Source organism: Carassius auratus, chromosome 9 (assembly GCF_003368295.1).
Source record: "Carassius auratus strain Wakin chromosome 9, ASM336829v1, whole genome shotgun sequence".
Classification (NCBI taxonomy): domain Eukaryota; kingdom Metazoa; phylum Chordata; class Actinopteri; order Cypriniformes; family Cyprinidae; genus Carassius; species Carassius auratus.
The window spans coordinates 20346194-20470628 of NC_039251.1; the positions used below are offsets into that span (position 1 = coordinate 20346194).

Below are 124435 nucleotides of genomic sequence, written 5' to 3' on the forward strand. Positions count from 1 at the left end.
AGCAACTTTTTAACCAGTGGCACAGTTAGCAGAGACTAATAGTCACTTACTCCTTTATCCTATTAGGTACCTTTTTTCCAAGCCACTGAACAGAGACAAGCTTTTTGTTTCATGTAAAAAAAAATGCATTTGATAATATAGCATATATGTGTATGACATGATAATTGCAGTTAAAACAATTACCTCAGGGGAATGTTAAGCTTACACAGCAATTACTATCAGTGTCACCAATGGACAGCTCAATCACTGCGTGGAGGCTTCGGCTGTACTGTAATTTAACACGCATCAGCTCCATGTGTCTATATGGACTGAGAAAAAAAAATGCTATTATTATTCAACACACTTATATACTGACACAAATGCAGAAGCCCTTAAACTTACTGAGCACAATAAAATGGACAGAAGCATCACAAAACAAGGTCCTACAGGCAATTTAAAATTTCTAAACCTCATTATGCATCAGCATTCTAAGCAATAACACAAGTCCCATCCTTAAACACCTAGTCTGCAAGATAATTGCAAGCAATGCTGCATTACATCAGTTGCTGTAGCAACACTCCCCTAATCACACGTGCAGGAAGTTGTTTGTTGGTGGAGGAGCTGCCATATCTCTCTCCTCTCTTTTGTGCTTGTTGTTTTGCATTGGTGTTGTACCTCTGCAATTAGCTTAGAGCTGTGATGATGATAATCATCTTTGGTCCTTAGATCTAGAACAAGGGTGTGGAGATGTTCTTTTGTAAGCACTTCATCAGATCCTTATCCTTATGCTCTCTAAGCTAATGGAGCCAAAAAAAAAAAAAAAAATGCTTTATGCCCTTGAACTTTCCTGTCTTAATAAAAAGAATGGAAAATGTAGGGCAGTCCCTGAGAGTTTCCATGTTCGTCATTTAAAAGCTCTATGTTGAGTAGCTACTAATGAAAATGTGTTTTTCTGTTGGAAGGAAAGCTTTTAAGATGCCAAAAATTTAGGTCGGTACCATTCCCCCCAAACACATTTACTTCAAACTAGACATATATGTTAACTTTTAAATCACCTACCGTGAATTTTTCCCAAAGGAAATGCTATTTGACATGGCTCATTTGTTTTATTTTAAAAGTGTGGCAAGAAAAGTAACTTTTGAAAGTAATAACAATAAACTAATAATAAAAAAGGCTTTTGAGCACTACAAAGCAGTCTTCTCACATTTCGCAAGAAGCTCTACAGTATCTAGAGAAAAGCTCAGGCCATATTAAATGTCTCGAGTTCAGACATACTCTAATGAGAGATCTTTCAATAATCTATTAAATCAATGAGCGTGATAGGTTTATAGGTTTGAAGACCCATAAGTAATTTATTTATTTTTTACTTTCTTTTTTTTCCCTGAAAGAACACATTTAACCCCTGACGGATGACTGACGCGCACATATAAAAACCAAACACAACTAAAATCCAGGCCTGGTCCCTTCTCGCTGGTCACTGTCGTCGCTCTGGTTTTATATCCCTCCATCTCCTCCGTGAGACTCGAGACCGGTGGGTCGAGCAGGTCGCTCCTGTTCCCACGTCTCTTGGCCCCGCCCCACTCGTCACATACCCCCCCCCACAACCCCCCCCCCCCCGGCCTGTGAGGGTCGATGGGGGTAGGACTGCGCTCTACCCCACCCCTCCCTCCGAGGGGGACTGCTCACGGGGACCTGCGGGAACCTGGGGGTAGAACAGACGAGGCGAGAGAAAAGGAGATGGAAGGAGGAGCGACAGAGACAAGAGGGGAGAGAAAAAAAAAAATTCCGGTTCCCAGACGCACTGCTGCTTGGCCCTCCACCAAATGGGTTATCTCCTCCGCGGTGCCTGGCGGTGGCACTGGACGGCCCTCGGCGGACTGCACAACACTCCTCCGCCGCCCGGTGGACGGCGACGGCTCCTCCGGTTTTGGGCAGCCGGCAGGAGTCCCCCGTTCCCTGCTTCTCCGGATTCCTTCATAGAGGCAACAGGCTCCGGCCCCCTGGTGAATGGCACCGAATCCTCCGCTCCCTCACGGACGGCAGCCGCCCCTCCACATCACGGGCAGCCGGCAGCAAGCTCGCCCGTCCCTGGCAACTCACTCCAGCCCACCGCCTCGAGTGTCCATGGCGGCACACTCCCTCGCCTGCTTGATGGCACCGCAGATTCACCGCAGATTCACCACAGTGGCGAGGGATCTTCAGCAGAACGTCCCTCCTTCTCCCGGGCTTCGGCACCACTGTAACAATTAAACCTTCATAATCATTGGGAAGAAGGAGGCGGGAACCGGCGGACAATCAAACAGAAACTTTAATTACAAAATAAAGACAAAACAGAAATTCTCCTTCACAAATAAAAAACAAACACAACTAAAACCCAGGACTGGTCCTCTCTCGTCCGTCACTGTCGTCGCTCCTGTTTTATATCCTCTATCTCCTCCGTGGGACTCGAGGCCGATGGGTTGAGCAGGTGTCGCTCATTTCCAATCCCTCCACCGGCCTCGCTCCTGTTCCCACAGCTCTCGGCCATCTTGCGTCGTGACGCTGGACTGGCGACCCCCTTGTGCTGTGGCGCTGGGCTGGCGGTGCTCCTGTTTGTAGACCCCGGTCTAGAATCGGCCATCCCACTGGGAGAGACAGGTGTGGCTGGGGTATTCCACGGAGACCAATGTTCTAAGTAGAAAATGAATTCCCAGAACCCAAACGCGTCCAACTGTTCTATTTCCATGCGACGTACCGGTTCATCCAGACCGGTGTTGAAAATGTCCTCAAGGGCCAGCTCATTATATCCCATACCCTCCGCCAAGGTCCAGAACACATGTGCCATGGCACCAACCTCATTGCCCTCTTGGCAATTATTTTCTGTAAAGTTGCTTTGTAACGATTTGTATTGTAAAAAGCGCTATACAAATAAACTTGAATCGAAAACTTGAATTGAATTGGCGGAGGGTGGTTAATTTTAAATATTTCACCCTCCGTTCCACCATACTGGCTGGGGAACGGGAATTAAGTCCCACACCGCTGGATCTTCTGTTACGATCGGAGACCCAGGGAAACACAGGAGACAAGAGATCCAATCGCAGTATGGGTTTTAATGGGTAATCCAAATCAGAAATCAACAAGCAGTGTTTAAAACCATAAATCCATCCAACAAATAAACAAACAGGGAAGGAACAGGAATGGGAACGGGAACAGGAACAGGAACAGGAACTCGGAAGACAAGGAACTCGGAAGACAAGGAAACTGAGCGACGGAAAGAAAGGACTCCATGAAGACAAACAGAAAAGACTGGTTAATATAGGCAGGGTAATGACTATCAAGTGAAGACACCTGAGTGCAATTAACAGGAGTGCAATTACTGTGATGAAGGGACAAGGCTTTGTGGGAATTGTAGTGCCTACGGTGAGGTGCCTATGGGGAAGTGAGACCACTAGTGGAGACACTATGTTATAAACAGAATTATTCAATATACCATTTTTCCTTTTGTAAAATGGGTTTCCTCGTTAATTTACAATGTATCTACAAACTGCAGTAAATCAAATTTGCATATAAATGTGTTTTGGGGCAACATTTTTGGGGAAAAAAGAAGTGTAATAATGCGAGTAATAATTGACAAAATTTTAATAATATAATTTATTTCCCTGTTAATTTGTAGTGTCTCTTAAAATGTGTAATAAATGCTGATCTATCTATATATATATATATATATATATATATATATATATATATATATATATATATATATATTATAGATCAGTGGTAATAAACATGTTTTCATTCCTGGTGTCCTCATATGAGGACATGTATGAAATCAACATCATATTTTGATTTGAAACCACGTAACATTTTACTGAGATGTTTATTTATGATACACAATTAGAAAATTAGACATATTTAAATGATAAATACAAAATATTATCATATTTCCTTGTCACTAAATTGATTTCAGACATTTTTGAAGACCAAGGCGAGGGAGTGGTCATGGTGAAACATCCAGTATTTTTTTTCTTCTGAAAAGCCTGAATGTGCTCTGTACAGGACATCCATACTTATAACTGTGGCATGTACAGTCTCATTGAAATTCACATAAATATACTGTCCTCATATGAGGTTGCAGGGTCTTAAGAGGTTAAAACAGCTAAGATGTGTTGTTAGGCACTGTAAACCACGGCTTCACAGGGCTTATTGCTATTATAAAATGGTTGTTCTACATATGTAGCCTACTAAGGTTTCACAAAATGAAACAAAGCAAATAATTGTAATGATGTTAAAAATCCAAACAATATAGTTCTTCAGAAACAGTTATGATTGCATCCATAGATACTGTGTGCAAACAAAAAAATAAACAACAAAGCGGTTGCCAAGCAACATGCAGAAATAAAAAAGTGTATGTAGTAGAGTAATTTTAAGCATTGAACTCGGCTTAACCAATAAGAATCAAGGACCAGAACAATCCCTTTTATAACTCTAAATAGCCTATGCACAGCATTTTAATTTTTATAATATGAGATTTTGGTCAAATGTCAGAAAACAGTCATAAGTGCCCGCATAAGGATCGGATAACTGCCCACATGTTTCCAATAAAGTTTATAACCTGTTAGTTGAACCTTTATAACCTTGTAACTCCACTTGAGATTGATTTTGGCAAAATGTTAATAATGACAAATGCAAGTGTCTGACTATATATAATGCAACAATATCAACTTTGACAAGTGTGTAATTTAACAGTCAGAATAAAACAGCATCGTGATACACTGTTTAAGCTATGACTTTTAGATGTTAAAGTTTCTGAAGTACAAAATCATTCAACTTTAAAACTATTGGCTTTACATCAAGTCAGCTGTCACTTTATTTTGGCACGAGGCCCTGTGCTGTTACACACTTGGCACAGCACTTAAGATGGTTCTGCCAAGACATTAAGCTGCACAACATCTGAAATGTACCTGTACAATATTTTCATCTGTTTTCCTACAAGAGAAAGATTAAATGTGTGTATCTGCTAAAATGAAGAATTGTTCATTATCAACTAAATGTATCATAATTAATGGATAGATAATTCTGCTAATTCAACATAAGGGTATTCTATATATGTAATATCTCTGTCCATTACATTTTTGTAAAATTATGTACAGTATTTGCTTATCCATTTGTTGTTTCCAAATGGCCTAAAAATGCATGTCCATGCCATTAGCAGTGCTGCATGTTGAGCTGTTCAGGCGATGCTGTGCTGTAAAACATCATCTCAGAGTCGGGCTCACGACAGGCTCTCAGATGCTAATGATGCACATTATTTGAAAACTGTATGTATATAGTGTGAGCTTCCATGTATGATGTTCACAGCGGTCACACAGGTAAAGAGAAGGTGCAAATGTTTAATGTTACACATATTCCCAAAGTCCTAAATCACAAATGCTCAGACTTAGAAAGGAGAGGAATAGGAAAATTAATAGCAAACAAAAAATAAAATGCCTTGACATTCAGTTTTCATAAAAGAAAATGTCGAAGCAATAAACACCAGCTTAGTTTTTGCCAAGAGTTTGCTCAGGATGTACTCTACAAACAAACATAACAAAAGCTTTTTATATATGTGTATAAAAAACACTGTGAATTTCAATATAAGGATAGATAAATTAAGCATAAATACAAATTTTGAAAATATGTAGGTTGAAATCAACATTGTTCAGAAAAAAAAAATTATAAGCTTCTACTAATTAATATTCTTCTCTTGGTTAAGACCCATTGGAATGTGTCTCAGTGCTCTGATAAGAATTTCACATGAACACCACACTTCACCACAATTTGCTCAAAAACTCCAGCTTTTGCCTGGAGAGAGCAGACACAGATTTGCTCAACAGAAAAACACACTAATCTGTCATCATATCAACCACACTTAAACTCCCGCTAATGAAGTGTCTGTCCTTCCAGAAAGACCCAACACCAATCCAGTCGATTTAGCCATTGAAAATGAAATAAATCCTTCCCAACGAGATTTTCCTGCCAGATAGAAACCAGTCTTGCAATGTGAATGATCAAGTGAATGATCTCTTTTCTTATTCTGTTCTGCAATTTACCAAATAAAAAAAAATAAAAAAACACTGGCTGAAATGACATGTCTCGTTCTTGCATCTTATGGCGCATGGCTTCCATAAGAAAGGAAAATCACAAATGAAATCCCTTCAATGTTTAAATTGTGTCTCCAACAGCTATGAAATTAAACAAAAGAACAAACAAAGAAAACTTTTTCTGAAGTCTCACGTTTTTCTTCGGAGAAAAGATGCATATGCTTCTTCTCCAGAGATTCACTCAATATTATCTCAAGATGCTCACAGAATTGTCATGTGATCAAAAGTCTGATAGAAATTCAGAGCGCAGTAAGTATTTTTGTAAGCAGTAAGTTTTTGTCATAGGTCTGATTTCTAGGGAAGGCAAGAACTGATCATATATGAACTTTAATATATGTTTTATATATATATATATATATATATATATATATATATATATATATATATATATGTATGTATGTATGTATATATATATATATATATATATATATATATATATATATTTTTTTTTTTTTTTTTTAAACCTTGTCTGTCAAATATTTATTGTTGATGCGTCAACACTCAGCACCCTCTTAATCATCTCCTTATTATTAATACAAATCATAAATTCGATTTAAATGTATTTCATTTTGCTTATAGTTTGCTTGAAGTTATAATAATGGATGCTTCTGCCTGATCTGACTGAAGTAGTTTTATTCTTTGGTTCTTTTAATTGTGATGATTCTGGCTCACGTTTAACACAAACCCACCAATTCACCGCTTCTGACATTTGTTATTTTCATTTTTAAGTCCACTTTTCTCGAGGTACTGGGAACAGTTTGTCTAACTGCTGTCAGATCGGGCAGTTCTAGATGAAGGATCATGTGATGGGAATAACAGTTCTCTAGAAGTTGGGTTCAGTATGTTCTCAGTAATCAGACTTTAAATTGCTGGAGCTATTTCACTGGTTCATCCAGAACCTATAAAATGATATTTGATGGTAAAACGGCAACCACAAGGGCATATCTGAATTTTCCCCCCTTTTTTTTATTGTGAGTATGGAGTTTTGAAAATGCTGATGACTGGGTATTTTTTAAAACTTGATACTGCTCGCCATCTAGTGGTAAAACATGATTAGTGGCTGGTACACAGCGAATATTACTGCACATGATGTATTGTTGTCGGTCTGTTTGTTTTTGATCAATACATGTTTAGTATTTTCATCTACTGGAAAGATCATCATGACATGAGACCTTATTCAGGTTACATTGCTCGTACAGAGGTTTACATTTACATTACATTAGAATGATTTCTGAGGTTAATATGATACTCAAGATGGGAATGTTTCTGCTGAAAATCGAGCTTTGCCATCAGGAATTGATTACATTTTAAAATATATTCCAATAGAATATTTCACACTACTTCTAATTTTACTGGGTTTTGTTGTTGTCGTTTTACTAGTTCACAATTTATTTTTCAAATGCAGCCTTAGTGAGCGTAGAAGACTTCTTTAAATTACATTTAAAAAAGTTAAAAAACTCAGACTTTTAAACAATGGTGAACGACAGTTTTCACTTGTGTTGAGCACTCAGACGCAAGAACTAATTTGACACTTACTCTTAATCTGATTTTCAACATTTGTCATTAGTAGATATTTTCAAGCTTTTTTGGATGTGATCTCAGTGAGACAATAGCATCTGCATGAGCATCTTTAGCTGATGAGCACACTGATTTCACACAATACACAGTAAAGTTTAAGACCTTCTGGTTATTTTTGGCCTCCTGTTTCCTCATTCCTCAAGCTGTGTTTAACTTCCCGGTTTAATCTATAAAACCAAAAAATAAATGGGTTCTTTAACAGTAAATGTGCTCATGTGTACCAGATTTTAACAAACCAACAAACTGTTAGGTGCAGACCGGAACCGTTAGCTGCAGAGTCATCTCTGATCTGAACTGGTGACTTTTGATTCTGATTGAATCATTTTTCCACACAAGCACTGCACATATTTTTCTCAAGAAGTGACATGCGTGAAGGTGGGTCTGCATGAACAACTTTGAGAACTGCATCTTTATATATGTGAAATGAATAATCACATAGGCCCTCCACCCTCAGTGTACTGTTTGGTCTATAAAGATCTCTAATTTCTTATGAAGTGTTTGAGGAAATGTGAATGTATTAGGAAGTTACTGGAAATGTTAAATAGTAACTCAAGGCATAAAGCTCACTTCTGTAATGAAGAAGCTGACTCACTCCTCATACGTTTGTAGGGAGTGAAGGCTGACAATACAAAAACACATGACACTTGATAAGATAACCAAGTGTCTTTGAATGTCTGCTGATGACTGTGTGGATCCAAGAGACTGCATCCATACACACTCAAAGACTGAAAACTATCCTGAGGGGAAAGGAAGGGATTAACAATACCTGGTAAGTTCAAATGAATGTAAAATATCTTATATTGAACCTGCTGAAATGTGTATGTTAGTGACTATATCATTGAGTTATTTGTACATACCATAATATCATGGTTAAATATGGCTATATATTTATTTGGCCGTTTACTATGGCATTATTTAATATTTTTTTACCATATACAGCCACAGTTTATTGATTGCACATCAGCTTGTCTTTCTGTTCTGCCCTAATTTCTGCTAATAGCCTATTTCAACCATGACCAGATCTCTATTTTAGAACAAATATCATAAGAGACAGAATTGTTATCATGCCACGTCTACTTAAAATCTTTTGGGGGGGGGGGATTTTACAGTCATTTAAGCAACTGCACTGCACATCACAGAGATGCTATTTCATCATTGTATGCTATTGTGCACTTCTACTTAAAACAGAATCGTTAGCATGCCACGAATATTTTAGTGTCATATTTTTCACTGACGTGTATTGTTTCGTGTCTCCATGAAATTCATATTCTAGTAAAGGCAAGTAAAGGCAGCATTTTTAGCCAGCATTCATTCACTCATACTGATCATACTTCATACTTTTCATTTATTAGTGTTAGTCGTTTTGAAGTGACTGATCTGTGGCTTCACAAATTTAAACTTGCACATTCTGGCACCGAACAATATGTCATTCCCGTTGTTGGTTCAGTTTGTCATATCTATTGAGTAAATTGTTCAGTGACTCATTCATAAAACACAAAAGGCACATTATTGCCATTAACATGCAGAAAGTGCCACTGTAAAAAAACATTATTATAAAATAACTATATTACTATCTGATACTGTCAATGCATCAATGTACCATGATAACTGTACAGTGTGTTTTTTAAGTTTATATTTTATGTACTGTATTTTTCAATGACATAATTATATATACTGTGATATAAGGCTACCTTGATTCATTAAATAAACAATATAAATGTACATTTTCAGTGTAAAACAATTGCCACAAAGAGAAAGCAATGGGGGGTCTGGAAACGAATTCAACTGACTGTTTTCCAGTTGATGAATACATAATGGCTTATTATCTGCCAGTGATGTACAGCATCATTTCTGTAGTTGGAATCGTGGGAAACTTCCTGGTGATCATCATTTACCTGGTAAAACTCAGGCCTTGGAAGAGCAGCAGCATTATAATGGTGAACCTGGCAGTAGCTGATCTGCTGTATTCGTCGAGTTTACCTGTGCTGGTCCACTTTTATGTCACTAAAAACTGGACCTTGGGAGAGTTCATCTGCCGTTTAATCCGCTTCTGCTTCCACTACCATCTCTACGGCAGTATCCTCTTCCTAACCTGCCTCAGCATCTTCCGTTACATCGCAGTAGTGCACCCGCTGAAGGCTGCTGAGATCCTGAGGAAAAGATGGACCATCTTGGCTTGTCTGGCAGTCTGGGTCATTTCCTTGGTGGAGATCAGCCCGATGCTGGGGATGATTACTGTACAGCAGGAGGACAAGATGACAAAATGCCTGGACTTCGCCAGTAATGATCCACAGGTGGTGTGGTGGTATGGTTGGATCCTCACAATGTTTGGATACGTGTTCCCATTGCTGGTGGTGTGCTGGAGCTACACTCACATTGCAGGCTCTCTGGGCAGCAGCATATCCAGAAACCAGCCGAGTCGTTCACGAGTTCGCATGCTGTCCATTCTGATTCTGGTTGTGTTTGTGCTGTGCTTCTTGCCATACCATATCATGCGTTTACTGAGGGTGGATAGCCTGCTCAGACCTGCCGTGTCATGCATGCAGAGGAGAGGTATCCATGCAGTATACATACTGTCACGACCCCTGGCTGGCCTCAACACCTTCTTCAACCTAGCACTGTATACACTGGCAGGAGACAAGTTTCAGCAGGCTTTCTGGAGCTTTGTGCACAGGAAGGGGCACACAAGCAGCACCATATTTGTAATCCACTGTCCAAACAAAGAAAGACCACATGAGGATCTGATACATTAAGTGTTATATATATGTGTGTGTGTGTGTGTGTGTGTGTGTGTGTGTATGCGTGTGTGTGTGTGTGTGTGTGTGTGTGTGTGTGTGTGTGTGTTTTATATTATATATTAAGTGTGTGTATATACTGCATATGTACTGTATAGACTCTAAAAGGAAGTTTGGGCTTGGTAAGATTTTTTGAATGGTTTTTGAATGAAGCCTCTTATGCTCACAAAGGCTGCATTTATTTGATAAAGTAAAAAATGGATGTTGTGCCATTTTAAAACTTTTTTTCATTTTAATATATTTAAAAAATCATTGGCAAAACTGAATTCCAGCCACATAATGCTTTAAAAATAATTGTAATAAGCTGATTTGGAAACATTTATTGTAATTACCAATTTACCTTTATATTTGTGTGAAAAATCATTCAGTTCAAAAGAACAACATTTATTTAAAAAATAAATGTTATAACAATAATGATGAAATGGTGTTTTTAGCATTATCAATTTCTTTACTGTCACTTTTAATCAATTTAATGTATCCTTGATGGGGGGGAAAAAGGCTTCATTTAAAAAAAAAGAAAAATCTTACTGATCCTAAACTTTGAACAGTTGTGTATATATGTATATTAATACTGGTATCATTTTACAGACTTGTACAAAATGTAAAATAGTGGGTAATAGCATTTTAACTACTTTATTTTGTATTACTGCTACTTAGTTCTATAATGTGAACATTATTAAAAGAAAAAGAAAAATAGGGTAAAAAAATTAGTTATGTAATGTAAAAAAGTTCAATTGTAAATACTGTTAATTATATATATTTAAATTATAAAAGGTATTTTAAAAGTATTAAACCTATGTATATACTTTTAACTCTACTTTTTGTACTTTGTTACTTGAGTAACAAAGACATAATCTTTCAGTGAGAAAGATATTTCAAGTGTTCTGCAAATTATATTTCTGTCATTGCAGACCATGATGATATGGAAAATGGTTTTCAGGTAACCGGTGGATGAATCAGTCATTGTCTTATGACATATTTTCATGCTTAATTACCAGAGATGCGCCATTGTGGAATGTAATTTTGTAGTGCAGGTTGATACCCCTCTAGCTGGTCCCTCCAACTGTTTCTTATAAAGGTGTGCTAAATAATAGTTTTCAGTTATGAGTTTTATGAGCACCAATAGTACTGCGCTAAAGTGAGCATTCGACTAGTCATAAGTGGGGACCACCATTGTATAGAATAAACAACCTTTTTTTCTCTAGTAAGTGGACATTATTTAAAACATATGAAAAAAATTGCTTCGTTGCTTAAATTTCCAAAAAGGTAAATAAATTGAATCTAAAATGATTTAAACAAAATTAGTAAATTAGTCAAAAATCTGAACCATGCAGTTATTTTTTTAAGATCAAAACACATTTTATGAGCAATCAATGCAATTTTTGAGGCCTTCACACACTTACAGTGTTCTTCACCCTATAGGAAACAGTAAAACATTGGTGGTTTCTCTGCCCTCTAGTGGTTTAATCACAAACACAGAGACTAGAACATTTGAGATCTTTCCCCATTTGGACACTTAAGCCACACTTTCTGTAAAAATACATTTACATTAGATACGAAATATTACACCAAATGGCACCTGCAAACAAGTGATGCCAGACCTCTGAGCAAAACTAAAACTTCATTGAAACGTGAAATATGCAGCATAACAAATGCTGGATGCTTCAGCCTATGGTCAATATTTCAAGAACTGTAGACATTTGAGCATCACTTTTTTCATCAATGTGTCCTTGTGGTATTTGTTATTTTACTTTATGTAAGTATGTATAATATTAACAATATTAAGGCTAAATTAAAAGTAGTATTTATAAAACAAGCCAAAACAGCAAAATGTACAGACTTATTAACATCTGTATTTCCCATAAGGGGTTATTTTTAATATCATATTGCACTTAAGTGAACAAAGCAATTAAAACACATTGCAACACTTATATTCATTTCAGAACACACACACACACAGAGATGCACACAAACTTGCATTTGTACATAACTTCAGGCCTTCTGGCCTCACAAAAAAAGAAATATAAAATCTCAAAAAAGAAAAGAAAAAAACATATAGCAGCACAGATTCAAGTTAAAACATTTGAAACAACATACACAAAGATAACAAAACCGTCTTTTTTGGTCTGCAGTCATTTCTGGTACTGCATTCCAAAACGTTGATCTTTAAATGTAGCATTCCCATGTTCTCCATAACCACAATGAGCAATACAGATAGTTTATTTGCTTTTAGGGATAGCAAAATCACCCATTATTATCCAGATGCGATTTGCATCAGCAGGGTTCACATCTTTTATTCATTTGCAGGGTTCATATATTTTATTCATCTGTACACAGCATCTGCGGATCTAGTTTTTAAAAGGTGCCACAAAGCACAGACCAGAAAAGGCTTTTCTTTTAAACCGCCAATGGTTCAAGGATGGAAAGACCACAAGTGTTTCATTCCCTGTGACTTGGAAGTTCTGGCTTCAGAAAGTTTTAGTGTGGATGGACTACACAAGTGTGAAACAGCACTGGTGAAGAAACAAAATATTCACCCATTCATTCAGTCTTCATGATATTAACACATACTTCACTCGCTGCTTAATGCACTTCGTATTGGATTCATCCTGTGTACAAATATTCCTAAAGTCTTTATACAGCTCCATTGCATTTGCAGGTCAAATGTGAACTAATGAGACAAGCATTAGAACTTTGAACAATCATGTGCAAATCTTTTATTATTATTTTTTTCTTCTTTTTTGTGATGTGAATCTTCTTTCACCTTTAGGGGGCATACAAACATGAAGTGTTTTCACAATCCAACTGTGCTATTGGTTTTCTTTCTTTCTTTCTTTCTTTTTTTTTTTTTTTTGCATTCATTATATACATAATTTCTCAAGCCATAAGAATTGTTGTAATTTATAAAATGTTTACGTAGTGAGCTGTGTGGGTTTTGTTTGTCTTTTTTGTATAACTTTCATTTGCATTGCTTTTATTTCATTTTTTACATATTCATGTTCATGTGCAACTCATACTAAATAATACTTGACAAAAACAAAGAAGAAAAAAAACATTGTAAATATCATATAGTGTTTACAGTAGCAACTGTAACAGTTCTCTGCTACTGTGTCACAGATGAGGCTCTTGTTGTGACGGAATCTGCTAACCCTGAATTGTACAACTTATCATTGAGAAACTACTAGAGACTAGAGATTCTCAGTACACACTGTCTCCATGCTGCAAGCTTGCTTCTTTTTTAAAAAAGAAAGAGAGAGAGAGTGTCTACTGAGAATCTTTACTGGCAACAGGCCTGAGTGTAAAAAACTTGTCAGCATTTTACTGCATTCACTGCCTAGCTGATTTTGAATGTAAGAACACATCTTGAGTGTACACCCTTCACATTTCCAGGGCTGTAGCTTTATATAACTCTGTGGTGTAGGGTTTGTTGATCCTTTACAAGGATGTCGGAGGTTGCTTTGCGAATGAGCACCGATCCTCCTTTTTTTCAGTCTATATACATCGCAGCCCTGGTTTTATTGCAAAGGAATCAGCAGAGATCTTGAATAAACCACACTGCAAGAATCATTTTCTTAAGCAGTATTTTTGCTATGTTTTACAGTAAAAATATGAAAAACTAAATCTGAGTGCTAAATGAATAATTGTAAAAAAATAAAATAAATAAAATAGTTGTATTACTGAAAAGTTGGATCTGTACTTGCACTGTGCATCATGACAAAGCTGAATTGAATCTAATCTAATAAGTTTTGTGCAAAGCAAAATATTAACACTTCCCAGAGAATAGTCACCACTGTTCAAATGTTTAGGGTCAGCGAGTTAAAAAAAAAAAAAAAAATTTATTCAGCAATGACCCAGTTAATGAATCAAAAGTAACAAGACATTTATAATGTTGCAAAAATGACTATTTCAAAAAATGTTGTTCTTTTGAACTTTATATAAATCAAAGAATTCTGAAAAAATATATAAGAGTTTACACAAACAGTAAAACAGTTTGGTGTTTGTTTCATAAACTCCAAATCAGCATGTTAGAATGGAGTAATGGCTGTTGAAATTCAGCTTTTACAGGAATATATTTAAATAGAAAACAGTTATTTCAAATTGCAATGTTATTTCACAAAATTACTTCTTTTACTGTAGTTTTGAACAAATTGATTGCTAACAGCCTTAAAAAAAACATTCTAAAAAACAGTTATTGTATCTTGAAATAAAAGTCTGTTTTTCTCATCTTTGTGTTTACTTCTCAAGTTTAATTGTGTGTGTGTGTTGATTTAAGCAGAAAACTTGTTTTAATGTTTAAAACAAAAAAAGTATGGTAAGAAAAATAAATGTAATTTTATATATATATATATATATATATATATATATATATATATATATATATATATATATATATATATATATATATATATGTCTAAATTTATAAAAAATTAGATTCTTATGTAATTTCCTTTTTTCTAAAAAAAAAAAAAAAATACTGCTCAAGGCAATGATTTTTTTTACAGTGCAACAGGCTTCATGAAAAAAAAAAGAAAAAAAAAAAGAAAAAAAAAAGGAAAAAAAACCCCGGCCAGCTAAATTGAATGACAGAGCCCAAAATGTGACCTTCTCTTCCTCAATTGAGCCATTACGTTCTCTGTGTCCCGGTGCATGTTTCCAAGAGGTATCACCAATGGACCACTTGGCTGGCATAGTCCTCAGTTGTGGTGACCTGAGGTTGGTTTTCCACACTGGGCTGTTTGTTCTGGTTGACTCTGCGCTCCCTGAGCCAGCGTTTCTCTTCTCGCCTCTTCAATCTCTCCTCCTGCCGCTCACGCTGCCGGATGAACTGGTATCTCTGCAGGAAAAGTTCCTTGGCGAACTCGTACAACTGCATATCCAGGAAATTCAGTTGCTCAATGCGTCTGCGCATGTCGTCACGCAGCTCTACATTGGCGGCACGCGTGCTGTTGATCTGAGTGAAGGCGGAAATGAACCGCAGACGGAAAGTGCGCTCGAACAGGTACTGCGTCTTGCGCTGGAACTCCGTCAGGCCGTAGAAGGCCATGTTCTTCAGGTTACTCTTGGCGCTGGCTAAGAGAATGGGGTTGCGCTCGCTCTCGTTCATGGTGGAGAGGTTGTAGCAGCCCACCAGGCTGAGATCGGCCAGCATGCGCACCTGCCGGTTGTTGGCCAGGTTTGAAGGGCAGTCCATGAACTCGTGCAGCGTGACCCCCGACCAGTCGTCTCCGTTATAGCAGGTGGGCAGCTCGTCCTGTGTGGGCGACCGGCCGTCACACATGTGAAGGGAAGTCTTCCAGGTGGCACCACGTTGCACGTGCTTCCATTCGCTCAGGTAACGTGACACAGGGTCTCGGAGCATGGTGATGTAGTAGAAGTTCCTGAAATAAAAAGGACAAAGTTATTTATTTATTTTCTTTCTTACTTGAAAGTCTCTTTAAATGGATAGTTGACAAACAACTTAAAATTCTGTCATTAAGCTATAAGAATATTTTTGTGCACAAAGAAAACAAAAATAACTACTTTATTCAACAATTTGTCTCCACATCACCTTGACGCCATTTTGGTGAGTAATCATGCTAGTACTTTGATCTGAATGTCAACAGCGTATGCACGTGGTGCTGCTGACGTTGAACACACATGCGCTTTGCCTTGTTTACGTTCAGATCAAAGCCTGTGCATACAGTACGTTGTAATACTCTCCAAAATGATGCCAGGATGACGTGGAGAAGATTAATTGTTGAAAAAAGTAATAAAACGTATTCTCGTAGCTTCTTAAAATTAAGGTTGAACCATTGATGTCATATGGATTATTTTAACGATATCCTCACTACATTTCTGTGCCTTGATCGTGGTAGTATCCTTGCTGTCTATGCAGGGTCAGAAAGCACTGGGATTTCATCAAAGATATCTTAATTTGTGTTGCAAAGATGAACGAAGGTCTAACAGGTTTGAATTGACGTGTTGGTGAGTAATTAATGACTCTATCTATCTCTTTAAGTAATGTTAACCGCAGGCCTTATAGCTTACTCATAGTAAACTCATATCCTTGTGGTGTTTAAAGTCCTTATATTGATTTATTTGATATTTGACTTATACGATTTAGTAATTCATTCCCTCGATTTGCTAAAGCGTGCGCACGATTTATCAAATCGAGTGAACGCAATAGTAAATCGAGGGAACGCAATAGTAATCATGTGCACGTTTTAGTAAATTGAGGGAACGAATTAGTAAATTTTGCGCACAATTTATTTCTTTTTTCTTGCATGTCATGTGCGGGGCTCCATATAAAAGTCTCTTTGAGTAAAACTAATTTTCTTATACATTAAAAGTAATTTTATTAGAAAAGATTGTGACCACAGAATGGAGGTAAACATGGTAAAAACGTGCCTGCTTAATGTCTCAATGCAATGTAAAAACATTCTTTGCTAAACACAATTCATCAAGCATGTAAACACATCCTTGTGGGGGTTCAAATCCTTGAATAATAAAACTAAAGTTTTTTCAAGCAATGTGAACCACGGACCATATTTTACTCATAACTGAAAACTAAAATAGCAAAACCCATGGGAAATTCTAGACAGAACCCATGGAGAATTAGCCTTTCTGGTGAACAAATTAACATAATGACTGAACAGCACTATTCTGTGGAGCTTTGTGAGTTATTTTTTTTTCTCATAAAAATAACCATGATGAACTTATCAACCTGTCATCTAGGTTCCACATTTCAGTTATACAATGTTATCCATCTTCTCAGTCCTTGTACGCTGGAGGACAGACACAGAAGAGTGAAAAACTGATACGTTTCAATTAATCCGTCCTCAGCAGTGCACCATGGAGAAGGATTCAAATTCAAGAACAAAAAGTGTGTGCATGTCTTATTTAGTGCGTAACTTAAGTCAAAATTTTATGTAAGCTTAACATTGTTCCATGTTTTTTTCAATAGCATATACTTACACAGCATTGCACTTAATGGCTGAGAAAATCTTTTTATTAGCTAAAACTGAATTTCCTGTTTTCAATCCATTTTTACAGAGACCCGCACTTAAAATGTGAGGGAAAAATTAATTTGTTTGAGGTATTAACCTATTTAATCTTACGTTGTTCCAAATTGTTTCTTTATTTCAATTTATTTATATTACAGCCACAATGTAACTAAAATAAGGGAACTAATCAGTACAATGTGGCCACTGTTTACATAAAATGAGGCAACAAATTGATAAAATGAATCCACAATTTAAGTAATACAAGGGAACAAATGTGGCCAAAAAAAAGTCGTTGAAGTACATTTTTTATTTTTATTTTATTTTTATTTATTGTTTTGCATGTCACATGCAGGGCTTGATATACTGTATATATTACTGTAACTTGTTTATATTTCCAGGTGAAAGGATACTACGCATTTTGGGAATCTTGTTACAGTACACACCAGAAGGGAGCCAGTGAAAATCTAAATTAATCAAATAATGCCTAAATAGCTGTGATATTTGCCTGCTGGTTAATATAATCCAGTAGTCCATATGGATTCTGATTAAAGATTATAAAGACAAAGAATTGTATTAGTTTGAAATGAATAATTAATAATAATCCATTTTTATTTTGATCAGTATCTATCAACAGAAGTTACAGCTGTATCTGATGCTGTAAAGAACAGTCGAAGATACATCTACATTCAAAGTCAATTAGATTGTCAGTCTTTTTACATTAATCACAACTGTAAGCGGTTGTGCTAACGTTTGAAAAGCACGTGAGGGAACAGATGCCACCACAGTGTTATTAGCAGCAGGCCGATGCGTTAATGAAGAGAGAGAAACCAGGCACAGTCATGGTCTGATGGAGAATGGGCCTGAAGCAGGTGGCGACCGCCTCTGTGCTGGAAGAATAGTGAATGAGGCAGTTCTGATGTTCCCCCAGAGAGGACAGACGTCCTGGACAGAGAACACAGCCTCTCTCTCACCTTCTCTGACTCCTGAAGTTTTTAAGGGCTTTGACTGTATGGTACATGCTGTTGTTTAATGATCTAAGAAAAGTTTACATTACAAGTAATTACCATTTGCCATAACAGTAGCCCTTTTGATGAGCTTAAATGTTATATAATGAACTCAGGGTTACCTGTTGAATGAATGCTATGCGGGCAAGGAGACCAGAGGCCATTTTTTAATCGATATCAATGGATCAGTAATGTGACTGGTTACTAAAGCACACATGAGCCAAGCTAGCTGTTATGCTTTCTCCAATGGTAGAGCTGCAAACCTTGGTATAATAAGACTATTTCTGTTTTTTTTTTTTCAGTTTACGGATATGATATGACATGACCTGCATTGGCAAATGACGTATGTACTGTATGTTGTTTCATTAAAAAATCCATGTGGTCTGTTCTAAAATATAAATCCTTATTATACACTTATGAAAGTGTATCTGGGTAAAGTAAAGATGCGGTTTGGAAGACTCCCTTTTTGCAGTCTCTCTTTAATAGCATTTTGGGTTTTATTTATTTATTTTAAAAAATGTAGATTTAATGCCAGTTTATGCTATTCAGTCCAGGATTTGCAGGATTTGTATTGCAGTAATAGTTTTAAATTTTAACCCATTGTTTTTTAATATTAATTTTATACTATTGTAGTATTTATTAATTGTTGTCACTTGAATGAGCTTTTATTGCAATATATTCCGTTCCAGTTTAGGAATTTTATTGTGCTTTTGTCATTGCATTTATATTTTAATTTAAGTTTTTTTTTATTTTCTGTACCTTAAATGTATACCTATCTCAGTTTTAGTTGTAGTAATTTTAGTCCTTCAACTTCAACTTCAACTTAGTTGTCAAGGCAACATTTCTAATATGTAAAGAGCCACACAGATGGGAAATCAAAAATTACCTGTATTACAGTGTATGATGTAGCTGTCCATCAGTGTAAACAATGTGCAAAGTAATTAAACCAAAAAGTACACGATTTATAAAGTTATTGGCTTCTAAAGTAAGAAGTCGACTCTGAATCACTGAAATGAGTCGTTATAGATTTCAAATCTTTTGCCCATCTCTATGTACGTCACTAGGAGCACTTTGCATAATAATCTCCGCCTACCGTCTTGAGAGAAACGGAACTCTGACCTGCTCCACCCACACACACAGACGCTCTGTTTGGTGTGATAGCATCATGTCGAGGAGACAGTGTGTTTTTAATTGTAAAGGCAAGTTTGTTTTATTTTCACTGCCAAAGAATGAAGATCAGAAGAACCAATGGCTAAAATTCAGTTTTACCACAATACCAGAACAGTACAACAAATCCCTTTCACTGATGACTGCTTTTCTAATCTCGGTGAGTACAAGGCGGGATTTTCAAAGCGTTTGGCCATAAAAGAGGGTTCATTACCAACTTTATTTAGACCAACAAGCATCTCCGAATCACAACGGGAAGTAACATTATGAAGTTATGTGTTTGTTTTCTCCCGAGCGTCTTTTCAGTATGTGTGCTGTCTGCAGCCTTTGTCTGCACTGATCTTACAAACATGTCATTAAAATGAAGTGTAACTCCGTGAATACTCAACGAAGAGACATGAGAGAGATATCTATAGAAAGCTTGACATGTCTACTTTAAAACTAAACAAGTGCTGCCGAAAACAGATATTCTGTGATAAAGTAATCCATATGAAAACAACGCGATGTCTGTTTTCACATCTCCCTTAATTATATGACCATGCCCCCGCGCTGAACGTGCTATTCAGATTCAAACTGAAGCGTGTGGCTTGAATACACCTACACAGAAGAAAAAGCAGTGAGACTGTTCAAGTTTATTATTTTACTGTTTGCTTCGCGATGAGAGGAATAAGACATAATTCACCCCAAACAGATGCTAACGCATTGTTTACCATGAAGGTGTGTGCGGAACAACCTGACTATGTTAGTTGACCAATCAGAACACAGTATGCTACCGAAAGGTGGGGTTTAAGGAAACTGAATCTTTTGAACAGCTTCGTGCGAACCGTTTGGGGATCTCTGAGAATTGAGGTAATTTTAAAATGATATTTTGACAAAATGACAATGTTTTTTAACCTTGGATGGATTTAAACCTAATGTGCAGGACTTATAAACCGTGATAGGAAGCTTAGAATTTTCATCTTACTGGCTCTTTAAGTTCAATTAGGTTTAGGTTTTAAATCTATTATTTATATTTTATTTCAGCTCTATTTTAATTTACAAAAACGATAACAATAACAACACTGATTTAGCTCACTTGAAGAGTTTAAGTCTGTGTGAACTGGTTGTTACTGATATCAGATTGTGACTGATCATCATGATGGCAGAGGGGAAGCAAATAATCAGATTTTGACATAAAACAATTGACATACTGTACAAGATTAACTTGCACGGATTAACTGTTCACCACAACACTAGCAAGGTGCACTATTGATGGAAACTATTTTAAAAATCATTTTTTGCCGACTTCAATGTTGAAATGTGTATTTTTTTTACTCCCCAATCTGTCCAATTTCAATTATCACACCACTTGTTGAATATATTTAAGAAACGAAAAGAAAAGAAAAAAGAAATTTAATTTTTATCTTTAATCTGCAACTAGAGAAAGTATTCTAATATATATACACTCAAACACACACACACACACATTCCATTTAAATTGGGAATAATTGAATCTACGAAGACTCCGGTGAGGAAGTATAAATACTGTAGAAAAGAGACACTCATATTTGTAAGTGTGTCAGTGGAAAATCGGTAGCTAGCGTTACATGATGATGATGTTGTGTGGGAGGGGAGCCTGTTAGGGTTTAACTCACACACACACATATAGAGGGGTGTCAGGCTGTAGGGTGTGATTAGAACCCTGCCGGCAGCAGCTGTATCCGGCTCATCTTTCAGAGTGGGTGGAGTGCAGACACTCTCTCATTAGCCTGTCCCAGGGACACAAACACATGCAGGAAGTGGTGTCAGAACAAGCCGACTGCAAAAAGGTCATGGTGAGCACCATCAGTGTCACAGTATATTAGCCTCAAACGGCTCCAGCTCGGCCCTTTGCCTCAGCCAAGAACAACCCAGGTGCAATTGTGGTGAGCTGTGCTCGTTTCTTTCTGCTCGATGATATGTATTTGAGTCATAGCCCACAACCGTTCCACAAAGCACCCATTTCTGCCCACAAAATGTTACTGAATAACTGGGAAATGTTTTCGAATATACTGCCTGTCTCTCTTGGCTTATAGTAACAGGAAGAAATGAATTCAGGGGTTTGCAAACTTTTTAATGTTCTCAAGCTCCAATTTTTTCTTTCTGAAACATATTTACCCTCATATTTGAGAGATATTTATTGTGCAAAAAACTATTGATATTATAGTTGCTGCTTACAATTTGACTCTTATGCTGTCATTACATTAAATTCAAATCATTTGATCATAGAAATATTGTATGAAATATCTCATTAATGTATACATTTTTGATGACACTAAATCCTTTGCACTACTATCCAAAAGTTTGTGTTTGGAAAGGATTTGGATTTTTTTAAGATGTCTCTTATATTCACCAAGGATGCATTTAATACTACCAAATTATTATATATTATATAATGGTATATATTACTAAATATTATTACCAAAACAAACAAACAAAAAACATTATTGCAATAAAAAAAACAGCAGCCATTACTCAAGCCCTCAGTGTCATGTGTTCCTTGATATTCTAATATGCTGATTAAGTGCTCAAATAACATTTTTGTTAATATCAGAGAAAAAAGAAAAATGTTGTACATTTTTGTTTGATACTTTTCTTCAGGATTCTTTTGGCAAATACAAAGTTCAGTATTTATTTGAAACAGAAATCTGTAGAAACATTATGAATGTCTTTACTGTCACCATTCATCAGTGTCATGCATCCTCGCTAAATAGAACTATTAATATATACTTTATATATAGAGAGAGAGAGAGAGAGATGAGAGAGATATTGCTATATATACTTTGTATAGATAGATAGAAAGGGTGAGCGTGATTTCACCTGATCAGCTATCGTCAGCTATCGTTTCCTACTGATTTTAGGAATAAATTATGGGTAGGGTTAGGTTTAGGGGTAGGGATTGGGTTAAGTCTATATTTTGGACAATAAATGTTGATCCAGGATCATCAAAAGATGTTGATCCCGTAACATGTCTTACTTGGCAAAATCACGGCGACCAGATAGATATATATAGATAGATTGTGTGGATTATTAAGTGGATGGACTTAACCACACCAATTAAAGAATAAGGTTAAATTCAGTTATCAAGTCAACTTCCAAGTATTCAAAGAAGGACTTTTCAGTTTTGAATGAACTATTTCTTTAAGGAAAGTTTGCTGCAAACAAGCAAAAATAGCCCAGCCGTTCATCTAAAGTAGACTGAGGCAAATGTGTTTAGAGATTACCTGAGGTTTACCAAACGTCTGAAATCGGAAGCCCAATGAAGCTCTTCAAACCCAGGGAGAGCGATCGTGGTGTGGAACAATGTGTCTCAATAACACTCAGCTGTCAACGACTAGAGGCAATACGCCAAACACAGCTCAGCACGGCAGATTTCACAGAGTGCAGTAACTACAGGAAGCGTGAAAACAGGTGAGACCTGCATTAATGAGTGATTCTTGGACTCCTCTGAGGATCTCCTAATACTTGACACATTTATTTTCAAACTGAAGTGAACTCTTGTGTAATCTGGAAATCACATATTTAAAAATGATCTCCTATACAGTACTGAGATTAAAGGAATAGTTCACACAGAAATGGAAATTTGCTGAAAATTGACTCATGAGCTGTAATTGAGTTTGTTAAGATTTTGAGATAAGATTTTGAGAAATTTTGCACTAGACTTGCATACCAACACAGTGTGCAAACAGCTGACTAATGCATCAGTCAAAAAACATCTATATGAATTTATTTCTTACAAACACACAGCTTTTCACTTCACAAGATGGCTGTGTGTATTTTAGTAATTTATCAGCTGTTTGGATTCTGTCGGCACTTCAGAGGATGTATTGGTGAGCAAGTAATGTAATGCTACATTTCTCCAAATCTGTTGTATTGAAAGAAAAAACTCAACTTCATATTGGATGGCCTGTAAATGAGTACATTTTCAGCTAATTTTTATTTTATAGTGAACTATTCCTTTAAGTACACAGCAAATTGAGCTTTTTGTTGGCCTTTCAGATTGTTCATATACCTTGTAATTAAATAACAGAGAACTCCAGAGCAACTTCTGAGCAAACTCTAATTCTTCTATACTGCTGCTCAACAATGTTGAAACAAACATTGTTTCAACATTTTGTTGCCACTGCAACAAACAGGAACAAAAAGGTACCTTCTGATAGCATTATGCTAACTGAAACCATCCAGACAGATCTCTCTTGTTCTCTAGCTGTGTCAGTTTCAGACCTGTGGGTTGTGATAGCCTGTAATTAGCCACAATGGCACAATCGCGCTCTGTTATTGTCTATCCAATTACATTCTGCCACTGAGCCAAATATATGTAGCCAAACTATATGCTTGCTAGTAACAGAAGGTTTAACTTTCTCTTTTGACTTGGCAAATGCTTACTGATGAGAAAAGCTCTTGAAAAAGCCCAGAGTCTTTTGTGTGTTGCTTGAAGTGTTGTGACTGGTTAAGTGGCCTAATCAGCTAAGAAAGAGAAAAAAAACATTTGCTTTAGTATTGCTTACAGGAGACATTATGTAGTTTGAAGCTTCTTTTTCTAAGTGATACTGCAGTAAAATTGTCCTGCAAACTCAGATGTGCACATCGCTTCATATCTGACCTCACTGTATCAGATGTATCAGAACACAAAAAAATGCACACAAACGCCTGTAGTGCCTACTGTACAGTATATGCTTGGGTGAGGCTTCAATATTCCAAACATTCTACCAAAAAAAGGCCATTTTCACTTTTTTCACCATTTACTTATTGGAAATGAAAGCGCAGACAAGGTGGTAATATGGTCACAGCTACAAGCAGGCTGTCCATTATATCTTGGATGTGAATTTAGTTCAATATTTTAAGGGTCGGTCATAAATTAATCTTTATTTATGCTATGGCAGTAACTGATATGTTGGTTGATATTGTAAATCTGCTGTATATGGTTTTCTCTCTCTCTTCTTTCTTTTTATATAAATGATATATATATATATATCATTTAATTCTTTGATGTAGCACTGGATTTTTACCAGCCATTACTCCAGTCTCCAGTGTCACATGATCCTTCAGAAATCGTTCTAATATACAGAATGAAGATCAGTGTTAAAACTGTTGGGCTGCTTAAATTGTCACTGCTCCAAACTCCCATATATACAAATAATTATTAAAAATATATATTTTCCCAGCAGCCAGTGGGCCCCTCCCAAGTGCAGGCCCCTGGGCTTCAGCCCCTTATAGCTTGTGCGTTAATGCACCCCTGGACATCAGTAAAGATTCTTGGTTGGGGCAATGTGTCTCTTCATTCACCCAGAGAAGCTGATGTATTTACAGTTCACAGTGACAGCATTATAATTGAGGCTGAGAATGCACTCAGCACCTCTATTGACTTCTGCCCTTTCCACATTCAGTTTTCTTTCTGTGTCTCACAGCCATCAGTTCTCCCGCGGGACCTCAGACCTTTCCTCTAAAGGTTGCTAGATTAATCACGCCTCCGATTCGGTTGTATTTCACACAAATCTGAACCCCATCCTTCTATCTCTTTTCCTCCGCTCGGCAGCCGTCTATAACATATTTCGTCACTGTCCCCATCTCCTGTTCTTTCGTCTTAATTATTGGTATCAGATATGACATTTTGTCTCAGTACAGGGATATTCTGTGTGGACTGACATTGGACCAGAAATCATACTGGAAGATAAACCAGTGGATAAGGATGATCTTTTAGTGCTGTCTGAGGAGAAATTAAAGGCCCAGATCTGCTTCAAAAGAACCTGGAAAAGTCTTACACTTTTTATAGAAATATTTCCTGTAGTATTCAGCCCACGTGGAAATAACTTATATAAACATATATGTTTTAATATATGTTTTGATATAGGTTTTTAATAAATGTGACATATATAAAGTTAATGTACAAATGTACATATAATATAGGAAAACGGGCAATTTTATATATGTCACATATATTAAAAACCTATATCAAAACCTTTACATTTTCTTACCTGACTGGTACTTCTTGCTCTGACTGATGCCATTATGTGGCATATATATGCATATATGCAGCTTCTATATTATCATAAACTGCATATAGATTTCATATATGCGCATATATATTACCATATATGTAAATACTGTATATGCTGTATATATGCAGCATATATGTGCATATAAACTGCATATAGATTTCATATATGCTCATATATCCTCATATAGGTTCTTTCCATGTGGGAGGATTTGTATACTCTATTGTGTTATACTTGTAAACATCAGAGACAGAAAAATGACTTAATTCTACAGGTCAGTATGGAAACTCTACCTGCAAAAAGTTCAGCAGATTATTTCAAAACTGAAACACCTGCAAACACCTGTGCCCCTATTATGGGTAATGACAGGTTCATATTTTGGTTTTGGAAGTCTCCAACATCAGGTTGACATGTATGCAAGGTCAAAAACTTTTTCATTGTCTTATAATATGCATTTATTTTTACCTTAATTTCTCAACGACTCCCAATTGATTCACTCAACGAATAATTTTTCCGAACCCCTCCTTTGAGTGGTGCTAATCTTCGGTGATTGGTCTGATTGGTCTCATTTTAATTTCATCATGATTCATGTCTGTAATGTCTGATACAGCAGCATTTGTTCATTTAAAGCATAATACAAATAAAATAAATGAAAAATAAAAAAATAAAGCAGCATTTGTGAGAGCAGTGCTGCTTTGTGTACAGCGTCACCGGGAAAACAGCTATTTTTACTGCTTCAAAAGTGGCACCTAGTGGCAAAGAATGTAACTGCATTTTTATTCAAACCAACGGAAAAGACATTAGGTGGGGTGGGCAATATGCTAATCTTTCATGTTGACATCAACATGAAACGCCTTGGGATTCGTTTTAAAAACGACTATTTTCAATGATTCAGAGTTGACTCTTTCTTTTGAGAGACAATAACTTTATACATGGTGCACTTTCAGAGCGGTAGGTAACCTTTGACGCTCTAGCGGTTAATAAACAGAACTGCTTGCGTCTTGCTGAAGAACATTGTAGCCGGAGCTACTTCTCTCTGTTTATGTCTATGAAGAATCACAAAGGTACTGGGTTACTCCGCCGCGGTACCCCTGAAGCAATCTAAAATAGTCTGAATATAAACAGTTATTATAGGTGCACCCTAGTGATTCAGGACAAGCTAAAAACACGGTTTGGAAAATGGATTCATGGTGTACTCGCTTATTATATAAATTTTTCTACATTTTGAACACAAACAAAGTTACGGACCGCAGCTCTGATTGGTTGTTTCTTACCGGGAGCGCATGACTTTCTGCAAATGGCAATAGGACCACTGGGAGGAGCCAGAGGAGCTTGATTTTTTCACAGATTATCTGTCTCATATTCTACTGTCAGGACATAATGACAGGTTTAACAAATATGTAAAAAAATATATTTTTACAAAAGTTCCCTACTGCAGCTTTAAGACTTTGCAGGATGTTTTCATTCACTTAGACCTGTGTTACACACTGCATGAAAGGTAATTTTCAAAAATCTATAATAGAGACACTTCAAAATGTTCTTTAAATTACACTTTTTTGACAACTTTGAAAAATAGAAAAATATTTTTATAGTGTACCCTCAGATTTATATATATATATATATATATATATATATATATATATATATATATATATATAATGTATGTATATAAATATGTATATGTATAAATATAAATCTCTTTCAGTTTCTGTTTCAGTTTTCAGTTTCAATTGAATTAAAGCCTTGGCATCTTCACACCAGCAAAGCTGCAGACAAGAATTTCCCAGAAAATTTCAGAACTCTAACATCCAGTCGAGTTTGTCTGCAACAAATCTTTGTGTTTTGTATTGGTCAAATGGTTTAGGGCTGTCAGGTTTTCATTGTTCTTCTAAATGTTGTGTTAAGCAGTCAAAAGGTTTTTATTCTGTAAATCTGAGCTTGCCTCTAGCAGATCCTCAGGCCAAATGGCAGCTGTAATCCCAATACTATTTCCTAGCACTCCACCCCTCAGGCCAGAAACTGCATTACCAACTATACACAATACTGAAGTTTAAATGCTGAAGAAAACACAGCATGAGGCAAATGAGACCAGACAAGGAATAGTCGACCTGATATGGCAGATGCATCCCATTTGAATTTCATAATGTGACATATTTCGAAGTGAAATAAGATATACAATAACAACAAAAACTGTGCCATGAAAAGTTATGTAACAGATGGTTAAAGGGAATTGATGTCATCAGCCGAGAAGGAAAATAATTTAAGACAGAGAGTAAGATATATGTTAATCAATATTTTTATGTAACATAAAATTAAAAATTAAAAATTTTATCATACCTTCTGCCATAATCATGCAAAATCTAACCTGAAAATGTTATAGACTTTTAAGGATGATTGATACAAGGGGAAAGACAAAGTAATGCATATTAAATAAGTCAGTGCACTTAAAATTTCTCATTCTGCAGTGACATTATAATAGACATGCTGCCCTAACAGCAGAAATGACATTCACGATCCTCAGTCTCAATATCATTAGTGCTCTTTTTGTATCACAGATACAAAGGGAACCAAAAAGAAAACTGACAGATATTTGCATATATTGTAATGTCGCCTAAAAGCTCCAATTTAGAGTTTCAGATGAATTAGAAATCCTGACAAAACGGTTCTTCTTTAGTGCATTTTAATTTGCATATCGTTATAGTCTATGGTTAGCGCAGAGAGCTTCTGTCGAGTCTGACCAAGTTTTAGACCACAGTTTCTTTTTTGAAAGACTATAATACATTCATTTGGCAAAGAATGATTAAAAGTGACAATACAGCTGTTATAAAAGTTTGTTAAAATAAATCCTGTTCTTTTGAACTTTTTGAAAAAAACAGTACTTTCTGAAAAACCTTCTTTTGAAGAATCCTGAAATGAATCACAGTCTCTATGTGAAAATTAAGCATCAATATGTTTTGTGTTTATGTGAAATGTTATTTTATCAGGCTGCTTAATACTTTCCTCACTTATCAGGAAATTGTTTAGAACACCATTTCCAAAGCAATTTAGTTCTTCCATTAAATTCTCATAAATTATATGAGAATATAAAATATATATATGAGAATATAAAAACTAAATTATATTTAATATCCTTACATTTTGCTATTAAACTCCAAACTCACTGAAGGTGTTTTATTTCCTACTCATATTTATCCTCTTTAAGTGAGTGACGTGACATACAGCCAAGTATTGTGACCCATACTCAGAATTCGTGCTCTGCATTTAACCCATCCAAAGTGCACACACACAGCAGTAAACACACTCTGTAAACACACACCCGATACTGAACACACACCCACTTTATAGTAGTATAGTATAAAATCAAATGAGCCATCTGGCAAATGACAAAAGCATGAGAAAATATAGTATCTGTGCCAATCTATGATATGTGACCACAAAAAAAGTCTTAAGTCGCAAGTGTTACGGTTTATGCTGCCGGAAGAAACATGGAGCCGAGGATAAACGAAATAAGGCTTTTAATATATTCAACACATGGAGCACCGAGGTAGACACACGTAAGTAGTAAGTGAGTAGCAAGTAGACCCGACAACACAGAACTGAAAGGACAAGGCTTATGTACCTGGGATAATGGGGAAACACAGGTGGATGGAATCACTAAATTAACAGGGACATGGAACACATGAGGAATAGAATAAACACACCTGGGAACTAATCAAACCAAACACGGAAGACAGAAACTGGGTCACAGGGGCAAAAACACACTAAAAGAGTCCAGGTATGTAACAGTGCTCCCCCCTCCCGGTAGGTGCGTCCTCGCACCATAGAAACAACCGAGGGAGGCGTGGGTGGGAACTTGGGAGGAGGTTCCGGTGGAGGACAGACTCCCAGGAGGGGGCCAGCAGACAGGGACCACGGAGGAAGGAGCCAGGAGCCAGGGAGGAGATGACAGAGGGAGGAGCCAGGGAGGGGACAGGAGCAGGAGGAGCCAGATGGTCCACCAGAGACCAGCCAGGACGGAGATCCATGGTGGAGTCGACGGCGGGAGGAGGGGTCGACGACACCAGGGGGCCGACAGGCGGAGACTGCACAGGTGGGTGAGGAGCCCAAGATGGAGCAGCACAGCCGCAGAGCCAGGGTGACATCGAGGATCCGGAGGGCCTAGGTGGAGCAGAAGGCTCAGGCAACCAAGGCGGAGGCGGGGTCCTGGAAGACCGCTGTGGAGCCGGAGCGACCGAGGATGGAGGTGGAACCGGAGGGAAGGAGTAGCCTGACAGAGCCGGAGGGATGGAGTGATGAGGTGGAACCAGAGGAGTGGAGTCCCGAGGCGGCGGATGGTCGACGACTGACCAAGGTGGAGCTGGAGGGACGAGGGAGCCCGGTGGAGCAGGTGGGATGCCAGGCCACGGTGGAGACGAGGGAGCTAAGAGCCCAGGCGGAGCCGCTGGGTCGAAGGACCGAGGAGGAGTCCAGGGCTAGAGGCTGGAGGCGGAGACAGGGCCTTAACGTGCCAAGGCGGAGCTGGAGACTGGCAGTCCAGCGGTGAACCATCGCGCCCAGATGGTGCGGACTGAGGGTGAGCTGCGGGACTGACTGGCACCAGCAGGGATGGCAAGGAACTTGCTGGTCTAGGAGGAGGAGAGAGGAAGGATGGGAGGAAAGACAAGAGGATCAGGGCGGGACGGAACCAGCGGAAGTGGAGCAGAGGGACCAGCAGGTCCAGGAGGAGGTGGGAGAGGGAGGCCGAGAGGGAACACAGGAGACGCAGAAGATTCAGAGCTGGGCAGAACCAGCGGAGACGCAGAAGATTCAGAGCTCAGCGGAACCAGCGGAGAAACAGAAAATTCAGGGCTGGGCAGAACCAGCGGAGAAACAGAAAACTCAGGGCTGGGCAGAACCAGCGGAAATGGAGCAGAGGAAATGACTGGAGGATGTAGGAGTGGGAGACTTAGAGGGTAAACAGGGGAGTCAGGGCTGGACGGAACCAGCGGAGAAACAGGAATATTAGGGATTACCTCCATAGACCAGTCCATCAGATCCAAAAGTTGCTCCATGTTACCAGAGACTGGATGTAGGTCACCCTCAGTCGTGGATGTGTGGGCAGGGCTTTCCTCCACGCCCTCGATCTCCACTAGGACTCCCACGATGCACGGTGTTGCCGGCTCACACACCTGGTCAGTCACGCTCTCAAGATCCTGCTCCATGTCACTGGATGGCTCGGGCTTTGCGGCTGCGGTGGGCTCTGGCTCCGTGTGGCGGGATGGTGGCTGGCTGGTCTCTGGGTCGGGAGTGGAACTGGCGAGATCCTCTATGGGGCAGGCGGTGAGAGGTGAGCCATTTCTTGCCAGAGTCCACTCCATGAATGCGGTGAATTCCTCCTGAGGACCATCTTTGGGCGACAACGCTCTGCACTTGGAGTTCAGGCTGGTGTTGTAGAAGGTGCAGAGCGCGTAGTCCGGGTAGCTGGTGGCATTAGCTAACAGAAGAAACTGTCTGGTATGGTCCTCGAGAGAACATCCTTCCTGCTCCAGCAGGAGGAGGAGGAATTCGGGGCTATAGAGGGGTTCCATCGACACTACGAAAAGAAAAGACTGTGAAAAAAATGAAAACAAAACGGAGGGAAAAACACGCAGTTTTATACTCTCTTTTTGGGTCGGGTCTTCTGTTACAGTTTATGCTGCCGGAAGAAACACGGAGCCGAGGATAAACGAAATAAGGCTTTTAATATATTCAACACATGGTTCTGCCCAGTAATGTGCTCGCTCGCAGTAATGTACACAGAGGTAGACACAAGTAAGTAGTAAGTGAGTAGCAAGTAGACCCGACAACACAGAACTGAAAGGACAAGGCTTATGTACCTGGGATAATGGGGAAACACAGGTGGATGGAATCACTAAATTAACAGGGACATGGAACACATGAGGAATAGAATAGACACAACTGGGAACTAATCAAACCAAACACGGAAGACAGAAACTGGGTCACAGGGGCAAAAACACACTAAAAGAGTCCAGGTATGTAACAGCAAGAGTATATTTGTAGCAATAGCCAACAAAACATTGTATGGGTCAAAATTATCGATTTTTCTTTTATGCCAAAAATCATTAGGATATTAAATAAAGATCCATGTTCCGTGAATATATTTTGTACATTTCCTACCGTAAATATATCAAAACTTAATATGCATTGCAAAGTACTTAATTAGGACAAATTTTAAGCAATTTTCTTCCATCTTTTTGACACACTAAGATTTCAGATTTTCAAATAGTTGTATCTTGGCCAAATATTGTTCTATCCTAACAAACCTTACATCAATGGAAAACTTTTTCATTCAGATTCATTTCAAATCCCAATTTCACAAAACTGACCCTCATGACTGGTTTTGTGGTCCAGGATCACATTTAATGGTGGATCTACTCAATCTTTAAAGATTCACTGCTTACATAATCAAGCACATTGTTTAATGTGATTATAAATTGAATACCTTAATATCTGTATCATTTAAGCTTACTAAATATTTCATCAGGGTATTTTTAAGTAGAATGCCACATCTACAGATTTCTGCATCTGCTTCAATCTTGACACAAGCCACATGAAACCAAGCTGACACATGCAGATCGACTGAATTGTGAACACATTTACCCAACATAGGCTCATCACTTTCTTTTCTGTAGTCTTACACTAAAACAGTAATGTGCTCGCTTCTGCTGCTCTGCAATCTTCTCCCGTTGTCGCCCTTGACAGAATGGAGCGAGAGTCTGGAAACATGCATTATTTGTAACGGATATCATTCCCTAATGGTGCCTGTACTCCCTCTGGCAGACCATAATGGACCGTTTTCCAGACTCTCTGAATCTTCTTCTGTCTCTTTGATAGTGACGGAATGGGGACGGCATGTCACCTGGGAAGAAACAAGAGCAACGAGCGGTCCTTCATTTACTTGTCAGGAAGCTGGCATTAGGGGTAGTTGACATGGTGCGCATACTGAAAATGGCACTCGCTGGCAGTTACAATGCAGCAAGAAAAGCCTACCCTTCGACCCAGGTGCACCACGACAACCACATCACTGTTCAGAGCACAGAAAGGTGCTTTTTACCAGCTGAAAAAAAACACCATAATCAGTCTAAGCTTGCTATTAGCTGGTCTGTTCTGGTTCAGCTGAACACCAGACCAGGCTGGGAGGCCAGTTAGAGCTCCAGTGTGTTCTGGTTTAAGCTTTTTTCTTTTCTTTTCTTTTCTTTTTAGTAGGGATGAAAGTCTATGTTCTTTGTCTTATTCAACATTAAGTATTTCATAAAGGAATAGTTCACCCAAAAATGACAATTTTGTCAATGCTTACTCAGTCTGATGTCATCCTAAACGTTTCTTCTGTGAAACACGAAAGTAGGCATTATGAAATAATGTGTTTTTCTTGTCTATACCCCACAGATTTTCTTTGTATGGACAAAAGCAATTGAAACATTCTTCATGAACATGGGTAAATGATCATTTTTATTTTGGGTGAACTGTCCCTTTCTGTGCCTGCATGTTTGTCAATAGGTAAAGATACTAATAGTATACTCCAAATCCTATATACATACAGTATTGTGCTCCCTTTGAGAGAAAATGACAAGTCTGCTTTAGTGTGAAACACAGAAAAGCACTCAGTACATGGTGATGACATGCTGTTGGTTCTGCAGGCTCTCAACACCTGCACACCACCGATCTGTTTTAAGAGACTCAAATCATGTCAAAGATTTGACAGGAACTGGAATTGAATCAGTTTTCATAATATAGTAAATAAATAAATAAACCCAATAAATCCAAATCCTACTGCAATCTGCCATGAATGTAAAACCTGGCATTTTTGCTAATACGTTGTAAAACAAATGAAAGTTTTAACAAGTTTAACAAATGTATCTAAAATGTCAGATTTCATGATACATTACTATCTTATGATTGTCGGCCAAATAATTGATATTCTTGCTCTGCTACACTCCATTATGCACTGCTGTCTGTGCTATTGTCACAATCATGGACTTTAGTTTTGTCATTCACAGTCTTTTAGTTTATCGGTCATTAGTTACTCTTTCCTTTGTTTGAGTTCCAGCTCCTCGTTTGTTATCATTTGTGTCCAGCTGTGTTTGATTTATTATCTCGGTTGTGTTGTCTTTATAAACCCTTCCCTAACGTTCCATTGGTGTCTAGTCGCTGTTATGTTGTGTTGTTTTTGCACTCTCTGTATGACTGCCTAGTTGGATTATTCAGTAACTTGGATTAAACAGTAACCAACTTGCGGATATTGTAATTTATTCTTCTGCCTTTGTCTTCTTGCCAGCAAGCAACCGTGACAGCTATTAGGATGAGAGGAAGTTTAAATTGTTACATTTTTAGTCTGGTTTGCCTCAGAGGTCTAACAGTGCTCATCTACATCAAGATGATTGAAATATCCAATCAAATCAAAGGAGGCGAGTTTTACTGTTCACAGAATCTGAACATGAATTACAGTGTGATTCGTTCCGACAACCATTTTATGATACAAATATTAAATAACAGTGATGGCCATGTACTTAACTTTTTTGCCATTTTGAATGGTTTCGTCTTCATAATTTTCCTAGTTCCTAAAATGCATTTAGTTGAATGTGACAAGATGAGAAACATTAAAAGTGGCATTTTAGGCATATTACACAATATGATAAAGAGTGATTATGTGGATAAAAATATTAACTGCAAATTTACTATTTTACTTTTTCTTTTGTTCCATTATAATACCTCAATTCCTGAATCCCGTCAACCCCAAATTAAAAATGTTTTTGTCTTTCCCAGCGTTCAAGACATTTACTGCCTTAAAGGGTTAGTTCACCCAAAAATCGAAATCATGTCATTAAAGCTGCGGTAGGGAACTTTTGACGCTCTAGAGGTTAAAGAGCCACACAGATGGGAAATAAAAAATTACCTGTTTTACAGTGTATGATGTAGCTGTCCATCAGTGTAAACAATGTGCAAAGTAATTAAACCAAAAAGTACACGATTTATAAAGTTATTGGCTTCTTAAGTAAGGAGTCGACTCTGAATCACTGAAACGAGTCGTTATAGATTTCAAATCTTTTGCCCATCTCTATGTACGTCACTAGGAGCACTTTGCATGATAATCTCCGCCTACTGTCTTGGGAGAAACAAAACTCTGACCTGCTCCACCCCCACACACAGACGCTCTGTTTGGTGTGATGGCATCATGTCGAGGAGACAGTGTGTTTTTAATTGTAAAGGCAAGTTTGTTTTATTTTCACTGCCAAAGAATGAAGATCAGAAGAACCAATGGCTAAAATTCAGTTTTACCACAATACCAGAGCAGTACAACAAATCCCTTTCACTGATGACTGCTTTTCTAATCTCGGTGAGTACAAGGCGGGATTTTCAAAGCGTTTGGCCATAATAGAGGGTTCATTACCAATTTTATTTAGACCAACGAGCATCTCCGAATCACAACGCGAAGTATGATTATGAAGTTGTGTTTGTTTTCTCTGAGCGTCTTATCCGTATGTGTGCTGTCTGCAGCCTTTGTCTTTTACAAACACGTCATTAAAATGAACTGTAACTCGGTGAATACTCCGTGAAGAGACATGAGAGAGATATCTATAGAAAGCATGATATGTCTACTTTAAAACTAAACAAGTGCTGCCAAAAACTGATATTCTGTGATAAAGTAATCCATATGAAAACAACGCGATGTCCGTTTTTCACGTCTCCCTTCGTTATATCCAGAGGCATGGCTCTGGTTATATGTAATGTGACCACGCCCCCGCGCTGAACGCGCTATTCAGATTCAAACTGAAGCGCGCGGCTTGAATACGCACACACAGAAGAAAAAGCAGCAAGACTGTTCAAGTTTTTTATTTTACTGTTTGCTTCGCGATGAGAGGAATAAGACATAATTCACCCCAAACAGATGCTAACGCATTGTTTACCGTGAAGTTGTGTGCGGAACAACCAATCAAAACTATGTTAGTTGACCAATCAGAACACAGTATGCTACCGAAAGGTGGGGTTTAAGGAAACTGAATCTTTTGAACAGCTTCGCACGAACCGTTTGGGGATCTCTGAGAATTGAGGTAATTTTAAAATGATATTTTGACAAAATGACAACGTTTTTTAACCTTGAATGGATTTAAACCTAATGTACAGGACTTATAAACAGTGATAGGAAGCTTAGAATTTTCATCTTACTGGCTCTTTAATAAACAGAACTGTTTGCGTCTTGCGGAAGAACATCGTAGCCAGAACTACTTCTCTCTGTTTATGTCTATGAAGAATCACAAAGGTACTGGGTTACTCCGCTGCGGTATCCCCAAAGCAATCTAAAATAGTCCGAATATAAACACTTATTATAGGTGCACCCTAGTGATTCAGGACAAGCCAAAAACACGGTTTAGAAAATGGATTCATGGTGTATTTGCTTATTATATAAATTTTTCTACATTTTGAAGTTACGGACCTCAGCTCTGATTGGTTGATTTCTTACCGGGAGCAGTCTGTAACGGCAAATGGCAATAGGACCACTGGGAGGAGCCAGAGGAGCTTGATTTTTTTCACAGATTATCTGTCTCATATTCTACTGTCAGGACATAATGACAGGTTTAATAAATATGTAAAAAATATTTTTTTACAAAAGTTCCCTAACAGCACCTTTAATGACTCGTTCCAAACCCGAAAGACCTTTTTGCTATTTTTAACCAAAATGTATTTTCAATGCTTCCAAAAATTCTAACTCACCCTCTGATGTCACATGGACTACTCTGATAATGTTTTTCTTACCTTTCTGGACATGGACAGTATACCGTACATACACTTTCAATGGAGGGACTGAGAGCTCTCGGACTAAATCTAAAATATCTAAAACTGTGTTCCGAAGATAAAAGGAGGTCTCACAGGTTTGGAACGACATGAGGGTGAGTCATTAATGACATAATTTTGATTTTTGGGTGAACTAACCCTTTAAATCACAACTAATATTTGCACATTTTACCTGAAAAGAGGACATTTTAAATATGTTTATCTGAAAAAAAAAAGTACAATTTTAAACTAACTAATTAGAGAGTTCTAATGCATATAGGCGGCCTCAAAGCTAACAGACATGGACTAACAGCTACAGAACTCCAATTTTAATTTCACTGGGTCTTTTAATGGTGTCTCAAAGCCATAATTTGTTGTGTGGGAACGTGAATGTAATTTCCTCACTGGTCATTTATGCCCATTGAGGTCAAGGCAGGAAAATGAATGCGGCACATTTCACAGAGCAGCGAGCACTTCCTCTGATTGAGTTTAGCTTCATTCAGCATCACCACAAAGCCGAGTATTTGCATGCACTGTATTAGAAGCACTCCGTCAGTGCGAGAATCAATATCTTTGCTTACAGCCTATTTTGTGTTATCAAACCAGCAGTCCAGACTGGTACACACACAGAGAGAATAGAAGGATAAAAGAGGTTTAATCTGAGATCTGCAGCTCAGCCTCGTGTCTCTGTTTCCTGGCAAATCTGTGGAACAGCAGAGCGCTTGGAAGGGGCTAATCTCCACCCCACCGATTGGCAGGAGTGTGTTTGTGTGTGCGACTTTACTTAGCCACCGTTTGGGATTCCTCGGAAGTTGGAGAAATCTGACAAAACCTCTTTCTGGAAAAAGTAAATGTATTTGAAAGTCAATGCATATGGGTCCATGAAACATTTATTCAAAGGGATAGTTCACCCAAATATGAAAATTCTGTCATTAATTACTCACCCTCATGTCGTTCCAAACCCGAAAGACCTTCATTCATCTTCGGACCACAAATTAAGATATTTTTGATTAATTCTGAGAGCTCTCCCATAGAGAGCAAAGACACGATCCCAACATGATCAAAGCTCATAAACATAACAAGAACATTGTTAAAATGATCCATGTGACATCAGGGGTTCAACTGTACAAAAATAACAACTTTATTCAACAATTAGTCTCCTCCGCATCACCATATAGTGCCATTTATTTAACATATGCAACATTTGTACACAGATACATTTACATTGTTTGCGCTTTGATCTGAACATAAACAACATATCTACATACATACGCTGCATACTTTAAGTATGTGATACTCTCGAAAATATAGGGTGATACAGAGGATACAAATTGTTCAATAAAGTCGTTATTAGGGATGTCACATGGATTATTTTAACCATGTCTTTGCTAAGTTTTGGACCTTGTTCCGAAGAGATCTTACAGGTTTGGAACGACTTGTGGATGAGTAATTAATGACAGAATTTTCTTTTTTGGCTGAACTATCCCTTTAATTGGGATAAAATATACCACCCAATCTCAATATTTGATTGGTATGGAAATGTACAGTTTTTAGAAAAAAAAGCAGGTCAAGAATGCAGGTCTACCGAACCCCAGCCCTAAACCTAACTGACAGTGGAGTATATGTGGATTGTACGAAATCATACATAAGAGATTATTTAAAAATCGTGCAAATTCATTACCAATTCACCAAAACATTAAATATTTTTAAATTATCATGAGAATTTGTTGAAATATATGCTACAGTAAAAACCTGTTAATTGTTTATCGGTAAGTTTCCATACTATATATGGTGAATAACTGTAATTATATTTAATGTAATTTTACAGTAAAATAACGTTAAAATTACAGGTTTTGGAAGTGAAAAAGAAAAAGTCTGTTGAATTTACAGAGAAAAACTGTAAATTGACATTCCCAGAATTCCCTGCATGACACTTCATATTTTATGTTTTTTTTTTTTTCATTGAAATAACTATGTTTCTTCTTAGTTCTTTCTTATCAGTTGTGTACATTAGGGTTTTATCTTTCATCTAAAGTTGTTAAATTAATCAGCTTGTGGAAGAGCTGTTAGTGATGAGCTTTGATTCATCATGTAACTTTCTCATCACCACCAGTTTTTGGTGGTTGTTAGTGCATTACAATGGTTCAAAACAGATATTAGTACTTCAGTATGTTGATTTATTAACATTACACAATAGATCAGTTAATGAAATACGGTATTTTATGGTGAATTTAAGTTAAGTCTGTAAAACCTAAAATGTCGTTACCATATTTGTAACAGTGAAGTTCCGGCAAGCACAGCTGCCGGTATTTTACCGTAAATGTCAGGGGTTTTTTTGTTTGTTTTTTTACATTGTGGCCATTCTGAAATAAGCAATTTCTTTAGTTTTGGCCACCATGTTTGTGACTGATTCTGTTATTCTGGAACAATGTCATGATCACCAACTTTTTGCTAGAGTTTCAGATGACAGAAAACCCACCGAGCCATTATTTTAGAATTACAAGAATGCTATTAGCAAGCAAGCAAGCATGCGATCAAATTTCCCTAATACTTTCTAGCAATCCACAACCAGCATAATTTGCTCTTTGTATTTAGTGGACTTGAGACATGATAAACAAAGTTACTTAGCACTTTTCATTGTATTGCATGGTTACATCTAATGAACTCAATTCAGTGTTCTTATATTGCCTGTTGATTTTTGGCTGTCACAACTGGGTTTTTGACCAACAATTGAACAACAATTAAGTGACATTAGTGCATGAGATAAATTGCAGGACTGAGATACCTCTCTCCACGGCTTTCAGAATGACCAACACCTTCAGAGTAAAGCCAATAAAAACATGAACAAACATCTTTAAGCCTTTGATAACATTTATTCTCAATAATAAACAGGGACTGCTTTTTAAATAAAACATCATAAAACATAATTTGTTCAATGATTCATTAATCATTCATCCCAAGTTGCCCTCTCTCTCAGTACTAAAAGTTTATTTGGACTTCCTGATTTGAGTCCTTGTACTATGTTTTCAACATAGTCATGTAAATTAAAATATTTTGTTGTATTTAGTATAAGTTCACTTGTTTACATTTTATTCTGTCACTTTACTTTGATTTATTTTACATTTCTCAGTTAAGTCAACTGATTAATGATTACTTTTATTAAGAACGTCCAAATATAAATCCACTCACTATTACATACAAATATTTACTGTTACATCATTCTAACTGAAATACATGCGGCTGTATTCTCATGAGCAAATAGATTGATTCCTAAATATAGTTTCATTTTAATACAGCCTTTAGTGCTAGTGGTGACACTATTGATTACTCTTTACATCTGATATGATAACCACATTTTTATAATTCATAAGTGACCCTTCTCTGACATGCAAACTTTGAGCAAACATCTCTACGATAAGAAGCAGCTCATATTCTCCAACAAACTCACTTATGTAGTCCAAAAAAATTTAATTGTGAGCCCTTCCCAGAAGGAACCCTCAAGCAAAGGTGATTTATTCTAACTTTCTCTATTCATAATTTAGACTATCATACTTTCTGACCCAATTAAACAGGCAGTTTCTTTCTTTACTACAATGTATCGCACAAACAGTTGAGGTCAGCGTGATGTGACCAGCAAAACTGAAGGTAATTAAATTACAGAAACAACTGCACCTGACACAAAACATTAACATCAGAAGAGCGTCTCTCAATGGACCCTAATTAGCTGAACATAACTTCGGGGTTATAAAAAGAGATGTTTACAAGTGGCTGTCCAAACTATGCACTTGCAGACGACCTGAGAAAGTTAATGTTCTAGTACACATTAGACCTGCACAATATTCAAGATTAACGCTATGTGCAATACCTTAATAATGCAATATTTTATGTGCGATACGATAATCATAAATAACATCAATTCAACAATGTTAAACGGACCTGGTACAGATGCTCCCAAAAGGATTTTTACAGCCAAAACAGATAAAAAAAAAAAATAGATGTTTCATTATATCCATGTGAGGATACTTCTGGCAGCAGGACAAATGGATTTGGAAACTGTTAAGAATTTTTTTTTTTGGTGTTTCAACTACAAACAACTAAACAAATGTTTTGGATATGGTTAAAGATCAAAGTTTTTGACAACAAAGCCTCCGTCCCTGCATGAGTAAATTGCAAAGCACCTCAAACATCCGAAACGTTCTTTCTCAGATAAAGAGTCTAGACTGCAGCCCACAACACGACTCATTGATAACGAGAGCACAGGCTATGTTAAACACTGCTGTTATTGATGTTGTGTGGAGCTGTTGGGAATCAGGGATAAGCGATTTGTCCCTGCGAGCTTGTTGCCCTGACTGCACAGAATACAAAAAGCATGAGAGGGGCCAAGAATCTGATTGTGACAAATGAAGGCGGTTTCAAGGTGCTCGCTGACATTCCTTTTGGTGCACTCCGATGTGCCCGGGCTGGCCCTTGATGTATGCTCTCTGAATGAAGATCTGCATCTTAATGGCCGAATTAAAATAAGGAAACAACTTTTTAAATGACTGAGCACTTCCATGGTCACCCTGCTGATCACCCAGTGTAGAGTGGTATCTAAACACAATAAAAGTGTTAATTTCGGCAAATTTTTTGTTGTTGTTGTTGACGAGCTTTTTCCCCACGAGTAAGACGAGACCACAATAAGGTCAATAAACGATAACTAAGACTATATCAACATACAATTACGTTGGCAAAAAAAGAAGAGACTAAAATGTATTATTTATTTATTTATTTATTTATTTAACATTTTCATCAGAAAAGGATACAAAATGTTATTGCGGACTGCTCTACATGCCTCTATACGCAAGCTTTCATGTGTGTGGTTGCCAGATATCAAGAGTTCAAATCCCAGAATCAGAGCTTTGCTGTTACATGGATACATTTTCTGCTCTGTGTTTTGCTTATTTGAAGGAACCTGGCAACCATGCGCACACAAACACTCGCTCCTCATTGCGGAAGCGCCGCCGTCGATGAGCCGATAAAAACTACAAACAAGCTGGAGTTTAACGATCTAAATGAAAGTGTCACTCAGCCGGTCTGTGTTCTGTTTGTGATTGTAATCGCTGAATAAATGCACTTACTCAACTGCTGTTGTTTTAATGGAGAAATAGGCTTTTGTAATTTGGATTTAGTGGAGTTACTTGGAATTTCACTGTTATAATATATTTTATTTGATTTAGCAAATTTTATTTAGCTTTCATAGTGAGACAGATAGATTGCATAAGTCTTTGGTATTAATTTATATAATAAAAAGCCTATAATAAATCTGTTCACATGAGGTAAAATAGACCATGAGTCCACATTCTATTTATTTGTGCTCACTGGTGCAATACCTGAAATACAAAAGTACGTTTCTCAAATGACAACAATCATTATAATAAAAAAAAAATGTAATCAGTTTAACCATTATACAGCATGACAAAAATCTGACTAAGATTTGACTAAAACCTGACTAAAATGCATACATTTCATTGACTTAAATTTGACTAAACAATAAAAACACAAGAGTGACTAAATATAGTAACTAAAATGTACATGAGTTAGATTAAGACTAAATAAAAAATGGCTGCCAATATTAATACTGCTGTATGGTTAAATAATAATAATCTTTTTGCTAAAATGACAAGTTTTCATTGTCTAAAGTTAGACTAAAATACTTCAGGTTTTCTTTTACTAAAACTAGACTACAATGTTGAGACTTTTAGTTGACTAAAACTTGACTAAAACTAGATAGGATAAGGTTGACTAAATATGACAAAAACTAACAAGTACATTTATCACGGCACTAAGACTAAAACTGAAAATAGCTGACAAAATTCACTACACGATAACCAGTTTGATTTCAGCCATTCCGAACTTCGCAATCGTTTACTAAAATGTAATTTGTGTGGAAATATTACAAGGTCTGTAAATAGCCATTAACAGAGACCTAGTCAAGTCAAGAGGATAATAGGATAAAACTGACAAATTATTTTAAAAATTGTTTTATTATGTATAGAAACCACACACTCTTCTCACTTTCTTTCCTATACAAATGCACACACATACAGTTCAGACACACACTCGTACACGGAAACATACAAGCACACAAAAATGTGTTGTCAGGACTTCTTTAATGATTTTACTTGTAATTTTTTTTTTTTACTCCCAGCCTTCCTTTCTGACTCTGTTGTAAAGCTAGGCACAGGCCATCACAAAGCCCCTAAAATGAACACGCGTCTCTCTATCTTCTCCTCAGTGAGCAGAACTTTTAGTGGCAGCATGCAGAAGGAAATGATGTCTGTACTGCTCGGCTGTGTCCTTGAGCCAGACTGGATCTGACTCCTCCGAGCCTAATTACCTCAGAGCATCTATGCTGCAGAGCGCTTCTTTAACTGCCCTCTTCCTCCACCCCTCTCTCCTTTGGTTTTCTCCTATACTGTGGCAACTCTGAGTGCTGTTTGCCTGTTTCGCTTTTGTATTATTATCTTGTCTTGACTAAGCTATTGTAATCTGTTTCTATATGAGATTTAAATGTTGTTTGTCACCACTGCACAAATCCACCGCCTCACAAGAAGGTCGCTCTACCAAATGAGCAACACAGGATCTTTTGTTTTTTGTTTTCTTTTTAGTCAGTGTGATTTCCCAACCTAATACCACACACTGTAATAAACGTCATAATATCATCACAACAGTTTTATAAACTGTTGGTTGCTAAAATATTTATAATTATATATTGTTTCATTTATACATTACAAGGAAATACTGTATGATCTAATGCACTTGACCATTTCCAGTGTGGACAATAAACTGAAGTTAATATCTAGCATGATCTTTTTTCAGGACTCATTAAAACATCATAATAATCTACAATAACCATTTTTTTTTTCTGAGATGATAACTGGGGGCCACTCATATATTTATATAAGCAAACATTATTCTAAGATTTCTCAAAAGTGTTTTTTATGTATAAAACTTTTTTAATGAGAAAAACCTTACTGAGTGCACCTTTATTTAGGAAATTAATTTGCCAAATGAAGGCTCTGGAGACAAATCTTGCCATTCAGTAAACAAAACATCCTAGAAGGAACAATGTATATACCCAATTCAGCTGTTAAGTATAATTAAAAACTTTATTAATAGAGGGATTACTGCAGAGCTTCAGCAGACCTAATTACAATTCTTGTAACCCCAAATGAGTTTATTGTCGAAGACACAATTTCAGTGCACCGTCAACAGTTCATTCAGGGAGCCAGTCATTAAATCCTTAATGCAGAAACAAACTGTAAAATGCCTTAACGGTGATGTAAAATAAACTGAACTGAGTTTAACTTTATACAAATTATCAGCATTTTATTTGAAAAGTCTCTTTTGCTCACCTAAGATGCAGTTATTTTATCTAAAATACAGTAAAATATAAATTTTGAGAAATATGACTACAATGTAAAATATCTATTTTCCTGCTTAATATTTTTGTGGAAAATGTAATCGTTTTTTTCAGGATTCTTTTATAAAAATACAGTTCAAAGAACAGTAGTTGTTTGAAATCATGACACAGTAAATGTCACTTTTGATTGTATTTTATTCATTGCTAAATTAAAGTTAATTTATTTTTCTTTCTTTTTCATTACAATTACTAACCCAAACTTTTGAAAGTTATGTATTTTATGCATAAAGCTCAAAGCAAAGTGATATGAGCATCAGACCAGAATGGTTATCTCAGGAAACCCCTACCTGAGCCACAGACACCAGCTTCAGCCCATGCCAAGAATTAACACGGCTCATCTGTCTATTGATTTGCTGGCCATGAATTACTGGTCCAGCTTTGATGTCATTCTAATGCCACTGTATGAAAGATTCCGGATAAAATTATGGGAGCTTTGGTACATAAGCTTGTTATTTCAGGGGATTACCGGGACTGAAGCTGAACGATCGTTTTCATTCTCTATCGCAAAAACTGGATTACCTCTCTATAATTCTCCCCCCTTCACCGGCAAAATCTAGAACTCATATTTGATTTCCTATTGGGGCTGTGAACTCTCTCCAGTCTGCAAAACGAAAATCCTAAAGTGTGCATGTGTAAAAGAATAGGATTTTCCAACTAGCAAATGACACTTCCCAAAACATTTCCACATCCTAATTAGGATCGTGTTAGAATATTCAACATCATTTCACAGATATGTACATAATAGTGTGACACTGTTTTCTCATGAATAATGAAACACTTTCCTTGTTTGGTGTTATTGATTTAGGAGTTGTGTGTCAGTAATTTACAGTAAATGTATAAATGCTTCTATAACTATAAACACAATTTGCAGTCCTCTTCCTATTTCAAAGATCAGCTTCACTGTTTGTCAAAGTAAGAATCCTCAACTCACCTCACATTTTAATTACTCTGTTCCATTTAATGATGACTCTCACAAGGGAAATGTCGCTGTAGTGGCATTTAACCGCACAGCCATCAAAATGAAACTCTTGTATTTGCTTGTATTGGATTAAATTAGTAAATGTAACATTTAAGCTAGCATGCTAAAGGCTTAGCCTAAAAGATTATTTCACCCAAAAATGAAAATGTACATAAGTTTGTTTCTTCATCTAAACAGATATGGAGAAATTTAGCAGAAATCTCCTATGAATGGGTGCCTTCAGAATGGGAGTTCAAACAGCTGATAAAAACATTGCAATAATCCACGAGTAATCCACACGACTCCAGTCCATCAATTAACGTTTGTAAAGCAAAACAAATGCATCAAGATGTTTTCAGCTTCAAATGAACCCTCTATCCATAATATTGCTGTCTTAAGTGAAAAGGTCACCTCGTCTGAATCAGGAGAGAAATATGCACAGATCAAACACTATTTACAAGCGAAAAGTCTAAAAGAGTTTTAAACAAATATGTCATTTGATATTGATATCAGAGGACAACAGGGGATGGATTGCAGGAAGCTTTATTAGGGATAATGTACTTGAATAATATTTTGCCCAGAAGCAACAGTTTACAGAAAAGTTATATCTTAATAATTGCTTTGTTCCTTACAAACACAGAGGTTTTCACTTCACAAGATGTTACGTGATGGACTGAAGTGGTGTACATACTTACACTGATTATTGTGATGTTTTAATCAGATATTTGAACTCTCATTCTGACGGCACCCATTCACTGCAGAGGTGGGCAAGTAATAATGTCAAATTTCTCCAATTCTGATGAAAAAACAAACTTATCATGAATGGCCCGAGAGCGAGTAAATCCGCAGCAAGTTTTCATTTTTGGGTGCACTATTTGTTTAGTTACATTTTTAACATAATATTAAGTGTAACAATGTTTATTTAATTCATAACTATAATAATTTAATTATTATACAAATGAATTAAAATGCAAACTCTGTGTCAAATCGTGTATATAAATTCAGATTCTCATCATCATTCCAAAACAAAAATCACCTTGTTTTGAGTACGCTCTAACATCACATCAAACTTTGAACATTCACTTTATAGTTTTTGTTTAACGGATCAGTTTTGCTGCTCGACCGATCTGTTTAAATGCAAAAGTGTGAATGCAGTGTGCATAAATATACATAATTTGCAGCTCATCTCTGTATTCGTGTACAGTGATGACAGATGATGGTGTGTTGTGTGCTAGTAAGGTTTGATGGCCTTGGGTAGTGCAGAGCGCTGTGACGCCGATCCCCTCTCCTGCGAGCAGGAGATAATCCTGATGCATGCTGGAGACCTGGATGAATCCACAGCCCTGCAGAGCTGGACCGCAGCCCGAACACAAACTCACACGCAAACACACCATCATCAAGAATGTCAAAAATACACAGATAAACTCTGTATACTATACACCGGGTTTCAAGTGCATGCTCACACAAATGAATCAAACACAAACAAACAAACCAAAATGTTCCCACATGCACACAATTCCTCACAGATCACGACGTCAGGGTAAAATACTTGCCATCTGAATGGGAATATAACATCGCTGTCTGTGCATCTGCCATTGCCGCCACATGAGGTGCCACAGTGTGATTCTCATGAGAGATTTGTGTGTGTGGGAAGCCGAGAGCCAACAGTGATGGTTCCTCCTTACCTCATTACACAAAAAACATCTCAGCTAACAGCCAACAGGACAACAATACCACCGCTGATATATTCTCCTATTTTCAGCTCTACCCTGCATCTCTGGTTCCTTCACATATTTATTTATTTTCATTTTACAGCCTCAGTGACATTTACTCTCCAGCTCCTGCCTGGTATGATTGTGATTTGTGTGTAATTAGAGAAAATATGTGGCCTGAAATTGGTCTTTTCCACAAACGTGACCTAAAACGGGCGATCTCTCTGATATTAATAGTTTAATCTCATTACTTCCCTCAAATGTTCCGGAAATTGATTTGAAATGTAATATCTCGCATGGAATTGATCCATGCTCAGTCCCTGTGATGATGCCCTCCAGAAATTGTGTGTCAGTGCTGCCCTCAAAAACCATAATCGATACCAGAGAGGAATTTAATCCAACAATCTATAAAACATCTTGAGCAGGACTGGAATCGATAGTCCTCCAGTTGCATTAGAGGTTATACCACATAACGGTTCTGAACCACTAAAATGAACGCAAGCGAACATGGACCAGAACAATCAACTGATTCAATCATCCAGTTTGTTAATCAATCAATATTCAATACACCTAATTACATTATCAAGGCGCATGAAATGAAATTGCAATAACTGCAACATCAGACAAACGATTCGTCAATGGTCCTGATCATGATTATGAAAAACCTTTATGTTCTCCCCAGGACAAACATGACTGGATGGATGCAATAAGAAACTGTAACCATAGAAACTGAAGAAATGCTCTGCAAAATGCTAATTACTTACTGGCACCTGGGTTAGGCTGATATATGATTTATTTAATCAACGCAGTTCAGAGGTAAAAGAAGCTGAGGAAGTGTATCCTATTAGAAACAGCCCTCTGGGAAGATTCAGAAAAATGAACCCTGGCCACTGTTATAGCGAAGGGAAGATAATACATTTGTACAGAAAAATCAAACAAACCTTTATTTTTAATTCTTCCAATTTTCAACAGCAAAACTCCCTCAACACAACTGTGTACACCAACTTAAAGAAGTTCACTTCCATAATAAAAAGTAACTGATAATTTCTGGTTTAAAAGTATGTACATTTTTATTGTTTTAAGAAAATGACAGATCGTTTCACTAGGAAAGACCCTTATTCCTCGACTGGGATCGTGTAGAGCCCTTTGAAGCTGCACTGAAACTGCAATTTAGACCTTCAACCCATTGGGCCCCATTGAAGAAATGGAGAAAATCCTGGAATGTTTTCCTCAGAAACCTTAATTTCTTTGCGATTGCATGACATTGAGTAAATTATCAGGAACTTTTACTCTGGAAGTGAATTTATCCGTTAAATTCATCATCACATTCCAAGGAAATCATGATAATTTCAGCCATAGACAAATTATGATGACCGATTAATGATTGATTAACCACTCAACATCTCAACTGTCGAGTTTTTTGCATAGTTTGTTTGCAGGAAACAGATCACCTCCAGCAGTTCACCTCTCAAATCATTACTCCAGTCCAAGTCATTCATTCTCTTGATAGGTGACAGCCGAACAGCTCTGATAAGTACACAGAAATGATTACAGTTGACCTCTCTAGTCCGGAAGGATGTTTTCCTCAACACTTACCTTCCAGACCTAAAATATCATAGTCACAGTAGAATATCACAGCCATCCTTATAACATATTTGTTTCCTACTAATCACAAAAGAAAGAATGTTGTGCATGTGTGATCACTAAAATAATGAATGAATCACTCTCTGACACAATCCTTCACTCCAAAGTGTGTCATATGAAAGAATTGTTCAAAATGAGCTAATTGTTTACTCAATCAGGTAACCCAAAAAAGTATTAGGAAGAGTTTTACAAATGAGGCACATTCCATGATAAGCTTATGATACATATCATATGACAGCTACTTCATTTAAAGAAGACATATCATGAAAATCAGACCTTTTTTTTCAGTTTAAGTGCTATAATCGGATAACAGGTGCATACATCAACAACGTGAAAAAGAACAACCCAGTGAATTTCTCTGCAAGCATGTGAAAAAACAAGCCGTTCAGATTTCACTCCACCTGTGACATAGAAAAGGGATCAATTATAATATCACCACGCCTTAATCTGCACTTTTCACCCACGGCACTGCCATAGTGTTTTTGCAAGCGAAAGCGGTGTACCAGTTGAAATGCCCATGGCAAAGCATGCTAACTGTTCTGTCTTTGACTGGGCACAGAACACTATTTAGAGTCTCAGCCTCGAAGGAGACAAGAGAGCAGTGGATATATCGATTTATTAACTATATATTATGCTGCTACCGCACAGATCTAACATAAACATTTCTTACCCAACTGTTTATCTTCGCAGACTTAACCAACTGTTTTTGTAACTCATATGTTTTAGCATAAACTTGTGATATATCTGACAGTTTAAATGCAACAAGACATTAATATAGTGCTCGCATGCTGTGTGATCAAGGTTATTACATTTTTTTTATTTGTTTTATTTTAATATCATTTTCAAATTTGCTATACACTTCTGTTTCGTTTGTATTAGTTTCATTAATGATTTTAATAGTTTTAGTTTAGGTTTTATTTTGATTAGTTTTTATGTTGTTTAGTTTCAGTTTTAGTTTTAGTTTCTGTAATTAAAGTTCAAAATAAACTGATCACTTCCAAAGCACAGACCAAAGAAAGACTGTCAGAGTGTTCACAAGATGTAGGCAAAGGTATTGTATTATTTACAGAAAGATGCATGTTCCCATCTTTTTTATTTGTTTTGTTAATTACCATGTTGTGCTGTTTTTTTTTTTTTTTTTTCAAAGCACCAACTTAGAGCACCTAATGTTGGTTTGATTTCTTGTGTTACATTAGAAAACACATAATTTTGCCTACCTGACATATAGATACCTGACATATAGCTTTAATGCCCATGTGGTTTTAATTGCGGTCGTCAAACCGGTCTGGTTGGGTACAGAATACAATTTTATTTTTAATTTTTAATTTTTATTTTTTTTCATTATCATTTTATTTCAGTTTATGAAAATGTTTCTTGACCAATTGTTTTCATCTTAGTTTTGGTTTTCATTTACAAAAATAACAGTAATGACAGTCGCTTTCTGTGCTCATACTTCAGATGTCTGCGCTCAGAAAACCATATATCAGAAGTTTAAACTAATAATGGTTTAAAACGCATAATTTCGGTGTGATAGACATGATCAAAATATGTTTTTTAGGTGTTTTCCAGCTGTAAAGGCAAGGCCCTATTCTGGGAAACGGGGTGGGGGGCAGCAGCTCATTTGCATTTAAAGAGACATGCATGAAAACAGCATGGGCATCAAACATCAAAATGATAGAATAAATGATCTGTGGGGTATTGTGAGCTGACATTCTGGGGACACCTGAGACTTCTATTACATATTGTAAAAAGGGGCATAATCGGTCTCCTTTAAATACGCCACACCGTGGTGAAACTGGACTGCAGTTGTTTAGTGAACAAGTGTTTTTTATGAAAAAATATATGCACACAAATGTGGTGGCCTTAAAATTTATAAAACAGTTTCAGCAACACATATTCGACCATTGTGATCAACAGATGGCGAGCATTTGGAACATAATTTGATTCCTGTAAAATACAACAAGTGCTAAGTAAACCTTATAAACCATATAGAAGCTAGTTAAATAAACAAAAATTTAGTTTTGCATAACGCTAGTTCTTGTGTCTCCATAAGTTGACTTTTAGCTTTGTGTATTCTTAATCATTAAATTGTAAAGTTCTCTTTCTGAACCAAATTATCCTGCCAAGTGTAAACCATCACACCAGATGGACACAGACGGATCCTGCAGCGTTTGGTGCATCTGCTCAATTGAGCTTCAGACGAAACGTCACACTGAGGTCGTTCATTACTCACACTCGTCACTCATGTATCCAGAACCCAGATTTAGAAAGCTTGTTTGGCCCGAGATGACAGATCTGACGCACATAGGCAGATGACGGGCCATAAAATTAGAGACACTGGACAACCCTCCACATGTCTGTTCCTAGGACTTAACAACGGGCTTCGTGTTCATTTTCACAAGCTGTCAGAAGCGCAGACGGAAGCAACAGCAACTCTCTCTTACTGTAGCAAAACGTAAAAGTGAACTACGAGTTCCTGTCTAGCTGTGCTACACCTATCAGATGTGAAAACTTAAGTATCTGAAGAGAAGAACAACCTGCTCAAGTTGAACATCACTCCAGGCATCACTCTTGTAAAAGCTGACGAGCTAGTGCTGTAGCGTTTAATAATCAGGAAATGATATCATACACTCAGGAGTTGATAAGCAGAGAGAATGAATCATCATGAAACATCCTCATCTATATTGTAAGTAAGACGCGACAAAAGCTTTATGTTCTATGCAAAACTTTTTGGTCCTAACAAGCCACCATAGTGATGACTGACGCTATATTTTGTTAAATATATATTAAAATGTAGCATCACTCATCAGGTATAAAGAGCATTAGAGGAACTGTCCTTAAGACACTTGCAGTTTACAGGCAGTAGGCAATTAAGGTCAGAGTTATAATAATTTAGTACAAAGAGTTGACTGAAAAACACCAGAAGAAATAAATATGCTTGTCCTTACATGCTGAATTCATGGTAATAAAAATACTATATACAAATATTTACACCTTGAATGGGAGAGGATGTTTCTTTTCTTGCTGGGTTATATGTTCAAATACACATAACTGCATGCAATAAAGTAATCAAAGTGGTATATGTATTATATATGGATATATACAGGCCCTTCCAGGCTTAATTGCAGGGAAAATGCAATCAGAGGAACTGTCATAATTACTGTTCTCATCAGTGCAGGATTTTGATCACAAGTTAATGATATCTAATGCTTTAACATGGCTATATTATACTTTTTAAGACCTATATATATATATATATATATATATATATATATATATATATATATATATATACTGTATATATTTACCAAGAAAATATGTTTCTTGAGCACCAAATCAGCATAATCTAATATTTTCTCAAAGATCACGTGACAATGAAAACTAAAGTAATGACAATTCAGCTTTGCCATTTTTAAATATATTTAAATATTTAAATACCTCGATAGTGTGTACTGTATATAAATACAATTATTAATCATTGCCCTGACACAATATTAGATTTTGTTAACCCTTTTATCCTTTTTAGGTTACATGAACTAAGTCATGCAACAACTACTCCTTTTAAAGTTCAAGTGCATGATTTGGTTCAAAGAGGTGTTCCTGGGAATGTAAAGGTCATTACTGCTCGAGTCGGAGGTCAAGTTGATCAAGTTCCTAATTGGACTTAAATAAACCCAAATGAGAGTGAACTTCTGTTAATATTCACTGCAATTAAACTTGCGGTGCTATTACCTCTGGCCCAATCAGACACTGCATATTTCTACTGCATGCTAACAATTTAGTAAATGTGAGCTCTGCAGGTTTATAATTTACCACATTACCTAAGCAGGGCTCGGTGTTAATCAAATTTTCATTTGGAATTTTTCTTGATATATTAAATTAAAGCAAATTTAACAAGTGCAGTTATTTTTTTGGGGGAAAAAAGTGAGGTGGGGGGGATGCCCCAAGAGCCTCAATTTAATTCAATTTAATTCAAACACTCGAGATGCAATACAATTTTCATCTTCCAACAATTATCACCATCCAGTTATCATCTCTAACACTGGACAGATACAGTATACAGTATACAGTAAACTGTATACAGTATTCACACTCGCAGCTGTAGTATGAAATCATTTAATTATGCTCAATCTATTTATTTATACTATTGTTTGTTACTCATATATTTTCAATTGTTTCCACACGCAAGATTAAAGAGGAAATTGCATTTTCAGTGCCTGTGAAGGCCAATTTGTTATATTAATGTAAAAGAGAAAAGACAAGACATATGAGCTTGAAAATAAGGTGTTTATGGAGAGGCTGTGGTCACAGAAGTCATTAAAACTTCATCAAACACTCAAGTGGAGAGGAAAGACTTCTTGTGATGCACTAGAGTGACAGTGGAGTTTGTCATGATGAAAAATAAAAAAGGTTTCTAGTGAGATACTTATGATCTTAACAGACATCACAAAGAAACAACAAGATTACAGGCATAATGTAAATATATTCCAGTAGCATAAAACACATGCATTTGATCATGATAAACACATATTTATTGTAACATTGCTTTAGTAAAAACCCATCAATTTGCCTTTACTGGTGCTTGGCAGTATATTCTCTATAATTATCCTCAGTGTCCTACTCTTCAAATATTTCACCAAAAGGCTGCTCTATGCACCTGAGAGAACATTCTGCAAAAGTGTTAATGGAAACAAGCAGCAGAGGGATAAAAACTATTACCAACTAATAAAGAAAACCACTAAAGTTGTTTTTATTTCCTAAGAGCAAGCCAGATTGACCGAATTTGTCTGGTGGCCCGGTCGACTGTTCTTGGCTAACAAAAAATAAATAAATAAATAAAAATGTCAAGAGAAAGCTCATCCAGCCATGAAATTGATTCTGTAATAACAAACAAGGGGGATCTGTTTCTCTCTACTGTTAATCAAATCATTTCAGAGAAGATGAAAGTAAAATCATTAGCTTCCAGCACTACATTACATTCACTACCAACCTGTTGTCCCATTAACCCTGAAAACTGCTCAATAGCTAATTAAGGCAATTACTCTGAGCATGACATGACACTTAATCAAGAGTGACGGAACCATCCATATTGGTGGCTTCATTATCGGCGGCAGCTCTTGGTTGGAGCTGTAATACCAAGACTGTGATAAAAAGAAGGAGTACAAATGAATCCTGCGTAGCTTTAGGCCAAAAATGCGAGAGATGAAATTTTGGAATGGATCTGGATATGCATCCAATAAGATGTAACCTAATTTTCTAGCTGCCAGTGTATAATCTGAACATAATTACATTAAATTCCTCTACTGGGACATCAAGAGCTGTATTTGCAAAGGAATACATCTAAATCAAGTTGAAACATCCCTGTCTGTGGTCCTGAAGAATCTAGTGCTGTCTTTGTATCTTCTCTGCCTGCTTTGGTCTGACACCTCTTGGTCAGCACTTCCTCTGAGAGCACAGTGTGACAGACACCACTCAGGGAGGCCCTGTTACAAACCATCCACACTGAGAGTATTGATTTTTTTGTCTCATCAAGTCGCTCTTGCCAGGACTTGAACTCAGTGTTGCCCTTCATACAACAACTCAGTGCACAACAAATCCAAATGTGTGCTGCTACATCAGTGTTACAATTTTTTCCACATATCAGTACTACCCAAAAGGTATCACTGTTTTTAGTGGGTGATATATTGTGAAATTTGTATTGTTGCAACATGTAAACTAGATAGATAGATAGATAGATAGATAGATAGATAGATAGATAGATAGATAGATAGATAGATAGATAGATAGATAGATAGATAGATAGATAGATAGATAGATAGATAGATAGATAGATAGATAGATAGATAGATAGATAGATTTGCATTTACAAATAAGTGACTTGATAATGAAAAATGTCCATTGGTTATTTGAGAAGCCTCAGTCCAGCCAAGGTGAGTGACAATGGACAAACAATAAATATTTCTGAAGACTCCCAGATGAGTTGCATTAGCAGAGGGAATGAAAGCCTTGCTGTACAGCTTTAACTTTGATCTGGCTTCATTAAACAGGAGCGCTGGACAGGTTTATTGCTGTGATTGCAAGTGCCTTAGAGTAATTAAACACAGCAGTAGTGTTTCCCTCCTCTGCATATTGTGTGTCTTCTTTATGTGGAGCGAGAAACCATTTATCAAAGTCATGTATAAACAAGCATCTGTCTATGTTCATTTAGAAATTCAAAACCCACAGGAACCATGTTACTATAAATGGTCAAAATTATGGTCAATGTGGGCAGAACAAAAGAAACTCCTTAAACTATTTTAAAGGTGGAGTATGTTTAAAGTACAGTTCGAAGGCTAAAGAAATTGTCTACCAGCATATCTTCAGTTTTAATATCCATCAAACAATGTATAACTTCACGTAGGCACACACTAAAAAAAAACATGTAATAAGATGTCAAGCATTTCTTTTAGACAGCAATGAGATTAAAGGGAGATTTTTCGCAATAATGACTCACTGTGTTAAATGTCAGAAAATACTGAATAAAAGTCAAAGATAACAATACAAACTCAAACATTTCTCAGTAACTTATTTTAAACTCATTTTATAGATCTACACTACGACTTACAAGTTTGTCATCAAGTCAGAATATGTTTTTGACAATTATTTTAATAAAAAAATACAGTAAGTGTTGTGAAAGCTGTTTTTTATCTTAATATATTTTTTATATAATTTCTAAATGTGATTCTAAGTTCATTTGATTCAGTGTCACGCGATTCTTCAGAAATCATTCTAATATGTTCATTTGCTGCTCAAAAAACATTTCTTATCATACTCAATGTTTTGAAGAAGAAAAAAAACAGCTATTTTTGTGGAAAACATTATCTGAAATCTATCTGATATCTACATTATTATGATTAGGATAACTGTTTACAGGGCTTTTTTATCTTCATGCAACTTATAAAAAAAGAAACTCCTCTTCATCAGTGAGGGAAACCTCAGGTGGCCATCTAGCGTGGTCTTTAATGAATACATGCAAAGACAAAGTACCTGTATTTGAGTCCGACAACAAATCCATGCACGTCTGCTGAGCTAAAGAATGAATTCATCACACAATGAAAAACTAAACACATTTCGCATGGCTGACCACACTACAGGAAAGTGGCTTTTAACCGCTGTTCCCACAGAACACTCACACTCCTCCTCTGAGATGTAAAGCACACAAAAATACATTTTCTTATTGGGCTTGAAGTCTGTACACCAGACTACACTTTCCTTTGTGATTACTACATGAAAGTCCACAGCACTCAATATTCCATAATAATGCATATATATATATATATATATATATATATATATATGTGTATATATATATATATTCACTAGTGTCAACTTATTTTAACGTCGTTACCTGATGCACATCACCATGTCTGTTTACTGTTCATTAGTCAAGTCACATTTATTTCTAAAGCACTCTATACAACAGAGATTGTTTTGAAGCAGCTTCACAGTAATAAACATAAAAATAATGAATCAACTATGAAACGACCGCAATTTCAGCTGTTAAGCAGCTCTACTGAAGACAACAGCGTCATTATTCAGTTCAATTTAGTTCAACAATAGTATCAATGTTGCAAAGAGATGTGTTGATCATATTCACACTAACAGTCACTCAAATAGTATTTGCAAGCAATTTTTATTTTATTTTACAGACACCTAATATATCACAAAAACAGTCTGCACACACAAAATTGTCCAAAAACATTCCAACTTTGATTTTTCAGAGTTTTCCACATACGCTATACAACATCACTCTGAGAGTCAAATGTTGGTATCCCGGCCAGGTTTCAATTTTTACCCCAGCAAATAAGACTGTGCCAACCAACAAAGGCATCATCAACCAAGCAGAACACCCTAGCAACTGCAAATCAACATGCTAAAAAACACTTAGAACACCTTAACAACCACCCACAGACCACTCACATTTTCTTCAGAAAAAAAATGATATCACATGTGGGAGGCAAGTCTAACTCTGTTGATGGTATACAGTCAGCAAAATCTCAAATACTGCCATTCTATCATTATTAAATATTATTAAAGTCTCATAGTTTAATCAAACTAAGCATTTCAAGCAAGGCTTTGAAGCTCCCAAATGAGGGCATACAGTATGTAGCCTTGATAAAAGGAGGAGGAAAAAAGAAACAGACTTAATTCCAAAAATAAAAATGATCAAAAAGCTAATTTTATTTTAAAAATAAAACATTCCCACTAATTATTATTATGCAGAGATAAAAGTAAACAGATCCCATGATACCATGAGCAGGAATTTAGCTTACTGATAGTGCCAGGCTCTTATTTATTCTCTCTATTGTGGAGCGTGCCATGTGGAGCAATTAGCATTATGTTTCAACATCATCTTATCTCAACACTTTTCAGTCTCTTTCATTATTATATTAACATTTTATTTTAACCACTGTCCAACCATTTTGAGCTTAATGTTGCTGAAATGAATTCCATTATGTACATCACACACTGAAAGAAACACTTTGTGTCCGAATTCACAAATTCATTGATAAAACAGTAGAAAAAGTCCCTAGGTATACCTACTACTTCTGGCAAGATTCTGAAATGCACATCCAATGAACTTTGAAATCCCATGAGGCCGTGGGAGATGAGTTTTAAATGGCAGCAACACAACTTGTAGGTCGCATGACAATGATAACATGTTGAATACCTATGTCCAGATAATTCACATTACACACATTCATACTATATAGAACACATTTTTTGTAACAGTAAAAAGTAAGACAATAATAATGATGATTATAATAATTACAATAAATTTATTAATACATTTATTTTAACATTCACACATAGTGTTTAAAATAATTCCCTTCTGCTCAGCAAGACTGTGTTTATTTGTAACCTACAGGACAAAAATACATGCCTGATTCAGGAAGGGGGTCTCAAAATAGCCTAAAAATATTATTTTGCTAAGACATTAGGTATTTCTCAATAGGTGTTTCTCAGTGTCAAGGAAGGATCCTCGGAAGCCAGTATTTCGAGGATGCTACGTCATCGACATCCGTCGAAGGACTGTTCCAATGTCGAGGATCCTCGGAATTTCAACCAAGGATGGAGTCCTTTGTTTGAAGAATATCCCATACACAGGAAAGGATGCATATGTGTATCCTTGCACTCTTCGCGCTCTCAAATCACCCACAATACTATGCGCGCAGCTTTGCTATCTAGTTCAAAAATACAAAAATGTCGAACGTTAGCGTAGTCGGAGCATTAACGGTTTTTATTTACGTTACCAAACATTTGTTATAACTGTAGTAAATATAAGTAAATATAAATTTGTATATGTATAATTTACAATATATCGATATTGTAAATTATACAAATACAAATGGTTAACTGAACCGGACCTGTCATTTAACAATTGGTTGCGTCATCGGCATTTCTTTTATAAATAACTAGTTAAGTTGTCCAAAGTAATTTAATGATACCATTCACAGCGTTATTCAAACGGACCTTTTCACTGATGTAATGACGCAATTACATGCACTTGCTAGCCTGTTCCATTAACGTGTTCTCCGAATGCCAAAGAGGAGTCTCGCTTAGCCTCTGAAGGAAATGACTTGGAAGGATCAGTCCTGCCAAGGAAGTATCCTTGACATTGAGAAACGCATATTGTTAAAATTGTTAAAATAGTTAATGTTACATTACTGGTTCAACCTTAATTTTATAAAGGTACAAGAATACGTTTTGTGTTAAAAAAAAAAAAAACTAAACAAAAACAAGGTTACTTAATGACAGAATTTTCATTTTTGGATGAACCATCCCCTTAAATTATACTGACACCTACTGGCCTGGATGAATGAAGTTTGCCTCTTTACTGTTGCAACTCTACTAAAAGGCTGCTTGTTGCTTTTTCATCTATGTTTTCCTCAGTCTCTGCACACAATAAAATGGATATTGCATTGGCAATCTTGTGTTTGTGCTCTGTAGTTTTTGTTTTGTCCTTGCTCTGTGGTGTGGGAACTGCAGGTAATCGCAGTTCGTTTTATTACTCCAACAATGATTGCTTGACTGGACTTCTATTTTTCTGCTCAAACTCATTCTATCTGAACCACTCGATCGCATACATGATCTATTCTTTCAAAATCTGGAATTTATGGTTTCATAGGATCACAGGTTCATGTTTTTTAGATGTTCAGCGCACAGGCTGAAGCTATATCTAAAGTGAACACTGAAGTAAACATTATTAGTAGTACTTTTATTAATAACTTATAACACTACCGGTCATGTGATGTCGACACCCATAAGGGGGTGACCCATGCAATGTATATATATTTTAGTAATACATCACATGATTGCAGAGGTATCAAATAGTGCTGTTAACTTCTTTATATTTAAAATGTTTTAATTAGCAAAATTGCAACACAATACATAATCAAAATTGCCTTTGCTATTTATCAATTTCTCAAGCAAAGAAACTGTAGGTTTCACATGAAAGACTGTCTATTTCTTTGATCAAACTATCAAACAACTGACATAAACTCAAAGATACAAATAAGATACATTTTAAGAAGTGCTGTGCTTAGTTCAGGCAAACATATCAAATGGTCATGAAAATGTAAGCTGTGTCACATAGTCACCTATTTACAGTGGGGAAAATATTTATTTGATCCCCTGCTGATTTGCCAACTTACAAAGAAATGAAGGGTCTGAACTTGTTATGGCAGGTTTATATAAACTTATAGAGACAGAATACCAACCAAAAAATCCAGAAAAATAAAACACATTTTATAAAGGTTAAAAGTTGATTTGCATTTTATTGAGTGAAATAAGTATTTGATCCCCAAGCAAAGTATTGTTTATTGTTTATTGTAAAATGGATCCCCATTATATGTCACCAAAGTGAACGAGCTAGTCTTCCTGGGGTCCACAACCAAAAGAAATCACATAATGTTAATATAAAAACAGTATAGCACTATAACATTATATACATAAATTCATATCATCATAAATTAGTCTGAATAAATGATTACAGTATTACATTCATAAAATAAATATGTCCTTTCCTTAATCACAATTTTAAATAGTGCATTCTCAGATGGTACCTGAAAGAGTCTTTGCCATTCATTTTATGTATATTCAGTGGGCAATTATTCCAGTGATTGATGGCACGATAAATAACAGTTCTCTTTAAAGCATTTGATTGATTTGATTGAGTATGACATAGGACTTGGTGCAGAAACCCTTGTTGGCAAACACAGAGGTAGACGTTTCTTGTAGTTGTTCACCAGGTTTGCACACATCTCGGAAGGGATTTTGGTCCACTCCTCTTTACAGATTTAATTTGCCCATCAATGCGGTGAAGTCGTCCTGTACCCTTAGCAGAAAAACAACTGCAAAGCATAATATTTCCACCTCCATGATTGACTGTAGGGATGGTGTTCCTGGGCTCATAGTCAGCATTTCTCTCGAGTTAATGCCAAAGAGCTAAATTTTGGTCTCATCTGACCACAGCACTTTCTTCCAAGCCTTCTCTGAATCATTGAGATATTCATTGGCAAACTTTAAGTGGGCCTGTACATGTGCCTTCTTGAGCAGGGGGACCTTGCAGCACCTGCAGGATTTAATTCCATTGCATAGCGTAGAAATTTACCAGTGGTTTGCTTGGCGACTGTGGTCCCAACTGCCTTAAGATCATTAACAAGCTCCTCCCCATGTCATTCAGGTCTCATTATCATCCTTACCCCATGAGGCAAGATCTTGCACGGAGCTAAAGATCGAGGCTAATTGATAGTTGTTTTGTATTTCTTCCATTTCCGAATAATCACACCAAGTTTCTTGCTGATGGTCTTGTTGCCCATTCAAGCCTTGTGCAGATCTACAGTCTTATCTGTGACATCCTTTGACAGCTCTTTTGTCTTGTCCATGGTGGTGGGAGAGGTTGGAATGGAAAATACATCTTTATACACCCAATGAGCAGACATTAGGAGTAACTTCTTAAAGTGGGAGGACTAAACTGTGTTCCACATGAGCACATAACCAATCTGTAGGGGATCAATTACTTATTTCACTCACTGAAATGCAAATCAATTTCTAACCTTCATATAATTTGTTTTTTCTGGGTTTTTGGTTCATATTCTGTCTCTATCCATTAAAATAAACCTACAGTAAACATTACAGACCCTTCCTTTCTTTGTAAGTGGGCATCCTTACAAAATCAGCAGGGAATCAAATAAATATTTTCCCCACTGTACAAACATGCAAATTAAAGACATAATCTGGACGGCAATCTGCTAACTGAGATCATACCATGTCCTCAAGTGCTCAGCTCTCAGCATTCAAAACCACTCAAGGCAAATCATGAAAATATCCAAACACACCAAAGACATTTTAGAACAACACTGATGGTCCCATATTTAAGTGACAGAGCTGCCAGATGTGATAAAGAGGAAGAAAGAAACCACATCTGAAATATGGAAATTCTTACATTTTCTCCTATTAAATGTATTCGCAGTCTTTATTCTTATATTTGTTTTGATTGAAAGAAATTGTATGCATACAGTAAATGAATGGACTGCACTTATGCACTGACAAATATGGTTAAAACACTGTTCATTTATATGAAATAAAGGTTTATTGTTTTACCTTTGCTTGCTTAAAATTTGGAAATAAAATAGGTCGTTTAAACACACTCATGACCAGTGTATTGTAACCCAGAGGCTGCAGTGAATACAGATAGTGTTGCCAAAAATGCATCTGTCTTGTGTTAGCCATAACATTCATTTTAAAAATTTAAATTGCATCATATGTCCTCTTTAAACTGTGGTTTTGCACTGATAATGTAACATCCAGGTGGGCGTGCCAACAGCGGGTTTTGATTGGTCAATCGACAGGCTCAAATCTGATAGGCTAAAGAGTACAAGTGTCCTGCTTTGGAGGAGTTTGCGGCTAGGAAAGTCTCAAAAATGCACAAATGAGTCTAATCTGTTTCCATAGGTCAGATTAAGGTCTGCTGATCAGATTAGATGTTATTAAGGTGACTCTATTTTGGCCCCTTCCATGCCATAGACCGCCCACTCTTCTCATCATTTACCTGTCAGCAGGGCAACGCATAATAAGGAAATATGACATTTTACTGTGTGGCGGTGATGAATCACGCTTGTAGTGACTTACTTTGTACAGATACCTTTGGTCAGGCCTGACTGATCACAGTTGAAAAATAGCATGCAGAAAGCCTCTGAGCTGGCATTTTCCCTGTCACAGTTTGATCTGTCAATCTGTCAAATAAATAAGGCTTCAGGAAAGTGGTGAAAGGGGAGTAAATCCCTGTTTCCAGCAACACTGACATCTGCAACACCAAATTTGCACTGCACTGGCTTCCTTCTAAAATAAAAGATGATAAAAATAAGACTCACTGGTATAGACTTCGTTACCACGCACAATGATGTATTATTGTGTGACGGGCTTGAGTGAAAGATGTTTCCTCCAGCACTATAACATAATCATCACTGAACAAGTTCTGGTTCTTTTCCATGTCTGCTCTATTACTAGAAAGATATCTCAAGATCTTGTTTCAAATACGTGGGCCTCTTGTAAGCAATTCTGGTAGATCCCAGGAATAGACTCAGAATCTAATAACTAGACAGCTCTGTGAAATCTTCTGGCTTCAAAATATGCTTTTTAACCCAGGAAATCATTTTAACATGATTCCTAAAAAAGGACTGCTCAAACAGAGAAAAGAATGCTCCCACAAGAATTATGCTGGTAACACAAAACCAGAAGATTGTTTGTTTGCCTAGAATAGCAGTCCCACCACTAAAAAAAAAAAAAAAAAAAAATTAATCAGCTTTATAGCTTACATAGCAATATTGTAAAGGAATACATAAATGTACATTTCTTCTTTTCAACAATGATACACTTTTGCCCTATAGATTTTCATTGTAAGTGCATAACTGTTAATACAGTTTACATTAAAGAAACATGCATATCAAAAATAATTGCTAGTGGTAACCTGTAGCAAAAACGACAAAAGTTGTTTTGAATCTGGAAGATTTTTACAGAGCTTTATACGTATGACCGACCTGAGAAGTGCACTTCAGTAATTATTTGAGAAGTACATGGTCTTCTAACAAACAGCAGTAATTACAGCTCACAGTATAAAGGCAGTCTGATCTCTGCAGTACAAATATTCATATACAGTCTATATTCCAAAGGGTTCAGAAGTAAACAGTGTGATTCCCAGCAGTCCTCACCTCTATGTGTGAGTCATCTGTTATCAAATGAATATCTATGTTTAACATCATTACATTGTGCTCAGCTTGACTCTGAGAAAGGTCTGTAATGAAACTCCAACTGCTATGGTAATTATGAGAACAGTTAAACATTTACATTCATGAAGCCAATCATGGCTCAATTTAATAAATATGACCCAATCTAAGCTGTCAAAAAAAGAAATTATGGAACTTGCCATTTGTGCAACCACATTTACAGAGCCACTCATTTTAGTTTAGGATTTTTCCTGTTTTCCCGTATAAACTGTTGAGCTAGTGTAGTCTTGGTCTGTAGATGAAGATGAAGATACAGGAAGAAGAGATGAAGATACAGAATACATTTTAGCTGACCGTATTTAGGCAAGCATGTCGGATTGCACAATTTTTCTGTTGGCTGTTTAGTAAAAAAAGAAACAATTCCGTCTGATTCGAGGAGTTCACTGGTTAAACGGATTAGCAAAACTGCTTGAATTGGTTCGCAATTTACTCTGAATAAATCTAATATTTTGTTTACGATTCATTTGTTTAGTTGTGTTTTTTCAGTCTGGGTATTTCATAACACACAGAACAAAAAAGGCACTAAGTGAAGTGGGTATTTACACTCAGTCCATTAAAACTAAATTGCCTGTCATCCTCATGTTTGTCTTTCCCAGAGATGAAGTAGGCTTAGTTGTGTTCAACACATGCATACTCTTGTACTGAAAACAACTGCAGATAAAGACTGCATTCACCTACAGTACAGACCCAAAGTTTGGACACACCTTCTCATACAAAGAGTTTTCTTTATTTTCATGACTATGAAAATTGTAGATTCACACTGAAGGCATCAAAACTATGAATTAACACATGTGGAATTATATATGGAATTATATACATAACAAAAAAGTGTGAAACAACTGAAAATATGTCATATTGTAGGTTCTTCAAAGTAGCCACCTTTTGCTTTGATTACTGCTTTGCACACTCTTGGCATTCTCTTGATGAGCTTCAAGAGGTAGTCACCTGAAATGGTCTTCCAACAGTCTTGAAGGAGTTCCCCGAGAGATGCTTAGCACTTGTTGGCCCTTTTGCCTTCTGTCTGCGGTCCAGCTCACCCCTAAACCATCTGGATTGGGTTCAGGTCCGGTGACTGTGGAGGCCAGGTCATCTGGCGCAGCACCCCATCACTCTCTTTCTTGCTCAAATAGCCCTTGATGCCTTCAGTGTGACCCTACAATTTTCATAGTCATGAAAATAAAGAAAACTCAGACCAAACTTTTGGTCTGTACTGTATGTCTCATAACTAAAGTACATTCTTTTTACAACATATCCAATACTACGGTGCCCGGGAGATGACATGGTCAGTTCACTTAGTTTTGTCTTGGCCATGACATAATAACTCGTGGGAATGTGATATTATGTCTTGGCCACAAGATCATTTTGACGAGGTAATAACATCCTTATGTCATGGTCTCAAGATGGGAACAACATGTTTTGGTCGTGGCCACGAGTTTAACGGATATACAAACCTGTGTGACCATAGCAACCAGGGATTATCAGAGATTGATTCATTAATGTTTTATTTTGAATTAAGAAATTATGATATCATTTATTATAGAAATTATTACATTATCATATTAACCATATGCCTTGGCTACCAGACTTTTTTACATGAGATCGTCAGCATTCAAATGAAGTTTATCATAAATAAATGTAACATATACTGTATGTTAAAGTGAATAATATAAAATAAAATAAACATTTGTATTTGCTTTAGTCTTGTAAGTCCATTAACTGATCATCTTTTTCCCATAATATTGTATTGTATATTAGTGTCACGGTTTTACGCTGCCTGAAGGAATACGGAGTCGAGGATAAACGGAATAAGGTTTTAATATATACAACACAGAGGATATCCAACATGGAGCACAGAGGTAGACACACGTAAGTAGCAAGTGGTAATGAAGACCCGACAAAACAGAACTGAAAGGACAAGGCTTAAGTACAAAGGATAATTGGGGAAACACAGGTGGATGGAATCATAAATTAGCAGGGACATGGAACACATGAGGAAGAGAATGGACACACCTGGGAACTAATCAAACACGGAAAGACAGAAACTGGGTCACGGGCAAAAACACATTAAATGAGTCCAGGTGTGTGACAATTAGGCTATTATTAGTAGTAGTATCATTATTATCCTATTATTATTGGTTATATTTTTATATTTGTTTATTTCCATTTTTCCCTTCATTTCAATCTCTTTACTTCACATTCTGAATAGTTTTGTAATAATAGTTTACTGTAAATGCTGGACATGCCAAAAACGCTTTGATTAAACTGCTAGAATGCAGTTCAAATTTAACATTTATTTCATTTTATTTCAGCTAATTTATAGACCATAATTATAAATAATACTATAGTGAGGAATTAATCATTCACATAGTTTCATTTGTAAATAAAAAACACAACATGCTAGCTCATTTATAATTTATCTGACAAATATGCCAATAAGGTTTTGAATTTATCACTGTATTTATGCCCATGTGTGATGATAAATGAGCGTATTGTGTTTTCATTTACAAATGAAACTATGTGAATGATTAATTCCTCAACAAAACACTATAGTATTTATAAGTATGGTCTATTAACTACCCGAGATAAAATGAAATACATATAAAATTTAAACTGCATTCCAGCAAAATTCCATTCAGAAAAAAAAAATCAAAGCTTTATAGGCATGTCCAGCATTTACAGTAAGCTATTTTCTACAAAACTATTCAGAACGTGAAGTAAAGAGAAAAATTAATATAAAATTAATAATTAAACTAATATAAATATAATATAAATATATTAATATAAACTAATATAAAAAAATAACCAATAATAATAATAATAGCATAATATACAAATATTATGGGAAAAAGACGATCAGTTAATGGACTTACAAGACTAAAACGAATACAAATAATTTTATATTTTATGTTATGCACTTTACGTTACATATATTTATGATAAACTTCTTTGAATGCTGACGATCTCACGTAAAAAAGGCTGGTAGCCGAGACATATGGTTAATATAATGATTTAATAATGTAATAATTTCTATAATAAATAATATAATAATTTATTAATTTAAAATAAAATATGAATTAATAAATCTCTGATAATCCCAGGGTTGATATTGTCATGGAAGTTTGCTTACGCATTAAACTTGTGGCCACGAGAAATGGATGTCGTTCCCTCATCGTAGTATCTCGAGACCATGGCGTTAACCTCGACAAAATGATCTTGATGCCACAACATAAAATCACATTCCCACAAGTTAATATGACATTGCCTCAAATTAATATCTCGTGGCCAAGACATATTATCATGTTCCCACAAGTTATTATGTCATGGCCAAGACAAAACTAAGTGAACCGACCATGCACCTTACAATAAACATAATTTTATATTTTTTTATTTTCTATATTCGCTTCAGACATCAGTAAGTCCAGGCCAAAGCTACAACTGCATCCAATAAGAGAAATGGTTTAGACTATTGGGGAGGCATAAATGCTACAGCAGCATTTTTTGACAGCAGTGTCAAAAGAGCTGAGCATCTGCTCTGGCAAGACCTGTCTCATTACTCTGAGTAGCTTTCACAGTGCACGCCTCAACTTCTCAAGATTTATACAGAGTTTCATCAACATGAGGAGATGCAGCTACTCTTCCTGTCCTGAGGACTGTTGTCAGCTCTGACTTGGGAGGTAGCAAAATGTTAGTTTGTTAACCAGTTTTGGTGAAGAAACAAGGCTCTTTGTATAACAGAAAGTGCACATGAAATGAAATGAACTGAACAAATGAACCCATTTGAGTTATTTAACTGAGGTATGAAATTACAGGTATGACTTACAGAATCCTGCTTAAGACAAAATGTAGTACACTGCATGCTAGGGCTGCATGATATTGTAAAAAAAAAAAACTCACATATTTAGTTTTTCTGCAATATATATTGCGATACTGCTATCAAACTTTCCTGAAGATGGTACTCCTCTGGTACTGCTTGGTGACTTCAACAAAGTCTAACTAGTAAAATGTTTACACGTTATGTGAAAACTAGTACAAATAAATAAAAAGAGACTTACTCATGTTTATGATCTCTGCTGAATAAAGTGCTTCATTCTTTTTTCTGAGGAAATCCATTTCTCAAATCCTCAACCACATCACATCTTTTTGGAGTGATTTATGTCTTATTCCTCCCATCGCGAAGCAAACAGTAAAATAAAATAAAAACTTGAAGAACAGTCTGCCTGCTTTTTCTTCTGTGTGGGTGTATTCAAGCCGCGCGCTTCAGTTTGAATCTGAATAGCGCGTTTAGCGCAGGGGCGTGGTCACATTAGATATAATGAAGGGAGACATGAAAAATAGACATTGCGTTGTTTTCATATGGATTACTTTATCTCAGAATATTTGTTTTCGGCAGCACTTGTTTAGTTTAAAAGTAGACATTTCAGGCTTTCTATAGATATCTCTCTCATGTCTCTTCGTTGAGTATTCACAGAGTTACAGTTCATTTTAATGACGTGTTTGTAAATAAAGATCAGCGCACACAAAGGCTGCAGACAGCGCACCTTGTTTGTTATTTTTATTTTATAAGTGCACAAAGGTGTTTTGTTATTATGTCTGTATCCAAAAAAGTAGACCCTTTACAGATTCGATTGATGTATTGCTCTTATCTGTACGATTAAAGATACACTGAGAGTGTAATTTAAGTTCTTTTCGGGGTTATCAGGAGAAAATGACTCAAAACGCATATATGCGTTAATCGACTTCAAAGGGTTGATCCATCACAACTCCTAGGTTTCTGGCTGTCCTGGAAGGAGTTATGGTTGACGAACCCAGCTGTATAGAGAAGTTGTGATGAAACGATGGGTTAACTGGAACCACCAAGAGTTCTGTCTTAGTAAGGTTGAGCTGAAGGTAATGGTTATTCATCCAGCTAGAAATGTCACTCTGACAGGCTGAAATGCGAGCAGCTACCATCGGGTCATCTGGTTGGAATGAGAAGTAGAGTTGGGTGTCATCAGCGTAGCAGTGATAAGAAAATCCATGCTTCTGAATGACAGATCCTAATGATGTCTTGTAGATGGAGAAGAGAAGTGGTCCAAGTACTGAGCTTTGAGGAACCTCAGTTAAGCTTCACAGACCATATTGCTACAATGACCCGGTCCTACAGATTTGCCTTCTACAACATTAGGAAGATTAGACCTTTCCTGTCAGAGCAAGCCACCCAACTTCTTGTCCAAGTTTTGTTCTCTCCAGACTGGACAATTGTAATGCTCTCCTGGCGGGCCTTCCTGCATGTACTATCAAGCCTCTGTAACTGATCCAGAATGCAAACAGCGAGGATTGTCTTCAATGAGCCAAAAAAAAAGCTCATGTTACTCCTCTCCTCATCAGGTTAGGCGCTCGCATCAAATTGCTTACCGACAAGATGACCACTGGCATGGCACCAACATACCTAAACTCACTAGTTCAATCTTATGTGCCCTCCAGAAGTTTGCACTCTGTAAGTGAACGACACCTTGTGGTGCCATCCCGAAGAAGTTCAAAATCACCCTCACGGATCTTTTCTTGGACTGTGCCCAGTTTGTGGAATGACCTCCCACTCTCAATTCATACAGCTGAGTCTTTACTCATTTTCAAGAAACATCTAAAGACTCATCTTTTTTGCCAGCACTTAACCAACTAATACTAGGACTTTCTTGTCTTTCATATATATATATATATATATATATATATATATTAGGGGTGTAACGGTTCACAAAATTCACGGTTCGGTTCGATACGATACACTGATGTCACGGTTCGGTTCGGTTCGATACGTTTTAGATACAGCAAAATGTAAAAACATCTCAACTTTTCAGAATGCCGCAAGCGCACCGCGGGTCATGTGACAAGAACTAACCAATCAGCTTCATCCTTTCCCGTAACAACGTTGAGAGCTCAGCCAAGATGAAGGATCAGCTGATCTTAGTTGTATATGGATTGCAATTTTGAAATAAATTTAGTAGCAGAGCTACTGCAAGCGATTTTTAGAGCTGCAAATCCATTTATCCTTCGCTGAAATTTCCGCGTCTCATGGAGAGAGCACGTCATTGTTGCTTAGCAAAGACAGACGCCTCATGAGCGCTTCTGCCCAAGCGCTTTGGAAAGGAGGAGAAAGACGCGCTTAGCGTTTTCCATGCGTTTTTAGGCACGATATGTGAACGGCCCCTAAGGCGCTCGCTCACTCAGCACGCGCTGAAGGCTCGTTGCAAAATGTCGAATGCCTTTAACAGACCAGAAATATAAGATCCTAAAATAACCAACAGGTCTGGTGTTTGGGTTGGATTCCCTGTAAGCTATAGTTTCTAAATGCTGCAGGGATAGTTTGCTGCGTGCATGTTTCTCCTTTTTTTCGTCTTTTCCCAGATAGTACTGACGCATATATCCCAGATATTCCCGCTGGTGTTTTTTTTTTTTTTTTTTTTTATTCCCGCTGGTGTACCCTGTCATGTTGCAGATGCGACATACCGTTGTTTTTTTATCCACCACTCTCTTGCCATCACCATTATAGCTTAAAGGGAATCCAAAGTGCACCCAAACACCAGACCTGTTGGTTATTGGAGGATCTTCTCATTTCTAGTCTGTTAAACGCATTGGCTATTTTGCATCGAGCCTTCAGCGCGTACTGAGTGAGCGAGCGCCTGCTGAGTAGCCTAACATAAACATATAAGATGGTGTTTTTTTCTTCTTCGGGAGTGTCAGGGGCGTTGCCTGTTACGTTGTTTGGGTTATTGGGCTACCTTGTTGAACGCATATCATTATATTTCTCTCTCTCTCTCTCTTTTTTTTTTTTTTTCAAATATAATTAATTACTCCAACGAACCGTTCGGTATACATAATGCGTACCGCGTACCGAACCGAAAGCGTCGTACCGAACGGTTCAATACGAATACGCGTATCGTTACACCCCTAATATATATATATATATATATATATATATATTAAGGGTGTAACGGTTCACAAAATTCACGGTTCGGTTCGATACGATACACTGATGTCACGGTTCGATTCGGTACGTTTTAGATACAGCAAAATGTAAAAACATCTCAACTTTTCAGAATGCCGCAAGCGCACCGTGGGTCATGTGACAAGAACTAACCAATCAGCTTCATCCTTTCCCGTAACAATGTTGAAAGCTCAGCCAAGATGAAGGAACAGCTGATCATAGTTGTATATGGATTGCAATTTTAAAATAAATTTAGTAGCAGAGCTAGCCTACTGCAAACAATTTTTAGAGCTGCAAATCCATTTATCCTTTGCTGAAATTTCCGCGTCTTCATGGAGAGAGCACGTCATTGTTGCTTAGCAAAGGCAGACGCCTCAGGGTGCTTCTGCCCGAGCGCTTTGGAAAGGAGGAGAAAGACGCGCCTAGCGTTTTCCATGCATTTTTAGGCGCGATATGTGAACGGCCCCTAAGGCGCTCGCTCACTCAGCATGCGCTGAACGCTCATTGCAAAATGTCTAATGCAATTAACAGACCCGAAATAGAAGATCCTCCAATAACCAACAGGTCTGGTGTTTGGGTGCACTTTGGATTTCCTGTAAGCTATAATGGTGATGATAGAATGAATGGTAAATAGTAAGGTCTCATATCCGCGGCTATGTAAATGTAACGTAAATGTAGCCTACCAATCGCCGCGGTGATGTCTTTTGCCCTGTTTTAGTCAGTTGGAAATGTCTGTCTAAATGCTGCAGGGATCGTTTGTTGCGTGTATGTTTCTCTTCTTTTTCATCTTTTCCCAGATACTGACACACTAAGGTGATTTCGGCGTAAATGAGTTGACATGTTTCAAGTATTCCCGCTGGTGTTTTTTTTTTTTTTTTTGTATTCCCGCTGGTGTACCCTATTGTCATGTAGCAGATGCGACATACCGTTGTTTTTTTATCCACCACTCTCTTGACATCACCATTATTGCTTACAGGGAATCGTCCCTAGGTTACTTATGTAACCCTAGTTCCTCGAGGGAACGAGACGCTGCGTCGAGCGCTTTTGGGGAACGCCTTTGGCAAGAACAACTCTGAATATCGTGTGCAATCAGTTCAATGGAAGAGCGTGACGTCACGGACGGGGTGACGTAGCGACCAGGAAGCTATAAAGGCACGTGCCACGCAGCTGGCCTCAGCTTCGAGTAGGGAAGCAAGCGCAGGCAGGGGTGCCGGGAGTATGGCTCGGCGATGTAGCGTCTCGTTCCCTCGAGGAACTAGGGTTACATACGTAACCTAGGGACGTTCCTCTTCGGGAACTCGAGCTGTGTCGAGCGCTTTTGGGGAACGATGTGCCAACGCTGCCAGACTACCAAGGCCCTGCCTAGTGTGTATCCGAAGAGCACAGCTTAGGACGAGAGGACAGAAGAGCCAGGAGCGGCTCGCATATCGAGATTGTAAAATCTGGCGAATGTAGAGGGCGTGGACCACCCCGCAGCGTTGCAAATTCCCAAGAGTGACACACCTGCTAAAAAGGCCTTAGAGGCAGCCATACTCCGCGTAGAGTGAGCCTTGGCTCCCAAAGGAAGGGGAAGACCAGAGGACTCATAGGAGACGTTGATAGCCTCAAATATCCAACGACTAAGGGTCTGCTTGGTGGCAGGAGAACCCTTTTTAGGAGGACCGTAGCATACAAGCAATTGGTCAGACTTTCTCCACAGGGCAGCTCTGTGGATGTATGCGTCCAATGCTCGCACTGGACACATACAATTTAGCTTCACCTGGTCTGGCTCCCGAAAGGGAGGAGGACAGAAGGCCTGCAGTACGATTGTGGTGTGACAGAGGGAACTTTAGGAATGTAACCCACTCGAGGGTATAGAAATGCTTTGGCCATACCAGGGGCAAAGTCTAGATAGTTAGGGGCCACCGAGAGGGCCTGAAGATCTCCAACTCTCTTTAGAGAGGTAATAGCCAGTAATAGGGCAGTCTTTAGTGTCAGATGTCTGTCTGAGATTTCTTGAATTGGCTCGAATGGAGCTTTGCAGAGAGCCTCTAACACCACAACCAAATCCCATGGGGGAATACGGGACCGTACTGGAGGTCTCAGCCTCAGTGCACCTCGGAGGAAACGTGTAACTAGGGGGTGTCTACCCAGTGACTGGTCACTGAAAGGGACGTGGTAAGCAGCTATGGCCGCCACGTACACCTTTAAGGTGGAGTGGGTTAACCCCGCAGAGAGCCTAGCTTGTAAAAACTCCAGAACTGTACCAACTGGGCAGTTAACAGGGTCAAGGTGGCGATCTCTGCACCATGAAGTGAAGAGTTTCCACTTCAGGGTGTACAGTTTCCTCGTTGATGGAGCTCTGGATTGGAGTAGGGTCTTAACAACCTCGGTTGAGAGACCAGCTGCTAACAGATGTGCCCCCTCAGGGGCCACACCCACAGCTTCCACAACTCCGGGCGAGGGTGAATTATTTTGCCCTGCGCCTGAGAGAGTAGATCTGTCCTGATCGGAATCTGCCATGGAGAGCCGTCGAGGAGAGAAATCAGATCTGCGAACCATACTCGGCCCGGCCAGAACGGGGCTACTAACAACAGACGAACCCCGTCCCGGCGTACTCTCGCCAGAACTCCCGGGAGCAGAGCGATGGGGGGAAAGGCATACAGACGAAGCCTCGGCCAAGTCTGTGCCATGGCATCTAGTCCCAGTGGAGCTGGGTGAACTAGAGAGAACCAGAGGGGACATTGCGATGTCTCTCGAGTCGCGAAGAGGTCCAATTGAGCTTTGCCAAATATTTGCCATATCTGCTTCACCACCTCGGGATGAAGCATCCACTCCCCGGGCCTCGGCCCCTGTCTCGACAGCATGTCTGCTCCCACATTCAATTGCCCAGGAATATACACTGCTCTTAGCGAGAGGAGTTTGCCCTGGGACCACAGGAGGATCTGGTACACCAGCTTGTACAAGGGGCGTGAACGCAGACCCCCCTGGTGATTGATATAAGAAACTACCGCTGTGTTGTCGGTGCGCACTAACACATGACAGCCTCTCAGGTCTGGGAGGAAATATTTTAAAGCTCGATATACTGCTAGCATTTCTAGACAATTGATGTGCCATGTCAGATGGCGACCGCTCCACAGACCGCGGGCAGGGTGGCCACTCATGACCGCACCCCAACCGGTGAGGGAAGCATCTGTCACTAGCGTTACACGGCGACCAAGCGCTCCCAACACCGGGCCCTGATTCAAGAACCAAGGTTTCTTCCATATGTCTAAGGCACGAAGGCATCGCCGCGTGACCTGAATAGTTCGGAAAGGATTTCCCCTCGGGGAAAACCCCTTGGTCTTGAGCCACCACTGAAGGGGCCCCATGTGCAGGAGACCAAAAGGTATCACGTTGGATGCAGCTGCCATGAGCCCTTACAGTCTCTGAAACTGCTTCACAGTGAGTGACTGGCCTTCTCTGACTCTCTTGACTGATGTGAGGATCGACTCGATCCGAGCAGGAGACATACGTGCCTGCATCGTGGTCGAATCCCATACTACGCCTAGATAGGTGGTTCTCTGAACTGGAGAAAGTACACTCTTCTTGGCATTCAGTCTCAAACCCAGCTCCCCCATATGGGCGAGAATGACACCTCGATGTCGAACCGCCATCTGCTCTGATTGAGCTAAGATCAACCAATCGTCGATATAATTTAGAATGCGGATGCCCTGCATACGGAGGGGTACCAGAGCCACATCTACACATTTCGTGAACGTGCGGGGTGAGAGTGCAAGGCCGAAAGGAAGTACTCGATATTGATAAGCTTTGCCCCCGAAAGCGAACTTCAGAAACTTCCTGTGTTGTGGAAGAATGGATATGTGGAAGTATGCATCTTTGAGATCTATCGTGACAAACCAGTCCTCGGATCTGATTTGAGCTACAACCTGTTTGACAGTAAGCATTTTGAACTTCAGTGACATAAATGAGAGGTTTAAGTGACGTAGGTCTAAGATCGGACGCAACCCCCCATCCTTCTTTGGAACTATGAAATACCGGCTGTAGAACCCGGATTCCCTGTCTAGAGGAGGGACCACCTCGATGGCCTCCTTCCTTAATAGGGTATTCACTTCTTGTTCCATAACCAGATCCTGCTGGGGGCCGACGACTGTCGGTGTAACCCCATTGAATCTCGGCGGTGGACGGCCGAATTGAATAGCATAGCCTCTTTCTACTGTGTGCAGGACCCATTGAGATACATTTGGCAGAAGTTTCCATGCTGCTCGAAAATGTACTAAGGGAATCAGTCTCTCGAGACTGATCTCTGGTGTAAGAGGCCCCCGAAGGGGAGGCGAGCTTCCCAGCTCCGCTACGCTCATGGGCGGAAACAACTGGGAGGGACGCTCGCGGGAGACCGCTGCGCCCTGAAGCACTGGCAGGGTTGGCAGACCGGCCTCCAGAGGGTACCGGGGAGAGGCGGGAACCGTATAATGAGGTGGATACCGCTCTGACCCCGTAGGGGCTACCCTCGAGGTCACTGGGATATTGGCGTCAGGACCTCTTTGTCAAGGACTTCCTAGCTTCGATAACTGTACGAAGATCAGATTTTATTCTAGGAGCCCCCGACTCAGACCCTCGGTCCCGGCATGGGGGAGCACGAGTGGCGACGCTCTGCTTTTGAGCCTCGCGGTATGAGGAGCCTGCTAGTGGCATGAGTATCTCCCGTCCAGATAACCCACAAGAGCGACGAGGGAGGAAACTCTGGAACGCCGCCGCCTGCTTACGGGCCTCCTGGAACCTGTCGACGACAGTATTGACTGTGTCGCCGAACAGGCCCGAGGCTTGGAGCGGGGCGTCCAGGAGGCAGAACCTGTCACGATCTTTTATTTGGGACAGGTTCAGCCATAAATGCCTCTCCGCGGCCACCAAGGCTGCCATAGACCGCCCAATCGCGCGAGCGGTCTCTTTGGTGGCGCGGAGGGAGAGATCAGCGGTCCGTCTAAGCTCTGCAATATCGTCAGACTTGATCCCCTCTCCCTCGTCTACATCTCTCAGCAGGTCGGCCTGATATGCTTGAAGGACGGCCATGGTGTGAAGGCACGCCCCTGCCTGACCTGCTGCCACATAGCCCTTGCCCACTAACGCTGATGTTGTTCTTAATGCTTTTGTAGGCAAGGCCGGAGCCTTCAGAGACGATGCCGAACCGGGTGACAGATAGCCCGCAAGCATCTGTTCGACCCGTGGCATCGCTCTGTACCCACGCTCATCGAGCCCTGTCACATTCCCATAATATTGTGAATCAGGGCCGAAGAGACCGGTGGAATATGGGTGTTTCCACGACCTCGCTATTTCGTCATGGAGGTCGGGAAAAAAGGGAAGGCTCCGGGCTGGAGGTGGTTGTCTGGGCCTGAGATACCGCTCATCGAGTTTACTTCTCTGCGGTTCATGTTTTTTCTGTGGGGGCCAGTCTATTTTTAACTTCTCGACTGCGCGAGTAACCACCTCCAGCAGCTCCTCATACTGGGGCGAAAGGGGTGGCGAATCACTACCAACTGTCTCCACATCCACCTCATCAGACGAAGAGAGGTGGAGTGTCGACCCCTCGCCCTGGGGGGAAGAAACCGACGAGCGTGCTTCCGATCCCAGGGTTTGGGCGCCGGATCTAGCAGATGAAGAAGGAGATAAGGACTGGCCCGTCTCCATTCCCTCTGCCAGATCCACCTGCGAACCCCACGAGTGCAGCAGCCGCTCTGCCTCAGCAGAAGCGGGGCCAGAGCCGCGGGGAACGCTGGCGAAGGCTCCCTCCTCAAAGAGAGCCCTCCGGGATCGAAGCGTCCGCATTGGCAATCGTTCACAATGCGGACAGTCAGCTCCCTCGAGAGCCGACTCAGCGTGCTTCGACCCCAGGCAAACCACGCATAAATCATGTGTGTCTCCAGCCGTGATGTAGCGCTGGCATGGAGGAACACACAGTTTATAGCGCGATTTGGTTTCGCCCTTCAAATGTCTGGTCTTCGCTTTAGACTTAGGCATCTTAGTCTAATAATACTGGACAGACAACAGTAAATAAGACTTACAAGACAGACTTATGAACATGCACACACAGAGCGCTTGCTGAAAGACGCGAAGCTGAGGCCAGCTGCGTGGCACGTGCCTTTATAGCTTCCTGGTCGCTACGTCACCCCGTCCGTGACGTCACGCTCTTCCATTGAACTGATTGCACACGATATTCAGAGTTGTTCTTGCCAAAGGCGTTCCCCAAAAGCTCGACGCAGCTCGAGTTCCCGAAGAGGAACCAAAGTGCACCCAAACACCAGACCTGTTGGTTATTGGAGGATCTTCTATTTCTGGTCTTTTAAATGCATTGGCTATTTTGCAACGAGCCTTCAGCGCGTACTGAGTGAGCGAGCGCCTGACTGAGTAGCCTAACATAAACATATAAGTTGGAGTTTTTTTCTTCTTCGGGGGTGTCAGGGGCGTTGCCTGTTACGTCGTTTGGGTTATTGGGCTACCTTGTTGAACACATATCATTATATTTCACTTTTTTTTTTTTTCAAATATAATTAATTAGTCCAACGATTCGGTACATAATGCGTACCGCATACCAAACCAAAAGCCTCGTACCGAACGGTTCAATACGAATACGCGTATCGTTACACCCCTAATATATATATATATATATATATATATATATATATATATATATATATATATATATATATATATATATATATATAAACCCTGGCTATGCGTTCAGTACTAGACTAACTGAGACTTGGCATGGCACTTGTATACTGTTGTTGTTCTCTTGTTTATCTGATTGCTTCTATTGTTCTCATTTGTAAGTCACTTTGGATAAAAGCATCTGCTAAATGATTAAATGTAAATAATATGAAAAAAATTACCAGATGACTTGAATAGCTATTTGGGGAAATAAAAAATAAAGGATTGGGGTGATTTTGTAGGTGGTGAGTAACTCAGTAAAGGAAATAAACAAATAACAAGCATCGATAATCATATATGTTATAATAGAACAAAAGATACAAATGAAATAAATAGTGATTTATATTTTTCAGGTAAGTCTAATCTGAAATGAAGAATGTCTGGTATAATAATATTGAAGGCTGTACTAAAATCTACAAAAAGAATACATTCATAAGACCCTGGAGTATCTAAGTGCTTCAAGATAAGATACAGACCGGTAGTCAGCGCATGTATCTTCCACAGATCTATTAAGCGTGTATCCAAACTGGAACGAATCCAGCAGTGAGCCAATAATGACTATCAGATGTATTAATACCAGCCTCTCAAAACATTATATAACCACTGAGGATAAAGCGACTGGTCTATAGTCGTTTAGGCTTGAGATGGAAACTTTTTGGGGAACAGGTATAATAACAGAACACTTAAAACATGCTGGAACCCAGATCAAAAAGCTGTAGAAGAGACAGAAGAGATAAATGAAGATGTACAAGAGACAGCTGTTTGAGATTCAAAAGAAATAGGTGTAGGAATGTGTGGACACAGTAGAAGAGATGTTTGTAAAGGAAAATAGCGGGATTCCCAAACCTGCAATAAAAGGTGTTGAAATCATTTTGCCAACTGCTGGGTACTATGAATGTTAAAAGGTGATGTTTTAAAATTGGTGAGGGCTTGCAAGGCTCTCCACAAAAGCATTGTAACAAAAAGGCCTTTTTGCCCATTTTGCTTTTTTGTTTATATAATAGACTCTAGTGCAAACAGAAGCAGTCGACTCTAAAGATGCACCAAAATTTCCCTTTCCTGTTATCACATAATTATCCCAGCAACTAGATTACAGCTTTTGCTCCAGAGAATATGGTGACCTGGATTAATGACACGTGAAAGCAATCTCCAGACCCCGCCGCGTCTAACCCACAAGGGCATGCTCAGCCCTGCACCTAATAAACATTCCATACCAATGAGGATGCACGGGACTCGAGCAGGTCCCTCCAGGGTGTAAATCCAACAAATATAGTTCCTGCAACCCCATGCATGCTCACAGAGAACCTGCTTGGGTTGACAGTTCTGGCAGAAAGGATCTGAATATGACAACAGCAGCCATCTAACAAACGCAGTGATGTGTGAAACATACAAGGAGGAACAGGAAGAAGAATTTAAAGGTGACAAGTAAAAGCGCTTTGCTTCCTTGCGTAAGGTGGGTGAAGATGTCTCACTATTGATCTGTGCCCATGCAGATGCTGACAGTAATTGTGTGTCTCTGTGTTGACTATAATGAATAAAATATCATGCAAAAAGTGTTATTGTGCCAAGAGGATGTCATCGCTTTCTCCATGTGAGTAATAATGGCCCATTAGTGCAGCTGCAGGTTACTCATTACTGTGATTGTCTGGGAAATGAGGAGCTTGTGAAACTATTTGTACTCTAATTGTTGAGGGGGAACGGAAGACCTCAAATGAATGTTTGGCCTTCCATTAGAACAATGGGAGATTTTTCTAGGTCTCATTGCATTAGTGTGAAAACCCTAACCACAGAAGCCATGAAAACTTAACACACATTCAGGCACATATGCTAATAGACTTTTTTTGTTTTATTGATGAGTTTATGTGTTAATATGCAATGTGACTTTGTTCCACCACGTGCAGAGGACAAATTTAGTAAAAAAAAAAAAATGTTTCTAGAACCCCATGATTAAGCATGTTCTTCAGTTTGTAAAGACTGGATTATACTTCTGCGTCAGTTTTCATTTATACTTCTGCATCGTTGTCTGCATCAACGTGCAGTACAAATACAAACTGCTAGTCTGTAGTGTCCACAGGCATGTTGCTTGTGGAACCTGCAGCACTACAACAAGAGCTGAAGAAGAATTAGCTTGACAGATAAGCATTATAGCTGTGACGGTGGCAAATAAATATCAAATTGATAAATCATTATTTAAAACAACAAAGGAAGACAACAACATAACAGGAGAAGATGGCATTATTTCCATCTCCACAAAGACTTCTTCCACGGCAAATCAACATTGTTTGTTGCAGACAACTACTGATGTATAATGCTATGTAGTATAATAAATAAGACACTTGTTCTTTGCTTTGTTTTATTTAATATAAGAAGGTGTAACATAAAAATATATTAAAGTGCACATAAACACACACAAAACTCAAGTACACATGGAGGGAGGGTTCTACCAGACCAATCACAGCGCTTGTGGTCTGCGTAGATTCGGCGCGATGTTAGATTTTTTTAGAGATGCACATCATACTACGGCGTAAGGGAGTGTGTCTACGGATAGGGTACGGCGTAGGTCCGACGCAGAACTATGAATCAGCCTTAACTCTTGCCACAGCAATTTGATTTTCTAAATTCTGCTACAAACATTAATGACACGCTATTAATTTCTGAATCAATCGGGATTATGGTTTTCCCCGCTGAACAAAACAGACAAAAATAACAATACAGTGAGGGAGGGGCTCAAGTCATATCTAATGCTCTTACATAAGGAATCATAAAATGCCAAAATGGGCTCTCTCTCTCTCCATAATATGCACTGAAACTTGAAATGAGTTTTTACCTTTATTATTCCAGTAAGTAACAACACTATGAAATCAGTGTTGGGGAGAAAAACAGAACACCGTTTTAATGCTTTTGTGTTCTTAATTATGGACTAGCTGTCTTAGTGTTTTTTTGTTTTTAACTGCAAACTAAGAGACTGTTTCTGTAAACATGTGCAGATCGTTTGCAGTGCCTTTAATCTCAGAACCTGTGTGCAGTTGGCTTAGTTAATTGCATCTCATTTCAGCAGATTGCACATTCGTGACTGCCCAGAAACTCCATTTGGTTATAATGCCAGGGGACTTGGCAAATTTAATTAGGGCTAAAAAAGAAAGAGGCAGAGAGAGGTCCTGAAAAGAGGCAGAGATATGAAAGAACGAGAAAGGAAGGTGAAAAGTAAGAGTCAGGATTTTTCCAAATCAGGGGGTTTTATCATCTGAACAACATAATTTAAATTGATGTGATGCCTATGGATATAAAACACATGAGGACTGCATCCAAATAAAACCCTGTTGGGTCTGAAATTCATCTTAATTGTGCTGTTATATGACTGGTCAGTTATCATAAGATTAGCATCTTTAATTAAAAACAACTGAAATGCTTTACACAACCCATTTTACTAATGCAATAGGTCGTGTTTCTGTGTGAAATAGAAATTTAATGTGGAAAAATTGGATGGGACTTGATCAGACAAGGCTTCAGCACACATCCTCAGTGAGGATCTCACTGACTGGACCAGCCCTCAGTACAGAACCTTATGACGGGTTACAAATATGTCATGCCATGACAAGGGAGGACCACAATACAGACTTTAACAAGCACAATCATTGTGCTTATTCCTGCTGATAAGATAAACTGACTAAACTAAACTAAAAATGGCAGCTCTGCTTTCATGTTTCAACTTGCTGGAAAGACTGGAAAGAAACTCTTACTTTTTCCACCTAATACCAATGTGACATACATCAAACTATATCACACCAGGTGAATTCATTTAGGACAGAGGAGAACTGGTCCCCTCACTGAGCCTGGTTTCTTCTAAGTTTTCTGTCAGGTTTCTTGCCATTGTCTCCTTTGGGTTGCTTAGTTGGGCTCTAAAATCACTTAATATTTATTAATATTATTGACTTGATGGCACTGACACCATGGGACGAAAAAAAAGTGAACTGAGTTGAGATGGATGATACAATTTTTGTCATCTGTAAAGTTTCTTTAAAATTGAATCGCATCTTGCAGTGTTGACAATGTTATTGAACTGAATTGAAACAACAATTGAACTGAATTGAAACAACTGAATTGAAAGCCTTCTCTAGAACAGCTAATAGTTGAGTTGAATTATTTCTAAATAGATTAAATGTATAGTTCACTCATGAAACTAGCAGGCGCAGGCTGATGGCTATTAACGTAACTCATGATATTCACAGTGTTAAACGATTTGGCACAAGCAGATTGGTTCATTTAAATGACTGGTTAGTATCCAATTGAGCATTTTGCAGTGTGCTTTCAAAGTTCCTCTGAAACCCTCCACCTTCCCCAGCTCCACTTGTATAGATCTGCTACGGGTTATTTTATATGCTATATTTGCAGCAGCAGTGTGTCTTAAAGGAACACTCCACTTTTTTTGAAAATAGGCTCATTTTCCAACTCCCCTAGAGTTAAACAGTTGAATTTTACCATTTTCGAATCCATTCAGATGATCGCCCGGTCTGGTGGTAGCACTTTTAGCTTAGCTTAACATAGATCATTGAATCTGATTAGACCAAAACCATCTCGTTGGAAAATGAGCCTATTTTTATTTTTTTAAGTGGAGTGTTCCTTTAAATACTCACAGCACCGTATCACCATATGCTCTTGCTCTGAATAATGACACTATTGTCTTTTATAGCAGAATTCACAGCAGAATTTGAATCGTCTCCATAACCGAGTTTCCATAACTGATTCTGTTATTTTCCTGTTTATTACTGCAAAGCTGCTTTGAAACAATCTTGACTTGACCGTATATTATTCATGAGGAATTGATTGGCTCTTGAAAAGTAGGAATTACATATTATTTTTTACAACTTGTATTAATGCATCATGTACAATAAGACCAGCAATGTGCATTAAAAATTAAAAAGTGGTCAATGTTGTTTTAAACCCGCTCAGTTAGATTCTCTAACTGCTGCTTTGTTTTGACAGTTTTGACCTGCAAGAGAAATGTAGAAGACAAACAACCCCGAATAAGAGACACAAGAAGAGAAGCCTCCCTGAAGAGATCACTTCAACTCTCCCTTCTCATCGACTCTAACAGTGTCTGTTGATCTGCTCTGACATGGCTGACCTTTCCAGGTCCGTCAATGTGCCCGCACTGTTTAAAGGGCCACTCCATGCCTGAAAACCTTGTTGCCACATTACCAGTCCACCACTGGCAAGAACTACTTCTGTGTGTTCACAATAAAAATAAAAAAAACCACACTTTTTTTTTTGCGCTACTGCACTAATCTGGATTATTAGATTATGGAATACTGTGAGTGCTGTAAATTCCAAGTGGCCTTTATACACAGAAATAAATGAGGATCGTATGTCTGTGAAAAGCGTGCTCCACACACAGAGTGATCCATCACAACCGAAATAAACAGAGCTGGGTATCAGGATGAAATTTTCATACAGTCACCACTTAGCACATGCGGTTCAGAGAGCAAAAGCGCCTGTTGTCAGAAGAGATTTATTTGCGTCTCCTGGTGTATCTTTAGAGAAGCAATGTGAAGCAGCATTTTGAAAGCACAGAGAGAGCAAGAGATGGATTTATGTTTCATTTGGGCTTCGGTTCTCTGTCGCATACAGACTGTGAACTTCTAGAATGAGTTGGCTGATTCTGGAGAGATGAATCATTGTGGACTTGCAGTCTCGGGGTATGAATGTGAATTTCTCTTCACCCAATCCTCTCTGAAACACCCTTAAAGGCAACATGCTGTTCCTCAAAGTCAGTATTATTAAGTATTAATATTCTCTTTCATTACAATACATGCAGGCTGAGCAACTAATTAACTTGATTCATTTGCTTGGCAACCGTTAAAATGAGTGACTGCCAAAACTTAGTTTCTCATGATAACAGAGCACAACAGATACGGACACAGCCAGTTGCGTGAAACATTATTCATGGACTAACATTAGATCAGTAGCCGAGGATGACGACAAAGCTATTTTATATGCTATTTACAAGAACAGCATCCGCAGGCACTAAAAACACATATGTCTTTTATTCGCAGACACTTATAAAAGTGAAAGTCTGCATATTTTCGCCATATTAAAGCCATAATTATACTTAGTAAACAACTAAAATAACTTTTTAACGGCTTGCTTGGCCAGACTGGCACTGTCAGATTTATAGATGGAAATGCTCGACAGCTCGCCTCGCCTTTATGATACCTCATTTAAAGTTCATTACAGCGCAGGCTCTCAGTCATTTAAACGGGAATACAGAATCTGAGTAAGACAGCTATGGTCACAGAGACTGTAGAAAATAGCATTTCAGGCTTGACATTTAGTCATTTTGACTGGCTATCTTTTTGTTGTGCATTTCAATGTGTTTGCCATAAACCATGTTGGGTGATAAGTTAATAATATCACTGTCACGTTAATAATATCACTGAGTGACACAGAGAGACCACGGGCAAAGAAAACCCCAATTATACTGTCTTTTCTGACAGGGTGATATAACTATTTAAAATCATATGTGAAGTACATTAATCTTCACGTGTAGAAAAGAATAATGATGGACTAAAATTCCTTCTAAAAGTGGGGAAAAAAATGCAGAGGGCATAAAAATGGAAAATGGACTTGGATTCATAATGCACAGATCTCTTTTGGTGACATTGCATTGGTTGTTTAGATTTTGTGGTACAAAATCATTTCTCATTCAACTGGTCCAGAATTAGCAACATATCAGTAGTGTGCCAGAGGAAATATATCACCTGTAAGTTCAACTTAAGTACCTCACTTCAGGGGTGCAATAGTGGTTGGTATTTTAGCGTTGTATGTGAATGCTTCAAATGAGACCCCATTAAATCAAACTGGACTGAGATCTCTAAAGGAGGTCTAAATGCATTGTGAACACCAAAACTGTATTATCACTAATTATAATAATAATCTTAGATTCCCAAAGCAAGGTATTTTATCGCAAGTAAAAAAAGACTTCTTTATTGATGGACAAAAATAAGGCCTGGTTATTATTATAACATTTTTTATTTATTTTTTTTCAAGTCCAGGGACCCTGTGAATGTAAACAGAACTAGTTTCACTTTTTAGGACTATACATAAGGGGTCTAAGTGCACTCAAAATATCCTCACCACATTGCTGTAAAAAATAAGAAATTACAACTTTATATAATTTGGTAGCCTTCACTTGTAAAAATTAATGTTTTCTAAATTGTAAATTAAGATTATTGGAGTACATTTTACAAAAATAAGAAAATATTATTAATTATTAATCCTTCTTCAAAATGTCACGTTTAATTTAATGAACTAATAATGTCATTTATTTATTTTTATAAAGTTGTTTATACATCACAAATCTTCAGTGTTTTATTTATTTGTATATAATAATAATTTGTAGTAGTATTAGTTGTTGCTGTTGTTATTGTAGTATTCTTATTAAATAGATCTAAACCTGCTTTTCCTAGAGTGCCATTTTGGTCTACTCAAAGTGGTGGACTCGTGTGAGAACACCATCAGACTACATTTTACACTTCATCATTACCTTCATTAGAGGCAACAGAGCGGCAAATGAATTCTCCGAATTAGTTTGGGGGGGGGCGTTACCTCTTGCGCTTTGGAGACTGCCTTTTGTCCATTATCACAGGGACGCAGTTGGTCAGTTCCGTCCAGTCCGCGTGCAGACCGCAACTCCAGCCAGTGGAGAACCTCGAGAAGAGCCAGGACTCCTGCTTACCGGGCCGGTGGCACGTGCATTTCTTCTGTCCCGCTTTGCAGTCGCACGGCTGCTCCAAGCGAATATTCCTGACCAGGTGCCTGCCAAAGGTGGTCCCGCCTGTCTTCTGAATGTGCAGAAACACAATCACATCATCCCCCTTGATGTTGAAATCGACGTCGCGTGTCAGATCGCGCTCCGTGAAGTTGAATTTGGACGCACATTTAGGTGGGATGTCTTCCTCCGGGTCATCGGTGGTCGGGTCTGGAGTGGACGGGGGACCGATCCTAACGAGATTGTCTCCTGTCCTAAAATGGCAAGCCTGACCGCCTGCCGGACAAATATACTGGTACCCAATCAGGACAAAAAGAATGGCTAAAATTGGGATGAAAATCCATTTGTTGGGTTTATCATTCATTTTAACACACGGAAATTCTTCATGCAGTTAGTGTGAATCATGATCTCCTCTCCAGCTCTTCTTCCAGGACGTTCGTGTGGGATCCAGCCCAAAAGACCCATGCCACATGTTGATATGGTAAAAAAGATGCGCAAAAGTGTGACATCCAAGTCTTCACATCAAACTTGATCTCGATCTCTCACAAAGTTGTAAAGAAAGTGTTAGTCACCAAAGAAAATGCATAACCAAATGCTGTTTAAGAACCGAGCATCGTGGTAAAATAAAGTGCAAGTCTTCAAAATATTAACGTCTGCTCGTTGTGTTGAGAGGAAACGGTTTGAAGTGCCTCGTTGGTCTGCTTTACTCTGCAGAATCTCCGCGCACTCGCGATGAGCCCGTGTTCTCCTCCATCTATCCCGCGACGCGCATCAGCGGGATGATGCGAATGATGTCAATGAGACGCGAGCGCTGTCGCACCGGTATAGCACGAGCTCTTCGTAGCACGCAAACAATTTCATCTGCACTTGATCCCAGTCCAGTGCTCTGCTATATTCAGCAATAAAGTGTCGCCACACTAGGCTACTGAGAGAATTCGCTGTGTGCATGTTATTATTTTCTTCACAGTTCTTTGAACTGTGCATTCTTTGTGCCATATGTCACTTTGTGGGAAATCCTGTAAAGGAATGCTATGAGAATATTAACACTGGAGCCAATCCTAATTGGTTGAGAAGCCTTATGGCTTATTGTAAATTCTGGAAATTCGTTTATTTATTTTATTTACAAGCAATTTATTGCTGCTTATTTTATGCATGTTCTGTCTCATAGACTATACTTATTCTTGTGTTTATTATACTTGTACCAGGCAATAAATACTCTGCATTTGCATCTCAACTGTCAACTGTCAAATTAGATATTGGTTCTATATCTTTGAAGACTGATGTCATATTTCAGACTGAGACTATTGGACTGTTTATTATTAGACTCAGTTTGAAACTTAATACTCTGCCTTTTTTTTTTTTTTTTTTTTTTTTTTTTTAACTGGACATTACATCACTGTAAAAAAAAAAAAAAGTTAGGCCTAAATCAAAGTTTAATTATCTTTATTTCATGCAACATGTAAATAAACTTTGAAGTCTATTTAAATCAACATGAATATATACAAAATCAAGCATTTTATCAAATTCACTATCATGGGCATGCGGTATTTTGTAGTTAAAAAATTTAGTTGTTGTTTGATGCAATAGGCAGTTTGTAATTCTACATATTAATGGGTTTGCATGTGCAATATTCACTTTTTTTTACACTGTTTCTGTGAAGTAATTATTTTCCAGGATATTTAATATCTTAAATCTGTAGCCTATTATTTGTTTTAAATTCCAATGCATATCCTATGGAGTAACTAATTTAACATAAAATCACGTTTTCTGAAGAGCATAACAACATTAAATATAGTTTTATTTACTAAGGTTATCTAAAATATCCGTCACAATTTCTTTAGTATATAAATGTTAACAATATCAAATAAACTATATGTGTACAATGTACACATATAATGTAGCCTAGGCCTGGACTACATGTAAATATGTCTTTTTCACCTTAAGGTAAGCAATCCCAAATTATAGGCTACAAAAAAACTCTTATAGACTGTAAATAGTAGCCAAAATATGTGATTTGTTTAAATAGAAATGAAGGGGAAGTAACTTGTAGCTACATGTACAGTATTTTGATTTCATATCAATATTTTAGATTTTATATACTAATCAAAACTGCGCCGTGTGTTCATGTCACTGATATTCTCAACACGCACGAGCTCTACCGTTACTTTCCTACTGCATCAATGACATTAGTTGTCCGTGAAAATGCCTGAACAACGTACTCCTGCTTACAACTTACAAAATATGTTAGTGCTGAAAGATATTTCTCTGCTGATTACTAAGCTGAACAATACTCGGCTTACAAGTCACTAAAATGTTGAAGCTTTCTACCGAAGCGGAAACAATGTATCGCTTTCCTTTGTGTGAAACAGGGAATTAAAGATTCAGGACCCCTCAATGGCGGCGTCCTGTGAAACCGGGTAACACAGCGGCTCAGCCTCCGACGATTTAGGTATGCTTTTATAACATATTCATAGTCTGTATCAGTCTGGTCGTGGTTTATTGCTGTTGAATAATATGCTGTTGTTGCTCCTGAAAGAAATGCTGTAAGGGGCTGTTCAGTTTGTGCTGGATGTCTTTTATCCCATCTTATTTTTTCTTCATTCATAAGAATGACCAATCACAATCATAGTCTGTTTCATCTGTTTTGCATGAAGTGTATGTAACTGACAGTGACGCTTATGTCTGTAAATGAACGAAAACATGTAATAATTATAGCTGCTAATCGACACATAACGTTACATTGTAGCTACGTGGCGCTTTACCGGACAGTTAAGTCCTCTGTTTTACCGATACTTCACAGTAACTTTCATGAAAAAATGGAAGAGATATTCTGTTGAGACGTTTTATGATCACGTTATATTGTCCTGGAATACGATCTGTTTCATTTAACAAACACTGAGCCTAGTGAGAGAAGTGGTTACACTGGGAACCTGCTGCTTATTGACAGTGATTTGAAAATAATATTTATCTGTGATATTGAAAATACTATTCCAAGAAAAAAGCCAGCTTCTACATAATATTTGTATGTAAATAAATTGGCCTATAGTTAACATTATTTCAATTCTGAAGCACAAAACAAGTAATAGGAGCTTTTTATTACAACATGTCTATTTGTTCTCTGATATATGAAAACATCAGTAAAAGTTCTTTCCTTTTTCTTTTCTTTTTTCTTTTTTTTTTTTTTGCAATTTCTAGCCATTTTATTAATGCATGCAAATTAGCAATAGTGTTTCTTAATTGTTCTTAAATATTTCTTAATTATTATAATTACAATCGAGTTATCTTTGTGTTCTTTTAGTGGTGTATGATCATGAGGGTGGTCTTTGTTGTGCTGGTCCTGCTGAGGGTCCATCACGTGCACTCAGCATCTAAAGGAGTCGTCGCCAGTCTTCAGGCTAAATGGTCCATGACCCCTCTCCTGCTGGAAACAAGGTGGGCTGGAGTATTTATTATTCTCCCATAGTTCAGTATTTCACTGGCTACCCTTCATATTTAAATAACCAGCTTCATGCATACAAATGAATGTTTATTTGTACATATATTAACCTTTTTTTAAATATCAAGTATTTAGTTTAAAATTTATATAATGGATATTGAATGTTTTAGCTGCTTCAACTAGTTACCATTTATTTTGCTGTTCACAATTTAATCACAGTTTCATGCAGTCCTACAGTGTGATACAGTGCAAAAATCTCATGTGGACTCTGATTTGAAATGATAGAAAATGTAGACACTATTACAATTATTCAAAAGTTGAAATTGCCTTTCGTATGTTTTATGCCAGCAGATTAGAAATAGCAGATTAGAACATTTTACTGTAATCTCTTTATACCACAACATTTATTAATTTATTTATTTTACTATTTGTATGCATTACTGTGTTTGTCTTATGTATCTGTTGTTTTGTAAATCTATTTTCCGGCAGTGAGTTCATCAGAGAGGATGGTGAAGAGAAGTTCTGGCAGTTTGTCGATACTGTGAAGGAGTTAACGGTTTACAAAAATGGAGGTAATGACTGACATTTCAACTTTCCTTATTCATTGAATGGTATGTGAGATAGTGTTTGGTTAAACTACACATTAAGTTGAGAATATACAGAGACCGATATTTACTTCCCTGTCTTTAGAGTCTGTCCGGTCATATTATAACCTGATCATCAAGAAGGCTGGACAGTTTCTGACAGATCTTCAGGTCAACCTGCTGAAGCTGTCTCTGTCTCTCAGAGCTTACTCACCGGCTGTGCATGCTTTCCAACAAGTGAGTCCTTTTCTGGTTTAGTAAAGTATACCATCAATAACATATGTGCATACATCTTTTTTCATCAATTTGAAGCTTTTTAAAATATATGTCTGTTTGAAATGACTGCTACTGTGTGGTTTACACCATAGACAGATTGTTAACCGTTTTCTCAACCTATAGATAGCAAGTGATGAACCTCCTCCTGATGGCTGCACTGCTTTTGTGGTTGTTCATGGTCAAAATGCCTGCAGCACCAAGGATATGAAGAAGCTCTTGAAGACTGCAGCAGGCAGGTAACACTAACCAACAGTATACTGTTTTCAAAAATATTGGGGGAATATTTTATATATTCTATACATGGATTGAGTCATAATCAAGAGTTTTCTCATAACCTTTTTTTTATGTGTCCTATGCAGGCCAAGACCTTACCTATACAAGTCTGACCACCAGTACCCTGGAGGCAACGGGACAGACCTGCCTGTAGCTGTTCTTTATGCTGAAATTGGCACAAAGGAGTTCAATACTTTTCATAAGGTTCTGTCAGAGCGGGCACAGGAGGGCAAACTCGTCTATGTGCTAAGACACTTTGTGTTTGTGAGTATTAGCAGTGTAATTTCATCATGATTTAATGTTTTATGTAGTCTATGAATTTATTAGAGTCTGTGCCACATATTAAATACCTGTTGCCCCACACTCTGATTTCTCACCACAGGAGCCAAAAAATGAAAAGATGCTGCTGTCTGGATATGGTGTTGAACTGGCAATTAAAAGCACTGAGTACAAAGCTGTTGACGACACACAAGTTAAAGGTATCAAATAATCTAAATAAATAATAAGAAGTAGTAAATAACAGAACTCAATAACAGTTTTATTCTAGTAATCAGTGTTAAGAAATATGCATTCAATTATGAGTAGCTTGACAAACTGCACTACCGTTCAAATGTTTGAGGTCAGTAAGACTTTTTGGAAGAAATTAATATACCTTTATTCAGCAGGGATATATTAATTTAACCAAAAGTGACAGTAAAGACTTTTCATGGTTGCGTAGTATTTGTATTTCATATACAGGAAATGCTGTTCTTTTGAACTTTCTATTCAACAAAGAAAGGAAGGACTTTTGAATGGCAGTGTAGTTTCAAAATGGTGTAACTACAAAATTATTAGTAGAGAAACTTCATACTAGAAAAGAATAAGTTCACAATAGAATAGAAGTAGCTAATGATATTGAAACAAATAATTTGAAACTGACATGACCTGAATTTGTTTACAGAATCCAAATCGGTCACAGCTGATAATGAGGATGAAAATGAAGAAGTCCAAGGATTTCTGTTTGGGAAATTAAAGTAAGCACTCAGATTTATTTCTCTTTATTATTTCCATCCATACAGTAGATGCTAAAGGAATAATAACTTTTGCACACTTGAATGTGAAACAGTGTCTCACGGAGTCCTTTTTCACCTCCAGAAAGTCTCACCCAGAGCTTCAGGAGGAACTTGGAGAGCTGAGGAAGCATCTACTGGAGAGCACCAATGACATGACTCCCCTCAAAGTGTGGGAGCTCCAAGGTGAGCAGGTGCTGTTATTGATGGTCCTCTCTTACGGTGTTCTGGTTTCAGTGCTGTGTCACCCAGTGAGATTAAAGCGATCCTCATGGTTCCTGGAGAGAACTGTCCACTTGATGAATTGGGAAGCAGAAGAAAGGTTGCAGTCTGTACCCTTTGCTTGCTGCAGCGATCTGTCCTATTCTTTTTCAGACTTCTGAACAGATGCTTATTTTCACAGCCAAGTTCAATTTTGCACTGTAAGACCTGGAGCAAAGTGGCTAAATAAGAGCCGTTTTAGTTTTGTGCTGATTGATAAATGAAGCAGTCTATTTTCCTTGACATGAAGGGCTCTCGTGATGGTTATCAGGATGGTTATTGAAACAGTCGTTTGATTTTGTAATAACTTTTAGGAATTGTAAGTGGTAATAACTTTGTGTAATTTTTACCCTTTCCCCTGGACTCTTTAGACTAGTTTAAAAATCAAGCTGTGTGGCAACCAAAGTCATAATGTTTTCACTCATCAAAGTACATTTCTTAATTGCTTCTCCAAAAAAATTAAATTATATTTTACTGTACTTATTCTAATGATGTTCTTTCTTTTTGGAACACAAAAAAAAAATCACTGTTTTCCATACCATAATGTATCCTATTATAATTATTCTAATAATGAAGCTCAAGAAGTCAAACATTGTTGTATTTCAGAAGAATTCATTAAGGAGAGCTTGGGCAGATGTCCACATGTTCTCTATATATGACTTCAATTTCAAAATGTTCATCTTAAAAACTGTTGTATGAAATACTTTTATGAGTCAGTGTAATTGCTTGGAAGAGAACAGCCATACATTCTTCAAAATTGTTGTGTTCGTATACAAGTAAATCTTGACAATGTTGAATTCAGCTGTTCGTTTAATTACAGAATTTTAGATTTATATTTTAATTATGAATAGTTTTAATGGACTCTTGCATTGCATTATTTGCTCCTTTAACAAAGATTTTGAAATGCCTCTTTCTGTCTTTCCAATAGACCTCAGTTTCCAGGCAGCATCTCGGATCATGACTGTGCCAAAGTTTGATTCTCTCAAATTGATGCAAGACCTCAGCCAAAATTTCCCAAGCAGAGCCAGGTAAAAAGTCTGAAATTCAGTCTTGGTTTTAGAAAATCCAAGACAGAAATCATTACCTTTGTTACAACTCTCTGCATCAGAACTCAAAAAGAAAAAAGGGAAAGATTAACAAAAATGTTGCCTTTTTTAAAAGGTTCATCCTTATAGAATCCTTATTAAATCCAATAATGAAAACTTATTTAAACATCACAAATGTTGAGAACAGGAATATATGTAACAGTTATTCTTGTAAAATACTCCGCTATGCATTTTTGCATGTATAACAGCACAGAATGCATGCATATGCATTATGTGTAGGTCATTTTTAATGTGTGACTGTGACTTTACTCCACTGCTGCTCAAGACAGCTTTATGTGCGGTGTTCAGAATTTGCTGACTCCGAGTTATTGTGGTTTACTGTTTGTCAGCATAGCAGATATGGCGTCTAAGAGGGAACAGGTTTTCTGAGATTAAAATGAGTTTTAATGACTGTTCTGGGATGTTGGCGAGAGCTGGTACTGACTGTACATGTTTTACTGTCCCCACAGATCACTGACAAGAGTGGCCGTAAACCAAGACATGAGGAAAGAAATAGAAGACAATCAAAAGGTAAGGTTTTATCAACAACTTTTCTGATGAGCACTGTAAAAAAAAAGTTTCAAGTGCAGCCATGTGGGCCAGGATTTTTGTGATTTATTTTTAGAAAAGTTTGATGAGTACTCTGGAGTGTCTCAGATGAAGAATCCAATACAAAAAGATCATGTTTCAGCAAATCATGCCCATACTGAATGATGTGAAGTCCATAAAGTGATGGTGTAGCTAACAGGTCTTCACATTTCAGAGGTTAAGTGAGTCGATGGGGATCCAACCTGGAGATGCCAGTCTGTTTATTAATGGAATACACGTTGACCTGGACATTCATAACGCTTTCAGGTATGATCCCTGTCCAAAGATCCTCTTACCAACTGGTAACTGGCCCTACTACCGTTCCTCAACATGTTTTATGTTTGTTAAACTCATCCTGTAAATTGTTTCTTTCTCAACTGATCTGTAGCATCCTGGACATCCTCCGAACCGAGGCTAAGATTCTCGAAGGTCTTCATAACCTTGGCATCAGGGGAAGCAGCGTTAGTAAGTTCCTGCATTTACCATCTTCAACCACTGTAGAGGACAGCTACGCTCTGGACATCCGCCACTCATCCGTTATGGTAAGACGCTAATTATTTGAGTGTGGCTGTGGAGCTCCGGAATTCTGGAAGTAAAAAAACCATATTTTCAGTCTACATAGAGAAACTGATTAATGTTTAATAGAAACTTTTAAGACTGACCTGCCATGAGCTTCTTGGATGCTAAGTATCTGTTTTAAAAAAATGTCACGATTATCATTATTTTGTTTCTATTTTTTGATAATGCTAAAGTTAAATGGATAAAATACTTCCGGAACCCAAGCTGCAGATAAATTGGGTGTTCCCTGCTCACATAAAGGCTTTCAAAATGTAACAAATGTCTGTCATTTTCTAGTGGGTTAATGACATTGAGAAGGACTCCATGTATCGTCACTGGCCCTCAAGTGTCCAGGAGCTCCTCAGAGCAACATTTCCTGGAGTTATTCGACAAATACGCCGGAACTTCTATAACCTGGTGAGTCAGCTTGCTTGTGAGTTGATTATAGTCTAAGCTGAAATATGCTGCAAGACCCATTTTGTATGAATTTGTTATAATATTAATTTGTGAAAGAATGAAAAATGGTTTTATCTGTTGTTGGCAGGTTCTGTTTCTTGACCCAATACAAGAGGAGAGCATTGAGCTGGTGAAATTAGCAGAATTATTTTACAAACATAACATTCCTCTCAGGTATGTGCACTCCACAATAGCATTTAATAAATTTTTCTTGAACCTTAATATATATGATTCTAATAGTTAACTTCTCAATAATGATTGCTAAACTGTAAAATGGACCATTGTCACAGAAAATTTCCATAGCTCTGCTATTTTCATATCACTTAAAGAGCCAGTAAGATGAAAATTTGAACACAAAACATTGTCATTTTGTCAAAATATCATTTTAAAATTACCTCAATTCTCAGAGATCCCCAAACGGTTCGCGCGAAGCTGTTCAAAAGATTCAGTTTCCTTAAACCCCACCTTTCGGTAGCATACTGCGTTCTGATTGGTCAACTAACATAGGTTTGATTGGTTGTTCCGCACACAACTTCATGGTAAACAATGCGTTAGCATCTTTTTGGGGTGAATTATGTCTTATTCCTCTCATCGCGAAGCAAACAGTAAAATAAAAAACTTGAACAGTCTCGCTGCTTTTTCTGCTGTGTGGGTGTATTCAAGCCACGCACTTCAGTTTGAATCTGAATAGCGCGTTCAGCGCGGGGGCGTGGTCACATTACATATAATTAAGGGAGATTTGAAAAACAGACATCGCGTTGTTTTCATATGGATTACTTTATCACAGAATATCTGTTAGCAGCACATGTTAAACTTCATTTTAATGACGTGTTTGTAAATGAAGAACAGCACAGACAGGCTGCAGACAGCACACATACTGATAAGACGCTCGGGAGAAAACAAACACATAACTTCATAATCATACTTCGCGTTGTGATTCGGAGATGTTTGTTGGTCTAAATAAAGTTGGTAATGAACCCTCTTTTATGGCCAAACGCTTTGAAAATCCCGCTGTACTCACCGAGATTAGAAAAGCAGTCATCAGTGAAATGTTGTGAACACAACAAAAGGGATTTGTTGTACTGCTCTAGTATTGTGGTAAAACTGAATTTTAGCCATTGGTTCTTCTGATCTTCATTCTTTGGCAGTGAAAATAAAACAAACTTGCCTTTACAATTAAAAACACACTGTCTCCTCGACATGATGCTCTCACACCAAACAGAGCGTCTGTGTGTGTGGGTGGAGCAGGTCAGAGTTTTGTTTCTCCCAAGACAGTAGGCGGAGATTATTATGCAAAGTGTTCCTAGTGACGTACATAGAGATGGGCAAAAGATTTGAAATCTATAACGACTCGTTTCAGTGATTCAGAGTCGACTCCTTACTTTAGAAGCCAATAACTTTATAAATCGTGTACTTTTTGGTTTAATTACTTTACACATCGTTTACACTGATGGACAGCTACATCATACACTGTAATACAGGTAATTTTTGATTTCCCATCTGTGTGGCTCTTTAATGGTTTCTTACGTATAATTTCAACTCAAATCAATATTTCATGTCCATTTCTATCTTTTTGGTAAGTAACCATGTAATAAGCAGCTGACGTTATTCATTCAACAAACAAACAAACAAACTTCATTTTATTATAATGAGCTGTATCATGTACTGTTCAGTTTTATTTGTTGATCATTTTATGGTTGGCGAGATTTTATGCCAGATTTGATATGCATTTATTTTTCCGTGTCTCTTAGGATTGGGTTTGTGCTGGTTGTCAGTACGGATGATAAAGTGGATGGGTATTCGGATGCAGGTGTTGCTCTCTTCAGGCTGTTAAACTACATCTCAGAGGAGTATGATGAAGCACAGGCTTTTACGTCCATGGTGTCAGTGAGTATCTTTGTGGTTGCTCTGACTCTCTTTTAATTCAAAATGACTTCTCCTTCACATTAAGCGTGATATCTGAAGGCCTGGTTTGTACTGTGTGCTGTAGCAGATATTTTCAGTTAAAATGTACACATTCTTTTGTTCAAGACATTGGTTTTATGGATGTGGAAAGAGTGCTATCCAAAGATGACTTATGTTAACATACAGTAAATGTGCTAATTTACAGATCTATAACAGGGTTGAAGTCGGAGAGATTCTCTCTGTGAATACAGTAACTGCATATCTGAAAAAGAAATTTCCAAAAGCAAATGCTGCCAGAATTCTTGGAGTGGACTCAAGCTATGATGACAACAGAAAGGTAGTGCTGTTACAGTATGTGCTCTGATGACAAAAAAACATTTAATGTGCAGAGAATTACATACTTACAACATACTTAGTACAAAATATTTTCAGTGCACATGGCACTTTTATAACTGAAATACAACTTTAAAAAAGGCAATATGATTTTCATAGCATTGGTAAATAAATAGAAACCACTGCTTGTTCAAAATAGGAAATCATGGACTCGAGATGTGATTTGGAAATAGATGTCTGTGCCTTTATGAAGGTTTAGTATGATGTGTGTTTTTCAGGCTGGAGGAGGTTTTTACAAAAAGAGTGGTTTAGGTGCTTTACCAGTGGGTCTGTTCAATGGTATTCCACTCAGTAGTGATGAGATGGACCCAGAAGAACTAGAGACGGTTCTTCTGCAGAAAATCATGGAAACTACCAACTTCTTCCAGAGAGCTGTCTTTATGGTTGGCCTTTATATCTCTTACTGTTTCTTCAAATTCTTTGGTTTGACCATTTACTTTTATCACGCATACATCTATTTATTGACTGTGATCCTTTAAATTTGGTTGGTTCGCAAATTCTAAGGCGTTTCCTGTCCTATCCAGGGTCAGATCACTGAGAGTGTTGATGTGGTGGACTTCCTAATGGAGCAGGCCAATGTGGTTCCTCGAATCAACCCTCTCATTCTGAGCTCTGAGAGGCGATATCTGGATTTCACTTCCTCACCAGGTAGCCCTTTCAATGATCACCTGACCCAAACCAGTGCCAGTATTGATCTGTCATCTCACCATATCATTGTCACGGTCACACTCTGCAATCTCTTTCACATCACTATCATCAACATATCATTACCCATACCTTTACTGTGTTTATTATGAACTGAATCTTAATAATGTCTTGTTATGATTGAACAAATAGTTGCTGATGACTGGGATGACACAACTATGTTCTCATACTTGGACTCCAAAGACAAAACAGCAGTTGTCTCTAAGAGAATGAAGTATTTCATCAGAGAAGGTGAGTCGTGACTCCAGTCAGTAATTTATATTTTATAATGTTTTAAGTAGCTGCCATAAATTGTCAGGAGTTTGACAGTGCACTGCCAATACTGCTTGTATAACATCATAATTAACATTGCATGGTTGGTTTAATGTTACTTTCAATATTTTAACACACAATACATGTAGACTTCTTGGCTAGAAACCTATCCAAACTGTTTTTCTAAAAAGCATTATTCTTAAGTACATTTTTTTTACTTCTTCTGTAGAAGAGGAGGTGTTGTATGGAGTGACCATGTGGATTGTAGCAGATATTGAACAGCCCTCTGGGAGGCAGTTGCTCCGGAACGCCTTGAAACATATGGTAAACTACTGCAGTTTTTATTTCCAATTAGTTGTAACCACAGGAATCACATCTTCAGAGAGCAGAGGCACACATGCATCTTAGTAATTAATCTGAGAGCAATTCATCTTTGAAAGCATTCTTCTGGTGTTGGTTAATGAACAAAATGCAGAGTTAATGATCCGATTGAGATATATGCACATTACACACACACTACTGGTCAAAAGTTTGGCATCAGAATGGTTTTTAACAGTAACAGATTTTTATGCTCATTAAGGCTGTATTTATTTGATCAAAAATACAGGAAAAATTGTAATATTTGACATATTATTGTGATGTAAAATAAAAAAAATCTATTTTAAGATACTTTAAAATCTATTTTATTCCTGTGATGCAAAGCTGAATTGTCAGCATCATTACTCCAGTCTTCTGTGTTGCATGATCCTTCAGAAATCATTGTGATATGCTGATTTATTATCAGTGCTGGAAACTTGTGCTGCTTAACATTTTTTTGGGAACCTGTGATACTTTTTTTCAGTATTCTTTGATGAATAAAAAGTTAAAAAGAAGAGCATTTATTTAAATAAATATTTTCTAACAGTATACACTACAGTTCATACACTCACTTCGAGGTCATTAAATTTGTATTCTTTCTTTTTTTGAAAGAAATTAAAACTTTTATTCAGCAAGGATGTGTTATATTGTTAAGAAGTGATAGCGTAGATTCATACTGTATTGTTAGAAAAGATTTATATTTTGAATAAATGCTGAAAATCATTTTATTCTTCAAAGAATCCTGAAAAAAAGTATTGTATTGTTGTTATTGATATTTGGCAGCACAACTGTTGCCAACATTGATAATTCTATTAATAAATCCGCATATTAGAATGATTTCTTAAGGATCATGTGACACTATAGACTGAAGTAATTACTGCTGGAAATATGTTTTTTTTTTTTTTTTTTTTTTACAATAATATCGTGATTTTTTACAAATGTATACTTAAACACTCTGCATTGTATTTTGCTTGTGTGTGTGTGCAATGCAGAGTGTTTAAATATATATATATTTTTTTAAATCACAATATTATTATAAAAAAATAAAAAACAGATATTGATCCAGTTTGCTCCCAAATGTTTCATTGAATCAAATCTGTTCTTATATTGTTTGTTTGTATATTTTTTTTTTACATTTCAAGTAATTTTCCTATCACTATTCTTCTTCATCTCAAAATCTGTATATCAGGGTTTCATTTTTGTTAAGTAAACTTACCCGAATGTTTTAAGACATTCCTAATCACATAGTTTGTTGCTGGTTTGCTGTGGTCTCCTGTTGGAGAGAGTCTCTAATCATCAGTGTTTGTTCGCAGAAGTCCAGCAGCTCCAACTGTCGTGTCGGGGTGATCAATAACCCCAGTGGAAAGCCCACAGAGGACAACAGCGCTTTGTACCGAGCTGTCTGGGCTTCTCTCCTCACCCAAAGCAGCAAAAACATGCTCGACTTCACCCTAAAACTCCTCAAAGAAGAAAATGTGGAGCTCCTCAAACAAGGCACCAAGATTAAGCACTTACTGAAACAGGTCAGTGGAGTGTGAAATACTGTGTCTGGGTAATGTGGAATTATGCGTAGAGCATTTTGACTTGGATTTATCTTAACACGCCTGTTCTTTTCTAGCCTGTCTGTCTGTCGTTTTTTCCTTTTCCATTTTAATTTCACATTAAAGTCACTTGAGTTAAGTTGCTGGAAATGTGCCGTCCTCCTGTCAGTCTGTTTTGAAAGACCAGAAAAGTATATTACAGAAATACAGATTGTTAATTCCATGTTGGCCGTTTATGGCTGCAAGATTATTATAGAATTATACTGATGCAAATGAATGACCTCAAGATGCAACCAGATGAAAAAAAACTCCAACCATTAGGGGTGCACCGATATTACATTTCTGGTCAAACCGGAAAAGCCAATAAACATTTACATTTACATTTATTCATTTAGCAGACGCTTTTATCCAAAGCAACTTACAGAAGAGGACAGTGGAAGCAATCAAAGAAAAAAACAAAAAGAGTAACGATATATAAGTGCTATAAAAAGTCTCAGTTAGGTTAACACAGTACACATAAGCCCCTTTCACACTGCCATTCCGGCAAATACATGGGTAAAGTGTTCCGGCAATTGTTCCCTGGTCGCTAGATAGTGCACTTTCACACTGCCAGTGATGACCCGGGATATGTGCGTGCTTTCACACACAACCCGTAAAGATCCCGCAACGACACGTGACATCAGCGCGTGATGTGTAATGTACAGTGCGTGACATGTAATTTACAAGTCGAAAACATTAGGCACATTATACTTTCACTGAAGCAAGCAAACGGTCTCGGCGTCAGTGCGGAAAGTGAGGAACTAACTGATCTCTGCTTCATTACAGTTTGCATATATGTTTTCGTCGCGAACGTTGATCTTCGTGCAAAACAGGCGGTAAAAGAGTCGCGCAATAACGCGCATCATCACTTTGACACGGCATTAGATCTGGCTTTTGTTCACACAGCGCTCGTCCCGGGTCGAACCCCACAATGTTACTAGGTCCCCGACCCGGGTTCAATGCAGGAATCAATCCCGGGACGTGGTTGCTTTCACACAGAAGGCGACCCGCCAATGTTCCGGCAATATGACGGGTCCGACGTGCAGTGTGAAAGGGGCTATAGCATGGGATTTTAAATAATATAATATAAAGAAAACAGATATAAAGAATAAAAAGAGAATAGAGCAAGCTAGTAAACATAATAAACATGGCTGATATTACAGTTCTACATTGTTACAATTACTACTAGTGAATTTAAACATCACAACCTTTACAATGTACAGTATAAAAGATGAAAATTAATTAAAAAAAGATTACTTTTAACATTATTAAATTATTATGCACTGTCTTTTATGATGTACTGCTTTCATTTAATGTTTTCTTAAAACATAGTAGCTTTTGTCCTCCCACTTGCAGTGTCTTCCAAAGAACACAACAACATTTATAGTTTCCTCCGGTCATCACCATAAAATGACCTCTCATCTTTTCCATGGTGTGCCTTCACCCCATCACCACATCCAGTGAAAACCACTCAACCACATGCCATTTTCTCAGACTTGCACACAAACGACATTTCTGGGAATGGCTACTGTGTATCTCTTACAACCACAGCTGGAATCTAGGGTCTTATTGACAGAGTATTGTACCTCTCAGAAGATCTGATTGGTCTGTAAGATACATGGAGAGTTTTCTTGTGGTTCTTTCAGTCCTCTTGTAACTGTGTTTTCCTGCTCCTATTTATTTCCATCGTAATATATAAGATAAGAGAAAGTGTTCCATCCAACCCGGCATTCCTGAGTTTTATTAGTTGAAAATGGTTGGAAAGGGATTCTTGGTTCCCTGAGAGCTCGTGTCTGGGACCTGTAATGGCTCTATTATTGGATGGCTGGGAGAGGTGTTGTGCTGATATTAGCATTTTGTTCCTTTTCATAAGAGCCAAATGCTGGAATCACTAATAATCTGACTCTGCACAACTCATGCGCCCGAGATTTGTTATTGGCACTGAAGCCATTTCTCATTACAAGTCTGATAAATGAAAATGTTTAATGATTGATTAGCGCTACGCGGTCTCCAGTGGCAACACATTTTTCATAGGTCTAGCCAATTTAATACTCTTCTCAAATTACTCTAATGACTGCACTTGCACAAATGTGCCCTCTTTAGTTGTCAATATCTCACTGATTGACTATTTCCTCATTGCAGTGTAATCAAAAAACAAACTAATGAGCTGATCGATTTGTTCTTTCCACATTTTTGCTCCACTACAGTTCACCTCAGTCCAAACCAGGGGTCCCACAAGATTTCACCCCCTATGTCTTCACTGAGAAATTTATTCAGAAGAATTATTCTGAAAATAATTATTCTTTGTGACAGTAAATATCCAGTATTTATTTATTTATTTATTTATATATAAATATAAAATATATAATTTTTTTTTTTTTTTTTTTTTTTGTAGGTATATAGCTGTTTTCAACATTGGTAAAAATAAGATATATGTTTTTTGAGCAACAGAGCAGCATTTATTAAAAATGATTTCTGAAAAATCTTGTGATATCAAAGAACGGAGTATGCTGGTGGCTGCTGATTTTATTTTTTTCCAAGTAGTAATAATTTATGTTAAATACCTTTTTCAGGTATTTAAGTGTTAAATGTGTGTTTGGTCTCCTTTAGGGTATGGACCATGATGCCTTTGAGAAGAAGTTCAACACGATGGAGGTGGACTTCCTGCACAGCCAGCAGAAGTACTGTAAGGACGTTCTGAAGCTGAAAGCTGGACAGAGAGCTGTGGTCAGCAACGGCAGGGTGAGATTCACAAACAAGCACTTCCAGGAGAGTTATTAAATCATTTATAACCTAATGACCTATGGCACAGATCGCTGATCTGGATGATAAATAGTCTGAACTCTAAGGTCTCACCAGTTGGTCCCTCCCATGGGCCGCTCATTTTGTTGACTCCGTATTAAGCAGTTTGCTTGGCCTGTCCTAACCTGTGAGGAGAGGAAGAGAGAGATGAAGCCTGGCGTTAATTCACCAGCATCCACTCAGCATCCTCTGCTGCAGGGGTCGCAGGTCACATAGAACGGGCCAGCTGTCATAACGCTGTGCTTTTCCAGCAGAGTCTTTGTTGACAGACAAGCACAAAATGGACTGCAGCCTGAAACATCAGGGACATGCCATCATTCTCCAACACACCAAAAGTGATCCCCAGAATGATTTTCATCCTAAAAAGAAATTATGGTTTCATAAATATATATTTTAACCCTGTTTTATATGAATGAGCTACTAAACCGAAAGAAAATAGCAGAATATAAGTATTTTTATAACATTTTTAAGTATGTTTATGTAACATTCCTAATACATGCACAGTGATTTTGTAACTGCTATAAAATGTGTATATCTTAAATATGTTTTTAAATAAATATTAAAGTATAGTCTAAATAATAGACTTTTTAAATACAGGCACAATGGTTTTATAATGCCCATATTTTGATATTTATTATATACAATCTATATATTTGTTTATATCTAAAATTATGTATTACTACTAATACATATACTCGCTTTTGAGGCATGAGAGGTATTTGTCATTCATTTCTTTTAGCTGCAGTCTTATTGGCTCTAAACTATTAAAGGGTTTTGCTCTGCAGAAGACATGGTCCACTAGCCAAATGTAAACGAAAAGATGCAAAACAAAATTAGCAAGAAAATGAAAAGCTGGGTAACGTTTATATTCTGTGTTAAAAAACATGTTGATATTAAAAGCCAGGGTGCAAGTCAGGCAGTTGGCCTTGCTTTGATTAGCATTAAAAATGTTCTGCCATGGACATGCATATAAATGACTCTTATTTGAAAAGGGGGGGCTTTGAAGGGTTCTGGGTGTAGAAGTTTGAGCCGCTGTACAATAGTAAGCACACATGCTCTGACACTTTAGACCCGTGGTGCTGATAGTAGATACAGACTGAAATTCACTGAACTTCACTTCTGACTAACAATAAGCTCAATGTCTTCACTAGGTCCTGAGCCTATTGGATGATGAAGAAGAGTTCAGTGCTGAAGATTTCCATCTGCTAGAGAAGATCACACTTCGCACTTCAGCAGAAAAGATTAAATCGAAGATCAAGCAGATGAGCTTGAATGCCCAAAAGTATGCACTCTTTTTGCTGGTCACCCCAAGCAGATATGACAGTAGAGGCAAACTGAAACCTGTTATTGCTCTTCACAGGGCCAGTGATCTAATCATGAAAGTAGACGCTCTCCTCACTGCATCACCTAAAGGAGAGGCCAGAAAAGACGTCAAACTTCTGAAGGACAAACACAGGTGCAGTACTGAGAGTATCTGTATTTTAAAAGAAAATAAATACTTTCACCCTCGTGCATTTCACCAGATCCTTTTGCCGGTTTTATGATTGCAGACCATAGAAAATAACATGGTTGCATAAGTGTCTCAGTGATGATGTCTGCTTTGTAAATGTATCCTTTGAATCGGTTTCTTTTCAATTAATCACTTTTATCGGTTCATAAATGGGTATGAAACTAAATCACAAATTAGTCAGACAACTCACTCAATGAAAGTGTGAGTCAGCTGCATATTCACACATAAACCCTTTCCACCCAACTGAGTTTCCATGGCTATGATCAGCTCCTCTTATTATTTATGCATATTCACAGCCAATTGTGACACTGAAGTAGTCCGTGTGTGTTATCAGTATGTTAAAAGCCTCTACTTCAGTTTTTCTCATTAGCGCAACACTACCAATGAATCTAGCTGACCAGATGTGTCTTTTAACAGCGTTCTTCAGCTGGCACAGCGGGAGGATGAGGTGTTCTATGATGTGGTTGCCATCGTGGATCCTCTCACCAGAGATGCACAGAAGTTGGCTCCTTTATTAGTTGTACGTACAACTTTGGTCATGTCTAAGTGCTTTTGTTCCTCAGGCCTTGTTTTTGTGCTGTGATTCAGCTGAGAGACAATGAGCTTGGTCATTGCAGTGTCTTCCAAAATCATTCTTAATGTTCAACTTCCTCTTCGTTTCATTATTCTTATGGTCTGTGGATCCTTAAAGAAGGATCCTTTTTTATATAGATGTAGAACGTGAAATGAGAGCGGTTGGCTCATCTGTATGCGGCCCTGTGAAGCGTGACCTGGAGCTTCCCTCCTGAATCCTGTTGTTTTTGAGTGTGTGAGTGGTTAATAACCAGGCCTTCTCCTCTGTGTGTGCTGCAGGTGCTTGGTCAAGTGGTCAATATGAAAGTGCAGGTGTTCATGAACTGTCGAGCCAAGCTGTCTGAGATGCCCCTGAAGAGGTGAGAGCAAAAGCTTAATTAAACTTCAGCTCTGAGAGGGTCGGGGGACACGCATGTGCACACTCACACTCATATAGTGGCTAGAGCTGTTCTGCAGGTATTATCTTGCTTTTTGTTTTAACAGAGTTCAGTGGTTAAAATGGTTAATGTGGAGTTTTATATTATCAGTGTACTAACTACCTCTTAGCTGATGTATAAAAAGATGTGGTGAAACACAGCTGCACTGATTTAAAACACAAGGGGAAAGAGAGAAAAGAAAATATATATATACCGTATTTTCCGGACTATAAGTCGCAACTGAGTATAAGTCGCATCAGTCCAAAAATACATCATGATGAGGAAAAAACATATATATATAAGTCGCACAGGACTATAAGTCGCATTTATTTAAAACCAAGAGAAAACATTACCATCTACAGCCGCAAGAAGGCGCTCTATGTTTTCATAGTGCCCTCTGGCGGCTGTAGACGGTAATGTTTTCTCTTGGTTCATTTCTCTTGATTCATGTCAAATTAATTTTGATAAATAAGTCGCACCTATACTTGCCTCAAAATCAGAATGTATATCCCTTGTCATGTTATATTTATTTTATTTATTTCCCTCTCTTTCTTTAATATTTTGTAAATAATTTTCATGAAAATCAGTAATAAAGGTAAAAAGTTAGTAAATAACTAATGATACTTGGTTTATTCCCAAAAAAAGTTGAAGTCATATTTAGAAGTTAGAAGTATAGATTAGAAGTATACTGAAAATATGATTATATTATGTTATGAAATTCCTAGCTATTCCCAAATAACAACATACCACCAGTTTAGTTTATAAGATTGATGTTTCATCTATTTCCTTTGTCTTTCTGGCAGCTTTTATCAATATGTTTTGGAACCGGATGTTTCATTCTTTGGCAACAACTCCCTTTCCCCTGGCCCTGTGGCCCGCTTTACTGAAATCCCAGAATCCCCTCTGCTCACTCTTAATATGATCACCCCAGAGAGCTGGATGGTAGAGCCGGTCAGGAGCCCTTATGATCTAGATAACATCCACCTACAGGAGGTATGAATTCTAATTCTAAATGCAGTATTTATAAATTTACCGATGCTGAGAAGTGCATGTGATTAGTTTTTTGTAGTTCAGAATTCATTGTTGCTGCAGTAGTGCTATGAAATGTTCGCATGTGTCTTGATCAGCCAGAATCTCCAAGACAAAGATGTTTAGTGTCATTATGATGGATTTGGATGGATAAATGAGTCTTCTCCTACTGTATTATCAGGTCAGTGGTGTAGTCAATGCAGATTATGAGCTTGAGTATCTGCTGTTGGAGGGCCACTGTTTTGACCTGTCCACAGGTCAGCCTCCCAGAGGACTTCAGTTTACACTGGGCATGAGACAGGAACCTCTCATGCATGACACCATTGTCATGGCCAACCTGGTGAGTTTATTCTCTATTCTTTGCTTTTGCCTGAATATATGTTGTATTTATTGAACTAGGAATCTTCCTAGCTTGGTAAGAGTTACATGGATCCAGATTGAGGTTCCTCTCATCATTAACCAACCTTCATGTAATTCCAAACCTGCATGACTGATGTTCTTCTATGGAACACAAAAGCTAACCCACCGCATTTCATAGGGCTATTTCCAGTTGAAGGCCAACCCCGGTGCCTGGATCTTGAGGATGCGAGAGGGCCGCTCAGAGGACATCTATCAGATACAAGCGTGAGATAATTTATTTCCCCTTCACAGATTTACTTTTATATACTGATGTTTAGAAGTCTAGTGATCAGCAAGATTTGATTACAAAGGCTGCATTTATTTGAACAAAAATACAGTTCTGTCATTACAACTCGCTGAGGGATTGGCGTGGTAATGTACATAACAATGTTAATGTATTTGGTCTCGGAGAAATAGATCTGCTACGCTGCTGGTGCTGCAGCAGAGCAAGTACTGAGACTTGCTATATTCCCAACATGCTGCTGTGAGCATGTAAGAAATAAAGTTGCTCCACATGTAACACATACGAATAATCCCCATAGCATACATGACCACCCCGTATCAGATCTATACAGGTGGAGCTGGGGAAGGTGGAGGATTTCTGAAGTGCGCTGCAGCTGCTACAACAAGCATTGGCCAAGTTTTTGAATGTTGAGCATCGAGCTCATAGGCTACCAATACAAGAGAGAACCAATCAGATGTGACGTGATAATGATGTCATTGTCATATTGAGTTAGATCTATCGGACTGTGCCATCTAGAGTTTCATGCCAGAACTTTGTGTTATTGTTCTTAATCTCACTGACCCCAAACGTTTGAAAGTTAGGTTACATTTGGCATATCTTGTTTCCATATTGATTTAAAATCAGTTTTATTTAGTGCACGCATTCACTGGGCATCAAACCTGTCATCTTGGGTCTGCTGGCGATAGGTTGTACGAGGAATACCAATACCATCCAAAATAAAGAACAAAAAGAGACGACCACACTCAAGCTAATGGTCCATATCAAAACTCTCTAAAATGCTTGTCTAAATTTTCATTCCTTCTGATTGTGCACGTTTTAGCAGTTCTTTAAGGAAACACAGTGGTGGTTTCTTTGAGAATTATGTAAGACAGTAAAATTTATACCCCATTCATGCAGGTTAAAGTTAGAGCGCGGTGTCATTTTTCACACTGTCTGCTACTGCTAGTGTGATTATTCATACAGTCTAAGGTCTGGCACAAAACACAACCAAAACGGAGGGTGTGTGAGAGAGAAAAAGAAAGTATCTCTCAGACGCACACACTGCTGACTACTAAATGAATGGAAAGGCAGTGTTTTGTCATTGTGATATTCACTGATATCCTGTTCTGAAGAAGTAAAGCCTAATAGTGTCCTGAATCACTGGACATTTTTTATGCTTTCATGTCATCACAACTTTTTTCTGAGACATGAACTACTTGACAAAAAATAATCCAGTACTGAATTGTGAGTCACTGGTGAGGAATCAGAGTAATTACAGTGATTGCAATGCAGAACTATTTGATATTCCTCAAACTATTTACTAGCTGTTCTTCATCTTCTTTGTGGTTTTTCATCCTTGTTTTCCTTTGATCTTCATGTCCCTCTTTTTATTTTTTGTTGTTTTTCTTCATCATATTTATACTTTTGTCTTTGTTATTTGTCATTTTTGTTTTGTTCATTGTTTTCTTCTCCTCTTTGTTGTTCTTGTTGTTCTTCTGTATATCTTGCAATCGTTATTGTTCTGTTTATCTTCTCTTGGTTGATGTTATTGTTTTTCTGTTCATCTGTTTACTATATCCTTGTTATTGTTCTTTTTTGTATTTCTTGTAGTTATTCTGTTAATTGTTTTTCTATTGTTGTTCTTCCCCTTCTTCTCCTTTTTCTTCTGCATTGTTTTTCATCGTCTTAAGTTTCATGCAATTTAATTCATTTCTAAATCAACAGCAAAACTTATAGACACCATTCAAACTTTAGTAGAAAAAGTAAGCCTTGTATATTTAAAATCACAAGTCTGTAACATACTTCATTTGCTGAATTGTAAGCACTGATATTTCCTTCAGGAATTTGTGCTCATATAGTGTTGTGTATGTATGTTTTAGGCACGATGGCACGGACTCTCCTGATGATGCTGGTGATGTCATTGTGGTGCTTAACAGCTTCCACAGCAAGATCATCAAAGTTAGAGTAAGTTTGTAATGTTGTTATAGTATTCACAATCTATTATGCTAAAAAGCATTTACATATAAAACACCAGCTGATGAGACCAATTAAATATTCAAGTATTATTAAATATTATTAAAATATTAGGTCCAGAAAAAGCCTGACAAACTCAATGAGGATCTTCTAAGTGAAGGAACAGAATCCAAAGGCTTGTGGGATTCCTTAACCAGGTGAGTCTGATTTTTGTAGCACTAATCACATCTTAGATCATTTCTTAAAAAGCTAGAGGGGAACAACAAATAATCACAAAAATATCACAGAAAAACAGACTGCACAATATTTATGTCTGGGTCTACAGAATGTTAAAGTTGTTACCTTTTTATATATATTATCCCAAAAATTATATATATATATTATTTTTGGGATAGTTTGATAAGACTCATTCATCAAGTTCAGCAAAAATCTCTATAAATCTCTCTAACTACTGTGAAAAAAGACCTGCAGATCCATTGTCTCTCTTGTAAATACACACACTACCATTCAAAAGTTTGGGGGTTGTATAATTTTTTACATGTTTTTGAAAGAAACCCCTTATGTTAATCAAAGTTGCATTTATTTGATCAAAATACAGTAAAAACTGTAGTGTTGTGAAATATTATGATACTTGGGAAAACTGTGATATATTTTCAGGATTCTTTGACAAATAAAAGGTTCAAAAGAACAGCATTTATTTGAAATAACAAGCATTTCTAAGAGTATAAATGTCACTTTTGATCAGTTTAATGCATCCTTACTCTATACAAGTATTTATTTCTTTTTATACGCTTACTGACTCCAGACTTTTGAACTGTAGTGTATATTTTGTATATTAAAAAGCAGAGGGTTTGCATTTTAATTAACAGCTGTTTATTACGTTTTGTGGTCTGTCTCCTTTGTTCATTGCTGTCTTTGAGAAGTGTGTGGAGTTCTTTGGAGAAAAGGTAGGGAATCTGGTCTCTACATTTTTCACTTTTTTTTTTTCTCTTACTCACTTTTTCTTGCGTCAGTAAGCGATACAGCAGAATTTCAATTAGCTTCCCCTCAGCTTGATTTTTACACATCATTCTCCACATTTAGAAATAGTTTGCCGGGTTGTTACAAAATTCCACCTTGTCTCAGCAGGGTTACATCACCTCCATTCCACATTATTAAACAAACCTCATCTCGCCTTTTTCCTTGGGAAGTATGTAGCTTGGAAACAGGAGACCGAAAGGTTCCAAAGGTGTGATGATAGCTATTAAAAAAACAGTCTAATGTGAATATCTGTGTAGAGGCAGCAGTAGGTGAGATCTTGGCTAGGGTGGTTGTGGAAAGCTACGGATGGCACTTGGTTTTGTTTTGAGGTAATGCCGAAGGATGAGATCTTCAGAAATCTCTGAACCACCTCAAAACATGCACACAGGTTCTGTCGACATGAAATAAAATCACTTGCTCTGTCTCAAAACCTATTAGGCTGAACCAACAACTTTAAATGGTCTATAGCCTCATTTACTTGAAGATTTCATGTTTTGTTACCTTATTTAAAAAAAAAATCTATATATAAAAAAAAATGCTGTTCTTTTTAACTATTTAAAAGAATCCTGAAAATACGTGTATCACTGTTACCACAAAAATATTAAGCAGTACAACAGTTTTCAGCTTTGCTAATAAAAAAATAAAATGTCTTTAGCAGCAAATCAGCATATCAGACTGATTTTGAAAGGTTTGTGTGAGACTGAAGACTGGAGTTATGGCTGCTGAAAATGAAGCTTTTGTAATTGATACATATTCCACATAATCCTGTTATGACATATTATTGGCAGAGCTATATTCCTGTTGCTGTGGCAAGTTTTTTTTTTTTTAGTTAAGTGTGTGTTTTTTGGGTGTTTTGCAGCTTTGCCGGTGGCCCGAGTGTAGATGGGGATGACAAGAAGAAAGACGTTCTCAACATTTTCTCAGTGGCCTCTGGACATCTATATGAGCGCTTCCTGAGGTAGGACCACCACTCGTGTGAATGCGCACGTATGTCAGCTTCCTCTTCAACTCCTCACGTATTTCTATTTCCTGTTTTTCCCCTTATAGAATAATGATGCTCTCTGTCCTTCAACACACTAAAACCCCTGTCAAGTTCTGGTTCCTAAAAAACTACCTCTCCCCCTCATTTAAGGTAAGATGGCTATCATTCCCAGCATGCTCTAGGTGCTCACTGATGCATTTTGTACACAAACTAAGCAAGAGCTGGCTGAAATGGCTTATTTCCAGTGTGCCTGGCTGAGGTAATTTTTGAGAGTGCACAGGTTTTTTGGTTTATTTAAAATTATGGTTTTGAATGACAAAGTTTATGGCATGAGATTTTTTTTTTTTTTTTGACATATGCATATTTTTCGTGATGCTTTGCTCTCTGTGTGATATCTGATTTCAGTTTTAATTATACACCTTTTAATGTAGGGGCTGCACAATTTGTGTAAAAAATCTAATTATCTAGTTATTTTCTGATAAAAATTACAATTGTGAAATTAAAATTTATGCTTTTTTGTAAGGCTACACAATTTGGTCTAACATTTTGTGATTATTTGTCAACGAGATTATAAAATAATAGTAATATTTTTACCAAAAAAAAAAACTAAAGAAAAAAAAAAGAAATATTACTACTGCAATATTTCACTGTAGAATTTAAAAATCAAATATTTAAGAAAAATACTCCAATAATACAACTGTACAAATGTAATACAAATACATTCATGCCTGCCTTAAATAAATTTTCAAACATTTCACCATGAGCAGAACAGAAGTCATGCGATGCCATGGAGGCTCCAACATTGAAGGTTAAATTAATGCTTTTTCATAGTCTTAGCAATGTAAATGAGGGGAGAATGATCCATGAATGTGTTAATAGATATATTGTGTTGTATTGAGTGTGTAGTTGATCCCTTTCTGCTTGTGTGTGTATAGGACACCATCTCTCACATGGCGAAGGCTTATGGTTTCCAGTATGAGCTGGTCCAGTATAAGTGGCCCCGCTGGCTTCACCAGCAGACAGAAAAGCAACGTATCATCTGGGGTTATAAGATCCTTTTCCTGGATGTGCTTTTTCCCCTGGCTGTGGACAAGATCATCTTTGTAGATGCTGATCAGGTGACTTACGCATGAGAAAAACAACGGTTCTGAATGAATTAGCAACAAACATGATCTCAATACAGGTTAAATACAGCAAGTGGCATCTCACAAGTAATTACAGCGTTTTTGCTTTTAAAAAAAATCTTATTTCATGTTAAATGCTTAGTTTATTATTTAATCATCCTCCTGTTGTTCTAAGACTTTGATTGCTCTTCATAACAGTGAGGTGTGGTTTTGCATGTCAAGCCATTACATTTGAGCTTCTATTCACCATATGTGTTGTTGATGTTGATCTGTATTTATATGTGAATGAATGCCTAAATTTAATTTGTTCATATACAAGACATGATTGTGTCCCTTCGGAACCATTCACAAATAGATTGCTTTTACAGTGTATTTATGAACCTTTTAAGTTTTGGGGAAATGGACTTTCAGTTTCATTAAAAACAGCTTCAGTTGTGTTTTTAAGATGAACTGAAGTCTGAAGGGTTTCAAGCAGCATGAGGGAGAGTAAAAAAAACACTATTTTAATTTCTGGATGAATCTCAGTTCTTGGTGGTCTGAACACAAAATGAGTCATGAAAAAGATAATAAAATTCATGGCTGATATTACTGCCAATTTTTCTGTACTACATGAAGGAAATGCAGAGCTTGTTGAATTGTGGCAAACAGTAACATGTATAGTGTTTTCTGTTGTATTCTGCACATTTTAGCAGAATTAGTCGTGTATATATATAAAAAAAATAATGTCTTTGTTTTTGCATGTTTATACGCGTCCATATCCAACCTGTGAATCTGATTTAACAATACGTCTTACAGTTTGCCATTTTTTAATTAATAGCATCCAAGAGAATTCACAGGCACTTCTCCAAAAATTCAACCTGTTAGCACATTAGCAAACAGTGATGCCTTCTTGTTGCAAAACATAACACAGCATACTTATTATATTTAGATTGTCAGGGCAGATTTGAAGGAGTTGAGAGATCTGGATCTAGAGGGCGCCCCCTATGGGTACACCCCATTCTGCGACAGCCGCAAAGAGATGGAAGGCTACCGTTTTTGGAAGACTGGCTACTGGGCTTCTCATCTTGCACACAGGAAATACCACATCAGGTTAGACCACAACAAATCACAGACAATGACATATGTTTAAAAAAAAACACAATGTGTTAATTTTATCTTTATAGATTTGCTGTAACATTAGATTTTTTTTTTTGAAAGGATTCTGTTGTTCTATGATATAGTGATATGTAATATTTCAGAAATATTGCCCTTTTTCTCCAGTGCATTATATGTGGTGGACTTAAAAAAATTCCGTAAGATCGCAGCTGGAGACCGCCTCAGAGGGCAGTACCAAGCCTTAAGCCAAGATCCCAACAGTCTGTCTAACCTAGACCAGGTATGTGCTTTACCTCACACATGTTAACCATTAGAGATGACTTGAATGTAATTTGAATGTTCTCTGTGGGGTTTGATGCTAACAGGACCTTCCCAACAACATGATCCATCAAGTAGCCATCAAGTCCTTACCTCAGGAGTGGATGTGGTGTGAGACCTGGTGTGATGACAATTCCAAAACTACAGCCAAGACCATAGATCTGGTTAGTATGCATTCACACCACACTATCTTTCAACTATCATGTTCCTGTGGCTCAGAGCTAGAGCATTGCGTTATCAGCACAAAAGGTTGTGGGTTCAATTCCCAGGGAACATACATACTGGTCGAAAAAAAATGTATAGCCTGAATGCACTTTAAGTCACTTTGGATAAAAGTGTCTTCTAAATGCATAAAAATGTAAAAAACACTACAGCGTAGCAGGAATGGGAGACCCATTGGGAAGATGCCAGTAAACGGCATTAGCAAACCTGAACTATTACAGCATTTATTAGTCTATACTAATAAAGTTAATATACATTAAAGCTGCAGTAGGTAATTTTGTAAAAATATATTTTTTAAATTTTTTGTTAAACCTGTCATTATGTCCTGACAGTAGAATATGAGACAGATAATCTGTGAAAAAATCAAGCTTTTAAGCTGTTAAGAAACAACCAATCAGAGATGCGGTCCGTAACTTTGTTTGTGTTCAAAATGTAGAAAAATGTATATAATAAGCGAGTACACCATGAATCCATTTTCCAAACCGTGTTTTTAGCTTGTCCTGAATCACTAGAGTGCTCCTATAATAAGTGTTTATATTCTGACTATTTTAGATTGCTTCGGGGTACCGCGGCGGAGTAACCCAGTACCTTTGTGATTCCTCATAGACATAAACAGAGAGAAGTAGTTCTGGCTACGATGTTCTTCCGCAAGATGCAAGCAGTTCTGTTTATTAACTGCTAGAGCGTCAAAAGTTACTGACTGCAGCTTTAATAAAAATATTAATATTGTTAATTGTTTTATATAACTTTTTATCTAAAACAATGTAATCGTAAATATTGAATTCAACAATACCGATATATACTACTAAGATTATTAAATGCAATAGAAGTATTATAGCTGATAATTCATGTTACTGATACAGTTAATATAGTTAACTAATGTTACCAAACATAACAAGACCTTATTGTACAGTGTTACAGATAAACATTAGATTTTAGATATTTTATATCCCCTAGCATAATCAAATACAGTATATGATATTTGGCACTGATTATAATTTAAGCAATAGCGATCAATTTGCTTGGTTTCATTTTTTAAAAAAGAGCCCCTTGAAGAAGATATGATATCAGGTTGAAATGCCTGTAGTCTGATCATACCCAGATTTCTTTCTTTCCCACTATGACTAACGCACATACAGAGAGCGACAAAAATAGTAGTCTCATTTACACCCTGTTCCTCCCTGCCGGCTGCTCCTGGGAGGTGGAGAGGGAAACGTCTCATTAGAGATGGCAGTGAGGGCTGCAGCCCACAGCACAGGCTGGACTCGGGTCTGACGCAGGTTTAGAAGAGTGCTGACCTCTGCATTCCATCCAGCTCTCGCACCTCATTAATGTATACCAAGTTTAGTTGTGAAAGTCTTACTCCAGTGCTGTGTGGGGTTATTTTTACTCAACACATACTATAGGGAAGGAACTGTCTTTTTTTTTTGTTTATTTTATTCTTTTATGTTCGTGCCAACTTTTGCTTGCAGTCACCTCATAACATCATTGCTTTACAGTTCAATAAAAATGAATAGTTTTCTCCTTTTATATGGTGCTCATTCATTTTTCTGTTTGGAAACGTTTAATTGCTAATTACTGAAAAAAATTCAATCCCTATATATATATATATATATATATATATATATATATATATATATATATATATATATATATATATATATATATATATATCAATCAGATGACTAGAAAAGCCTTAATGGGAGCTTTAATCTCTTTTGAAAACTCATCTTTTTTCCCTGCTTTTTTGTAGGTTTTTATTTAGTGATGCTTGTTGTGTGGTCAGATTTCTCTGTGCTGTATAATATTGCTGTGTAATGGTTTTTATTTTTGTTTTTATTTTTTACATGTTTTAAGATGTGTTCAGCACATTGGTCAACCAACTGTTGTTTTTAATGGTGCTTTACAAATATATTGCCTTACCTTTAATGCAGTAATTTTAATTGCATAAAGATTCAGTTCTTGAATGTCGTCCTACAGTTGATCTAGTGTATTTAGCCTTTCTTTGTCATTAACACAGTTGCTGCTACTTTTCTGTGCACCATCATGAACACATCTTTATATAAATCTGATTATTTGGGTCTTGAACTTTAAGCCTCATGTTTCTTGCAATATTATGTTTTGTTTGAATATTAATTTATTCTTAATCTACACTGACGTTTAAAAGTTTGAGGTTGGTAAGAATTTTTGTTTGTAGATGTTAAATGCAGGAAAAACAGTGATATTGAAATATTATTAAAATAAAAATAAAACTTTTCGATTTTAATCTTTAAAAATGTTTATTTTGATGCTTAAGAACCATTACTTAACAATTATTGGCAAATTACTGGCTGTCAGCCGGTGTGTCCAAACTAGTTATGTGGTATGCTTTTTGTTTTGCTGCCTATTCTCCGATATGATGTAACTTTTCTGAAACTCTGAGCCAGTGGCACAATCAAAATTTTGCTATGTTGTAAAAACATGTTTTGTGACTTAGAAGTCTTGGAATTATTGATATCAAGCTCTATTATAGATGAACGGCATTGACAGTTTTCACTTTGAGTGCTGAAGAAATGAAATAAGGCCACCCTAAGCACAGATGAAACAGGTTGAAGGAAGTGTTTTGCTACCACAATTGACTGTTTTCTTTGTGTTGATTTATTGTAGTGCAATAACCCAAAGACCAAAGAGCCCAAGTTAAGTGCAGCAGTGAGGATTGTTCCAGAATGGTCCAAGTACGACAATGAGATCAAGCAGTTTCTCAAACAGGTGAAGGAGCAGGAGGAAATTACTGAGGATAGATCATCATCATCATCATCACAGCACACAGGTAAGACTTAGTCATCACAAAAATGACTTTTTTTTTTCCAGTAAGCCCAGTTCATAAACATTATCTGTATTTTAACAGGCACTCGGCGTGATGAACTTTAGCACTCGAGTGCTCATGTTTGCACCTATCTTCCTGTGAAACACTGAGGAAATACACACAAGGAAACATTTTAAAGGACTTCATGACATATTTTATGTATATGATTTTGAATGAAGGTTTAGTTTGAATGCTCTCTGACTTCAAGATGTAAACTGTATAAATGACTTTATATAAATAATTTCTGACAAAAAGATTAAAACAATTGCAGTGTTATCTGATATTTTTGGCCAGTTTATGAAATTGCAGTGGAGCTGGTGTATATTCATAAGGGACAATCGTCAATATTGTGTACATTCCTTCAGATAAGATTATAGATCTTTATACTGTTTCACAGTTCATTCCACATGGCCTTTTTTGTAACATAGTTTCAGTAAATATTCTGTCATCTGTCAGTGTTTGCAAGTGAAAGCTATCTGTGGTTGCAAATTGTTGATTTAAAACAAATGTCTCACTAATAAATTCACTTTTAGATTGCGTTGAAAGTCTGAACACTACCAAGTATAGCCCTCTAAGATATTACAGTATTTTCCAGAATAAACCATACAATTGTCAACTATTATTCATTGCTGTCAAAGTCAGCTCTGTAGATCCATTCTCTAATGTACCGGACGGATCCTGTATATTTCTATTACATCATTGACTCTGTACACATTTGTTTCTATGCCTTGATGTTCAAAGATGTGGATTTTCTCAGGAATAAAGTGCTATTTTTATTCTGAAAGGGGATACAAGTCTTTTATGATACTCTGAGTGATTTAAATTCATTGATTTTAACATTAAAAGCATTTAATTGCACAAATATGTTTAATCTAAACGCTGCTATGCTCTTCAGTCATAGTAAAAACAGACCAAAATAAGTCATGTTCATTTAAATAAGGATTCAAATCTCTTTATTTCCCTTATTTACAACATAGTTTGAATCATAGAAAAATAGCATTGTTTTCTATGTACATATTATTCTTGGGAATGAAAAGGTCAGCGCTCACAGACTTCGCTTGTCTATTAAGCTTGCGCTCTGGATTGTAAGATCCCTGAAAGTGCAGGAGCTGCTCCGAAGAATAATGGAAATGGGATCATTTGTGTTTGAAGGCGCTGGTCATGTCCGAGTCGTGCCCATGGGGGGGGGTTCAGAAGGTGCCAGCTCATACAGGCGGACTCCAGCACATATCCAGGCCCTAGGTCTATTCAGCCGAGCCTTAGTTGAAATTGAACTTGAAATTAAAAGGTCCAGAACCGAAAGGATTGAAGTTGTCCCAGCCACCACGGAAGTGGTGGTGGTGATGCCCCCCTCCCTGCTGACTCTCGGGATCCATGGGGTCCTCGCCCTGATCAAACTTACTCCTCATCTCTGCAGAGATGCAGAAAAACTGGACTAAGTTACCACAGAACATGAACTGAGCAACAACAGGGTGAAGAAAAAACAAATGTGGCAGTAAAGTATACCTGGATCGGTGAGAACTTCTTTGGCTTGAGCGATGTCTATGAACTTCTTCTCTGCCTTTTTCTTTTCTTCTGCATCCTGGAAATTGTCTGGATGCCACTGCTGCGCCAGCTTTCTGTATGCTTTCAGGATCTCTTTCTTCTGGGCGGTTCTGCGAGCACAGCAGTTTAAGAAGTGTGTTTACTTCCTTTAGAAGAAGTATTAGGCCTCTGCATTGATTTACAGATGACACTGATTTGCTGTGTGTATTAACTAACCTCTTTACACCCAGGATCTTGTAGTAATCTCTCTTCTGGGACTGTTTGAGGAGCCGCTGTGCTCTTTCCAGACCCTCCTTGATCTGCCGGTCGTTCTCACTATGTTCTTTAGCACTCTCAAAGTCCTTAATGGCTGCAAAAAGAACACAATTCGGTCACTTCACCTCATCATTTTAAAAGCAATCTTGAGGAAAATACTATTAAAAGTAGCCAAGTTCCTATCTTAATAACTCACTCAGTTATTAACAAAATATAAAAACTGTTACAATGGATCATAAAATGAACGCATATATCCAGATCTACCTTCTTCATACTGGTCGTCCTGGAGGTAGGCCTCTGCTCGGTCTTTTAAAGCATTCACATTCTGAGGGTCTGCTTTCAGAACTTCACTGCACACTGAGATGGCTTTGGGAGTTTGTTGGTCCTGAGGAATGAGATAAAAACAATCACTCATGCAGTGTATGCTTTGGTAGATAGCGACACCTTGTGGTCAAGGAGCTCAGTCTCACCTTTGACAAACAGTGGCACATGCGTTCTTTGGCGTTAAGAATGAACTGAGGAACATTTGGTTCAGTCTTCATGACAGACTCATATTTACTAATGGCATCGCTGTACCTGGGGATTTAGAAAAAAACAAAAAAACATTTAGTGTCTTTAGATTGGCAATGAGTGTACATTCACTTTAACGGGTTTCAATAAAACGGATCATAAGTGGCAGTAAAGAATATTCCATTTCAAATGAAAACTTCACTTTTTATTTATTGAAGAATCCTGGAAAAGTGCAAATTCTGAAGAATTATGAAACTAAAGACAGAAATGGCTGCTGTAAATTCATCATCACAGGAATAAATGACACTTTAAAATGTTAAAATGGAATATAGTTATTTTACAGTTTTTACTGTATTTTTAATTAAATGAATAAATGAAGCCTTGCTGCACATAAAAGACTCATTTCAAAAATTGAAAAAGACCTCAAACTTTTGAATGATAGTTAATTCGAATGTTAATAATTTGAATGTTAATTCTATTCAAATCAATGAATTATATTATATATTTATGGTATCCCGGAATCCCTGTGAGCCTGCATAAGACAAGTTTGAAAAAGGAATGGATGTTATATTATATAGAAATATAAAACGACAACAAAAAGTAACATTACTAAAAATAACAGGTAAAAATAAGAAAAATAATCTATAAATCACAATATTATTATTAGAATTATTGTTATATTCTTTACAAAATATAGGAACTTTGGGACATACATTTGCTGCTGGATCAGTTCTTCAGCAGCTTGTATCTGTTTGTTGAGCTTCTTAACTTGCTTGTAGTGGCTGAAGCACTGCTTATGATCCGGGTCCAGTTTCAGACACTCCCTCACCTCACTGCAAAAAAAAAAAAAAATGATAATAAAAACACACACACACTATTAGGCATGGTTCCAGCTGCTAAACATTTATTACAAATTCTAAACAACCAGACTGAAAACTGGATGCCACTCACTTTGGACATGGAGCATAGTGTGGCACTTACTTGTACATTTATCTTTGCATACATTTCATTTAATTTCAAATACGATTATTAAAACATAATAGGCAATATAAGTTAAGGTCTATATTGTGCAATACACTAGTAGGCTTAGAATGCTTTTGTAGTATACATGAACTCCAAACTCCCAGACCTTAAGCATTAATGTTATCTTACTTGAGGGACATCTCATGGTCTCCCAGGTTGTAATAGATGGTGCTGAGCTTGTAGAAAGCCTGAGTGTTGTCACTTTTTAGTTTTGAAGCAGCTTTGAGGTCACTGATGGCTTTGCCCATTTCACCCAACTGAATGAAACACTCTGCCCGCATTTCTCTGGAGTCCGCATCCCAAACACACGTCTGAAAAGATGACAAGCAAAGACTTGATATTTATAATAATGCCTTGCTATTGGCAGTTAATATGATATTGGTTTTGTTTACAGTTCCTACAAAGCAAACATGATGACATTAATGAATAAAAAGTGCCCTTATTGAGCAGCAGTAATCCCTTTGTGCACCAGGACAAAACCACCTGGATCACTACAGTAAACAGGAACCTCTCGAAGGCCAATTCAAACCTTTGAGTTACTAAAGCAGGGTCATTGATTAAGGTCAATCTCATTTTGGTATCACTGCTATACTATTATAGATTTCTTAATATTTCTAATTAGATTTTATTTTTATGTGTTCTATTTTTTTATTGTTATTTACAAAATGTAGCAGCTTTGGAACATACTTCTTTGGATCAGTTTTTCAGCGGTGTAAGTTTGTTACTTTAATAGTCACTGCTGTACTAGAATAGCTTCTGTTGATATTTCAAATAAGATTTGATTTTTTTTATTTTCCGTTTACACTTATTTTAAATGAAGGTTTAGTAATTTGTGTTTTTCATTTTTAGTAGCTTTTAAAGATTTTTTTTTTTTTTTAATATGCATATATAGTTTTTCTTTCTTTTTATTTATTTGTTTAAATTGGTTTAGGTTAAGTTATTTACATTTTACGTAAGTTTAACCCCTTAACTGTAACTCACATTTTTGAACACTGACTTTGTAGTGCACAATCCAAACTTAAATTTGTATAATTCATGAATGAAAATATTTTGTAACATGATATTGATGTACCATTTTCATTTTAAAGGATGAATTTTGAGATTTTAAGTTTTCAGTCGATATATAATTTCTGATGATTTCTAAAATGTGATAGAGAAAAAGGCAACAAAGAAGTCTCTTTTTTTAAACAAAGGTCAAAACTCCAGTTATAATTTAGATTTTTGAGGGTGCACTCTTGTCATAAATTAATCGATTACTTTTCCTAGATAATCTTTAACAAAAAACATTGGTAAATATATATTTGGGAGTCTTAGACCTTTCCAACGATATATAATTTGTCAAGATTAGATTAGATTTAATTGTAATATAGTGAAGTAAATGTAGGCGTCCCACAGGGGGGACGGGGGGACAGTTAACAGGTTTTTCTAAAAACAAAAATACATTATTTTCTTGGCTATAGCTCTAGGTATAGTTCATGATAATAACCCTGCTCCAGGTTAACTCACATCAATGATAATGTCGAGGTGCGGTACAGCAGAGCTGTAGTCTCTGCGGTTGAAATCGCTCTGAGCCTGGCCCACCAGTCTCTGAATTTCATCAGATTTCTTCAGCTGGCTCTGTGCCTCCTGCTCTTCCCTGCTGCTTGGGTTTGATTTGAGCTAAAAGGCAAAAAAAAACTATCACACTTAAGAAAATGAACAGATAGCAAGTGTCAGAACAGCAGAACATTTCAATTGTGCAGGTTAAACGAAGCCTTTGGAGTAATGACAAGAAATATTCCCCACTGACTCACCCAACTAAGAATACTCTGGAGAAGGATGAGGGCACTTCAGGGAGACTTAATGAAATATTGTTTCCTCATAGGTATTACAATAGAAATGTTAACGTGAGATAGAATGTATTGTCATTTTCTCCAGAAGATCAACTTGAGGCCAATACCAACAGCTTGTATTTTAGTATTAAGTTCAACCGATACTAACCTTGTCTGAAATATTTATTTTTAAAGAACAACTTTTACTGCAGTTTTAATATGCTACAGAGAAATTTCAGAAATCAATTTACATCCGGGTGTTATTATACACGATGGCAGGTAATGATCAACCATTGTCCAACTGGAGCATCTCTAATGCTAATCAAATCCCACGCACCACTTTTTTGAAATCACTTTCGGCTTCATCAAGTTTGCCGTGTTTCAGCAGTAGGTTTCCTCTCTGAAGCCTCGCCTGTGGATTAAGAAGAAACACTGGTTACACAGGTTTTGGTAAGTCATATAAAAAAAAAAAAATGTTGTACATATTTTAGAGTGTGAAATGATTCTGGGAACCCACCGATGTGAAGTCCGGTTTAAGTTCGATGACTTTGCTCAGGTCTGGTAATGCAGATTTTGACTTTCCCATGGCAAGGTACACAGTTGCTCTCCTATAGTACACCATGTAATTTTTGGGGTCACCATCTGATAATTAAAAAGAAGAAGAATAATATTTTAAATCAATTACTAAAAAAATAAAAGAGTGTGTGATGCACGTGTGCATATATACACATATACATACATACACACACTTTCATTTTATGATCAAAACTAGACACGTTGCTTAAATAGAAAACTTTACTGTGTGGGAAAAGAATGCATTTTACACAAGATTATTTAAGTTCTCAAGTAAACAGGTCCAGTACTCACCAACAGCAGCGTGGAAGTGAGAGAGAGCATCTGCCAGCTGTCCTGCAGCCAGAAGCTTCTTCCCCATCTCCAGATGATTCTCAACACCACCATCCTTCCCACCTTTAACTCCTGCAGCACACGTGAAAGGAAAATACGTTTTAATCTAGATGAACCACATAGCACAATAAGGTATACATGCAATATCTGAACCATGTGTTCAGTAGTAAAGCAAATTAGTTTACAGTTAGTATGGCAATAGTACGCCTCAAACGTGTTCACTAGCGTCTACAATAGTCAGGAAGACTAGATTAGTAAACATTAAAGTGAAGTCAAACAGTGACAGACGACATACATTGTTGCAACGGAATAACAGTATTCCTTTAGAGCAGTAAAATAGAAAAAAACAATGCTATAGACAAAATAACAACACAAAACCTAAATTATAACCCCATCATTAAGGTTTAAAGCATGCTTGACAGGTAACTGGATCCTCATCAGCGTGATCTGGACTCCATATGTAGTTCGTGAGTAACGTGTAGACATCTAAACAGCTGTGATTTTTCATCTCTTATTGACTGTTCTTTGAGTTAATTTATAAAAACAAAGTCACTTTCTCTAAATAACTGCCATGAAGATGAACAAATAAAAAAACTGGTTAAAATCCTTTCCTAAACAATAGAACTGACCACTTACCTTCGTATCGAAGATCGATTAAAACTAGTAAAAAGGGAACGTAGTTTAATAGTTTGTGCGCCACTGAACTTATGGCAACCATATTTACTTTGTCTCTCCTCCGTCAAATCACTGAATTAACATACAAAGATCCTTTAGACGCGCTGGACATTCGCATTGCTGTCAGGCCAACGGACATCATGCCCACTGGTCGTGGGGCACGCTGATTGGCTGATATTTCTCTAAACCCCGCCCATCGCGCCCGGTTAAACGGAGACAAGCCACGGCATCATTATTTTGGTTCTGTTTGCGCTTGCGCGGCAGTGAGCCAGCGTGCACGCTGGTGTAGACATGTGACTTCAATATGTAATGTACATTAATGATGTAGAACTGTATATTTCGCCTTCGTCAGATATTTTTTTTCTGACGTCTGTGACTGGCTACATTTACGAACGTCTTCTCAGCTTGATTCTTCAGATAAACTGTGGATGAAAAGTGCATAATTATAGGTTATTGTGATTAATATAAACGTCTTATTTCAAACTAAATTTCTCTTCTATATAATTTCTACCGTTCGACCAGCTGTACCAGTGCGTCCAAGCCTGTGATGTTGTATGTGTTATGTAAAGAAAATCGGGAAGAATCTTTGTTGATGTACTTTCTCTGGAGAAATCAAATGCAAAGAGGCAAGCACACTAAGCATCAAAAGAAGACAGCATTGCTGAAGTGATAACTGGTCAAATGCATAATTTATTTATCTTTTAAACCAAAATGTAATGACAGCATTTATCAGTCTCATCATTAAATTAAAATTCAAGTACATTTATACATTTAGCAGATGCTTGTTGTATCCAAAGCGGCTTGCAGTGCATTCAGGCTAACTTTTTTTTTTTTTTACCTAACGTGTTCCTTTGGGAATCGAACCCACAACCTCGCGCTTTCATCATGCCATTAATTGACTGAAAAAACACTTTCCCTTTTATGTGACGTGATTCATGCTATAAAAGGATGATAACCATGAACTTTTCACAGACACCACCATCATCTTGTGATCAGGGAATTCCTGGTAATATTACTTTGATATTTGTTGCACTCTGAAATCACTGGCATTGTTTGTGGACCTTTTCAGAGCTTTTCAAAACATAAATAGTTTGACCATGTTTATGGAGCTTACCACAAAAAGCTTTTCCAGTTTAATTATTTAGAGTCTTGTAATTGAAATAAACAACTCTCTAAAGTGAATGTTTTGCTAGTTTATTTATTTTGATCTTCATCTTCAATGGTTTAAGTGGATATACAGTCTAATTCCAGTCTAGATCATGTCCAGCTCATATGTGAATTTTCACTTGAATTATAAAGGCTTGTATTAAACAACTGTGTGATATTATCAGACACCATCAGTCAGAAATGAATCAGCATGGTTTTTTGTGTTTCTTTTCATAATAAAAATGAATTATTATTATTACAGTGCCATCTTCCGATACTTTGTGTGACCATGACACAATTCAACATCACCAGCACGGTTTTACTCTAGAGCGGAGCATGCAGAATCCGTTTTTTTCTGGATTTTATGTATCATTGAGATTCCAGTTGTCCCTTGACCATGTTTGCGTTGTGTTTTCTCATAAAATCTAAAAGTGCTGCTTCAGTTTATGTGATACATTTGATTCTTTCTGTTACAGATAATTCTTGTTGATATCAACAACCTAATGGGAATCTAGTAAATCAAATCATATGTGACCCAGGACCATAAAAACCATTCTGAAGTGTATATATATATATATATATATATATATAATATATATATATATATATATTTTTTTTTTTTTTTTTTTTTTTTTTTATTTATACATCATCTGAAAGCTGAATAAATACGTTTTCCATTGATGTATGGTTTATAGGATAGGACATATTGAAATATATTTTTATATTTCTTAAATTTCATGGCCTGTCCTAAATGTATTAGCATATTTTACCCCCATCCATGAATCCTCCTGTGTTTTGTTGGTACCTGGAAGGGCCTCTCTCACTCAACATCGCTCACTTCTCATTAATGCAAATTAATTTTGGGCAGTCTTTCCTCTTGTGCTGCTGAATTACACCTTTCTCATTCTCCCCATGCAATTAAATTTTTATTTAAGTCTTTGGATTTTCCAACTTTTTTTTACTGTCTCTGGTATCCTAAACCATTTGTTGACTGTTTATTGTTCGTGAGAAAGTGACATTGATGATATACTGGAATTTCTTTACTGCTTTACTGGCTCTAACAGGTGTCAGAATACAGCACAACACACAACCAGTACCAGCACTCATCATCATAATTTGCAATAACTAACAAGTAAAGCCATTTTTATTTATATGCAGTAGCACTTTATCAGAAGTATCAGTATTTATACTGTAGTACGTAATAAGCAGTAAAAGTGTCATTATTCAGCTCAGTTTAGTTCACTGTTAAATTCATATGTTCAGTGTCAATGTTGCAAAAGTTTGTAAGCTTTGAACTTCAACTTGAGCATGCAGAAGACAATAGTGGCATTTTCAGCCACTTCAGTTCAGCCAAGTCAGTCAGTTATGAAGTTAATCAGTTATGAAACAAAAAAGAAGCTGTCCCTGTGTTTGGCCGTTTTGGTGCTCAGAGCTCTGTAGCGTCGACCAGATGGCAACAGTTCAAAGAGAGAGTGGTGCTGGGTGTGAGAGGTCCAGAGTTCTATTCCAACAGCTGTTCTATCTTAAATTATTTACTTTGTGTAAAATAAAGAAATAAATAAAGCTTGATATTATTGGTCTATTTGGGCGAGTGCAGCAGTGAGGTTCTGGAACTTTTAACCACCATAGCTTACTGTTTAGCATACCGTACAAAAAATAAGTTTCTACAATATATTTAGTAGTAGCTTATAATTTTGTAACTGTCAGTTAATGTACATAATGTACATACTGATAAAAAATTAAATAAAATGTAAAGCTGAATGCAATGTGAATTGCTTTGGATAAAAGCATCTTGCTAAATTCATGAATGTTCAGAAAAAACAATTAAAGATGTAATAAAAAAAACTATGAACACTATTAACAGCAATTATTATATGGTATGTTGCAATCAAACTTATGGCAATTTTTGTTAGTCTCTGCATGTTGTTTTAGGGTTGGCATCATCTGAGGTCTTCTGAGGGGGTGACATCATATCTTCTCAGGTGTTTATTATGCTCTGTGAAGAAACATCAAATGCCTAGAAAATGGAAACTGGTGCAGCAGTAGAGTGGGGGCTTGTTAATGTCTGTGGATTGAATGGGTTTTACTGGCAGACTAATTGGGGTGGGTCTGAAAGAAACTCCATTATGGGTTCACTCACTTCACTCTCCCACTGCTCAACTCTCAACTTCTTCCATGGGCTTGGATCCACATGGAGACCTCCGCAAACTTACGAGGACACATAATGACTTAAAATCTTTTCTTTTCTTTTCATATGGAATCTTTATGTAAAAAAAAAACTGATATTTTAAACAATTATTCCATTATTAT

General features: G+C 37.4%; 4 protein-coding genes across 5 annotated transcripts; 2 read left to right on the top strand and 2 right to left on the bottom strand.

Annotated features, from left to right (window-relative positions):
- Positions 1–9420: 9420 nt before the first annotated feature.
- LOC113108062 (2-oxoglutarate receptor 1-like) lies at positions 9421–10429 on the top strand. The gene has a single exon (XM_026270886.1). The coding sequence runs from the start codon at positions 9437–9439 to the stop codon at positions 10427–10429; it is 993 nt and encodes a 330-aa protein (XP_026126671.1). The 5' UTR covers positions 9421–9436.
- Positions 10430–15038: 4609 nt separating this feature from the next.
- On the bottom strand, positions 15039–84811 carry hs6st3b (heparan sulfate 6-O-sulfotransferase 3b). Its single transcript, XM_026271950.1, has 2 exons — positions 83802–84811; positions 15039–15849 (listed from the first exon to the last, which is right to left on the bottom strand). Exons 1-2 carry the CDS (start codon positions 84326–84328, stop codon positions 15135–15137), a joined length of 1242 nt encoding a protein of 413 aa, XP_026127735.1. The 5' UTR covers positions 84329–84811; the 3' UTR covers positions 15039–15134.
- A 1447-nt stretch (positions 84812–86258) lies between these two features.
- uggt2 (UDP-glucose glycoprotein glucosyltransferase 2) lies at positions 86259–115038 on the top strand. 2 transcript variants are annotated; one of them, XM_026271951.1, is made up of 41 exons: positions 86259–86413; positions 87263–87396; positions 87890–87972; positions 88091–88221; positions 88384–88496; positions 88620–88797; positions 88916–89012; positions 89474–89546; positions 89668–89768; positions 90772–90871; positions 91399–91459; positions 91692–91783; positions 91905–92058; positions 92372–92491; positions 92619–92704; positions 94282–94417; positions 94641–94772; positions 95047–95211; positions 95353–95476; positions 95666–95764; positions 96015–96109; positions 97456–97665; positions 100333–100464; positions 101676–101806; positions 101885–101980; positions 102452–102554; positions 102887–102966; positions 103827–104016; positions 104234–104392; positions 104591–104676; positions 106555–106639; positions 106763–106845; positions 107572–107595; positions 108528–108626; positions 108716–108800; positions 109586–109768; positions 110703–110863; positions 111035–111149; positions 111235–111351; positions 114056–114218; positions 114297–115038. In XM_026271951.1, the coding sequence occupies exons 2-41, from the start codon at positions 87269–87271 to the stop codon at positions 114317–114319; spliced, it is 4593 nt and encodes a 1530-aa protein (XP_026127736.1). In that variant the 5' UTR covers positions 86259–86413; positions 87263–87268; the 3' UTR covers positions 114320–115038. The 2 variants fall into 2 exon arrangements, with proteins under 2 accessions (XP_026127736.1, XP_026127737.1); XM_026271952.1 differs by lacking the exon at positions 107572–107595.
- A 144-nt stretch (positions 115039–115182) lies between these two features.
- LOC113108678 (dnaJ homolog subfamily C member 3-like) lies at positions 115183–121133 on the bottom strand. Its single transcript, XM_026271953.1, has 12 exons — positions 120941–121133; positions 120266–120376; positions 119916–120040; positions 119736–119810; positions 119094–119246; positions 117717–117898; positions 117278–117397; positions 116525–116630; positions 116319–116439; positions 116016–116148; positions 115761–115909; positions 115183–115665 (listed from the first exon to the last, which is right to left on the bottom strand). The coding sequence occupies exons 1-12, from the start codon at positions 121020–121022 to the stop codon at positions 115514–115516; spliced, it is 1509 nt and encodes a 502-aa protein (XP_026127738.1). The 5' UTR covers positions 121023–121133; the 3' UTR covers positions 115183–115513.
- Positions 121134–124435: the final 3302 nt, after the last annotated feature.

Bases quoted from the DNA above. Each gene is read 5' to 3' on its own strand.
- LOC113108678 (XM_026271953.1), bottom strand. From the start codon at position 121,022: ATGGTTGCCATAAGTTCAGTGGCGCACAAACTATTAAACTACGTTCCC. The intron at 120,377-120,940 runs GTAAGTGGTCAG...CGTGTGCTGCAG, and splicing joins AATCGATCTTCGATACGAAG to GAGTTAAAGGTGGGAAGGAT. The intron at 115,666-115,760 runs GTATACTTTACT...GCATCTCTGCAG, and splicing joins AGAAGTTCTCACCGATCCAG to AGATGAGGAGTAAGTTTGAT.
- uggt2 (XM_026271951.1), top strand. From the start codon at position 87,269: ATGATCATGAGGGTGGTCTTTGTTGTGCTGGTCCTGCTGAGGGTCCAT. The intron at 87,973-88,090 runs GTAATGACTGAC...CCCTGTCTTTAG, and splicing joins AACGGTTTACAAAAATGGAG to AGTCTGTCCGGTCATATTAT. The intron at 104,393-104,590 runs GTGAGTTTATTC...CGCATTTCATAG, and splicing joins CCATTGTCATGGCCAACCTG to GGCTATTTCCAGTTGAAGGC.
- LOC113108062 (XM_026270886.1), top strand. From the start codon at position 9,437: ATGGGGGGTCTGGAAACGAATTCAACTGACTGTTTTCCAGTTGATGAA.
- hs6st3b (XM_026271950.1), bottom strand. From the start codon at position 84,328: ATGAATGATAAACCCAACAAATGGATTTTCATCCCAATTTTAGCCATT. The intron at 15,850-83,801 runs GTAACGCCCCCC...TTTTTATTTCAG, and splicing joins CAGTCTCCAAAGCGCAAGAG to GAACTTCTACTACATCACCA.